At 45.4% G+C, this 101175-nt stretch overlaps 1 protein-coding gene across 7 annotated transcripts; it reads right to left on the bottom strand.

The window, feature by feature from the left end:
* Positions 1–50209: 50209 nt before the first annotated feature.
* On the bottom strand, positions 50210–89500 carry LONRF3 (LON peptidase N-terminal domain and ring finger 3). 7 transcript variants are annotated; one of them, XM_041740729.1, is made up of 12 exons: positions 88472–89500; positions 85460–85578; positions 81968–82090; positions 77935–78090; positions 75580–75838; positions 74725–74818; positions 64573–64687; positions 62263–62384; positions 60230–60388; positions 59407–59572; positions 58036–58185; positions 50210–55065 (listed from the first exon to the last, which is right to left on the bottom strand). In XM_041740729.1, exons 1-12 carry the CDS (start codon positions 89352–89354, stop codon positions 54910–54912), a joined length of 2502 nt encoding a protein of 833 aa, XP_041596663.1. In that variant the 5' UTR covers positions 89355–89500; the 3' UTR covers positions 50210–54909. The 7 variants fall into 7 exon arrangements, with proteins under 7 accessions (XP_041596663.1, XP_041596664.1, XP_041596665.1 ...); XM_041740730.1 differs by having other exon boundaries at positions 59407–59569; XM_041740731.1 differs by lacking the exon at positions 81968–82090.
* Positions 89501–101175: the final 11675 nt, after the last annotated feature.

Genomic DNA, 101175 nt, shown 5'->3' with positions numbered 1-101175 from the left:
TACTGGAATGCCATATATATCTTGTTTTTTTAACAAGCTTTAACCTTTTTAGCAGCTTTAACAGGGAACCTCCACATGCCCAGTTTCTTGTCTCTTTCCCTCAGCAGCCTCTGTTTCAAAAGATTTCAACCCAAAGCAAGACCACAACCCCAAAACCAGAGAACAATTAACTTTCTGCAAACTAGAAGCCTTAGGTGCTCAAATCAGCCTAGCTTCTCCCTGCCCTCATTCCTGGAGCTACACACCTCACGCAAGTTACTAGGCTAGACAGGTCCCCACCCCACCTCCCCGGCTACCCCATCCCCCATGAACCACTCTCGCAAGTCCTCTCCTTCTAATTCATCCTGCAAACACACCAAACACCAACGGAGAGCTTCCTTTGGGTGCTTGGACATACCTAGCTCATTTCCTTAGGAGACCCAGAAGCGTCTTCTTGCTCTACCTTTCACTGTGTCTGCTTCTGTCACTACAGGGCCACTTTGCTAAAACAGAAATGTAAGCCGAGACAACTAACTGTGCCTTTAAATTCTGAGTGGGGTGCTGCCTCCTGCAAACAAATTCACTGAGGCAGTGAGGTGCCAGAGCTAATTTGAACCCGTGGTGCTTGGTTTTGCTGGGGATGCTTTAACGTGACATTGTACGATCATATGCTGGATTTTGCATTTTCTTTATAAAGCATCTATTTTTTTCCTGATACTGTATCTTTGCCGTTCTGATAATGCTGGGTTTTTGATTGATTGGATTTGATTTCCTTTGTACTTCCACAGTGAACAGTTGATTTAGGTAGATGCCCTTTACCCAGGTGATCCCCATAATTAGTTGTAACACCTCCCCTACCCCCTTCCCTCAGAGTAAACCCCCATTAGCTTTTTCTCACTTTGAGAGCTCTTCATTAATAATTTCTTTTCCACAGCTAACACAACTGTTTTTAAGTTAAGAAGTTAAGTTTTTAATGCCTAGATGCGCATTCTAACAAGTTTTCACCCTCCTTCAGCGTTCTTGATTTTTAGTATGTATCTGCAAAGCAAATAAAGTCAATAAAGCTTGTTCCGTAGTCTGTCTTTGTCATGTGGGGAGGGAAGTTGACTAAGATATTGATAACTCAGACCTGAGGGTTATCAGAGAAGCAAGATGTTCCTATGAGACTGTGCAGAGGACAAAGGTGCCCCTGACCATGCTGATGGCCCCCCAGGTGGATATTTGTAGAGGGAAGTGGTATTAAAGAGAGGTTTTGTGTATAAACACCTGGAGAGCAAAGAAAGGAACCAGTGGGGAGTAGAGGGGGCTGAATGGTTGATGGCTGTCCTCCAGCCTGGACTAGGGACTAGAAGCAAGATTGGCTGTTAGAACAAGTATTTTTGGGCATCCCGGATGGCTCAGCAGTTTAGTGCCACCTTAAGCCCAGGGCCTGATCCTGGAGACCTGGGATGGAGTCCCACATCGGGCTCCCTGCATGGAGCCTGCTTCTCCCTCTGCCTCTCCCTCTCTGTGTCTCTCATGAATAAATAAAAAAATTTAAAAAGAACAAATATTTTCAGAAGCCAGGGGCCTCACTATGCCCAGGTAATAAAGTGTAACATGGAGTGAAGAGGGGCAAGGGCTAATAGACCAGATACTTAACCTGAACTGGCCGTAACATTTGTAAAACTTGGAGGGGTCAGAAAAAGAGTTCATTTGGGGATCCACATACCATATATGTATATTTTTGAAATGTCTAGATCAGCATGTTTTATTGAATGGTTTATCTCCTTCCACGACAAATGTATGTATGTTCATAATGACCTGAAAGGATTTAGAATTCTCAGACTCTTCTATGTCCTGCTCCGATGGTGTAGGAAGAGCTGCCCCCTCACCCCGTGTCCTAGACCAGCCCTGTTCCCTGTTTCAGGCACAAAACCCCCTCCCCCTTAGGCCTGGGAGCGCACCCCCCCCCCCCACAGTGCAGCCAGCCCTGCCGAGGACAGCACCAAGAGGAGCACGCAGGCCCTGGCCACGGGCTTGGGACTATTCTGGGGCGCCACGTACCAGGAGCACAGGCTAGCAGGGGCACACCACTCCTTCCCCTGGGCTGGAATCCTGGTCCTGTAGGGAGGGGGTGGCTGGAAGAGGACCAAAGCGGGGCCTCTGTAGCATGGAGCTCAGGACGTGGGTCCCTCTTGCTTGGGTCTGAAAACACTAGTATAGTACAACGAGCACAGCATCAACACACACCAACCAGAACCAGTTTGAAGGCCCTCAAATCGCACTGTATGGAAAACTCTCTGTTGACCTGGCCTTTCAGTTTAGGTGATGATAACCAGGTGTCTGTGCCTCTGTGTCACCACATGGGTGGAGCCTTAAGAAGCACATAATACATTGTAAAACATCAACACTAGTGATAAAGAAAAAAAAAAGGATCGTCAAAGTGTTTGGTTTACTTCACTTTAAGAGGCCTGAGTGTGGAGTATCTAATAACTGAAAAACTCAGTGCCTAAGGTTTAGGGGGAAAAAAGATCAAACCTTTTATAGTCCCAATCATTCAGAAGTCCACCGTCCTGGGGGGTGAGGTAAGAGGGGAGGAGGGATCCACACACATGTATAAATAATGCACAGATCCTCAAACAGGCATGTTCATAGCGAGACTATTCACCACAGCCAGATGGCGGAGACAAAGTAAGTGTCTACGAACAGAAGGATAAACAAATTGTGGTGCATACACACACTAAGATATTATTCAGTCATAAAAAGGAATGAAGTACCGATACCTGCTACAACATGGATGCATCTCAAAAACATGATGCCAAGTGAAAGAAGCCAGACTCAAAAGTTCACATTTGTATGATTTCACTTCTATGAAATGTCCAGAATAGAGAAACTTTTTTTTTTTAAAGATTTTACTTACTTGACAGTGAGAGAGAGCATGAGAGAGCACAAGCAGGGGGAGCAGCAGTGGGAGATGGAGAAGCAGGCTCCCTGCTAAGTTGTGAGCCCGATGCAGGGCTCGATCCTAGGACCAATCCTAGGACCCCGGGATCATGACCTGAGCTGAAGGCAGAGGCTTAACCTACTGAGCCACCCAGATGCCCTTCGAATAGGGAAATTCATAGAGTTGGAAAACAAACTGCTGGTTTCCAGGGGCTGGAAGAGGGGGAAATGGGGAGTGGCTGCTTAATGGGTACAGAGTTTGGGGCTGATGAAAACGTTTTGGAATTAAAGAGGTGGTGGTTGCACAACATTGTGATGTCAGTGAATCGCTCACTCTTAAATGGTTGTTTTTTTTAGAAGATTTTATTTATTTATTCATGAGAGACTCAGAGAGAGAGGCAGAGACATGGCAGAGGGAGAAGCAGGCTCCCTGTGGGGAGCCCAATGCGGGGACTCGATCCCAGGATTGGGGATCACGACCTGAGCTGAAGGCAGCCTCTCAACCACTGAGCCACCCAGGTGCCCTTAAGTGATTGGTTTTAAGTGAATTTCACATCAATTCAACAATAATGCTAATGTGAGTGAGCATCTGAAATGTGCTAGCACAGAGTATGAGAGAAGACAGTGCCAGGGGGACCCCCAGGGGAGCCTTAACTAAATGCAGAAATGAGACCCTCTCTTCTCAAGCCCCTTCCCCTCTGGCCCTTCCTCTTCTCTGATCCACTGCTCAGGTACAACTGTACCTTCTTTCCCCCTTAGAGTCTAGAAATTAAGCCCATTCTCTCTCTTTCCTCTATTTTTTTTCATTTTTTTATCAGGAAATATTTCAGATCTACACAGAATTAGAATACCCTATCAACATCTACGTACCCACCACTCAGCTTAAGAAATGTAACATTACAAATATAGTTGAGCCACTGTGGAGTCTTCTCCAAGAGGATTCCCCTCCCTTCACTTCCCCAAGAAGTAACCACCATCCTAAAGGAGTTATTTACCTTTTCCACGCATACTGTCACACATGCTACATGTGTAAGCGTCTCTCCTATGCGTGCTTTTTACTCCAGACATCTGTATCCACAATCAACACATGGTGATCATGTGGCACCAGCTTTTCCCCTTGCGCAGCTTTCTGCTGATCTGAGCCCCTTCTGTGTCTCAGCCCTTGGGCCTCTCCCCACCCCCACCCCAGCCCAGGCTTTGCCATCCTCTTCACTTTACCTGCGACCCCCAAGCTAGTAAATCAAGGCTGGTTCTACCGTTGGTGAGTCTTGGCTTCTTTCCCTGTGGCTCTTAACCAGTGCTTCTGAGACCCTTAGCTGCATCTGAATCCCCTGAAGGGCTGGTTAAAACACAGTGCTGGGCCTCCCCTCTGAGTTTCTGATTCAGTAAGTCTTGGGTAGAGCCTAAGAATTTCTGGGTGCTGCTGCTGCTGCTGCTGCTGTGAGAACTGAACTTCCAGAACCACTGCTCTAATCAGCATCTGAGCCCAGGTGCAGCCGCCCCATCTGGCCTCTGGGCTGGCTCAACCATCCATGAGATTTCCTTCAAAACCCTGCTCTAGAGCAGTGTTGTCTAACAGACATATAATGCAAGTCACATGTGTAATTTAAAATTTTCTAATGGCCACATTCAAAAGTAAGAAGAAACAGGAAAAATGAATTTTTTAAAGATTTTATTTATTTATTTTATTCATTCATTCATGAGAGTCAGAGAGTCAGAGACACAGGCAGAAGGAGAAGCAGGCTCCATGCAGGGAGCCCGATGTGGGACTCGATCCCGGGTCTCCAGGATCAGACCCCAGGCTGCAGACGGCGCTAAACTGCTGCGCCATGGGGGCTGCCCAGCAAAATGAATTTGAATAGTATATTTTAACTCAATATGCTATTGTTTTATTTTTTTAAAGATTTTATCTATTTATTCATAGAGACACAGAGGGAGAGAGAGGCAGAGACACAGGCAGAGGGAGAAGCAGGCTCCATGCAGAGAGCCTGACGTGGGACTCGACCCAGGGTCTCCAGGATCACACCCTGGGCTGCAGGTGGTGCTAAACCGCTGCGCCACCGGGGCTGCCCTATACTATTGTTTTAACATGTAATCAGTATAAAATCATCAGTGACTTAATGTAATATTTTATACTTAACAGCACACTTCAAATTAGACTAGCCATATTTCAGTAGCCACGTATGGCTAATCACTAACATAGTAGACAGTGTAGCTCTAAAGGCTTGACCTACATCTCTCTCCTTACAAAAATTGTTTTACACTTAACATTTTAATTTATTTTGGACTGTAATAAAATCATTTAAAGTAGGCGCACCGCATGGTGGAGGGCGATACGTGTCAGTGAAGGTGAAGTGGATCAAAACACAGAGGAAAAAGATTTGAGTCAGGATAATTTATCTAAATAAAATCTGCTTATGTTCCATCTTATTAATTTAAAACAAATTTATTTTTAACCAGAACAAATGCTGTCAAATATACCAGTCACAAGTAAGAGAGGAGTCAGATTTCATCAGAGAGCACTTTTCATGCAGTTTGGAACGCCGAATTGGTGTTAATAAAATTCCCATGGGCTTCTAAAAAAAAGAAAAGAAAATCTTAAAAATAATGAACAGCAGGTTCTTGCTTCATTTTCTTTCTATTTCTTCCAACTTCAGGGTGAAATGAGAGAAAATTAGCAGTTCCACAGCATTAACCAGCACCAGTGACTTTCTAAACCTATGAAAATAGCCCTATGTACATGCTGCATTTGTGTGCTGTATCTCAAGTTGAGTACCACACATTTTCCTCTTGTAACCTGTACCCTTGTGTATAGGGTGCTCGTGCAACCCATGGCTTCAATTTTGTGAGCCTACCAACCTTGTCTCCCTCTTGCCTAACACCATAAATGCTTCCCTCCACCCTTGAGAGGCCATTCGGAGATTTAAGGAAATCTCTTCACCTTAAAAGCCTATGCTCATTCCACAAATGCTACTCCCTTATTCTCCCAGACCCTCGGTTTCCATATCTACCATATGAAAAAGAAGCTGTGATAATGAAATACACAGCTGTGGAAATGCAAAAAAAAAAAAAAAAAAAAGTTAATCATTTAAATAAATTCAAAGACAAGATACACCTCAAGACTTCGTTATCAATTCCATGATAAGTAATCACCATACTATGACTAACTTGCTTTAGACTTTCACATAAAATACAAAAATCTACACCTGAATATCAGGTATTAATCATTAAATGTGGTCCTACTTTGAAATTCTCGACTTTTTGCTATTTGTATGTAATCACATTGGCAAAGGCATCGTCTCCTAGTTAGCACAAGGCAGTACATTTCCATGGCCAAGTAACGAATGTCCAATTAGTGCACAGCCCAGCCACTAGCGCTGCTGCTTCCAGTAACTGTTCTCTAAACAAATACTGGTCTCAGCTACGTTAGTAGTCTCGTTAGTAGCTCGTTAGTAGTCTCACACGTAGAGGACAAAAGACCTCACGAGAACGAATGAGCAGCCATGGAAATATATTTCAGAATATACTGTGAAAAAAAAAGAATATAATTTCTGTTACTAGATACATTAGTATTCTATTAATGTTCTGAGCAGCTAAAACTGAATTTTTAAACTGATCTTAAACAAACTTCTTAATTTACTAGGAGAATTGAAAAAGAATAAGACTGTCAGTAACAGGTAAATGCCGGGAATGGTCTGGTGATGTGCAAAGCTATACCCATACCTGGATTTTCTGGCCCTGTTCTCTGTTGGGCCGGATCCCTTCTAGTTAGGTCCATCTTGTTTATTGTTAAATTTCTCTTTTTCTTCCCCCCTATCAGAGCCTTGGGCCTCTTTGTCAGAGTTTTCATACTGGTATTGAGTTGTCCCTTTGGTGAAGAATAATACAGACTTTGGAGCAGACATTCACAGGAAAAACCAACCCGATGCATAATGAATAGTGACATCCCGTACTCTACCCGCAGGAGAAGCAGGAGGATAGAAGTAACTCTGAAACTAATAGCTGGGAAGCTTCCTACTCATTGATGCAGCCTCTCCATGGCCCTCACTGTTGTGCCGCTGGATCACTTACTTTCGCAGTGACAGTCTTTCCAGTCCACCTGCCACCCTGTGCTGCTATTTTTGGCCCCTTCGGAGAAGGGATTGGAATCATCAGGGTCTGCCCCATTCTCTAAGTTTTTGTCAGAAATGTTTTGCCCCCACGACACATTCTATGATGGGGACGAACTAAGACTTGACATTTTTAAAAGCCACGCACTAAAACGAGGTGTGCCATTGGCTGGCTCTTTCCCTCGAGGCCCCGCCCTCCGCCTGGCCCCGCCCTCTCCCCGGCCCCTCCCTCCGCCATTGGCTGGCTCCTTCCCTCGAGGCCCCGCCCCGCGTGGCCCGCCCCTCCCGCTCCCCAGCCCTGCCCTCCGCCTGGCCCCGCCCCCTCTCCCCGGCCCCCGCCCCCTCCGCCATTGGCTGGCTCCTTCCCTCGAGGCCCCGCCCCGCGTGGCCCGCCCCTCCCTCTCCCCAGCCCTGCCCTCCGCTTGGCCCCGCCCCCTCTCACCGGCCCCGCCCTCCGCCTGGCCCCGCCCCTCTCCCCGGCCCGCCCTCCGCTTGGCCCCGCCCCGGCCCACTTGGCCCCGCCCCTCCCTCTCCCGGCCCCGCCCTCCATCTGGCCCCGCCCCCGCCCCCTCCCCTCTGAGCCAACGTTGACCTGAGTGCTTGCGCGCTGCCCCTGCGGCCCTCGGCTCTCTTGGCCGAGGCTGCCAGAGGGCCGCAGGTTTCGTTCTCCAAACCTTAGGTCGCTAGGGAAGGGGGCTCCGGTTCGCGCCCTGGGCTTGGGTTCGGGGGGGCCCCGACCGCCCCTCCTCCCGCAGGGCCGCCCGCAGCCGGGAGGAAGCGCGCCGGTCCCCCCTCACCATCGGTGGCCGCCGGCCCCATCTGCGGCTCCTCATCCGGCTCCTCCGCCGTCTCCCAGTCGGTCTCCTCCTCGGACGAGGCCTCGGACTCGTGGACCACGGCGGCTGCTGCAGGTGTTGGCAGCTCAGCCAGGGGCACGGGGTGCTGGCCCAGGCCGTCGCGTAGCTGAGGCTGGGGTGGCACCACCATGCCGCCGCCGCGGGGCCGCACGAGGATATGGTTGTTGCAGTTGATGCGGTGCAGCAGCGAGTGCACCAAGTCCAGGAACATGAAACGGAAACTGACCATGGGGAACTGATGGGCGTCCACCAGGATGTCCAGGCCGTCCGCCGGCGCCTCCTCCCCGTCCTCGTCCGCCGGCCCGAAGTCCGAGTCGTCCTCGGCCTCCTCGGCGTGGGCGCTGCCGCCCTCAGGGTCGATGGCCAGATTGAGACCCACGACCTCCATGCCGAGGCCTCCCGCGGACCCGGCGACCTCGGCCGCCTGCACCTGCTGGGGCCCGGAGCCGAGGACCACCCCGTTGTCGCCGCCGCCGCCGCCGCTGCCGCCAGCGGCCACTGGGGCCCACGCCCCCACGGCGCCCACGGGGCTATCCTGCCCCCCTGGGGCCTGGCCTGGGTCTTCGGAGGCGGACATGGCACCGGGCAGCGCCTCGCTGGGGCGTCGGCCGGGCGGAGGCGACGCCAAGGGCGAAGACGGTGGCCGTCGGGTGGGCCGCCGCCGACCCGAGGCCCTGGGCAGCGGGGCCCGAAGTGGGGCGGGCCGGGCGGCCGAGGAGCTGCCCACCGAGGGGACGACAGTCTGTGGCAGAGCCCGGGGAGGTCCGCGACGGGAAAGGAAGGGAGCGGAGGTCAGGAGCGGCCCGCCCAGGCCTCCCCTCGGGGGACAGTGGACGCCGCCGCCAGGATTCTGTGAGGCTGCGGCGGGGGGCGGGGCCTGGCGCGTCAACAATGGGCGCGCGCTCACTTGTCGACAAGCGGGGACTGACGTGCTCAGCAGCCAATGAAGGGCCTAGGCCCTTGGCCTCCGGGGCTGCTCCCGGTCGCCATCTTGTGCTTCGAGGCCTTAGGGCCTCCACGGCTTTTGGGGCCACGCAACTACAGTCCTTTTATTTTTACAAGCGTCTGAGAAAGCATAATCATCCAATATATTGCCGTCTAAGTTGGGGAAACTCCTATAAAGGGAAAATAGTAAACATTTGGGTTTGGGGAAGCTCAGAGTTAAAATCAAGACCATCACGTAGGTACTTCTATAAAAAGAGAGAAAACAAATTAACACAAATATTTGATTGTTGAAACTAAAAATATAATAACAATTACATACACTTTTTCATAGTAGAGGCCCACTAATGAGAAGAATGGAATTCTTTTGGGAAAAAAATATTTTGTTTAATTGGGGTTCTCGGTTTGTGCTGTCATCAAAATTGGTTGCGTATGTTCATCTGTTGATCTCTAATGAGATCTCTGTTCATCTTTGCAAACGTCTTTTCACAGGGATATTGGCAAATATCGATATCAATCCGTTAGGTTGGTCCTTCTAAATACTCGTATCAATCCACAAACATGATTTTCATTGAGCCTATTCATCTCTTGGAAGACATTTATAGAATTCTGTTAGAGTCTTCTTTTCATATTTGCCTTTAACGTGTCATTACACAGCAGATTAATCACTTCCACTTGAAGTTTATGTGGAAGCTCTTCAACTGCACAATTAAGTGAGTTTGAAATATGAAAATTTCCTTTGTACTCGCACAGGGATCTGAAAAAAGCTGCTGGAACTATAGTCTGAGCTTGGATACATATCCACTGCAAATGTGTGTAAGAATAGAAATCTCACTTATTTTACCTTTTGACAACATGGGAAGTATATAAAGCAGCCTGACATTGCTTTGATCCAAACAATGTTAGTTGTCATTGAAATGACTTTGCTAAAGTATAAGTTTTGTATAAAAGCACTGTTCACTTGGTAGTTTTAAGTTGAATTTATTAAGAAATATTACCAAATCCACAACAAAAGCTAATTTCCAAAAATGTACAGTGTTCAATAATAACAGTTGCAGGAGATTTTTCTCAATCAAAAATAATTCAATATCCACCTTGAGCTCAAAAAATCACACACACACTCACACATCCCTTTACCACTGTGATATTACTGTGTGATAGCACAAGTCAGGGTATCCAGCTTCCATTTTTGACACAAGTTCATAGAACTGCCATGGTTAAATTCATGAGAGTGAATGAAGTTCCCCATTGATTTAGTAACACATGAGACATTCAAGCGCCTTCAGTGTAACTGCTGATAAAAGTATCATGAATAAAACCATTAAAGACCTTACATTTTCACAAGTTTTTTTTTAATTTCATCTATTTATTCATGAGAGACACACAGAGAGAGGCAGAGACATAGGCAGAGAGAGGAGCAGGCTCTCTGTGGGGAGCCCAATGAGCAACTCCATCCCAGGACCCCGGGATCATGACTTGAGCCAAAGGCAGATGCTCAACCACCGAGCCACCCAGGTGCCTCACATTTTCAAAAGTTTTAAAATATCTGTTCACTAACTCTTCTTCTGCTCCACACATTTTTCCCACCATGAGTTGTAAGACATCTTAGCAGATTCCACTGCGGGGTATACTAAGTGTTTTTTTCAACTTCTTCAAAAATATTCTCCCCAGAGTGATTCCCTGCAGACTATTCGTAGATACTAATTCTTCAGTCACTTTAAACTCAGCAGTTGCCAACTTCTCAGTCCTGGTCTGCTCAATCCTTTTATTGCCAAATTCCTGGGATGATAAATATGAAATTTTTGACATGGTTTGTCAGTGCAAGTACTACTGGGACAGTCTTGGGGCAGGCAGGTCTTGGGACTCAAAGCTTCCCCAAAGTAAATAATGCTATCTGACTATCTGCATCTCTCAAATCTCTTGAGAAAAGTCCATAGGTCTGCCACTGGCATCCCAAACACGAGCTTGTTAGAAAGCTGCCATTGAAAAACCATGGCTATGAAATGATTGTAGAGTACCGTGACTAGTTCTCAGAGCTGAGTCACTAGTGGCTAATCACACATGAGGGACAGTAGTGCGAGTATAGGCTTTGGTGCTAAAACACTGCTTCAGTCCATACTGAACAGCATGGATTTTTTTTTTTCTTTTAAAGGTGAACATTAAAAAAAAAATAAATAAATAAAGGTGAACATTATGGGGAGAGAAAGAGCATTTGCTCAATACTAGAAAACTCTTTTACAAGCAAAAGTTCTGGCCAATCCAAAATAGACCCATTAAGTCTTACAAAGGAAGCAAAAATTATGTATTATATAAAATACAGGAGGAGAATCAATACTCTGAATTGATGATTTAGATGACTCACAATGACAGTCTAAACCTTTTAGCATTTAAGCAACAAGGCCTCTTGGAATTTGGCCTCACCCTTACTCTCTCATTAGCACTCCTGCTCCATCAGCTAAGTTCCTTGAAAATAATGCTCATTTTATGAGTAAGGCCCTTTCTTATGACACAGGTTTCCACACATATGAGATCCTTTCCATTTCTCTCCTACTACTGAACTCCTAGATATTTCTCTTTCAATGCTTAAATTAAATGCCACCTCCTTGCAGCCGCCCCAGAATGCCTCGGGCATAGTACTTAGGCAGTGTGGCATTTTACACAGACCTATGACACCCTCACCTAGTATAGTTATGCACATGAATCTGTTGAAAGTGAAATCTGTTGAAAGCTGAAAGTGAGCTTCCATTCTAAGTCCAAGTTACCTCCAAGTCCCTTACCCCACACCACAACTTAACAATAAACTGCTACATGGCTTACCACCATCAAAGTCAATTCTCTGTGACACTCAATATGCAGTGGACACAGGACAGCTAAACCAAAGACATTTAAGGAACTCAGACAAACCACTGTCAAAATACTTAGTAATAAATGGCCACTATTGGCAGAAGAGCACAAGGGGTATGCTGGCCTTTATATAATGGTTTCTGCCTTTTCTGTTTGTGACATTTTTTAAACAGATTTTATTTATTAGAGATTGAGAGAGAGAGGGAAAGAGAAATAGCTCCACGCAGGGAGCCCAATGTGGGACTGGATCCCGGGTCTCCAGGATCACACCCTGGGCCAAAGGTGGAACTAAACCGCTGAGCCACCCGGGCTGCCCTCTTTGTGACATTTTATTGTCAATAAGTTTAGCTACCAGGTAAGTATTTTATTCATGAGTGAGCACAATACCTCACTGTTTATCAGAAAACTTCTCTACCTCTTATGATCAGAGGTGAGAAGCCTCACAATAGTTCTATGGACTTGTTCAGAAAGATCCTGTCCAATGCACTCTGCCCTTCACAAAACCCATACATGAAGAGAGTCCCAGAAACGCTATGTAAAAACAAAAATAAAAACAAAAACAACCCGCCAATAATGCAGCATTGACTATTCAAATAAACAACAACGTAGCCATATTAATAACATGTGATGACTCATGAAGCTCCAGGACATATGCTGCATACCCTAGTCCTTCATTCCCTAGGCATGTATTGAGCACCTACTGTATTCCTGGAGTTATGCTAATGAGTTCCCATTCACAGATGCCTAAGACTCATGGCTTGCCCTGAGTTCGCGGTTTGGAGGGACAGAACAGACACTTGGACATTGATAACATAGGTGGCAAGTGCTAAAAACAGGGATGAACACAAAGTGCTACCAGGGGTATGAGAGAAAATGATTACGTGGCAGGGCTGGGGGAATGGATTGGTGCCTGAGAAGGTGCTCAAGAGGAGACATTTCACCTGGATCATTCGATTACCTAGTGATGAAGGATGGCAAGGGAGGGATAAAAAGGGGGGTCGCTGCAGATAGAGGCAACAACATGAACAGTGCAAGAGATATATGTATGTGTGCACCTGTGTGTGTGTGTGTGTGTGTGTGTGTGTCTGTCCAGGGAATTAAAGGGCTCCAGCATGGCCAGAGTGGCAGATAGGTCTGGAAAGTGGATTCAGGCCATAATTACTACTACTACTAATTAATTAGTACTGCTAATAATTATTACTAAGAAAGTCTTCTGCTTCCTGTATAAGCACGTATCCCTCTTTGTGCCACCATTTCCTTCCCCCATTGCCTAGCACAGTGCCCTCCCATCTTCTTCCCCTCCCACCCAAGCTGATCAGCTGTATTTTTTTTTTTATTTTTTTTAATTTTTTATTTATTTATGATAGTCACAGAGAGAGAGAGAGAGAGGCAGAGACACAGGCGGAAGGAGAAGCAGGCTCCATGCACTGGGAGCCCGATGTGGGATTCGATCCCGGGTCTCCAGGATCGCGCCCTGGGCCAAAGGCAGGCGCCAAACCGCTGCGCCACCCAGGGATCCCTGATCAGCTGTATTTATGAAATCATGCATTTACACACCTACCAAATGTATTGGGTACCTTCCATTGTACTGGTAACGTGTCCCATTGGAACTGCCACTTGTGCCTGTTCTTGTTTGACACATGAAGCCCAAAGATGGCAGAACTGTCCGTGGTCCCCAACCTAGAGCCTCCCCCGTCATCACTCCTGTGCGTCTCCGGGTAGGGGTGGTTAAAACCTCTGGAAGCCAAGCTCTCCCAGCTGCATTCAGTGTCAGTGTTCTGATAGATTTGCCAAGACCCCGATCTACTCTGTCATATCCCCTCCGGCTGCCTCCTTCACTGGTCCGCACACACGGTTGAAACACAGATGATGACTCCCATCAATCGTGCAGTCTCTGTTAAAGAGCTGTGCCCCTTGAGCTTCTTCTTTGCTCAGGGACGAGGGCCAGGGCACTAGGGGTGCCATGAAGTGAGCTGCTGCTAATGAAAAACCATGGCTATGAAACGCCGGGAGTGAGGAGGACCCCGGGAGAAATGGTCCTTTCACCCGGGTAGCAGGCCCGCTCCCCCCATGGTTGGAGCCTTTGGGAGGGAGAACTAATTAGCAGCCTCAAACAGTGGAAAAAGAGAAAGCTGAGCCTTCAGGAAATAACCTGAAGCAAAACTGAGGGAGAGTCTCCTTCTAGCTCCACCCCCAGGCTCTCTTCCAGAGGAGGATGTGGCCCAGAGGTCCTAGGGACAGTATCTAGGGCCTCAGCCATCTTCCTGAGCCTTCCCAGGGGGTGAAGATCAAACCAGGGAGCCATACTCCCTAACTGTGGGGTGCAGTTGAGGCCTGACTTCCATCTCTAGCCTCTTCCTCCTAACTTCTGATCTTCTCTTAGCCAGGAAATTGGCACAACCTGGGATTTCAGAGTTCCTTGGGGAAAGGCGCTCTTTCCTCACCCCTCTCCTCCTGTTGGTCAACAGAAGTGGTTGAGTCCTTGCCCTTTGCAGTCCTGTCACCAGGGTCAGAGTGGGACAGGGGGAAGGACCCAAGGCCACACCAATTTTCTGAGGGCTCCCTTGAATGTCAGGCATGGCCAGGGCCGCTCCCCAAAAACCATTCTAGAGCTCTCCTTCACAGCCCAGCCCGGTCCAAAACTCACCACCTCCAGGCAGCCTTCTTTTCTGTGTCTGCTCCCCCGGCCACCCCCACAGCCTGTCCTGAATTACAGTGACACGTGTGGACATTGTCTAGCTCCCTGTGAGCACCGGCCACTGGGGGGAAACATCTGGACCTTCAAGGTTGTAACACCCATGGTGTCTTTGCTCCGGTAGGCGTTTGGCAAACGTTTGTTGACGGACTCCCAAGAGCTTTGCAGTCACTGTCACGATCGACGGCATCTCTTTTCTACCCACCTAGGGCTTGACCGTCTGCAAAGGGCCTTATCCTCCTTCCTCTCTCTCTCTCTAGATCCTCTCCACAGCCTCTCATGAGGTTCCTGCTCCTGTGGCTGGTGTGACGCTTGTGGTGCCATGATGCCGAGCAGCGAGGGAAAGCAGCCCCCAGGTGAGACCCTGCCTTGGCCCCGCACAGAGTGACTCGGCCCATCCCTGGTCTCCTAGTCCCAGTGTGTCACAGCCAGACTGCACTGTGGGTGCTCAGCCAAGAGAAGCACCCATACAGGGGTGCCATCCCCTGCAAGAGCCCCAAGCCCTCAGGGGAAAGGTCCTCAAGCCCAGCACCTCTTGCTGTTCGTGGAAGCCATGGGAGGGGTGGGGGACCTACAGGAGTGCTGGTCTCTGGGGCCTAGACCTTGTCCCAGGAGGGTCACAGCACAGGCCCAGGACCTGGAGCCCAGCCCCTGGCAGTGGGATGGATCATCAAGGAGAGAGAGAGAGAGAGAGAACAGAGAGAGAGGAAGCAGACTCCCTGTGAGCAGGGAGCCCACTGCGGGGCTCGATCCCAAGACCACAGGATCATTACCTGAGCCAAAAGGAGACGCTTCATGGACTGAGCCACCAGGCGCCCCTCGCCTCTTATCTGTCTACTATTTTCTCTCTTTGCCTCCTTACCCAGCTTAGAGTCCACCACTGACTTTTGTCATAAACACTCTGTGGCAGGTAGAGTATTGGCCACTGCCAGGATGTCCACATCCTCATCTCCCCAACCCTGGGACTGTATTTAGGTTACATGGCAAAGGGGAATTCAGGTTGCAGATGGAATCAGGGTTGCCAGCATCGGAGGGATCTTGTTGCCTCCAGTAGATCCTCTGCACAGCTATCGGTGTGATTTAAAATATATATATATATATATATATATATATATATATATATATACACACACACACCACAGATTCTTCCACTCCTTCTGCTTAAAAACCTTCACTGGCCCCTCCTGGATTGAATTGGATACAAACCGCTTCTTCGACCTGTAAGGCCCTGTGTGAACTGGCCTCTGCCTGCCACTGGTCTCCTAGTTTCTAGAAGGCGGGAAGCGCTTTCCCGCACGTGCAATTCCATCTGCTTGAGGTCAGCCCCAGTGCCGCCCTGGCCCTGGACTCCCGTGTGAGCTTGCACGGCCTGCCGTCTACACAAGGCCATGGAGCTGAGGCACACGATGGGTTGAGATGGAGCTCACAGTCTGCTGTGGTAGCCTCGTGCCCAGCTGTGGGGCGGTAATTGCCCGGGGAAAGATCTTTATCTGGTGACCCTCAAGTGCCAGCGAGCACCTGGCCGAGTCAGACAGGCTCTGTGTGCTCGGAGGCCAGGTCATGTTCCTCTCAGACCAAAGGCACCGTTCGGGCTGGGGCAGGGCCTGGGTCAGCCCTTCCCGGACCTGGCTTCTCCTTCTCCAGGTCTTGGCTCCAATGCCACCTGCTCAAAGAGGCCTTCTCCGACCTCTGTCGCTTTCTCCCTGCGGTAGATCTGTTTTCTTCATAGAGCTCATCAACGGTTTGAGCGTACAGATTTGCTTGGCTCTCTTTCTCCCTGTAAGCTCCACGAGAACAGGGACCGTGACTGTCGGGGGCAAGACCGTGTCTCCAGCACCGGATGCTAGTCCCGCACTCAGAGGTGGCAGAGAAAGGAGGAAAGTCCTAAGGAGCGGCGGTTTGTACATGGAGCCAGTCCTCTCCACTACCGGAGGTCCGCACTCTGGGGGCACTACCTAGACATGGCCACTGGGTGGAGAGACGTGACCGTGTTTTGGACTAGAGATTGGGCTTTGTGACAGCTGGAAAAGACAAATCCGGTTTTGTGGTTTAGGGATTTTGTTGCTGTTGTTTCGTTTTTCTTTGTTTGGCGACTCTGACCTCATCCCACTCCAGGGGCGTTGGCTAGCCAGTGCCTTCAGGAAAGCTATAGTTCTGGGGTCTCCCCTGTCCCCCTTGGTTCACAATACAAGGACACCCACCTAGAACTTCCCTCCCCTCTTCTAACCCAACCCCACAAAGCTTGGCCACCATCTTCTCACCTCTGGACCTCCTCTTGACCTCTTTTTCCCCAACTTTATTGAGGTAGGATTGCAATATAACAGTGTGCAGATTTGAGGTCTATAATGTGATGGTTTGATATGCATATATATGGTGAAATGATTACATTCAATTATTAACCTTGTTAACTAACAAGTTAATGCTTCCAACATGTCACATCACTACCACTTTTTCCAGTGAGGATGTTTAAGATCTATTCTCTTAGCAACTTTCAAGTGTCTAAGGCAGGACTGTTAACTATAGTGACCATGCTATACGTTGCATCCCCAGGACTTACTCATCTTATAACTGGAAGTTTGTACAGTTTGATCAACATCTCCCTATTTCCCCACTCCCCAGCCCCTGGCAATCACCATGCTACTCTGTTTCTATGAGTTCAGCCTCTTTAGAGTCCACATAAGTGAGAGCATACAGTATTTGTCTTTTTCTGTCTGACTTTTTAAAATTATTATTCATGAGAGATGGGGGGGGGCAGAGACACAGGCAGAGGGAGAAGCAGGTTCCATGCAGGGAGTCTGATGTGGGGACTTGATCCTGAGACTCCAGGGCCACGCCCTGGGCCGAAGGCAGGCACTAAACCGCTGAGCCACCCAGGGTTCTCCCTCTCTGTCTGACTTAATAGCACTTGGCATAATGCCCTCAAAGTCCATTCATGTCACAAATGGCAGGATTTCCCTATTTCTTTATGGCTAGATAGTATTCCACTGTATATATACCACATTTTCTTTATCCATTCATCCATCGATGGACACTTCGGTTATTCTCATGTCTTAGTTATTGTGAATAATGCTGCAATGAATGGGGGAGGGGTGCAGGATCTTTTTGAGATAGTGATTTTATTCACTCCAAATATATAGCCAGAAGGAGGATTGCTGGATCACATGGTAGCTCTATTTTTAACTCTTTGAGGACGCTCCATACTGTTTTCTGGAGTGGCTGTACCAGTTTGCATTCCCACCAACGGTGCACGAGGGTTCCCTTTCCTCCACAACCTCCCCAGTACTTGTCCTCTCTTATTTTTTTGGTGATGGCCATTCGAACAGGTGTGAAGTGATAGCTTCTTGCGGGTTTGATTTGCATTTCCCTGATGATTAGTGAGTAAGGTGGAACATTTTTTTCATGTGCCTGTTTGACCATGTAGATGTCTTCCCTGGAAAAATGTCTAGTGAGGTCCTTTGCCCATTTTTAAATTAAAATGTTGGTTTTGTTTTTGTTTTGCTACTGAGTTTTATGAGTTCTCTGTATATTTTGAATATTAACTCCTTATCAGAAATATGGCCTTCAAATTTCTTCTCCCACTCCATAAGGTTGCCTTTTCATTTTTCAATTGCTTCCTTTCCTGTGCAAAAGCACAGAGGCACTCTAAGATTTGATGTCATCCTACTTGTTGATTTTTGCTTTTGTTGTTTGTACTTTGGGTTCATATCCAAAAACTCATTGCCAAGACCAGTGTCAAGGAGGGGATTTATTTTCATTCTTTCACATGTGAATATCTAGTTTTCCTAACAACTTTTATTGAATAAGCAGTCCTTTCCTGATTGAATATTCTTGGCTCCTCTGTCAAATATTAGATGATTGTATTTGGGTGGGTTTATTTCCGGGCTCTTGATTCTGTTCCATTGGCCTCTGTATCTTCTCATGCAGGTACAACACTGTTTTGCTTACTGTCACTTTGCAATAAACTTTGAGATCAGGAAGTGTGATGCCTGCAGCTTTGTTCTTCTCTCTCAGGATTGCTTTGGCTCTTTGAGGTCTTTTGTAGCTTCATGTGAATTTTAGGATTGTTCATTCCATTTCTGTGAAAAATGCGATTGGGATTTTAATAGGATTGCATCGGATCTGTAGCGCCACTTTTTTCCCCTTCTTTTTTGCTTTTTATTTTTAAAAGATTATATTTATTCATGAGAGATGCAGAGGAAGAGGCAGGGAGCAGCATGTATGGATTTTCTCCCCAAGTACTATTCAGGTATAACTCACATTACATGACGCATGTTCTTGAAAATAGGCATTCATAAAATGTGTTTGCTTAAATGAGGTAGCTACCACTACTATGTGGGTCAGGGTAGCAATGCTGTGGAAGTCTATGAACTCAACTGGTTGGGAAGTCTGCCCTTGGCCTGGGTCATGATCCCAGGGTCCTGGGATCAAGCCCCACATCAGGCTCCCCGCTTGGCAGGAGTCTGACTCTCCCTCTCCATCTGACTCTACCTCAGCTTGTGCTCTCTCTCACACTCTCTTGCTCGCTCGCTCTCAAATAAATAAAGAAAATCTTAAAAGAGAAAGAAAGAAGAAAGAAAGAAAGAGAAAGAAAGAAGAAAGAAAGAAGAAAGAAAGAAAGAAAGAAAGAAAGAAAGAAAGAAAGAAAGAAAGAAAGAAAGAAAGAAAGAAAACGAGGGATCCCTGGGTGGCTCAGTGGTTTGGCTTCTGCATTTGGCCCAGGGTGTGATCTGGAGTCCTGGGATCGAGTCCCACATTAGGCCCCTGCATGGAGCCTGCTTCTCCATCTGCCTGTGTCTCTGCCTCTCTCTCTGTGTGTGTCTCTCATGAATAAATAAATTTTTAAAAAAAGAAAAAGAAAACAAGATGCTTCCATAATGTCTGAACCCAGACAAAATATGAACATTGTCCAAACCACAGAGTGACCGAATCTCTCTCTCTCTCTCTCTCTCTCTCTCTCAGATAATATGAGTGACCACTGCTTCTTCACCAATTGCAGCTTCTGCTTCTCTCTTATCTGCCCTCCCCCACCCCAGATAAAATTTACGGAAATAATAGTAACAATAATAACAATCACAGGATTGTTCTGCTTTCGGAGAGCACCCACCCTGGAATGAACCACAGCTTCCTTTGACCTTCACCCAAGTCACCCAACCGAAACTTGAATTCTTACATATTAATACCTGTTTAGTGTGCTGCTGGTGTCTTTGGCTAGAGAATATTGACATTCTCACTTAAATGATTGAGGGCTGTGGGTGCAGACCCACCACCCAGTTTAATTTCAAAAATGTGCAGAAACTATTTAGGACACCTCTGAAACCAAAGCAGCCCCTCCTCATATGACACAGCCTGGTGAATAAAATGACAGGCAATCACAGGTGCTGCAGAGACAGAAGAAAGTCTTCTGGTGGCGACAAATCACAATCCCACAATCCACTGGGCAGAGCACTTTCTCTCTCTCTCTCTCTCTCTCTCTCTCTCTCTCAAAGATTTTATTTTATTTATTCATGAGAGACACACAGAGAGAGGCAGAGACACAGGCAGAGGGATAAGCAGGCTCCGTGTAGGGAGCCGGATGCGGGACCTGATCCTGGGACTTCAGGATTACACCCCGAGCCGAAGGCAGATGCTCAACTACTGAGCCACCCAGGCATCCCAGAGCACTTTCTCTTTACCCTGACCATGCCCCAGTTCGAGAGATGACCACACTCCTACCGGCTGCGGTCCCTACACCAACACCTGGATGGTGGCTTTGCACTTCCTAACAAGGCATTCATCCAAGACTGGGTTTTCTCTAATCTCTGATGAGGGGCCCAGGGGAGATGGGTACAAGCTTGAAGCTGGTTAAATACAGAGCCCAACATGATCTGCTTACGGTCTTAGTGTCAGGAGAAAATTGCAGTTAATGCTCACCCAGGAGCCCTATTATAGTTGTTTTTTGTTTTTTTGTTTTTGTTTTTTAAGTAGGCTCCACCTCCAGTGCAGAGCCCAACACAGGGCTCGAACTCACGACCCTGAGATCAAGACCAGAGATTAGATAAAAAATCAGATGCTTAACTGATTGAGCCACCCAGGCGCCCTTGGAGCTATTTTTTATTTTTTAATTTTTTAAAAGATTTTATTTATTTATTCATGAGGGACAGAGAGGCAAAGATGCAGACAGAGGGAGAAGCAGGCTCCATGCAGGGAGCCCAATGTGGGACTTGATCCTGGGTCTCTAGGATCACGCCCTGGGCTGAAGGTGGCGCTAAACCGCTGAGCCACCAGGACTGCCCTGTAGCTATTTTTTAAATGCTTTATAGGGACATAGACATTGTGTTTATGACTCTGCCGGGCCTGTTCTCCATTGTTCCTGGACATTTGTTTGGTTCCAAACTGTAACCCACTGAGGTGGTGGAAGAGGCAGTATAACGAAAGTATCTGACACTAATCCTTTTTTTTTTTTTTTAAAGATTTTATTTATTTATTCATGAGAGACAGAGAGAGAGAGAGAGAGAGAGGCAGAGACACAGGCAGAGGCAGAAGCAGGCTCCATGCAGGGAGCCCGATGTGGGACTTGATCCCGGGTCTCCAGGATCACACCCTGGGCTGAAGGTGGTGCTAAACCGCTGAGCCACCCGGGCTGCCCATCTGACACTAATCCTTGTCTCCGGGAGGGAACAAACTGACTGGTGAGCTGGCAAATCGTTGACAAACAGAACAAGAACACGGACACAGAAGAAAGTGCAAAATTACATGGTTCTTGGAACGCCATCAGTGTCCCATAAATGCAAGAGGAATTCTCACAGCAAGATATCACGGTGGGCCAGGTGAGTCCAGGAAGGCTTTGTGGAAGAAGAAGAAGGGAGGGTAAAATACAATTGAGATCAAAGGGTTTGAGGGAGGAAGATGAATTTTATGCTTTCATTTATTTTTGGTATAGAGAGAAGTGCGATAATTAATTTTGAGGGAATCCTACAAATACTCCTTTAGGACAACTGGAGCCAATAAAAAAAAAAAAAAGGACAACTGGAGCCAACCCCGGGTGTGCTAGGAATGTTTCACTTTTTGCTGCAATCCTGGATCCTGGGAAATGTTGCCAAGTAGCTACCTGCACATTTCATCAAATATCAATTTTCTCACATCTGGAAAAAAATCATAGAATCACAAGCATGTAAAGACCTGCAGTTTTCTATTTGAAGGGGCTGCCAGGGGGAGTTCTGTATCACTGACATCAGCCAGCCCCCCGTCACAGATGACTGATACTTGTCTTCACTGATGCTATTTGTTGTCACTATATTTCTTTTTTTTTAAGATTTTATTTATTTATTCACCACACACGCACACACACACATACACAGAAAGAGAGAGGCAGAGACATAGGCAGAGGGAGAAGCAGGCTCCAGCAGGAAGCCCAGTGTGGGACTCGATCCCGAGACGCCAGGATCACGCCCTGGGCTGAAGGCAGGCACTAAACCACTGAGCCACCCAGGGATCCCCATGTTGTCACCACATTTCATTTCATTTTACTTTTTAAAAAGATTTTATTATTTATTCATGAGAGACACAGAGAGAGAGAGGCAGAGACACAGGCTGAGGGAGAAGCAGGTTCCCTGTGGGGAGCCTGATGTGGGACTCGATCCCAGGACCCCGGGATCACTACCTGAGCCAAAGGCAGGCATCCAACCATTGAGCCACCCAGGTACCCCACTATATTTTATTTTAGCAATTCTAATAGTGTGTGGTCATACTCTTATTTTATTTATAACATTTCACATACTTTGTTCCCATGCTTCTCTGTGGTTCCCATAGTTCTCTGTGGTCTCATTTTTCAATAGACACAGGATTCCATATAGTGTGATTGTTTTTTAAAGATTTAATTTATTTATTTGAGAGAGAGCATGCAAGCAGGGGGGAGGGGCAGACGGGGAGGGTGAAGCAAGCTCCCTGCTGAGCAGGGACCCTGTCCATGACCATGAGGGGCTCAATCATGACCTGAACTGAGGGGCAGATACTTAACTGACTGAGCCTGCCAGGCACCTCTGTGTAGTGTGATTTTCAAAATGTCTTTCTGATTGCAATGGTTTTCTTTTTTTAGGTGTTATTTCCCCCTTTTTTTTTTTTGATTGAAGTATAATTAGCATATGATATCATATGCGTTTCAGGTGCACCATGTATTGATTCAATAATTCTATACATTGGAGCACCTGGCTGGTTCAGTCGGTAGAGCATGCAATTCTCGATCTCAGAGTCATGAGTTCAAGCCCCATGTTGGGTGCAGAGATTACTTAAAAATAAAATCTTTTAAAAATAAATAAGTAAATAAAATAATTTTATACACTACTCAGTGCTCACCACCATAAATGTAGTTACCATCTGTCATCATGCCACAATATTACAATATTAATGACTATATTCCCTAGTCTGTACTTTTTGTCTCTGCAACTTATTTGCTTTATAACTAGAAGAATATAATTTTCTTTAGTTATACTAAAGATATATCTTTAGTGAAACAGAAGTGAAAACCTTTATTTCCAGCATGGTTGTTGACTTCATTTTTCAGTTGTGTTTTTTAAAATTTTATTTAATTATGGTAAGAACACAACATAAGATCTACCTTCTCAACTTCTTGAGAAGTGTACAATACATTACTATCAACCATAGGTGTGATATTGTACACCTGATATCTAGAGCTTATTCATCTTGCTTAGTGGAAAATTTCTGCCCAGTGATTAGTGACTTCTCATTTCCCCCTGCCCCTAGGCCCTGGCAACTACCATTCCACTCTTTGATTCTATAAATTTGACTATTTTAGATACCTCATATAAATGGAATTCATGGTATTCATCTTTGTGGCTCGCTTATGTCACTTAGCATAATCATAATGTCTCCAACTCATCCATGTTGTTGCATAGTGAAGAATTTCCTTCTTTTTTTTTGAGGCTGAACAGTGTTCCATTGTATGTTACCACATTTTCTTTATGCATGCACCTAGTCGCTGTGTTTTTTACTACTAAAGTCATTCTTGATTTATGTTTTTATCTTACTTTCTTGGGCTATAGTCCTCATGAGAGAGAAAGAAAGGAGCTGTGTGTTTGGCACTTTCAGTATATGTGTCTAATTTTTCCCACAATATTTGAACTGTTTAACACATCCACCAACTGTGAAAATCAGTTTCTGTTTGGCTACACAATTAACAAGAGTTATTGACTCTTTAAATTTGTTGCTGGAAAGTGCATTCATTTCTACTGTTATAGTTTTGCTTCTTCTGTATGTATAGGACACTTATATTATGTTGTAGATGCAGCGTGCTTCCCATTTTATTTTTTAAATGATTACAAATATATATGCAATAAAAGACTAGAAAAGATAACGGTGATTTCTGGGTAGTCAGATTCTGGGTAATTTTAATTTTCTTCTTTGTAACTTCTAATTTTTTAATCTTTTGAATGAATGTATATTACTTTTAAAATCAGAAAAATATATCACTAAGGAAAACCCATTATAGTACACAGGGAAAAGCATATTGCATAGTAAGCATAAACTAATCCTTATTGAAATGAAAAGATAAAATATTTTGCACATTTTATGGATTTTCATTTTTTGTTGTAAAATATAGGGTCATCAATGTACAGAAATCTGTTGCATTTCTACACACCAAAAATGAAGCAGCAAAAAAAGAAATCAAGTAATTTATCTCGTTTACACTTGCACCGAAAACCATAAGATAGATACCTAGGAGTAAATTTAACTAAAGGGGTAAAAGATCTGTACTCTGAAAACTATAGAACACTTCTGAATTGAAGAGGACATGAAGAAATGGAAAAACATTCCTTGCTCATGAATTGGAAGAACAAACATTGTTAAAATGTCAGCATTTTTCACAGAGCTGGAATAAACAATATTAAAATTGGTATAGAACCATAAAAGACCCTGAAGAGCCAAAGCAATCTTGAAAAAGAAAAGCAAAACTGGAGGCATCACAATTCCAGACTTCAAGCTATATTACAAAGCTGTGATCAAAACAGTATGTTACTGGCACAAAAACAGACACATACATCAGCGGAACAGACCAATAAACCCAGAAATGGACCCTCAACTCTATGGTCAGCTAATCTTTGACAAAGCAGGAAAGTATATCCAATGGAGAAAAGACAGTCTCTTCAACATACAGCATTGGAAAAACTGGACAGCCACATGCAGAAGAATGAAACTGGACCACTTTCTTACACTATACAAAAAATAAATTCAAAATGGATGAAAGACCTTAATGTGAGACAGGAAACCATCAAAATCCTAGAGGAGAACACAAGCAGCAATCTCTTTGACCTTGGCCACAGCAACTTATTACAAGATACATCGCCAGAGGCAAGGGGAACAAAAGCAAAAATGAACTATTGGGCCTTTGTCAAGACAAAAACCTTCTGCACAGCAAAAGAAATAGTCAACAGAACTAAAAGGCAACCTATGGAATGGGGGAAGGTATTTGCAAATAACATATTAGATAAAGGGTTAGTATGCAAAGTCTATAAAGAACTTATCAAACTCAACATCCCAAAAAACAAAAACAAATAATCCAGTTAGAAATGGGCAGAAGATATGAATTGACATTTTCCCAAAGAAGACATCCAGGTAGCTAACAGATCCATGAAAAGGTGCTTAACATCACTCATCATCAGGGAAATGCAAATCAAAACTACAATGAGATACCATCTCACACCTGCCAGAATGGCTAAAATTAACACCACAGGAAAAAACAGATGTTGGCAAGGATGCAGAGAAAGGGCAACCCTCTTATACTGTTGGTGGGAAGGCAAACTGATGCAGCCACTCTGGAAAACAGTATGGGGGTTCCCCCAAAATAGAACTACCCTATGATCCAGCAATTGCACTACTAGGTATTTACCCAAAGGATACAATAATACAAATTCAAAGGGGGCACATTCACCCCAATGTTTATAGCACGATTATCAACAATAGCCAAACTATGGAAAGGGCCCAACTGTCTACCGACTGATGAGTGGATAAAGAAGATGTGGTGTGTATATTTATTATACATATATTATATATATTATATATATTATATATATTATATATATAATGGAATATTAGCCATTGAAAAAGTGAAATCTTGCTATGTGCAATGACATGGAAGGAGCTAGAGTGTATTATGCCAAGTGAAATAAGTCAGTCAGAGAAAGACCGTATGATTTCATTCATATGAGGAATTTAGGAAACAAAACAGATGAACATAGAGGAAGGAGAAAAAAAGAGAGAGGAAAACAAACCATAAGACACTGTTAATGATACAGAACAAACTGATGGAGTGAGGTAGATGGGGGATGGGCTAGATGGGGGATGGGTATTAAGGAGGGCACTTTTTGTGATGAGCACTGGGTGTTATATGTAAGTGATGAATCACTAAATTCTACTCCTGAAATCACTATTACACTACATGTTAACTAACTAGAATTTAAATAAAAATTTGGAGGGAAAAAAATCCCAAAACAATAAAAAAGTGCCCCAAAACAATAAAAATTAAAAAGTGTAGGGTCAAATTCTGTTTATCTTTTTATACATTTAGATTCTATATTTAACATTTTAACTTCATTTCATTTTAACGTGATTAACTTCAGTATAATATGAGTCACATTTTGGCATCATTTTAAATTTTTGATCTTGTTATTTTGCCTTGTGTTTAGCACAGTCACTGCCATCAATATCCCTAACATCAAAATAACATATGGACTAGAAAGTCAAAAGTGGGTATGAAATGACTTAGAATGACAAATTGTTCCTACATAGACGTATTTTAGTTTTATTTCATATGCCTACTCGACATTGAAGGAACATGCTTACATAATACATTTTCAAGTCTTTTTCTTAGATCTATTAAAATGCCCCTTGTAGAAAAAACTAAACTTTTACTTAATCTTTTAAAAGGTAATAATGTCAAATATTTGAAATACAGCTAATGGTAATTATGAAACTGTGAACTGGAAAGAACATTTCTGTATAGGACTTAGAATTTCTGTGCTTTGTAATTAAAAATACTCCATTTGAACTGTGATAAATTTAACATTCTTAAAGAAAGTTAACTCTGATTACAGCTATTAAACATATTCTCTTTTAGAAATATTCTTTAACATTTGGACGTATCATCTTTTCAATTAGTAACACGGTGACATTTTTTTCTAAAACTGATTATAGTATTTCCTTAGTTATGAATAAATCACAGACCCACAATAACACATTCAAATTCATGCTCCCGCACCAATTATCTCTGAAACTTCCAATTTAGATTCCTGACTTGCACAGGAGCAGCCCACTCAGTACAATAACGTAAAGGAAGTTCTATGTGCCATGATTTTAGAAACTTTTGAAATACGTTAAGTGTTCTCAGTAAAATGTTCAGTCCTATCATCTTTATCTCGTTAATGAGTTATTAACATAAAACCAGTTCTGAAGGACTTGTCTCTGGCTGTGCAACCTTTCAGTTGCCTAAAGTTGTTTGCCATGTGGTTTTCCCCCATTGACTTGTCCCTTGTTGACCTGCTGTGGGTGACACAGTGCAAGTGAGAAAGGTGTCACCTGGTAATGTGCATCTGTTCCTACTCCCTTAATACCACTCTTTCATTTCAAACTGAAGCGCTGAGCAATAGAGATCCGGTTACTTTAGTGGTACTAAAAACTTCCAGGAAGGTTAGAGCAACACCCAGCAAGTGTTCCCGAATTTAAGTTTCAAATTGGAACAAATACAGAGTTGTGTTGAGGCTAAAATCGGAAACAACCAAGGCATCCTTCAATATGTGAGGGGATAAACAGATGGTGGTACTTCCATACAATGAAGGTGGTAATGCCATACAATGGCATTCAATGATACAAATCAATTACTAATCTATACATTATGGGTGGATCTTAGATGTGTTTGGCTAAGTGAAAGAAGTCAGACCAACAGGCTACATAATGCATGATTCCATTCATACCTGTTCCAGAAAAGGCAAAACTAGAGAGGTAGAAAACAGAACAACAGTGAAAAACTTGGCCCCCTACCAGATACCAAAATATATGAAAAACTACAGAAATTAAAACAATGTTATTTTAGTGCAGGAAGAAATAACAAATCAAAGTAATAGAACAGAGTTAAAAGAAATTCATGTGGATTAATGATGCCAGAAGTTTGGAGAGGAGGAGAATTTGATTAGGAGAGACACAGGAGATTTTTCTAGTCAGATGGTACCAATCAATATGCCACTCTGGTGGTGATACATGATGCTGTGCATCTGCCAGAACCCTTAGAACTTTGTAGCACAAAGAGTAAAACCCTAATGTATGAAAAAAGATTTTTAAAAAATCAATCAGGAAGTTGGAGAATCCAATGGTGAAATGTAGACTGAAAGTAATCGATCGCACTGCATTACAGATGGACAACATAACTTCCTGAAGGGAGAGTGGGAAAATGATGCTGACCAAAGTAATTTTGCAAAAACGGTGTATTGTCTGGTTAATATAAAGCTAAAGACCAAAAAGAGTGCACGAACACTCTACTCTGGTTGTTTCTCATGGGGGTACAGGTACAATTCTGAAATGGCTGTACATGCCTATGTGAAGCACGTAAGTAAATGGATGGCAGATGGTGGGAGCCAGGTTCCCACCTGGAGTGGGAGGTTGTGGAGGGAGGAGAAGCAAGGAGAGGACGCCAGAATGACCCATGTGGTAAGGAACTGGAGTTGGAGATACGAGTATGAACTCCTGTTCAGCTTAACACAAATACAGATGAATAGATACAGAAATAATCACTGATATGTGTGCATACATAGGTTGGTATGTATGCATATGCTTTCTAGCTCTGTTCGCTGCAAGGATCCAGAAGCAACAACAGCCCCGAAGCTGTGAGCACACCCAATCCTCTGATATTGGTTTGTAAAGCTATTCTCCAATAAAAGGAAAAAGGCTCCTTGAGGAAATAGCTGATTCTAGGTTGAGGGCAGGGAATATACAAGATGAACCTGAAACATCTTGTTGTGCCAGAAAGTAAGGAAGTGCTAAAAAAAAATTCCCAAATGATGGGGTTAGGTCAAAAGGACATAGGAGCCAATCTGCAAGAATTTCCAGTGAACAAAGCTAAAACAAATATGCAAGGCTAGTATTGGATTATAACCTAAAGTATAAAGTAAATATCTATGGGTCCATCCTGATACAAATAAGTGATTGAATAAAAAAGTAAATGTGAGAGGAGAGAGACAAATCTCCCATGCAGAAAAATTCCAAATAACTTATGTAGATATTCTGCCCCTAAAGAGGTGGAACATAACTCCCTACTCTTTAAGGGCAGGCTGGGCATAGTGCTAGAGAGTGTGGTATGGAAAAGGAGGGTGGGGAAGGGTAAAGTTACAGTCAAGAAAGCTGATAAACACTACCTCCAGGCAGGTGACCAAAGTCAACATCAACAGTGATAAGTACATTGATAGCATGTACCCTTGATATGATGTGAGGAGAATGGCACTTGACCTCTGTGGTTTTCCTCTTCCCACACTTTTTAAAAAACTCAAGTTAAAAAACATCACATGTAAGGGCACCTGGGTGGGACAGTCGGTTAAGCATTTGACTCTTGATCTTAGCTCAGGTCTCAATCTCATGGTTTGAGTTCAAGCCCTGAGCTGGGCTCCATGTTGGGCATGGAGCCTACTTAAAAAGCAAAACAAAACAAACAAACAAACAAACAAAAAACAAAAACAAAAAAACCCCCAGACAACACCAGATGTAAATCCAATACAATTCCAACAAAATTTTTCTTTCAAAAGCTAACTGTAAGATTTATACCAAAGAATAAAAGGCCAGGATAACACCAAATAACACTAATACTAATGATGAATGCAGGCTCTACACTGTCCCCATGAAATCAAGACTTATAAAGCTATCATTATTTTTAATTTTTTGTTGAATACATTTGACATAACATTGTGTGAAAAAATAATCAGATGTATCCCAATGAGGAACAGGCTATAAAATACGTGACTGTACACCTCAAAATTATCAGGATCTTCAAAACCAAGGGAAGTCTAAGAAACTATCACAGCCAAGATGAGTCCAAGGAGGCCTAACGACTACATGTGATATGCTATCCTAATGCGATCCTAGAACAGAGAAAAGACTGTAGGCAAAAACTAAGGAAATCTGAATAAACCATCAACTGTAGTTAATAATAATGTGTCAATATTGGTTCTCTAATTGCAACAACTGCCTCTTTCTGGTGTATAAGGATAGCAGTGGGAGAAACTGGGTGCCAAGTAGAGGAAGGAGACTGGAATTCTCTGTACTGTGCAATATTTTCTCAACTCTGAAACTTTTCCAAAATGAAGGCCTGGGAGGAAACACAGTCGTGGATGAACCCAACATTGGAATAGAGGTGGGCGGACAATGAACAAAATCATCTCATGTATGAGCTAATGATAAGTGATAGGAAGACACATAGGCAAAAGAGGTAGAGGTAAAGGGGAGCTGAGATTTTTAAGCAGGAGTTCTGGTCTAGGGAAGACTTCAGAGAAGAGCATCAGTATTAGGCCAAGGCAAGAAAGCCAATTCATACATTTTTAGGGGAAATTTTTTGAGGCCCCAAGCATAACTAAAGTATACATTGTGTCCTACCCTCCATTGATCAGAACAAGAATGTCCAGTGGTCGGTTTTTGCCCATTTGAGTTCTTTTGCCCCTAGATCGGTGTCAGTACCAAGTAAAGCAAAAGAGAATTGCAGGGATATAAAGAAAGTTGTGATTACCTCAAACTATTTTAGGATTCTCTTAACTTTTATTTATGGTAAGTTCAAGAAAGTAAGTAAATGTGCCTTTAATAGAAATAACCATTGGATAACTCCTGTGTTAGCAAATTTGTGTCTTTGTCCCCCTTATTTCTGAGGGCGTCTGTGGCCTATATTTAAATATAGCTTTTGCCTGCAGTTGGTGAAAACATTCTTAAGTATAATCAGATAAAGCCAGTGATAATAAAATGTGCATTTTCTATTTCTGTATGTTACTCATGAAAAGCAGTGTAACTCGATTTGATGACTAGAGATCATGTCTTCTATATTAAGAGTTCGTTTTCAACATATTGGCTTTTAAACTTTAGAAAAGGGACAACAGAAAGGCTAAAATAAATCAGTATACAAAATCAATCTGTGTAAGAGCAAGTTAATACATAGTCAAGGGGAAAAAATAACCAAAACTCTTACACTTGATGAGAATGAGACACTTCAAAAGCAAACCAAGAACAAAAAGAAAAAACAAAACCAAGAACAAAAAGAAAAGCAATGTGGTTGGAAATTAAGCAAGCCAATCTGTAAAGTAGACGTGGCCTCAAAGCATACTGGGGCAGCCTGAAGGGTCCCAGTACTTGTAGAGGGAGGCAGGTTGAGGAGGTCACCGCTGGTTGTTACTTCCTCTGTGCGTTGCTAGGTCTGTTGTATCCTGTCTGTGTCTGCCCACCTTCATTTCCACCCACGAAGACTACAGACTCTCTCTCTCTCTTTTAAAAGGTTTTATTTATTTATTTATCCTGAGAGACACACAGAGAGAGGCAGAGACATAGGCAGAGGGAGAAGCAGGCTCTCCTTGGGGAGCCCAATGCAGAATTCAATCCCAGGACCCTGGGATCACGACCTGAGTCAAAGGCAGATGCTCAACCATTGAGCCACCCAACCATCCCACTCTCTTTTTTTTTAAAGGAGTGCATTTATTTATTTATTTATTTATTTATTTATTTATTTATTTAAGAGAGAGCCTGCACGAGCGGGGGGGAGGGGCAGAGGGAGAAGTAGAAACAGACTCCCCACTGAGCGGGGAGCCCAAGGAGGAGCCCGACCCCAGGACCTTGAGATCATGACTTGAGTGGAAGGCAACGCTTAATTGGCTGAGCCACCCAGGAACCAGAGGACTGATGAGTCTTAACTCTTAATGACTTCAACATCTCTGTATCCTCTGATACACAATTGATACTCTCTCTTTCCTTCCTCCCTCCCATCCTCCTTCCTTTCCTTTCTTTCTCAATCTTTCTCTAATTTTTAAATTACACACACACACACACACACACAAACACACACACACACACACATTTAATTAATGGTAGTGAAAGATTAGAAGTCTAGCGTTCCATGACCAGATGACTAACAAAAGGCTAAAAGCTCAGCAGGAATCCAGATATGGTCATGAAACAACTATCGAGGCTGGAGGACTGGTGGAGCTTAAGAACTAAACTTTCAAAGTTTACGGTAACTACAAATTGTAGCACTTCAAAGATAAAAAGGGCTGGAGGAAACATCCTGTCCGGGGACCCTCTTAGTTCAAGGTGAATTCATCCAGCTCTGAACTGTGGCCTAGCCGGATGCTGCACGCTGTGGCAAAGCAGACGTGAACTATGATCGCAAGGAATTGAAGTGTAATGATGGGCATAAAACATAAAACAATGGCCAATAGCTACAGTACAGGTTAGAGTATCTGCCCATTGAGAGGCGAATGGAAATGAGGCTGGATGAGATTTCTACCCTGAGAAATGGGAAGGAGTCAGCTGAGACGGAACAAATGCTAGGAGGGAGGAGAGTGTGGTTGGTAATTGGGGTTTACTGACACGTGGCTGGAGGTGAGGATAGATGTAGAACAGTGGTGAGAAACAAGACAAGCAGGAGGAGCCACGGGAGGCTTTCTCAAACACATGTTTTGGTTTTTTCAAAAAGATATTTATTTATCCATGAGAGACACAGAGAGAGAGACAGAGACATAGGCAGAGGGAGAAGCACGCTCCCTGTGGGGAGCCCAATGAGGGACTCGATCCCAGGATCCCGGGGTCACACCCTGAGCCAAAGGCAGATGCTCAACCACTGAGCCACCCAGGCATCCCTCAAACACATGTTTGATATATAATTCACATACCGTACAATTCACCTACTGTAAGTGTGCAACTGTTTTGTAGTATATTCGCAGACTTATGCACCTTTCAACACGATCCATTTTAACATCTTCATTCCCCTTCAAAGAAACCCATAAGTATTAGCCATCAATATCATTCTTCATTGGACCCTCCTCCATCCCTAAGAAACCACTACTTCACTAATTTTGTGCTTATTCTGGATATGTGATATAAATGGAGTCATAATATGTGGCATTTTTACTTCTTGGCTATTATGAATGATGCTTCTACAAACACTTGTGTACACGTTTTTGAGTGGAAGTATTTGGGGTATACACCTAGTAGTGGAATTGCTGGGATATATGGCAACTCTATGTTTAACCTTTTAGGGAATTGCCAAAATTTTTTCCAAAGCAATTGAACCATTTTCTATTTTCACCAGCAAGCTAGGAGGGTTCCAATTTCTCCACCGCCTCATTGACACTTGGAATTATCTGGTATTTTTGTTTACAGGGCATCCTGGGGGTGTGAAGTGGAATCTCCTGGTGGTTTTGACTTGCATTCCTCCAATGGCTGATGATACTGAGAATCTTATTCTGTGCTCATTGGCCATTTGTATATTCTCTTTGGAAAAATGTCTATTTAAATCTTTTGTGCCCATTATTAAATTGAGTAAGTTGCCTTTTTATTGCTGAGTTCTATGAGTTCTTTATCTATTCTGGCCACAAGTACCTTATCAGAAATATGATTTGCAAATATTTTCTCTGATTTCTGTGGGTTGTCTTTTCACTTCCTTGAAGATATCCTTTGAAGCATGAAATATTTCAATTATGATGACATCCAATTGATCATTTTTTCTTTGGTTGCTTGTGCATTTGGTGTCATACCTAATCAACCATTGCCTAACCAAGATAACAAAGATTTATGCCTCTATTTTCTTCTAAGAGCTTTATAGTCTTACCTATTACATTTAGATCCTGGATCCTTTTTGAGCTAATTTTTATATATAATATGAGGTAAGAACACAATTTCATTCTTTTACATGTGGATATCCAGTTGTCCCAGCATCATTTGTTGAAGAGCATATTCTTGAATTGTCTTTGTACCCTTAACAATCAATTGGCCATAGATGCATGAACTCATTTCTGGACTCAATTCTATGCCATTGGCCTATATGTCTATATTTATGCTAGTATCATGTTGTCTAGATTACTGTAGCTTTGGTAGTAAGCTTTGAAACTGGGAAGTGAGCATCTTCCAAATTTGTTCTTCTTCTTCTTTTTTTTTTTTTTAAGATTGTCTTGGCTGTTTAGAGTCCCTTGCATTTCCATATGAATTTTAGAATCAAATTGTCTATTTCTGAAAAAAAAATTCAGCCAGGCTTTCAACAGAGATTGTCTTGAATCTGTAGATCAGTTTGGGAAGTATGCCTTTGAACAATATTAAGTTTTCTAATCCATGAATATAGGGTGGCTTTCCATTTATTTAGGTTTTCTTTAATTTCTTTCAACAAAGTTTTGTAGTTTTCAGTGTACAAATCCTATACCTCCTTGGTTTAATTTACTCCTAAATATTATATTTTTTAAAGATTTTTTTATTTGAGAGAGAAAGTGCGCACTTGTCTGCGTATGGGTGGGGGGAGGGGCAGAGGGAGAGGGAGAGAATCTCAAGCAGGCTCCTCACTAAGCAAGGAGCCCAAAGCAGGGCTCCATGCTCAGACCCAGACATCATGACCTGAGCCAAAATCAAGAGTTGGATGCTTAACCAGGTGCCACCCAGGTGCCCCGATATTATTTTTGGTACAATTATAAATACAGTTGTTTTCTTAGTTAAATTTTTGGAATGTTCATTGCTAGTATAGAGAAATACAACTGATTTTTGTATGTTAATCTTTTTCCTGCTATGGAAAGCTTTTGACGAGGGGCATGACTTCTTACTATTTAATTCAGGAAGCATTGTATCAGAGCTCAGTCTGGATTATCTCTAGGTTTTTTCCAAGCCCTGTGCTTCTACAGATAATGAGGTCTTGAAATAGGAACAGTTGAAGTGAAGCGGAAGAAGCATTTGTAAGATAACTTTGGTTTTATTGTGGAAGAGATTTTCTGTGTTTATCTCCTCCTGTCCACCCTCAGTACCACTACCTCTGTCTCAGTGCTTATGATCTTTCCCTTGTGCTTGCAATAAGAATGATTTTCTAACGTATATACTCCTGTTTCCAATCCTACCATCCTCTCCTGCCCACTCAACCCCTTACCCATGCCGACACTACAGAGATCTTTTAGATTAAATCTGATGTACCGCCAAATCTAGTGATCATTTTTCTATCCTTTTCCTCGACCTTTTTGCAACATTCTACATGCTTGACCACACTTTCCTTCATGAAACACTCTCTTAATTTACTCTTAGAGAGTACTCTCCTGATTTTCGTCATAATTCACCAACCCCTTCTTCTAAGTTTCTTTTGCAGGATCCTACGGCTCTGTTTCAACCTCTAAGTGTTGGACTGCCCTGTCCTGGGAGTCTTGTTCTCCACAAATTCTCTTTAGCAATCTCATCCAGTCCCATGGCTTTAAATACTATTGATGCTGATGACTCTCAAAACTTTATTGCCAGAGTTCACTTTTTTCCATGAACTCCAGGTTTGTATACCTAGCTATCCACTTGTACAGCATTTCAAACTTAGTATGCCCCAAACAGTACTTTTGATTCTCTTGTACGTCCAATCAGTGTTTCCTATTTTAGTCCCAACTATGTTTTGACTCCGGCCAAAAACCTAATGGTCACCTTTGTTTCCTTCCATTATTTTACCTCCACCTGCAATCTCTTAGCAAGTCCTATTTCCTCTACCTTCAAAACATATCCCAAATCTATCCACTTATCTCCATCTCTACCACCACCACATTAGGCTGAGCCACTATCCTTTCTTTCCCAGGTGACTATAATGGCCTCCTAGCTGGATTCTCTGCTTTAATTCATCACACACACATACTCCATTCTCCATATGGTGGCCAGAGCAGTCTTGTAAAAACATAGATCATGGTATTCCTTTACTTAAAACTTGCCAATGACTGGGGCACATGGTTGGCTCAGTTCGTTGAGCATGAAACTCTCAGGGTCCCTTGCTCAAGTCCCACACTGAGTGTAAAGCTCATTTAAAAAAACTTGGCAATGGCTTCCTCTGGCACATAGGAGAAGATCTAAATCATATCCTACATGCTTTATACAATATGGACTCTTCCTATCCTAATGCCCTGATGTTGTACCATCCCGTTTCTTACTATGTTCCAATTACTCTACCTGGATTTCGGTGTCTCAAATACACCATGCACATTACAGTCATGGAGTCTTGCTTTAGCCCTTTTCTCTGCCTAACAAGCTTTTTCCCTCCACAACTACCAAAGGCTGGCTCATTATTGCCATTTACTCAGTGCCTTAAAAGTCACGTCCTCAGGAAGGCCTGACCTCCCAAACCAAATTAGCTCCTTGACTTGATTCCATCACTATCACATCACTCAGTTACATTTTCTTTTCCTTTTTTTTTTCTTTTTTTTGCTCGGTCACATTTTCATCATAGAGCTTATCACTACTTGATATTTTCTCGTGTGTTTACTTTGTTTATATTCTTCCTCTCCTTTAATTCTAAAGAAGGTCTCTGAGAGCAGGGACCTGATTTTTTCTTATTCAGCACTTCATCTACAGCACCTAGGACATGCATTCAATAAATATTGAGCAAGTTAACTCTAAATTTGGAACAAAAGCAAGAGGTGGGAGCTAAGGAGTGAGTGAGAGAGAGACTGAGAGAGATTTAGGAGTATTCACAGGTGTGGATATTGCTGGTAGCAGGGTGGAGGGCTGAGTATTGATTGATTTGGACCTCAACCAAAGTATCACGATGTATTAGTCTGGGTTCTCCAGGGAGACAGGACCAATGAGCTATGTATATATCTTCTATATCTACAGCGAAAGAGAATGAGAGAGAAAGAGAGAGAAAGAAAGAGAGAGATGATAGATCTATTATAATGAACTGGCTCACATGATTATGGAGATTGACAGGTTCCCAGATCTGCAGAGTGAGTGGGCAAGGTGAAGCCCCAGGAGCGCCAATGTTATACTCCCCTTCTGAAAGCCAGCAGCCTTGAGATCCAGGAAGAGCTGATGTCTCAGTGGAGTCCAAAGGCAGGAGAAAACTGATGACCTAGCTCACAGTCAGACAGGAGGAATTCTCGTTTACTTAGGGGAAGGCCAGCCTTTGTGGTCTGTGCAGGCCTTCAACCGATTGGATGAGGCCCACCATTAGGGAGGGTGATCTGCTTTGCTCTGTCTCATCATGTTACCATTCCTAAATGTGATATAGTGGCGAGTGTCTTTGAGAGCATTCAGAAGGGGGCTAGAAGCTCCCAGAAATAGACTTACAAGTTTTCATGCAGGAAATTATCTTCTCAGGACTAAAATAAATAATGCACATGTAATTCTATCATGCTGCCTTAGAGACGCCAGCCAGTGCGAACATTCCCTTTGGTCTGGGTAGTCTTCCTCTTGGATTGGCTCGATTAGCTTAGTAAATTAAATATTAAGAGAGTGGTATGGTGTGATGTATAACCTTGGCTCACTTGACCCCCCCTAAGCTTCTATCTCTCCGCCTATAAAGCAGGGAAAATATAAGTCTCCTCCTCCTAGTGTTGTTCTGTGGATGCAATATGATCATGCAATTAAATGTTTAGCACAATTTCTGGTGCACAGGGAGAGGGGTCGGTAAATTAGCTATTATCATTTAAGGTAAAACAAATGCCGTTACAGAGGAAAGGAGCAAACTTTCAGTTATAAATCAGTCATGGGGATGAAAAGTATAGCACAGGGAACATAGTCAATAATCCCGTCATAATTTTGTATGGTGACAGATCATGCCTCCCCTTACGACGGTGAGCACTGAGTAATGTGTAGAATTATTGAATCATGATGTCACACACCTGAAACTAATACAACTTTGCATATTAATTATATATGCTTCGATTTAAAAACATATCCATGGGGTTATCGGAGGAAGCCTGTACAGGCTTCTGGCCAGGACTGCAGCCCTGTTCTGCCCATGCCCCCAGTCCACTGTGACAGGTAGGGGACAGCAGGAGCCCCGCAGTAACCCGGGGGGGGGGGGAAGGGTTGGCACTGCGCACCAGTGCGTCATTGTCATTAGGGGGCCACATGAGGCCATTGAGCCCACGCCTTATCATCGACATTCATGTGCCTCTCCTCTTTGCATTTGGAACCCAAGGGGGTGCTTCAGAGGCGCCCACATAATAGTTCTTTGATGACTGATTCAGAGACAATTAAAACATCCACGTTGATCTTGCCTTTGGCTTTGTGTCTGTGAACCAATACTGAAGCTTCCTTCCTGGGTTTAAAAAAAAAAAACAAACTGCCTTTGGAGCCTGGAAGCCTGGCGATTTCTTCTGACTACGATCTGGGATTGAAAGGCTATGTGGTGAGACTTGACGGGATGAGCACTGGGTGTTATACTATATGTTGGCAAATTGAGTTTAAATTTAAAGAATTAAAAAAAGAAAAAGAAAGGCTATGTGGCGAATCAGTCATTTTGTTTTGGGGGTGGGGGGTGGGTAGTCAAAGCACAACCAGCTCTGAAATTGGCTTTCTGAGCCTGTTGTGGGAAAGACTTGGTAACATTTAATGGAAACTCACTTGCAGACTTTTCTTTCTCTGGAGGATAAAAGAGGGAAGGAAGGAAGGAAGGAAGGAAGGAAGGAAGGAAGGAAGGAAGAAAGACATGCAGTGAAAAACATCTTGATTAATGCACTATTTCCAGAGAAAGAAACTAGCAAAATAGCCTTCAATTTGAGGACTGGTCAGTTCCACTGTCTGAGTATGTCAGAGTGACCAAGACACCTATAAGGGACATCAGAGGTGCAGGGAGCTCAGGGGGCACCCAGATGGCCAAGGGATACTTTGTACTGACAGTAAGGAACAATAGCACTTTTCTAAATGGGTTGGACAAACCATCCCATTAGCATAATTGTGGAGAAGCCTGGGACAACTCTGCCCTTGGCAGAAGTCTGACAAACAGAAGATAGAGCACGATCTGTTACTTTACATGCACGGGGGTAAGGGGTGGGGGGCACAGAGAGAAGCCCAGGTTTCACGCACAGCTCTGTGGGGTATGTGCCCTTTGATGTGACCAAACACATGCTTGGGGCTGGTCCTTAGCTTTTAAGATGCAGAAATTTGATGGGGTCACTGCCTCCTCCTCTGGGGTGATGAGGTTCCAAGGAAAACATTCTCACTAACCAAGCTCATCACAGACTGATTTGCCAAAAGCTTTCCAAAATAATTGGGGGGGGCATGACTTCCTAATGATTCACAACCTTCAGGTACTCACCCTGTGACAGGAACTCTGAAAAAAAAATCATTTACATGACTTATTTCATTTAAACTTCACAATAATCCTGCGCTGTAATATGGAGGTACTGTTTCATCCCCACATGGTCGGTAAGGAAATTAAGCCTCGGGTGGAGGAAGTCATCTATAGACGATAAAGGGCAGCTCTGTGTGACCCCCAATCCGTTAGGACATTCGTAAAGGAAGAGAGGACACAGCCCCCTCCTCAAGCAGCTAGGGAGACTAGGGGAGGAGAGAAAGAAGAAGGCATGCGAGAGGCAAACAGTCTCTAGCCTCCTGCCTATGACTCAGCCGCAGCTGAGTCTTCCCGGTGACTCAGGAAGATTGAAGGTCACTGAGCAAGTTGGAAATGACCCTGGAGTTTAACATGAGAGCCAACGCTTGAGTGTGCTAGGGCTGCTTGTTAACCCCAGCTGCCACCTCTTCCCACCACTCCGCACTCGCCTTCTTCCCATCTTTACTCCTTCCTGCTTTCGGACAAATGGGATCAAATGGGACCACAAATAAGGTGCCCGAGTTGGCTGCCTGGTGGGGGGATGGAGAGGGGAGAGGTGGGTTCCGAGACCCAAAGGAGGTTGACCGAGGAGCCATTTCTAGGGTCCGGGAAGTGGTTTCGCACTGGCGTGTCTGGCGAGGTTAGGGACTCTGGCCCCTCTGCAGGGGGCTGATGTTGATCAGGTGACAGACTTCCTCTGCGCCGCCCCCAGGCGGAGGAGGGTGTGGGTGGGTGTCTCTCTCTCCTTTGGTGTATGACCCAGACTGGAAACAAATTTCCCTAAATCGAACCCCGTTCTTAGCAGCAGGTGCAGAATAGAAGAACCGCCTTACATAATGCCCCGCAGGCCCCTACACCCAACGAAAACGGGTTAATTTATTTCCGTCGGGCTTGCAGAGGTGTCCCTGAGATGAAAGAAACGAATGGTGGGTCCTCCTTTCCCGCAGTCTCCGTGTTAATCCTCGGCTTTCCACCTGACGCTTGGAGGCACAACGGAACGGCCAGGCCATGGTCGTTGTCAGAGGTCGTGGCATGAGAATGAGGGCAGGGGATGTGGCGACCCGGGCAGATTAGCCCATTTAATCTTGGAATTAAACCCCGCTGGCCCCCCAAGCCTGGGTTTGGTCTTGGTTGGGGGTTTTGCGCGCCTATACCCACGAGCAGGCACACCCTGGGCTTTCTGGGTTTCCTGCCCACGCTTGGCTCTGCTCTCACGGACGGTGGCCTGGATCGCCTGCGCCCTGGCCTCCCAGACAGAGGCCTGCCCGCTCTTGCCAGCGCAGCAGACCGTTGGGGGGTCTTTGCAGAGCCCGGTCTTAGGCTTTCTGCTGTGTCATGCTCTTCTGTCCTTCCGCACCCCCCCTCCTGAAGACCTAGCCGCCGCCACCATACTCCCAGTCCCCACAGCCTTCCCACACCAGGGCTGCCTGAGCAGCCTCGGGTTTGGAAACACCTGCTGCCTCCTCCTCGGGGAGTGGGGGAGTGACCGGGCGAAACCTTCGCTCACTCCAGTTACGTAACTAACTACTGGTCAGCCCATTCCCAGAAGGCTCTTCTCTGACCTACTTGCACCTCATAATGTAATGATTTCATAGGTTACAAGAGGTACAGCTGCCAGGTTGCTATAGAAACCTTTGCTCTACTGACCTTTTTTTCCCCCCAGGAAAAAAGGTATTTGTTTGTTTGTTTGTTTTTAAAAGTTAACTATTCAAGGAGGGATTGGGTAAACTTTAAGTATAATATGCTCTTTCCTTCAGGGGAATGCCCGAAGGCCTTCTACCTCAGACAAATTCAATTTGTCTCCTGGGTTTTTGGTTTTGTTTTGTTTTGTTTTATTACTTATTTATTTGTTTTGTTTTGTTTTTGAATTCATGAGAGACACACAGAGAGAGGCGGAGACATAGGCAGAGGGAGAAGCAGGCCTCTTGCGGGGAGCCTGGTGCAGGACTCGATCCCAGGACCCTGGGACCATGCCCTGAGCCAAAGGCAGATGCTCAACCACTGAGCCACCCAGGTGCCCCCCTGGGTTTTTTTGTTTTATTTTGCATTTTCACCTTTTCAGTTGAGTAATCCTATTGAGCTCCTCCAGAGGAGGAAGAAATCCGGAATCACCCCCTTAGCTGTACGTGCTGCTGCCCAAGGACTAACTTCCGAGTCATGCTCGGACTCCACAGGCTGGAACGGAGCAAGGAAGACCAAGGGATTGCTAAGACACAGCTGAGGAAGGTCTGAGGTATCAGAAGTCCGAGTCAGAGCCTCAGGTCACATTAAAAATCCCTCAGCCGGGTGTTCCCCTTGCCGGCACCTCAGATGGCTGGAGCACTGCCCAATTGCCTGATGCCCAAGATGCCTGACGCCACCCCCCAGCCAATTTGAACCTGCCTGACTCTTAGCAGCATCTGTAACTGAGTGACCCTCAGGAGACTTCATAGACCTGAATCATAGAAGTTGGTGGTCTTGACGAGAAGCCGCAGAAACCATCTCTAATGGATTTAGGGAGAAAATGTAATTATTTCCAGGTGTTTAGTAGCTCCTAGAGTCCCGGGGGGGCAGGGGGCTAGGGAGCCAAGATCAGGTCAGTGCAAGCAAGAATGATGAAGAACTCCATCCTGATGCACCTTTCGCTGCTGCTAGAGAGGCCTCGCCCCCCGCCCCCCAGTGCTCATCAGTGGAGGCTTCCCCCAGCCCCCCAAGCAGGAGGTTTAGAGCCTAGGAAGTAAAAAAGAGAGACCGGGTGTGTTCGCTAGAGCTGCCATGACAAATAAGAGGCTGGAGGGCTTACGTGACAGGAATTTACTTTCCCACAGCTGTAAAGGCTGGAAGTCCAGGATCGTGGGGCCAGCAGGCCTGGTGCTTCCTGCCTCTCTCCTTGGCTTGCAGATGGCCATCCTCTCTCTGTGTCCTCATGTGGCCCTTCCTCTTATAAGGACACCAGTCAGATGGGATCAGTGCTCACTCTGATGGCCTCATTTTACCTTGATTACCTCTCTAAATGCCGTATCTCCAAATACAGTCACATTCTGAGGTTCTGGGGACTTAGGGTTTGTGCATGTGAATTTTGTGTGTGGGTGGGGCACACAATTCAGCCCACAACAGGGACAAATGTCTATTTCCCCAAGTTTGCCACTCTGTCGTGGCCACCACTGGTTTGGGACAGCTCGCTACTCCACTCCCTCTCCCCCTTCCAAGGGCAAACCAGGCAATCTCTCCACCCTCCATCTTACCTAATGCTGCTTTCTCTTCTCTACCAGGTCTCTATCGAAGTCCCAGCCTGCTTTGTGGCCGCACTTTCCCAAATTAAAACACCTGGAGTTCTTAAACCTGCTCCGATGTTTTCTAGATGAACTATTGAAACTCCAAACTGGCACAGTTAGTGGCACATTGTTCCTGTACAAGTATCAACTCATGTCCCAAGGACCAGATGAGTGGAGATATTTAGGAACATTTGACTATCAAGTTCCTCAAGGTAAGTTCTGGAGACAATGATTCAGAATGCAGTTCCACTGCCCTTGAAAAGATCACAGTACGGGACGCCTGGGTGGCTCAGCATTTGAGCACCTGCCTTCGGCTCAGGGCGTGACCCCGGGGTCCTGGGATCGAGTCCCACATCGGGATCCCCGAGGGGAACCTGCTTCTCTCTCTGCCTGTGTCTCTGCCTCTCTCTGTACATCTCTCATGAATAAACAAAATCTTTTAAAAAAATTCACAGTGTATATGCATCACTGTTAATTTAAAAAGGCTAGGGACAGATGCCATTTTTTCATTATCAGAAATGCACTATTTTCTTCCCGTAATGTACTTTTAGGTCAATGAGGAATGTTCACCCAACAGTTATCTAGCTCCCATTTTGCAGATTTCCATAATCCTGTTTTGTAAACTGATAGTCCTTCTCCCCCCCCCCCCAGCCCCCCCCCCCGTTCATGGCTGTTAGTAGAATTGATCTAGCTAAAATACTGTTTGAAAAGAATGAAATGAGGTCATTTTGTTTATGAGCCCCCACATATATGCCTATGGGTTCAATCTGATGATGTCTTTCCTTTAGCCAAGTAGAAACAATGTTCTAGTCTTTAGCTGCCCAGCTCAGGGGTGGGAGAGGTCGGGAGAGGTGCATTGGTACTCCTGGCAATGGAGGGGATTTGAATGGTAGAAGCCAAAGGAAGAGAGGATAGTCAGATTAGACTTAAAAAAATGTGTCACTGTGGCTTCCTGAGTTGTGGGGTTAAAAATTTTTTTTTATTCTTGCAGTATTATAGTTGGCAAACAATGTTATATTAATTTTTGGTGTACAATATAGTGATTTAATAATTCCACGCATCTTGCAATGCTCATCACGTTAAGTGTAATCTCCATCGTGGATTTTGTTTTGTTTTGGCAAAGCTGAAATCCATGGGAATCATCATCTCAATGCAAATCTGTGTTAGAAAGCCATAATGGACCTCTTCAGAAGAATAAGGTGCAGTCCATTTGTGGGAGACCCTGGGCCTGGAGAGAATGATCAGCCATGCAGTGTTCAGAGGCTACTGGGGGAAGAGAGGACAGAATAGTGTCATGCCGGCCTCAAGAACATAAGCGCTTAAAGGATCAGGGGAGGGAAACAGGAAATATGACAATGGATCCAGGTCAGCAGGGCTCAAGTGTGGCGAGACAAGGACAGAGACAACCAGATGAGTAAGACAGGAAGTCAGTGTCCACGTGGCTGTAGTCTAGACCCTAGAGTCAGAGGACTATTTCCAAGAAGGGTCCACATCAGAAGCCAGAAAGCAAATAGGGAACGATGGGCAATGGATACATGTCAGGGGGCTGAGAGCCCCCAGATATACGTACCCATGTATATGGCTTTTAGCTGATTCTCAAAGGCAGAAAAACTTATATACATTTTCTCTTTACACAGAATGGCCCCAGAGAGACTTGGTGAGTATTTGTATTTGCTTGTCTACAGCTAAACAATTCTAGGCTGTAGCCCAGCAGCCAACATGTCAGGGAGACTGAGTCAGAGGGAGGTGTGGGGGGCTGTCCTTGAACTTCTCAAACTGGAAAAGTTGGGAGTTTGGGTCAAGTCCAAATTCAGCATATCATCCTGATGTGCTGAACCACTACCAAGTCCCTGGACTGTGATGGGCTCTCATGTTAACCTTGGTGGCTTCAAAACACTTCTGGCTTAGAGCTTCCTGTTCAAGATTGTGGACTTAAGTGTGTAGCAAGTTCATTTACAGAAAATACATGAATGGACTTCATGGATTCAGAGGTCTGTAAACTCTACACAGGGTATATTTAAAATAGTGCGTCTGTGTGCATGTGTTCATGTGGGCGTGTCTTTTTCTAAAGAGCAGATATGTAATGTTCTGCATTTGTGTGTGACACAGTCATGATGACAAGCACTGAGGTACAGCAATATAAAAATGGAATAAAGCTCAACCATCTGCTCAGACGACCAAAGCGTCAGGACAAGATGGTCTTGGCCTGGAAGTTCTTTCAAGCTTTTGCTGCTTCTCCGGAAGCTACGGAGAGAGCCAGGGCCATGAAACCCAGTAGCCCTGATGGTAAATGTGAGGGACCGTCTGCTACCAAAAGCCACATGTCAGAACACAACATGGATGGGCAGCATTTGATCGAGGCCTTGCATTCACGGACACTGTTTTTTCATACATTCACCAAGCTTCACCCACAGGACTGGACAAAGCCAACATTCATCATTTGACTTAAAACTCATGTTCCATTTCCAGAGCATACTGCATATAGCTTAGTACAAATTAATTTTTATATAAACCCGAGTTTGGATCTGCTTGCTTGTTTGTTTTTTTATTCTTTGGAAGGATCATACGATGGCAAGGATCGGGGACTTTCTCAGCTTCTGTGATTTTCTCACGTTAACACTCAAGTTCAGCCATTCGGCTAGCGCCCCTGTGTGTGCCAACCTGCAACGACCAGGCAGGAGGAAAAGGCTGGTCAGAGAGAGCAAGGGCTGAGCCCAGGCCGAGCCATGGGGAGGGCCACCAGGGCAGCCCTGATGGGAGAAAGCTCCCTGCTGTGGTGAGATGCGAGAGCTTTGGAAACAGGCTGACTGCCTCGTTTACATCTCCCTCCACCTCTTGATTGCTGTGTGCCTCCCTGGAAGTTCCTCAGTCTCTCTGAGCCTCGGTTTGCTCGTCTATAAGATGAGGATGGTAATTAATAGTATTTGCCTTATAGAACTGTTGTTGGGTGTTAAGGCACATAGTAAGCACTCATTATCTATTAGCTGCTGCCAGCTATGATTATGATTATTATTTTTAATCCTTGTGTAGTGGTGGTGGAAGGAAAGCTCCCTAAGTTGGGAGTACCTGGGCTGGGAACAAAATGTACATCCATTTTTGTCACGACCTCAGTGGGAATGAATGGGATTCAGTGGCTTAATTCCACTGAAATCCTAAGCAGGGGGAATGATTGCAGCCTGTGGTTCAAAGGGGTGGGTGCTGACCGAAGATCTTAAGCAGAAGCATAGGAGATTGTAGTCTATCACGTACGTTTCTTTCTTTAAAAAAAAAAAAAAAGATTTTATTTATTTTTTTGAGAGAAAGAGAGCACGAGCAGCAGGGAGGGGCAGAGGGAGAGGGAGAACCAGACTCCCCGCTGAGCAGGGACCACCATGCAGGGCTCAGATCTCAGGACCCTGAGATCATGACCTGAGCGGAAGGCAGACGCTTCATCAACTGAGCCCCCCAGGTACTCCTATCGTCTACATTTCAACCGCCTCTGGAAAGGCAGGTCTAAAAATATCTCTTGATCATACCATCATGGCCACCCCAGAAGATCTCTGCTGAAGAACAAATTACCTAAGAGCCCAAACCAGAAATCTAGACTCCTGGCACTTCGCATATCCACATAAATTAGTTTTCAGGATTGCTCTTTTTCCTGAAAACAGCGATTGGCCTTGGAGATAAGTACAGAGCGGGAGAAAGAAAAGGACCCAGAGCCAGGGGTGTGCTGGTAAAAATGTAGCAAATTGCTCTCAGGGAGGGGAGCCTAGTTTCTAGTGTGGTGTAAATACTCCCACCCTGGCTAATTTCAGCCAGGGACCTGACTTGTTACTGAACAGGGACTTGGAAAGAGATGCTCAGTGGCATGCTATTATGTAGCATTTCCACCCTAAGGACACAGTAGGACCTAAATGTACTAGAGCTTAGTATAAGAATAAAAAGTAGTCCAATCATTAGGATGTGATGAGCTTTGAGTATATACTTTGTTTCTAATGTAATCTATTTAATTGTAAGTGTATGCAATTTATCTTTAAAGTAAAGGCCGAATATAACAACTGGCTTGTAAGATTTCTGAAATCTTAACAATTGGCTCTCATTCCCACAAACCCTCTTTGTCTTCCTCCCGTCCCAACCCTGAGGGGGCTGCTGGGCTCAGCGCCAGAAGTCAGACGGTGCCAAGAGGTCACCCGTGGCGGTTACACAACAAACCCTGACCTGGTCAGCAAGCAGGGCTCTCATTCACGAGGCCCCTCCGCCGTGCCCAGAGTGTGCCACCCAGGTCTCCCGAGGCCAGCTGGTGGTTTCAAGTCAGGGCAAAATGAAAGTGTCCGAGATCGGGCCCTGCTTTCCCGCCCTGCTGTATGCCCTGTGCTCTGAGAGGCTGAATTGCTCACCATATTCTGGACGGCTGGCCAGTCCTCGTTCTATAGACCGCCAGATCCTTTCACATGTATCTTCTGCCTGGAATGTTCCTCAACCCTTTCCCGTTCTTTCATCTGGAAAACTTATACTTCATGATTCAGCTCCTGCATCACCTCCTCCAGGAAGCCTTCCCTGAAGTCCTCCCCAAGCAAGATGAGGTGCCTTTCCTCTGAGGCACCACTATGCTCTGTGTGACGCTCTGTGTTTTCCTCCCTAGGTTGCGAGCCGCTCAAGGGCATGGACAGTGTTGTGGTCCTCTCTGTACTCCAATGCCTAGCATATGCGTCCTGCAAACATTTGTTCCATTAAGAAGTGAATGAGCTGGGGGCATCTGGGTGGCTCGGCGCTAGTGTCTGCCTCTGGCTCAAGTCGTGATCCCGGGATCCTGGGATCGAGTCCTGCATCAGGCTTCCTGCAGGGAGCCTGCTTCTCCCTCTGCCTATGTCTCTGCCTCTCTCTATGTGTCTCTCATGAATAAATAAATAAAATCTTAAAAAAAAAAAGAAGTGAATGAGCTAGAGGTTTTAATGTCTGTGTAGAGCCTGAACTAGAAATTGCCACTGTATCTGAGCCTCTATTTTACTGGCAGTTCCTATAGGTGGAAATGCCTCTGGTGAACATCCCCACATCTGAACTTTGAGGTAGATGTGAGTGCCAGAAGGTTCCTTTCTCACTTCATTTATTTTTTAATGTTAAACATGTTCAAGATTTTTATTTAACTCATTAATTAATGAGGGAACCAGTAAGATGTTACAACCTGCTCCCAGGAAAATTCAAAGCACCTTTTACCAACCGTAAAAGTTCCTTGTCTGTGGACTTACAACCCTGTATTGTTGATGGTCAACAAAACCCTCACCTTCGGGAATCAGCTGAGTATGTGTTAATGGCCTGCCCCAGAAGGCCATGTTTGGACAAAAATGTAAATGAGGAGAGGAACCCATTCATCACCCGCTAAGATCACATATGTAGTAAGTGGCAGGGGGCAAGAGTCTAACCTAAATAGCCTGACTCTAGAGTTTGTTGCTCCCAAGCAGCAGGTTGGGGGAAAGACAAGCTCCTTGAACGGAAAAGCCATCTGAAGAGAAAAGGCGAGGCAGTGGGTGGATGGGGGCAGGGGGAAACACCGAGAAAGAATCATCCCCAAAAGGGCCTTACCAACTAGGCTGTAGCTGCTTTAAAAAAATTCTTTGTTCTTCCCAATGAAAGCTCCATCTCCAAGATACCCGCCCCCATCAGAACATTCACCAGGTGACGAGGGGGCAGCTGGGAGCCCCCCTGGTGTGTAGAGTGTGCATCAAATATGAGGTTCTAAGTTGGCCATGACCTCATGGGGAACAATACCAGCCAGAAGCAGGAAACTGGGCTAGATGATTTCTTCAGGCCTCTTCTGGCTCTGTGATATATGACTCTAGAACCATGTGGTTGCAGCATCTGCATTTTCTCCCTTGTTTTACCTTTTGGATTTCCAAATCTACACTTGTATTTCGCTGATGGGAGAAGAGTCAGGTAGCCACAGAAGTGGGTAGGGGAGAGGAGCTAGCTGGGCAAGCCGTGTTGACAGCCAGGCGCCCCTGAATTTGTAGTCACTTAGGAAGAGGGCTCCAAAGATGGAAGAGGGGTAAGTCTCTGGGGGTTTAGAATTAGAAAGAATACACTAGAACACAGGAATTAAGGCCTGCCACTCTCCTCCCTGGAGCTCACAAAGAGAAAGCAACTCATGGAAGGCCACAAAGCAAGGAAGGAGGGAGGCCAGGCCTGGAATCCAGGCTGTCTGACACCACAGTGTCCTCAGTCAACAGCGGGTAGCAATAGCACCTGCCTCAGGACTAACCCAGACTGTGCTGAGCACAGTGCCCTGCCTGTAGTGCACCCTCAATAAATGGGGGCTGCTAGTGCTGCTGTTTTGCTGTCATTATTATTGGAAGCTCCCCCGCAGGGTACCCACGAGCTAAGCCGCTGTCCTGGGTCCGCGCCACTGCATGATGGGTGACTCATAGTAGTATTTAAAGGTGTGGCCTCTGGAATCAGACTGCCCGGATTTTCACTGGGAGGACCATAGGCAAGTCACATAACCAACCCTGTGCAGTTCATTTACCCAGAATATGGGAATAGAGATGTACTCTGTAGATTATAGTGAGGCTCGAATGAGAAGCTAAATGCTTAAAAAGCAAAACAAAACACCCTAGTAAAGAGCCTGGCATGCAGTGAACATTTAATGGATATTAGCTGGGCCTGTGGATGCCCCAGAGTATAAGAACATGACTCCTGCTTGCTGAATACATGACCGCTGTTTGGGTTTGGGCATAAACAGCCTCCCTGATCAGGATGGAGGACCAAACCCAGTGACTATGAGAAGAGAACGCATGAAGCTCTGCCCAGGAGGTGAAATGTAGCAACTTCAGTCGTCACAGTTAGCCACTTCCAAATGAACTCATCCCCGTAGAGGGCCTAAAGAGAGGGCTTGATGCCACTTGTGGGCACAATGTTCCCCCGTCATGGCTGGTCCTTGTAGGGCTTATAGGAGGAGCACGTGGCCCTGAGAATGTAGCTGTATGCTGGGAGTGGCAATAGGTAGCCTGATGGGCCAAAGGGGCAGTGATCTCCCTTGCCCCCATGACTCTGCTGAATATTCCTTTAATGTACCTCTAAAATGGAAGAGAAACAAGATTTTGAGAGCAAAACTGGACTTTGCGTGAGTGGGTTATTTCAGGACTTAATTTGTTGCACTTTGTGGCATCCAGAAATGGTTAATATGAACTCGCTGGAAGCTAGGCGGCGCTCTGCAGTGGAGTTTGGAGCCAGCACTTCAGTAGATGGAAGAGAAGGTTTTTTCAGGGCTTTTAAAGGCAATAATTATATTTGCTAATACATGTGTATAAAGGTGGGCTGTAAACATGGATGGCTGGTCAATCCAAGTATAGGTTGGAATGGGAAAGTCAATCACAGAAAACCAGAAAGTAGGGGGAAAAGGGGGCTCAGAGATCCAGAGACAGGGCTCCTTGGGGCCTGTACCTTTCTTCCTTGACCAGGGCATGCCTCTACATTGGGCTGAACGTGGACAAATACAGTTGGGAAATTCCTGCATTACTTGGAAGAAGCCAACATGGGGAGTACTGACACCGGTCCTTCCCCATCCCACCTCAGCCACTCCTGGGAGTGATGAAATCATCAGAGAGAGGAAGGAAAAGTTGGAAGTATCTGGTAGCCTGTGGGTCTAGGGCATTTGTTCTTTCCTTTTCTTGCTCTGATCTCATTTTGAGACTGGGCGCTCCTTCCAGAGTGGCATCTTTGGCCCCAGAGAACTCATAGGAGCTGTGCCAGGGTGGATCCCAGAAAAGCAGCAGAAAGTGTTGGTTTTGACTTTGCTCAAGGCCAGGAAGACAACTGCAAATGAGACCTTCTTTTTAGATGACCCAATGCAGTTCTCCAGAGAGGGTTATGCAGGCATTCTGGGCAGGACTGCCTGGGAGGGAAGACCGTGCCTTTGGCCAGGGTGCACTCTATCTCCTGACCGCCAGAGAGTGGCAGACTGGGCACACAACTCCAAAAGAGCCAAGTGTTTCCTCCAGGATCTACTGGAATCTACATGGTCAGGAGTTCTCCTTTTTCTCAATTACCCAAAAGACCTTGTCACACAAAGGTCAAGCCAAGTGGGATTTGCTATCATTCTAATTGTCCCGGTTCCACTTGTACTTTGTTTCCCAGGGGCAAAACAGAACTTGTGTAAAGTCACTGATGGCAGGAGACTAAAACTGGTACCGAAAAGGATAGGTTGCTGAATCTCTCTTGCTGGACTCAGCTCGGTCAATATCGCTCACTATCCCAGGCAATTTGACCAGTTTTCTTGTCAAAAGGTTTGCGCTTTGGGCCTTAGCTTTAGCCTATTGTGGAGACTTGGTTTAATGGAAATAAAAACACGTAACTTGTTTTTCACAAACATTTTATAACGGCAGAGAAAACAGAGTAGGTAGTGTATTCTGCTTTAAGCAAACTCAACATACGAACAGATTTACAAACAAACCCGGGATTGGATTGTTGGCAAAAATGTTTACAACATAAGTCTTTAATAAGATTTTCTGGTGCGTTTTTAAAAAACAGTTTATGGCCAGATTTTCTAACACATCAGTCACATTAACTAACTCACGGCAGCTTCACTCTCAAATACATGAGAGCTTACTCTCTGAGGGCAAGTCTACTTTCTTGAAAGATCTGGTCAAATGTATTATAAGCAAACAGGAACAAGAACAAAATAGATGGTCCGATAGCTTTCCTTTCTATTCTGCTTCCAACAAAATGATAACTTATTTTGGGTAATTCTTGACCTAAGGTTACGGGTACAGTTTCGTTAGATACAAAGTGAAACAACAGTAAACATTTCTAATGAATGAACAGCTTTCACAGCAACTGTCTGTATCAATCACATTGTTGTTACAACATAGATAAGCTGAAACTGCATTTTTGTACAGATCCGGAGGAAAGAAATCCCTAAAGAGAAACCAAGCATATAGAGGTAGTTGAATAGCAATGGGGGGGGGGGAAGCATTATCTTAATTCCCCTTTCAGTTTATTACAGTGCGAAAATAAAATGGCTGCTGAACAAACAACTAGACTAACAAACACACAGACATATTTGTGACTGTTTGAGTGGTTTGCTTGATATTTTAATCCTGGCATGACTGAGGGCTACATGAAATGATGGAACTAGTTTATCTAAGATAAGCCTATGATGCCACATTGACCTATTTGCTCTCCTTTTATTTTGTTGTTTATTGTTGCTTTGACAATAGATAAATGTTAGGCAATTTTGAACATGACGCATAAGCTACAGTGGTGCTTTGTAAACTTGTTAATCACATTTGCTGCAACAAATTTTTAAACAGCTATAGAGTCATGAAGCAAAAACTTTCAAGTGACACCAAAAACAGAGATTGCAGGCACTTCTCTCTCAAGGTTAACTTAGCGCATTTATAAGTGAAAATGTCTTTATTTCACCTCTGGATGTGCACTATCCAGAATCTTAAACAGTTGAACAGTGGGAGCTATCGTTCTAAGAGGAACTGAATGTGTACACTTTATGTGACTCCTTTTCCTTTTTTCTCTCTGCACTCAGGAAGGGCCACAAACTGAAACCCATGCAGCTGGCTGCTTTTTAGAACTGCTTTCAATCATAAATCAAAACCTCATTTCTCAAGCCCCAGATGGGCTGAAAAATCTGTCCTTTTCCATTATTTGGGCTGCCTTCCATTTGCATCTATATTATACACTTCTGATATGATTTTGCCTTGGTAAACAGAAATGGATGCAAAGTCAATTATGTTGGGAACTCAAGGAATGAGTCCTTAAATGAAACTCCCAATTTGGAAAAGGAGTTAGCAGAGGGGGACACAATCCCCGATGGATTTTGGTCTATCAACAGCATGCAGTCTGTTGACAGTAAGAGACCTCTGGGTGCTGTGAACCAGCCTCAGGAGCTCCACTGCTCCAATGGCCAGTCACAGGGGATTATCTGAGCCAGGCCAGCCCCACAGGCAGAGCTGGAAATGCCACGGGGCTAGAAGCAGTCAGCCTTCAGAAAAGGCAAATTCTCAAAATAGTCAGTTCTCTGCTCCATTAAGTCAGGGGCAGGCACTCTTTTCTCCAGGATGTCTACAGAAAATTAGTTTATCATTGTTCATTTTCTACATTTTGCTGGTTATTAGCTAGCAGCAGTGGTACAGTACAAAGCAGAAAGGCATAATATCTGCTTGGTACCATATATATATACGTATGTATACACACACACACACACACACACACACACATATATATATATATATACATACACACACAGACACAGAGAAAATAATCTAGGTTATGATAAGAAATTTAACCAAATAAATGGCACTATCTACCAAAGGGGAAGTCTTGTACTTCTGGCCTAGACTTAGGCTTATGTTTTTTCTCTGTACACTGTTTATACCAGAACTTGGCAGCAAAATGGGCAGCCCGAGTGGCTCAGTGGTTTAGCGCTGCCTTCAGCCCAGGGCGTGATCCTGGAGACCCAGGATAGAGTCCCACGTCGGGCTCCCTGCATGGAGCCGGCTTCTCCCTCTCTCTGTGTGTGTGTGTGTGTGTCTCATGAATAAATAAATAAAATCTTAAAAAAAGAAGCGATGAATTGGTTATTCTAATGGAGCTAGAACTTCAGGTTTCCACTATATCAGAAATTCTAGACCTCCAAAGAGCACTACTTTTTAGTCCTACTGAAATAGGGAAGATGTACTGGCCTAGAAGTCTCCTTTGTCTCTAACCTCATTTGTTTTCTAGTCTTTTCATTTTCCCAAGCATACCTGGCTCTAAAAGGAATTAACTGTAAAGCATCAAGTTATGGTCTCAGAATCAGTGGTGTGGATCCCTCCAACCACATTTAAAGGGGTAGATATGGGTACTGTGTATAAAGCCAGTGTTTTATGCAAATGTGGGCCCCTGATGATGATATTCTATGACCATGAATAACCTAATCATGGCTATTATGTTTTTAATGTTTCATAGGTGCTAGGCACTCTGCTAAGTGATTTACATATACTACCTTATATAACGTTCATAACAACCCTTTATGTGATAATTACTACCATTTGCTATATGAGGAACCTGTGGCTCAAAAACAAGTTAAATCACAAAACAAAAACATCTACCAAGGGGAGATGCTTATGACATTTTCTTTGCTGCATTTTACACTTGATAACAGGAGAATATTTTACTAGGACTGTGCTACGACTAGTGGTTGGGCACCTAGTGGGAGGGGGAGCCTTTAATTTCCCACTCCCTGAGCCTTGTAGAGTTTGCTTAGGCAATAACCATGCCTATACTTCCATTCTTCACTAGCTAAGTCTGGCTGCAAACATCAAGCCTGGTAACATAATGCTCTGACACATAGACACACAATGCCATAGTGGATGGCATCCACTTAGGAAGTACAGAAAAGATCATTTGGTTTCTGCTTATGTGAATCTTTTTTCTGTTGCCTGGATCACCTCACTCTCCCTTCTCTGTTTCTGGCCAGAGGTGATGACGGAAGAAGTCAGATTGGTTACATGAGGCACTCACCTCTTCTCAATGAGGTGGATGGGCTGCACAGCATCCGTTTAGCATCATGTAAGGGGATAATTTGCAAGACGATGCGAATGGTAGGATTCACTTCTTGCCTGCCTTAATCTCTTTACTCCATCACTGTATACCCCATTCTCATGGCATTTTTCAGATTCTCCTGGCACTAAAGGAATCACACCAGTACAAAGCAGGCTAAACAGGAGCTCCTTCTTACCTTCTTACCCACTATTCTTCCCCTATATTGAAATCTTTGGCCCACAGCAGCTAGGAGGGAAGGCAGTGCTTAGATAAAAACCATGGATTCACTATTTCCTTTAAAGAGATTTACAAACCAAAACAACAGTTTGTCTTTTTTTTTTTTAAGGGTTCTACTTTTTCTACTGGCTTCTTTATACTTTTAATAACAAACAGCCCTTTTTCATGTGTTTCTACACATGTTAGCCAGGTAGTGAATCTCAGAGCCCTGAAAAGAGGTGGATATGGAGGCTATGATGTGACAAAGTGAAAACCATTCCCTCTGAAGGGTTAAATATCATCCTGCCTCAAAATCCCACTCCTAACTGCACTGAGGGGAAATGATTTACCTTTAGAATTAGACTGTTGAGATAAATGCCTATAATAGATCATACTAAAAGATGCTCCTCTGATTCAACTTTTCATTCAAGGAAAAGCATTCCTTCAGCCCTGCTCTGTATAACATATAGAACATGGATTATTTTACTTTACCATGGCTTATTCTATAATGTATACCAAATCGCTTATGTATTTTATATTGTTGAATTCAAACTGAAAGTCAAATGGAACCTGTGAAGATTGGTGATCTCAATGTCACTCTGAACTTCCTTTAAGCATCCAATGGGGTAGATAGAAAAATGGCTCAAGAACTGGGATCAAACATAGTAAAATGTGATAAAAGCAAAAATGGCACATTTCTAGTACTGTTACTTCCCCCTTGGTAAATGGTAAACCATGTTAATAAATAAAGCAACTGGCTTTTCAGTAACAACACTTAAATAGTTACATACTTGTAGAAAAAAGGATACAGTAGTGCAAAAAATAAATTATTAAAACAGAAAGAAGGATGAACATTATTTTACACAATTCTGTATAAAACCTGAACCATTTGGAATGAGAACTCAAGTCAGTGAAATAACACAGCAACATTATTAGTATCTGTGCTTCACATTTCAATCACACACTTAACTATGCAAGAAAGAAAATTAAAAGCAAAACCACTTTAAACTTTCAGAGAAGTTCATGTTGAAATAAAATTAATTTTTTTCTGGGCTTTTAAACACCTCTGCTGAGCATGTAGTTGTGCAGCATGTCAAGAAGCATCTTAAGACAGAAAGTTTCAAACAGGTCCCATGCTTTTGGTCTTTTGACACAATTTCTCTCTGTGATCAACAGCAGGGAAATGCCTATTTGATACTTCCTTCTGTTAAGATGTTATTGCAATTAGATATATTTACAAGATGACTCCCCCCATGGGTGGTGGGGAGGATGGGAGCTCCTCTCCAGCAATCCACTCTCACTAGTTTTGGTTTCGGGATATAAAGGCCAGGACTCGCCGAATACCGTTCAGTCTATCCTTTAAGGACCTCATTGCTAGAAATGGGAGCTGAGCTCGGCTTTCCAATGGAAGAACTGCTAAGGTCCACCAGCACCAGGCTGGACCATTCGGGTTAATCTACAACAGAAAAACACGATGGGTTCATCCTATTCCCACAGAAATGAGATCAGTCTGCAGGTTTCCCAAGCCACAAGGTAAATATCCCAGGTGGAACTGCTTCTGTGTAAGGTAAACACTGCTATTTACCCCCCAGGTCTACTTCCTCCTTGCCTGAGCTGGTCATGTAGCCACGCAGAAAACAAAGGCTGCATTGCAGTTAGGGGAGGCGATGAGACAAAGTTCTGGCTAATGAGATGTAAAGGGAAGTTCTATGCGCAACTTCTGGGTCATGCTCTGGGAACAGGGCATGTGCCCTCTGCCTTACTCTTTCTCTCTTCCCCTCAGCTAGAGCATGAACATGGTGATGATCAGCCTTCTTCTATCAGGAAGATGGGGCAACATTCTAAGGATGGTAGAGCTTTGTGATGAACGAGACTGGATTTCTGAATGATCTCATCGAATAGAGCTGCTCTAGCCCTCTATCTGGCTCAAGCTACCTCTAGTTATTTTTAGTAGTTGTCAAAGTAAACAAATCAATATCCTAACAGATACCCTCTACCTCCTAGCCAGTGTGATTCTGTGAGCTAGAATGTTCACTACTCCATTTGTTCTACTTTGAAGATTCCATTTAGATTCTTTGGACTGACACACACCACATGTGAGCCTTCAATTCCCATGATCCCTTGTGCTTGGTATGTCTCTTAACTCCCTTTATTTTCTTGCTTCTGGCCGAAGGCAATATAGTACACACACCGTGTCACTCTAGAAGGCCACAGTTAGCTAGCTTCTCCTCCTCTGAAACCAAAGCTTATGATCCATAGCCCAAAAGTACAACAATCCCACTTTGCAAAAAGTCCAATTTGAAAACACCTTCACATTAGAAATGTATTCTGTTCCCAGGTTTCTTTTTAATAAAGAGCTTTCCCATTCCACATGAATTCTTCACCAATTCTGCTTGTCAGCAGCTTCACCAGCACATGATATAGTCACTACCGACTTATTTTCTACAAAGTCTGAAATGGGCTCTCAGCTCACAACTCTCAGAAGTTTAGACTACAGAGAATCTCATTTTGGTCAGACCACCTACATGTGGGACTATTTGCCTCCAAATTGGTTCACCTAATTCTCCCCCAAATTGGTTCACCTAATTCTCCCCCAAACCTTGCTGCTTTCTTGGCTTCTCTGTGCCTGTAGCTTCATTTGAATTCTTTTTTGTCCCTCACTGTGATCTGTAACAGGTTCTCCCTCCTATTATTAGTTCTGAATGTGAAATTGACATATTATAAACTTTCTTTCCCAGGGCTATTAACAAAGATATTTAAGCTTATGTTAATACTTGTGGCTCTTTCTGAGAAAACTCCTGAGGCTCAGAACATTTTTATTAATGGGACCACTGGGGCTGCAGCACTGACTGGATCAAACTGGATTATTATTATTATTATTATTATTATTATTATTATTTTCGCTGCTGCTGCTGCTGCCAAAGCAACATGATAACAGTTCTAATAAGAAAGGAAATGAACCCAAGATTTCAGCTTTCTATGTCATCGAGCCCTTAGGAATCACTCTGTGGCATCTGTGTTTTCTCTTGATGCTGTATCATTGCTGATTGCTACCTTCTGCCTGACTGAGGGAGAATGCTTTCCAGAAGGTGAAGGGGAACATTACACTTGATCGTGAGCTTGCTCAGAGCTCTGATGTAGTCCTGAGTCACAGTGGCCCAGAGCCAGGAGCTAGGTCACTGGGAAGTACTGACTGGCCTTTCTCCCTTCAACATTCATGATGCCTTTGCATGGGGGAAAAGAGCCACCTTTGTGGTCTAGAGAAAGTGAGATGTTTCAGCTAATTAGGGAACAGATTGGTGTCTTATAGCCCCAGATGCAAGAGGAAAAGGGGACTTTAGAGATTTCTTCATCTACCTCCCTCATTTTAGAGCTGGGAGAAAGGTTGAGAAAAGTTGCACATAGAACTTCCCTTTACATCTCATTAGCCCAAGTTCACAAAGCTAGAATGGTAAGGATCAGTCTCTTGGCAGGGAAATCAGAACATACATATTCTATGTTACTATTGTAAAAGAGTCAGAAATGAGTGTTAAGTAAAGAATCAAGGAAATCAGGGAGTGATGATGTAGAGGAGTCAGCTCAGAATGTAGGAAAGGTGATCATGGGCAAATATTTGACTAGGTTATCTCCAGTCTTGTTCTAGAGAGAATATTGTCTGATTTATACCAAGCAAGCAAAGTTTTGTGAAACTTAACTATCTCTACTTCCCTGAAGAGCTTCTGATCTACAACTTGATATCTCAAATGGATCTGTCCTCCCAGGAAACAGACTGATCCAGTAGAACCTAATGAACTGCTTCCTAGTATAATTCAGCCAAGGGTAAATTTAAAGATTGTGTCTATTTGCTCACGACTGGCTCACCCCTGATGAGGACAATGACAAGGGTCTAGACCTACAGGGCTACGTAGGGAGAGACCCAGGTGTGAAAAGATTCTGTGGTCTTGCAGTTGGAATCCTGTAAGGTAGCTGGTCCCATATCCAAGCTCCTGCAGCAATGGGGGAGAGGGTTATGAAGCTCCCCAGAAGTGGAAGCTTTTGGTCTTAGCTCCCAGGATACCCTTCTCTTAAGTCTGGCCTTTGCATGAATCTTGTCACTCCCACACATTACCGTGGTGTGAATCTGGACTCCCACAGAAGGTTCTTCTGTTGTTGGTGTCTGTGTTCCCAATCTCTCACTTGGCTTCTTTCTTAAAACCTGTCTTTGGATCTAAGTTCCTACCACTTTACTTTATTACTTCAATTCTGATTTGGGATCCTTTGGGTCTTACCCATGATGCCCACTGCTCAGCCAAACAATATCAAATTGGAATCATCTTCCTCTCTGCGCTTGCTCTGCCCAATGGCAACCATGCACCCGTCTAATCCCAAACCCTAGGCTCTCTCATCTGGTGGGGTCATTCCATTACAAAGAGACATCTTTATATACCTGGGGATCAGCATCTTTCTCTGGCATTGGACCAAAGTGACTGAGTATCCGATTCTTCAGAGACGATTTGAGTGAATGAAACCACGATGATGCTTGCTCATAGACACAATTATGTAATCCCATGAGCTCTGCACAATCTTCTCCTTGAACCTGAAAGTATCAAAGTGGAAATGAAGCGCTCTATACCTTCTCCACTGCTCCCAAAGCCGCTGCTGACACTGACTCCCTTTGGGCAATCCAGCCTGCCTCTCTAGGAAGGCTCACCCTCCCAGCCTACTCCTGTGTGGTGTGTGAAAGGTTCCTCAGCCAGAGGATGGGCTGTGTGTAACTGCCCATCTGCCAAGGGTAGAGGATGGAGAAAGGTTCCTTTGGGTAAATTAGCTGAAACAGCAAGATAGACAAAACCAGAGATGCCAACTGGCTTGGGTGAAGGCGTGCTGTTAAACTAGCTTATGCTGCTTTATGCCTCTCTCCTTTTCATGTTTTATATCTGCTTTTCCATTGTCCAACGGGAAGAGAGACATGAGTGTATCTGTGTCTCACTGTGTAACTATTTTGCAAGTCAAATGTATTCATTCGTTGATCAAACATTTTCTAATCTTATACTGTATAGTGAATGTAAATATAAATGAACATGGGTTATTTACCTCTTCTATTCATTAGTCCAGAACACCAAGAATTAACTGGACATGGTGTCTTTCTGCTTTACAGGATGATGGGTTATAGGGAAGAACTCTTAACCAGGTTGCACATTTAAAAGTACAAATGTATGGAGGTGCCTGGATGGCTCAGTCAGTTAAGAGTCTGCCTTCGGCTCAGGTCATGATCCCAGGGTCCTGGTATTGAGCCCCGCGTTGGGCTTCATGCTCAGTGGGGAGCCTATTTCTCCCTCTCCCTCTGCCTGCCATTTCCCCTGCTTGTGCTCTGTCAAATAAATAAATAAATATAATATTTTTTAAAAATACACATGTATGTGTGAATCCACAATTATATCCAAAGAAAAAGTTTGAAAATATAAATAACTCAATAAATAAAGTGCACATGTATAGACATCGCTCCAGATCTATCCCTTGGTATCTCTGGCAAAGACCTAACTCCTAGGCTGAATGGGCCCCAGCATTGTTGGTCTGGCTTGGCATTTCTTATGCATGAATACAACTCAGCAATGAAGCAGGGAAAGCCTGGACATAGGGTGCTCCTGATGCCATTCTACAATTGAACAGCAATCCAGCAGCATTCAATGTTGCTGTAACAATTTGGTGAGAAATGCCAAGGCCCTCAACAGTGCTGAGAAATTCTTTTGTAAACATCTTTGTGTGCCAAGCTATAGGGTAGCCTGGCTTTGGGATTCTTGGCACTGGCCACCCTTACCTTTTGGTCTTCAATGTATTCAATGTCGGCTGTATTGTAACCATCTCGCTGGCCCTGGTGGAGGACCCTGAAGCGCCTCTTGCCTATACTGTCCACCACAGAGCGGCCATCAGCAAAGAACTGAACATTTCTGATCTCCAGGATACACCCATACTCCGCGAACCTGCTTAATAGGCATGTGTAAAAAAGTTAAATTCTTCATTTATTTCTGTGGCCTGGCCCCCAGCCATTTCTGTAATCCTAGGCTGTGCCTCAAGGGACTTCTGCCTATTTGCCTGTCCTGGGGTCCACAGCTGCAACTACACAACAGGCAGTGCCTGTGCAAAGAAAAATATTTATGTAATAATATAACTGCTCCCATTTATTGAGCATATACTATGTGTTAGGTACTGTGCTCAGTGCTCTATGTGTATTAACTCACCAATCTTCCCAACAAACCCAATGAGGTAGGTGCTATTATTGTACCCACTTTACAGATAAGGAAATTGAGTCACAGAAAGGTTAAGTAATTTGCCCAAAGTCAAACTTGCTCAAAGGCTGAAGCCAGGATATTAACCCAGGCAGTAAGACTCCAGTGCCCACAGTCTTACAGTAAAACAAATTTTATAGTATATACCCCTCATTTAACAAAAGATTAATGTGGGTAGGCAGCATATTACATGGTAAAATAGAGGCCAGGGAGACCCTGGTCTCTACAAACACACATGGTCACGAACTGGCTAAATCTCAGGAGCTGTGCCTCTCCATCTCCTGGGAGCATCCCAAAGTAAACCCAAATCCCTCTGCACCCAACCTCCCTTTACTCACATAGGTCCTCACTTACCCTTTGACAGGATCTCCAAGGCACATGCCAAACTGCCTTGTGCCTGTCTCAATGCATCTACGAATCATCAGACGGTAACAAGGCTCAAAGATGTGCAGGGGACAAGGAACGGTGGGATAGGCCATAGTACACACGAAAATAGGCACGTTCTTATTTAAGCTGTCAGGAAGAGCAAATGACGTGGATTTCTCAAAGCAATGGAGCAGAACACAGATAGGTTGGTCAAACGTCACCTTGTGGTTCCCCCACAGGAAGGCAAGAAGACCTCAAGTTTTGATGGCTGATAAAAAAAAATACTGTGATGCAACCGACACTACAGGCTGAGTTCCACTGCCTGATGCAGAGGTTAGCCTGAGTACTGAGAGACTGAAACTGATAGCCTGTACGTTCTAATTTGGCTAAAGACATCCTATAGTACCTTCATGTTGTAGGTGATAGTTATACCTCATATTTTTTTTTCTTTCTTTCCTGCTCTCTACTCAAAACTATCTCTTCAGGTGTCCTGCTGGTGGTAAAAGTGGACCTAGCTCTCCAGGAGGATGGTGGAAAAAATCTCTGCAAGGTCTCCATAAGCATTTCAAATTTGCAAAGCCCCCAGGAGATCTTCTTGGCAGGCTCAGCTAGAAGGAGACGGGAGCAACAGAGGGGCAAGTGTAATCTAGCCCAGTGATGCTCAAACACTCCCGTGCATCAGAGTCACCAGGGGCCCTTAAATCCAGACAACCAGGTTACAGGACCCCCAGAGATACTGGTATATTAGCTCTGGAGTTAGGACCCAGGAGTCTGCCCTTCAGCAAGTGCCCATGAAGATGTAGACACCCAGTCTGATGGGAAACCACCAACTGGGCAAGCTCCTCCTGAATCACTGTTTTCTTTGTTGTCTGGTAAGTCCAATACTGGAAACTATCAATAGATATAAGACCATCTGCCCAAATCCCCAAAGGATTAAGTTTAGGATTTCTTCAAATAGATATTCCTCTGGTATCTCCCAGTGTTTATTAATAAGGCATTAAATGATATTGGAGAAAAGGGCTCAGAGAGACGCGAGGCAAATTTAAGAATCAAAAATAAAGATGCCCTGAGTAGATCTACTATATAAGTCAATGGGAAAAAAAAGGATTTAATTTTTAGCTTCCCAAGCAAACATCATTTGAAATAAGAGGCCTACTCAAATTAACCAGGGGCAGTTTAGAAATGTTCTCTACAGGGTGGGCAGAAAACCAGAGCAGTTTTTGCCATCGGGAACCTTGCCCCCAGAATGCTATGAGGATTCCACTAGGGATTGGGAGGTGGAAGGGCAGCAGTAGGAGAGGCAGAAGTGAGAGACTGCCTCCTGCTTTTCCTCAGTGAGCTATTCTTCGAGACAAGCAGAAAGCTTGGAGCCCTACTTCCATCTCCCATCCTTACCCTTCACCTCCCATGTGCCTGGCAGAGGAGGCATAGAACAAACAGCAGTCTCACTATTACCATTGATTAAGTACTTACGTGCACCAGCTCATTTGATCTTCATAAGAAGTCCGTGAGGTAAGAACTGATTATTCCCAAGCTACAGATGAGGAAATTGAGGCCCAGAGAGGTCAACTGACTTGCCTAAGGCCCTGAAGTATACTCACTTTGTGGCAAAACTGGGTCAAAAGCCCAGGTATGCCTGGCACCAAAGTTCTTAACCTCATAGCACCTTCTAATGTATTTGCAGTCTTCTGTATGCTCCATAAGTTCCCCTGATTTAGCTACTCCAATTTACTGCTACCAGCAACACCCAGTTACAAGGGCCAAGATGTGACCTGGTCTGTGGTTTGACTTACGCTTCTTCAGTGGTGTGCTGGTAAGCACTGAACAACTGGCTTATGGTGGGGGGTAAAGCTCTGGCTTATAGCATTTGCCAATTTCTGTAGTGTAGATACTCTCACCAAGGCCAATGTCAAGCTACCAACATGATATTGCCAAGTGAGAAGTTAGTACGAAATGTGCACATTCAATTCTGTGACCTGCTATGAGTGAAACTGAAAAAAGAGAAACATGCATATACATACTTAGAAAGTTCTTCCATCTCTTCTTCATAAAGCCACCTTCGTTCCTTGAGTTCTTCTGGAAGGAATTTAGCTATTAGCTCTTCCATTATGACATTTTTGCTATATTTTCTGGATGCCAAGCACTATAGGGGGAACAGGGCAATGAGATGTTATGCAGTCATTGGAAAACCACAAAGCACTTCTGATATAATGAGTAGAATAGTTCAGTGACCCACATATTGGAGTAACTTGGACCCACACATTAGCAGCTAATAACATCATAATGTGTATATTCTCTGGATGTTACATGCAACTAATTACTTTTATAATTAGACAAAAATATTTTAATAAGGGAAAAAGACCTGCATTGAAGTTTTAAAAAATCTCACAGCTTTCCTAAACACCAAATTGAGATTATATTCTTGTCAAAAAGGGGAGGAAACCCTTCCCTTTCCTTTTTCTGCTTACTGCATCTACAAGCTCACAAAAAAATGGTCTCCATCTGAGATATACTGAAAGTCTGTGGTCAAAAGGTTTAGGGAACAAAAAAGCCATTTTCAAGCACTGATCTTTTCCTGACCTATCCCACCCCCACTGCACCCCACCCCAATGCTTGGCTTCTGGATATTGCCAATCTAAATATTTTCCCCCCTTGCACTTCAGCTAAATACTGGTGATTTTGTTTATTTGTTTTAAAAATGTATCATCTAGGTATCACTGAAATTATGTTATAAACCATGAATTCAGAACCAAACTCAGGTATATTTGTCACTGTTACTATCCTTCTGGACACCCCTGCTTCATGTGTATCCAGGGATTTGTAAGCAGTGGGAATTCAACTGTATGAACCAGACAATGGGAGTTCAAAACATCTGCCAATTGCTTGCTATGGACACTACCCACACAGATCCAGCAGGGGGAGCTCCTGAGTATAAAATTGCTGGTTTGAGACCCTTTTTCCTTTCCCAGTATGGGCCCATATGTATCTATTCCACAGTGAACAGGATTGGAATAAAATATTTCTCTCTCTTGGAAATAGTGTAAGTGCGCCCCTGTGTCAATACACAGAGGCATACAATAAGATCTTCTAGTCCCTGAGTCTGGGACCCCACAGCATCTGCTTCTAGGACACCTTCTCAGTCACTGCCATCACCTGACTACAGAAGATGAACTGCTTTGCCCAGCCCCAATCTTTGGGGGAAAAGCAATGACTCAGGAGGTAGCTAATCCAAGAAAGAGGTGACTCCTCTGCTGATGCTAAAACAAAAACCCAGGAAAGCCACATACTAAAATGTTAACAGTGGTTTTCTCCAGGTGCTGAACATTTGGGTAGATTTTTCTTCTTTCTGCTTGTTTGAGTGTTGTAGTGTTACCACAACACAATGTGTTTTTTAAGGACCATGGACTCCTCACCTACAATCAGGCCAGCAGATCCCATCCCCCTGATCCAGGCAAGGTGTGATGGTGAGCCTCCCCTCCAAGTCCACATATACCTCCAAGGTTATCCTGGATGACTATTTCACTCTATTTCCTTAGTTCAAATGCTTGGGTGTTGGGAAAGCTCAACGTGGGACTTCTCTGGACCTATATTCACCTAGAGATAGCCTTGCATGTCTGACCTCTTCTCGGGGACAACAGAGGTCAAGGAACACTAAGATTGACTGTAATGTGTCCTGCATAAGTCCCCAAGGGAGGGCAAACAAGATGAACTTCCAGGGATTCCTGTTTTATTGGGAATTCCATCAAGGCCATCTGAAAAACAACAGTGACAGCCTGTGTGGTTCCTTTTAGATGACCTGGAAGCCACCGAGCTTTCCAAGTAGCCAAGTATCTGCTAATAAGTACAGTGGCTCCTGGGGGGGGGGAGGGGGAGAAGGACCACACTGAAGATCTGTGAGGTTTTTCTGGGGACCTGAGAGTGATCCCTTCAAACCACAGAATAAACACTGATGATGATGATGATGATGATGAGACTTCAGAGCTCATCTAGTCCAAGCCCAGAGAGGACAGAGGATTCACCTAAGGTTGCAGTGAAGCAGGTACCATGACAGACTTAGCATCAGGATACCTATTTGTCATCAATTGAATACTTTGGTTTCCACCACAAATTGATTTCACTATTGACAGTTCATAAAAAGCTAGATGTTGCCTCATTTTCCTGAAGGACTGGGTGAAGAGGGGAGAGGTAGCTCTAAAACAGGAAAAATAGATAGATGGTCTGAGGGAGTAGTCTGTCCTAGCACAGTGTACTGGCTTGGGATCCAAAAGGCTACCATTTTAGTATCCAATTCCAAATAAGCTAACCTAATCAAGAAAGAAAGAATGTCTTACCTGTGAAAGTCCATCTTTGCATAGCGGACACTTTGCATTGTGATCTAGGCATCTTTCAAGGCATTTTAAGCAAAATGTATGCCCACAAGGTGTTGTGACTGGCTCATAGAATAATCTGAAATTTAGGAATCAAAATGGAAGAAATATGAATAAGACAAAAGACAGAGATGCTTAGTGTTAAGGTTTTATAGTATTATTTAGAAAATTCCGTATGTGTAAGGAGAGGGGTCTTTTCTTTTTAAAATAACTTCCTGCTATTGTTGCACTTCAGAAAAGCTTTTGCTTTTTTATTTATGACCTGGATTTTAAAATAATGCATTTACCAATATTTATGACATAGCTGGATCATTTTGTAACATCAGTTATAGTCAGGCTCTTCTGACTGGCATCCAGATTGTTTTTCCCTGCCAGTCCCAGAAAAATAGAGATTAATGCCCAGAGTGTCTGAATAGATTAGGTTCTAAAATATTTAGCCAACCTGTTCTCCTAAGGATATGTAAACACAGAGACAAACACACACACACTCTGTCTCACACATTTACTCACTTATGTACTTTATATCACATATACAATGGAAAAAGACTTAGCTTCTTTGCTAACCTTGATTCCATTTTTCACCTAAGCAATGTTTACTGCCTGAAGGATCTCAATATTGTACCTGTAACACACACATAACTGCCCTTTATATGAATGGATCATTTTCTTAGAGGTAGTAGAGTAATACTGTCAATGTGCTTACTGACACACACACATACATGTGTGTATGCATGTATATATATACACACACACAAATGTAGGTATGCATCCATATACTTCAATTAGATCCTACTTTCATTGCTTTGCAGGAGCTGGATATTTTCAAAGCAATCTGGGGAATCTTTTAAAAAGCTGTTCTATACATTCAGAGATTCACAGATTTACTTTGCTTAAAAAGAAAGGCTCACCTGCAGCAGGACCACTGGATGAGGGCAGCTGAAGATGGTGGTTCAGAAGTGGGGCTCGCTCTCACCAAAGGACAGGCAGAAGGGAAAGACAGATGCCTGACCAGCCTATTTTGACCTCACAACAGTGTTCAGTTGAGAGGAAGAGGCAGCCAGCTGCACATCCCCCTCGTGTGGCCAGGAGGTGCATCAACAGCCTGGCCCACACAGCCAGGCTGAGCCGAACCAAAATGTCAGAGCTTGAAAAGTACTCCAGAAAAATTTGAACCCACCAACTAGAATGAAACTGAGGTCCAGAGGGGGAGGAAGTCGCTTATCTGTTGGCAGACGAAAGTCTATCCAACTTTCACCTTCCAGTCGTATACTCTTTCTGTTAAAACAATGATTCTCAACCATTGCTGCGTGTGAGAATCATCTGGGGAGCTTTTTCTTTAAATAGGTTTATTGATGTATAATTGACGTGCATAAACCGCACATACTTAAAGTGTACAACTTGGTAAGTTTCAACATATGTGCACACCTATGAAACCACCTCCATAATTGAGGTCACGAGCATACCCGTCACCCCCAAACATTTCCTTGTGTCCTTTTGTAAACCCTACCTCCTGCTCCTCCCCCCACCAGCCCTCACCATCACCCGGGGAATTTTTTAAAATGACACACAGATCAATGGAACAGAATAGAGAATCCAGAAGTGGACCCTCAACTTTATGGTCAACTAATATTCGACAAAGCAGGAAAGACTATCCACTGGAAAAAAGAGAGTCTCTTCAATAAATGGTGCTGGGAAAATTGGACATCCACATACAGAAGAATGAAACTAGACCATTCTCTTACACCATACACAAAGATAAACTCAAAATGGATGAAAGATCTAAATGTGAGACAAGATTCCATCAAAATCCTAGAGGAGAACATAGGCAACACCCTTTTTGAACTTCTTCAAAGTTCAAGTTGGCCACAGCAACTTCTTGCAAGATACATCCATGAAGGCAAGAGAAACAAAAGCAAAAATGAATTATTGGGACTTCATCAAGATAAGAAGCTTCTGCACAGCAAAAGAAACAGTCAACAAAACCAAAAGACAACCTACAGAATGGGAGAAGATATTTGCAAATGACCTATCAGATAAAGGGCTAGTATCCAAGATCTATAAAGAACTTATTAAACTCAACACCCAAGAAACAAACAATCCAATCAAGAAATGGGCAAAAGACATAAACAGAAATTTCACAGAGGAAGACATAGACATGGCCAACACGCACATGAGAAAATGCTCCACATCACTGGCCATCAGGGAAATACAAATCAAAACCACAATGAGATACCACCACCTCACACCAGTGAGAATGGGGAAAATCAACAAGACAGGAAACAACAAATGTTGGAGAGGATGTGGAGAAAGGGGAACCCCCTTGCACTGTTGGTGGGAATGTGAAGTGGTACAGCCACTCTGAAAAACTGTGTGAAGGTTCTTCAAAGAGTTAAAAATAGATCTGCCCTATGACCCAGCAATTGCACTGCTGGGGATTTACCCCAAAGATACAGATGCAGTGAAACGTCAGGACATTTGCACCCCAATGTTTATAGCAGTAATGTCCACAAGCGCCAAACTGTGGAAGGAGCCTCGGTGTCCATCGAAAGATGAATGAATAAAGAAGATGTGGTCTATGTACACAATGGAATATTACTCAGCCATTAGAGACAACAAATACCCACTATTTGCTTCGACGTGGAGGGACCTGGAGGGTATTATGCTGAGTGAAATAAGTCAATCAGAAAAGGACAAACATTATATGGTCTCATTCATTTGGGGAATATAAAAATTAGTGAAAGGGAATAAAGGGAAAGGAGTGAAAATATCAGTGAGGGTGACCAAACATGAGAGACACCTAACTCTGGGAAATGAACAAGGGGTAGTGGAAGGGGAAGTGGGCAGGGGGTTGGGGTGACTGGGTGATGGGCACTGAGGGGGGCAGTTGGTGGGATGAGCACTGGGTGTTATGCTATATGTTGGAAAATTGAACTCCAATAAAAAAAAAATTAAAAAAACCCACAGATGCCAGGGACCACACCTGCAGAGACTCATATCAGTTGGTCCAGGGTAAGGGCCAGGCACCAGGAATTTTTTTAAGGCTCCTAGGTGGTTTTTATGTGCAGTAAGGATTGAGAATCACTGTATTAAACAATCCTACTTATCTCTCCATAGGTGAATCTTCTATATTGGTCTCCAAACCTAATTATCAGAGCCACCTGTAGAGCTTTAAAACCAGACATGGTGAAGCCCCACTGGATACGGTTTGTGATTCAGTGAGTCAAGGGGAGGGACAGAGATTTGATATTTTTAACAAGCCAATAAAAGACTAGCAGTTGCTTGCACATTCCCCTCTTTCTTTTTTTAAATTTAAATATTTTCTTTATTTATTTGAGAGACACAGAGAGAATTTGAGAGAGAGCACGAGTGGGGTGAGGGGCGGAGGGAGAAGCAGACTCCCACTGAACAGGGACCTTGATGTGAGACTCAATCCTGGAACTCCAGGATCATGACCTGAGTAAAAAGCAGATGCTTAACTGACTGAGCCACACAGGCGCCCGTCCCCTCCTTCTTGATTAAAAAAAAATTCTAGTGGAATTTTAAGGGAAAGCATCTTGTGGGAAAGAAAGAGTTTCTTAAAATAAATCAGTTTAGATTTGACAAGCTATCCACAAAACAGATTCTTACTTATTCATTCAGCAAACATGCTGTGTGCTGACAGAGCTAAGTGCTGGCAATATGACAAGTACAAGAAGGCATCTGACTTCTGGAAGATGACAGGATAGACACTGAACAGGTTATTGAAAAGGTGATATTTAATAAGTCTATACCAGTACAAATAAAAATTGTTAAAATGATAAAATTAAACAAAACAAGCAAATGAAGGTCTGGAGCAGGAGAGACTTTTGATAGATTCACCTTTTCTACTTTTTGAATGTTATATTCCTATTTTAGAAACTAGTTCATTTATTTAACAGAATTAATAAATTTTAGTTATTAAATCAGCCAAAAGTAAAATTAATTTTCAAAAACACTATGATGGAGGTCCTAACCAGTGTACTAAGGAAAGGTTTAGAATGAAAAAAAAACCAAATCTGTCATTATTTACACATGGTGTGATGGTGAACTGGTCAAATCTAAAAGAATCTACAAGGCATACTGGGTGGCTCAGTTGGTTGAGCGTGACTCTTGATTTCAGTGCAGGTCCTAATCTCAGGGTCATAAGATTAAGCCTCGTGTCAGGCTCTGCACTCACTGCTTAAAGACTGCTTCTCCCTCTGCCCTCCCCTGCACCCCCATTCTCTAAAATAAATAAATAAAAATTTAAATTAAGAAACCTACAGAATGATTATTAGAATTCATGAGAATTGCTAGTATTAGCCAGAATGTTAGATAAATATACATACACACACAATTATATTCTATACACCAGCAAAAAACATCAAAAACCCCACATTTTAAGAAAGGTAACATTTACAGTTGTATTTAGAAACCAAGCACCAGGAATAAATCCAACAAAAGTTGTACGAGACCTCTGTTGGAAAAAACTATAAACACCTCATTGAAAGGAAGTAAAGAAGACCTAATAATTAATCCTGATAAAAATCCTAGAGGCTTATTTCACTTGTTTTTATGGAACTTGACAAGTTGATTTCTAAACTGTATAAAAGCAAGGCAAAGGGTCAAGAGGAGCCGAGACACTTCTGAGAGCAGCAGTGTGGGAGGACTTGCTCTACCAGACACCAGACCTTATTATAAAGCTCTAGTGATTAAAACAGTGTAGTGCTAGCACAAGGACAAATAGATCCATGAATAGAACAGAAAGCCCAGAAATAGACCCAGACCCAGATTCTTGATTTATGACAACTGTGGCACTTCAAAGCAGAGGGGGGATTTTCAATACATGAATAGCATTCTCAATAAATGCTATTTGGGATAGCTGGCTGTCCATATGGAGAAGTGAAGTTGGGTTGTCTCTCACACCATACACAAAAATCACTTCCATGTGGGCTGGAAAGGTAAATGTGAAACAGTCAAGCTTATAAAAGACACAATAGAATATCTTGGTGATCTCAAGGTAAAGAAAAAAAAAAAAGATTTCTTAGGTAAGACGTGCACCAAAAAAATCCCCACTAAAAAATAAATTAAAAGATTAATAATTTCCATTACGTTAAACCAACTTATAAGTTCATTAAAATATGCCATTAAGAGAGCAAAAAGGCAAGCTACAAGTGGGAGAAGGTGCTTGCAGTACACATGACTAACAAAGGACTAATATCTAGAACATACATAAAGCCCTTATAAGTCAGTAAGAAGAAGAGAGATAACCCAATTGAAGATGGGCAAAGATTTATATGCACCAGCATACATAAAAACTGCTCATAGCAACGTTGTCTGTAATAGCTCCAAACTAGAAACAACTCAAATATCCATTTATGATAGAACTGGTAAAGAAATTATGGTAGACTCATACAATGGGCCACCCTACGTGAATGAAATATAAACAGACTTCACCAATATGCAGTAACATGAATAAACCTTAATACTCTGGAAAAGAAGCCAGAACAAAAAGAACTGTGTTCTGGATAGTTCTATTTATATAAAGTTTTTAGTAAAAACTAAATTACACCATTTAGAGATGCATACATGGGTGGTAAAACTATTTTTAAAAAGAAAAAAGTCAGGACAGTGGTTTTGGAGGGCAAAGGGCAAGGATTCATGATTCAGAAGTGGCATAAGGAAGGCTTCTGGGATCCTGGCCATGTTTTATTTTTTGAACTGAGAATGGTTGCAGCAGTATCCTCTTTACAATATCTTGTTAAGAGAATACATTTTTAATTTTACGTACTTCTCCATTGTGTATATTTCACAATTTAGAATGTGTCTCACAAGTGTGACTTGCAGGCTGATTTGGAAACCATTGCTGTGATCTACCGGAGCAGCCAAATCAGAAAATCTCACTTCCTCAGTAATTTGAGTCTTATGAATCTGAAAACTTGTTACACATTAGTCAATGACACTAATGATGATGATGATTGAGGAATCCGTACCTGCTAAATTGTTTATCCTGAGAACTTCAAAATTGGGCCTTTTATAAAACAGCAGTGATATTACTAGCTAATCAACGGCAATGAAAGCTGACATTTAATGAGCAGATGAATGAAACAGACACAAAAGGAAACAGCAACTCTTAGCAAGAATTGTGATTAAAATGCCCCTGATCTGAGTGGTCACAGACAAGAAGACTGCTACAGATGCTGTATAATGATTGCTTTGAAATAGTTCTAAGTTCAGATGCTCAGAATATATCACCATTCAAGTCTCAATTTGCTTCTATATTCAGGGCTACTTTGCTCCTCTACAGAGGCTGATGGAGTAAAGTGACAAGAAACAGGTGGAATATATTTCTCTTGCTATTCTGGGTGTGTGTAATACTGTTTTTCAAATAAATTAACTTCATATGTTAATAGGTGATAATGATGACTAGTTCCATTTTACTATAGGAAAATAAGACCTAGACAGGTTAAATGACTTGCCCAAGGTCACACATCTAGCTAGGAAGTAGCAGGGCTTAGGGTATGAAGTCACACCTGATTCCCAAGCTCATCTTCCTTCTCCACTATATGACACAGCTGCAACAGTGTGCACATCTCTTAGAACAGACAGCATCCATCCATGTGTAGACACACATACAGACAACACAGTTCTCTCTCTCCCTTCCATTTCTCCCCACCCCAGAAAGACAGAGAGAGAGAGAGAGAGAGAGAGAGAGAGAGAGAGAGAGAGAGAACTCTGTATATATAGATAGAGCTAGAAATAGGTATATACTTGAAGTTCTCTCCCTTTTATTTACCACTTTAGGTAATGATTGCAGGAAACACTTCAGGGAGGCATTTATAAATCAGAGTAGACACAGATTTTCTCACAAGAAAGCATTTTACATTGTCAAAATGGTGGAGTAAACAATAGTAATAATAAATGCTTTCAGTTAGATGTCAGCCCGGATTAAATGCTTGGCTTGTCTGGAAATAGCTATCTTTTCCCACCAGTTACATCCTTGTATTGTGTTCTTTTGCTGCTATCAAATGAGAGAAGAGGGAATAAGAAGGAGGGGGTGGAGAAAGAGAAAGAAAAAGACAGAGAGAGGGAGGGAAGGAAGGAGAGAGACAGTGTGGGGGGGATCCTCCTTAATACCCAGCTATCTGAGTAGCTAAAACTAGGTTAAATACAAAGTTTCATTTCAATTGACAAGGAGGTCACTGGGCCATTAGGTAAGTGGTTCAAATATCAAACATTCTTGTTCCACATCTCAAAATATCCTTGTCACCCCAAAGGTGGTGTTCCACAACAGCTCCAGAGGTGGTCCCCAGTGTCAAGAGTATCCAGCTGGTAAATCTCAAGGGAAGGTTTCCAGTCACAAAAGATTGAGGGGCAGAGTTCCAAAGGATTAGAATTATGGAGCAACTTCCCTCAACAGAGCTCTCCCAATCCAGCCAGGGGGACTTGGAGATTGGAGTGTCTCATTAATGCATGCTCCAGTTCTTGTCCCATTCACTTTTCCTACCCTTTTCCCTGAAAAACATACAAGTTGCTCCTGAGTTTCTCTCTAGAGTCAGATGAATTTCATACTCCAACTTGTCTTCTACCAATGCAGCACCACAGGATCAGATTTCATTCTAGAAATTTGTACAGGAGATACAAATGTCTCGTTTCATGACCCAACAGATGGTTTGAAAATATCTCAACCCTCTCCCCAAAAGACACATGAGGGTCATAATAGAACCTGACAATAATCCTAATGACAATAAAAAGGGGGGGGGAAGTACTAGAGAGGTGGATACAGGAACTTTGTCAAGACTGTGTTCAAACTGAAGCATGTATATGAAATAGTCTCTTTCAACAGCTGATTTCTGCCTTACAGACAAACCCTGTTGGAAGGGGAATTACATTCCTCTGATCAAGGTCTACAGTTTTAAAAGCCTTGAGGTCAGAAATGTTCTCTGGACTTGGCGGGTTCCTTTGCTCCCTAAAGCAGCTAGAGTCCCCCTATAACCTACCAGCCTATACAACAGTTACCCCAAAGATGGGCTTTTGTTTTGAAGTCTCACTTAGAACAGAGGGGCAGGATAAGGGAAATAATGGCTTTTAAACTCAGGGTGAATAAACCAGAAGGGGGTCTTATCCTCTTGGTGTTTATTTCTTGGAGCAAATTTCTAACCCTTCTCTGAAGCCCCCTGTTGAGATCAGGGACAAACAAGATGAAAGGGAGAAATCAGAGGAAACAGAACAAAAGAACTTCAACCCAGGATTCTGAGCCCTCAGTGAAAACACAAACAGGATGAGTCTGTGTGTTTGATTTTGTGTTGGCTGGATGTTGGGAGTAGTGTTAAGGAGGATACATCCAGCAAAGACTTGGGCTTTCTGAACAAGCTAAACCAAGTGTGGCAAAGTCTGACACCTGAAAGACTGTGGCTCACATTGCAGGCTTAGAGGCATGATGGTGGAGGCCCATTTCTCTGCTGGGAAGCAGAGTTTCTCTGCCTCTTACCTTGGCTCCACCATGACCCACCTGCTGCTTTGTTGTGAGGGGTCAAGGGACCTGGTTATATAGTCCACCCCACTCTCACTCACTCCACCTAAAACTCCCGATTGTATCTGGAAGGCTTTCTTTGGGTGCTACTGCATTCCATCTGCCAAACTGTTCATTTTCAGGTCTGCCTGGGCTCAGGAGCCAATCTGACAACTCAATTTCTTTTTAAGAGAAAGAAAAAGTACATGTCCAGGTAATGGCTACCTTACTCATTTTCATGTGGACAAGAAAAGTCCTTCCAAATACAAATGCATGTGATTGATATGGAAGGCATACATGCTTGCAAAGGGCAAGAAAACATCTCAGGATTCTTGGGAAGCTGGATCCCAGTGTGTGGTAGATCACAAGATTTTTCTTGACATCTCTTGGGCCAACCATCTTAACAACTTTTATGCAAATACCTCAGTCTTCTTTTAATGCTATCTTGGAAAAAAAAGACACTTTTGAGAATCTACTGCAATCTGTGGACCTTGTTCTGGAAACACACACACACACACACACACACACACACACATTTTTACATAAAACTTTAGGGAATTCACAGATCTATTAGAATCCATACACAGAACTTCCTTCAGCATCCGTGGGCCTAAAGTTAAAGAATCTCTGGCCTAGAAAAAGTTAATATTTATGGAGTATTTACTATATGTCGGGCACTATTCTAAGTGTTTTAAATAGATTCTCTCAATTAATCATAACAACCTCATAGGATAGGTACTATTCTTCTCCATTTTACTGACAAGAAAACAGTGGCAGAGAAAATCACTTGCTCTAGGTCAAACAGCCAGTAAGTGGCAGAGCCAGGGTTCAAGCCCAGGCCATCTGGCTTTGGAGCTCCTCTTCTTAGCCACAAAGTCACAGCTGTGAAATGAAACAAATGAAAGTAATTTTTTTCACACAGCCCCCCAAAAGCCCACCAGCTTCTTTTTCTGAGGGCATGGGCAGGTGTGTGGATAATTTGCCTCCCCACTGGGTAGAGAAGGGATGCCTGGTCAAGTAGTACACGGCTACTACTAATATTGTTCAAAATGAAAAATCAGTCTTCTACTTGGCTTCCAAAGAATAGGCCTTTGGCATTCACAAGAGCCCTTGAGGTTTGAGATCTTGATCCAGTAGTTGAGATTAGTTCCAGGGTCATGAACTCAAATACCTACAAGGTACTAGGAAAGTAATGCAAATATGAGATACAGGCTGGTGTAAGGCAGTCTGGAGAGAGGGGAACCATGGCCAACTGGAGAATATATGTCCTATCTCCGAACATTCACATCTAACAACAACCAAAAAAAAAAAAAAAAAATCTCAGGAAGGCCAAATTAAAGACATTCAGGATGTGGCCATCAGTCTATGACTTCTAAGCAGACCATTTTCTTCCCACTTTTTAGGTATTTCCAAGTCAGGAGTGCAGGTAATATAATCTGTAAACAAGGGAAACAAGCTAGCCCGTGTGACAAACAACAGAGTGATTTTCATTCTGTTAGAACTGTGCATTTCTGTGCTAACCAACTGAACAAGAGGTTACTGGCTGAAAGGCCCAGACTCCCCAGAAGAAGATGCCTCAGGCATAAGTGATAGTACCCATCACATACCTCATGCATAGGGCGCATTCAAGGTCAGATGCGTCAACAAACAATGGCAGTGGAACACTGACAGCAGCTCTGGCCTCCTGGTCAGCAGGAGGATCTGTGATTGAGAAAGCGGTAAGTCAGAGATGGACCAACCTTACTTTCACAGACAACACTTCTGAGGCAAAAGAACCGCATTCGTTTTTTAGCTTGCCGTTCTCACCCTGCCTCCCAGAGAGTAGATTCAGTGGCCACTGGGAATGGGATCCCCTGAAGAAGGCTTCAGGAGGTTTCTAGCAGCCCCACAGGAAGAGAAATGCGAGCAGGGAATGTCTAAGAGCCCTGGGGACTTGACTCCAATGCAACAGGCATCTCACTCAACAGCAGCAGGAGTAGCTGCCATTCCATGGACCAAGCCAGCCCTGCAAGGCTGGTACCGAATCCTGGCACTGCCAACCTGTCCTGTAAAGATGTGAGGCTATGGCTGCCACTTCTGATGTCTACCTCTGGGCACCATGCTGGGAAGGAGGAGGGCGAGGCCTGATCATATCTCCCTGCTCCCCCATTCCTGAGATGGAGATGAGGATAGGGACCAGTGGGCCTGAAAGGAGGTAATACCATTAAGGGCATGAGATGCCATTACTTGATACGGGGCCTGACCTCATGACTTGACTTTTACTAATTATCAGTGAGCCCTGGCAGTATGCTAGGAACTGTGCAGGCTCTCACAAAGGCTTCATAGTGCCCTGAGGTGGCACAGCTGAGTGCCAGAGCTAGGTGGCACACCCAGAGCCCTCCAATGGAGGCTCAGTAACCCGCATACGCTGGTGAGCCCCGGCACCTCATCCAAGCCCCTTTCTCCCTGGGTAGAGTCAGTACCTGGCTTTGAGGCTTTAGTGGGCACCTCTGGATCTTGGGTTCCAGTTTGACAATGCTTCCTTTTCTTTTCTTGGCATTTGCCAGCCTTGGCAGAGATAGCTTCTGCAGAGGCAGCGTCCCCCTTCTCCTCTCCTGCCTGGCCTTTCTGGTCGCCTTGCTGCCCCTCCCCCTCTACTTTAACTGGGTTTGCCAGGCTGCCGCAGTCTCCCCCTGCCGCTGCTTCTTCCTGACTAGAACAGTGTGGGAGCTCCGGATTTTCCTGGACGAAGAAAGAGCCAAATATTAGTATCACCTCAGGACCAGCATTGTTCTCTGACACTGCTACCCACCGGGGACAGAGAGAAAACCGCCACAGCCCTGATCACTGAGTGGACACACAGCTTAACTGGGGTGTGTGTGTGGTGATAAGACTATCTCCTACTTCTGGCCACAGGGCATCTGCAACGAAGACATGCTAGGCTTGGGTGAAACAGAGGAACTTCCCTAGGCAAGGAAAGAAAGGCATGTAGGGGACAGACACCCTGGGCTGTGGTGAAGGGGACAGATGTAGAGTGTGGCACCCACCCCTCTCCTAGCCAAATCTTGCCCCAGTTACCACCTGAGGGATACCAAGGCATGCAGTGAGAGTAGATCCTATCACTCAATCCTTCCGGCAGGTTTCACTGCCGTTCCAGGCCATCTGCCCCACCCCCAGCTCCAAAAGGACTTTTGCTAAGGCTTTGGCACAGGTTTGTTCACAGGCCTGTGGAGTTACCTCAGGTTCTAGAGCTCCGTGTTATACTAGTCAAAGCACTAGGGACAAGCTACTCTTTTGACTAGATTTTGGGTGAAAAGTCTGAAAAAGATACAAGTCGTTTGGGAAAACAATCATTATCTCTAGCCTTTTCAAGACTTTTTGTCCAGGAGAGGGTATTTGACAATGGATCTGGAAATAAATCCAATGACAGAGTGTTTGTGCAGATTTACCTGGAGAACCCTGAACTGTACTCTAAATCCATAGTCCACGGATCCACATGCTCATGTTGTTTTCTTGCCCTCCAACCCCTAGCCACCACCCCCCCAAATGGTAGATAGAAAATAGTGTATAGTCAGGAGAGTACAGTGAGGTAAGGAGAAGAAGGATGTAGTTTTTCACAGTATCTAACCTGGGGAGTTCAGGGGTTTTGCAGCACCCCAGCAGGGCTGCACCTTCAACTTTCCATGAGCCCCAGGCATTGTCCACACGAGAGTACACTGCTTCACAAAGCAAAGTTGGTGTAGCAGCCCAATCCCTCACTCCCCAGCTGGCTCACCCTGGAAAGCCAAGGGTGCTATTTTACCTCATTTCTGATTGAGCTGCAATGAGAAGTCACTCCAGGCACTTCTTCAGTTCACTATTAATGCTCTCAATCATGTACTAATTATTTCAAACATTACTGAAATGCACTAAGGGTCTCTGACTTCAGAAGATCTGCCTCCACTCCCACCCCCAAGCCCTCCTTTAAATCAGGCACACCTGCATTTTATCACTTCTCAGGAGCAGGGAGAGAAGCAGGGAAAATGTAAGTTTCCTGCCTATTAGAGAACCCAAGAAGCCATGGAGATCACAGGGCTTCCATACAGGGGAAGAACACATGGCACAAATGGAAGGTAGACTGTTGCCTCAAGGTGCCTCGGTTTTCAGTGCTAAATCCTGCCTTCACGTCTGGACTTCTGAGCCCCAGCTTCTGCCCACTTGCCCTGTTCTGGGAAAGCCAGAGCCTGGAGCCAATTTCTCCATGGTTCCCTATTCCCCTGTCTTCAAAAATGGGCATAAATGCCCGTCCTTCCTTCCAAGGACTTAACGCTTCCCCAATTGCTTCCCTCTTCCTGACTACAAATATGTACTGGAAGTCTACTGATGTGTAAGACACAGTGAGGGAATATAAAATTACTTCCACTTGGGGATCAAATGGAGTTGTCTCTGCACAAAGAACTCAGCTGGTGCTCAAAGACCAGCAGCTTGAACAAACAAAAAAAGCAGGAAAGGAGGGGTTGTTAGGCCTCTTCCCAGGCTCCGCCCCTAAGCTGATAAAGCCACCCAGACTGAATGGTTCCAGGGGAAGCAGGCCAACTCCTTTTTACTTCTATCAAATCTCTCTCAGCTGGATCTGACCAAGAACTGAAAAATGAAGGTAATGAATCCAAAAACCCCCGGGACCATGTCTGAAATCCAGTTTTATCTGTAAGAAAGAACCTTCTAGCAAAGAACACAACCGCTAGTGGCTCCATTTCTTCCTTCTCAGGAGCCGAAGGAGAGGTAGGGCTCACTCCCATGTTTGCCCACACAACAGCCAAACGAAGCATCGCGAGCGAGCTGGGCGAGTTGAGTTTTACCTGTGACAACTTTGGTAGATTATGACTGGTGCCTTCAGTAGCCATTGATTCTACGTGTTCCTTTAATCTAGGGTGAGGTGCCAACAACTTCAGGATATCGGGAAAATGTTCCTGAGAATCCCCCGGGACTGATGGTGAAAAGAAACTAAGGAGAAGCTGTGACATAAAACAGAAGACTTCACTACTTAAGTTTCTACAGGTGCTTGGGTGATGGGGGGGGGGAGGGGAGGGAAGGGGCAGGGGACATGAATTGCAGGGTGAAACTCCAGGGAGGCAGCCTGGAACCAGAGATCCCAACATACCAGGGCAGGGGGGGCTCCATTCAGCATACGTCAGAGGTACCTGGGGAGCTTATGAACACTCCAGATTCCAAGTTCCCACGCCTGGCTCCCCCAGGTCTGAAGCGTGGCCCCAGAATCTGGATTTCAAAAAGGCACCACAGATGCCTTCGTCACCCTAGCCAAAGTTAAGAACCATCACTCCCACACTACCATTCCATAGAAATATCTGCAGTGGGAATTCAAGACCTATCTAGGAGGAAAGAGACAGGGAGATAAAGGCAGGAGACGAACCCCATCGGGGGACCTGCAATCACGTCTATACACTCCCACAGGTAGAAGTTCACACGTCTTCTAGGTTCTTCCATGTCTTTCCCCTGCCAGCCCAGTTTGCTCATTCCTCCCTGGATTATCCTCCTTGGACCTTTAATCCCTTCCACAGTGAAGTGGTGGGAATAGCAGAACCCAGCCTCTCCTTCCTCATTCTGGCCTTCACTGTGCCAAGACTGTTGGGTAACTTCAAGGACTGGAGGCAGGCAGGTTCCAGTCTGGGACCAGTTTCCCTTGTGGCCAGAGAAGGTGGGGAGTGGGTGAGGGGACAGCTAAAGACCCAGAGGCCCCAGAAAGGCCTGGGAGTCAAGGATGAGTGCAGGCTTCCCCACGAGCTTGCTTCAATTCTCCCCTGTGCCAGCATGGGTTACAGACAGACATGTGTACATACTGCATGTAACATGACACACAAGCAGCTAGCTTCGCTTCTCACACATGTTGAAGTGTTTACCACTGGGCAGCTACTGCAGTACCTGGAGACCCACTAAAGGATGCTCCACACCCTTGCTCATTATTAACTGATCAAGGGGGTCTGACAAACCCTGACCATACTCTGTCCAGTTTGATTTGTTCCCTTGCTGGCCCCTAGAAGTGCCTTTGCAAGATTCCTTCAGATGTCAGCACTTTCCATGTAGCCAAAGCCCACTCAGTCTCCAAGGCTAGCTCCAGAGCTATACCTCCAGCCTCCCTGATCTCACTTGTCCGTTCGTGCTCTCTCCCGCACCATAATGGAGTGCCTCATATTACATGGTCTTGCCTTGGTCTCAAATTGTGCCACACATGGAAGTCTTTCTCTCTAACCAGAGGGCCAGCTTTTGGATGCACAGATGTCCAATACATACTTTCACCCCGGGTGGAAGTGAATGAGGACACTTCTCCATCCTGGGGCCCAGGCAGAGGCTGAGCATTCAAGCCCAAAGCCCTGAGACAGATCACTGTCTCCTTCCAGCTCTGGGAAACCCACTTTCCAGGTCTAAGGTGGTAAAGGAGCACGATGTGGAGGTACTCGCACCACCCAGGGCCATAAATGCCAGCTTTCAGAGGCCCCTCCTCCCCAGGAACCAAAGTTGGCCTTCAGGAAAGCCCTCCTGAGTGGCCCAACAGTACCAACCCACTTCTGAAGCAGTCTCCCTGGAACTCTCCCCCAAAGGGCATGGTGCTTGCTTGTCAGGATGAACACCGGGTGATGTACGCAACTGTTGAATCACTATGCTGTACACCTGAAACTAATATGACAGTGTATGTTAACTAACTGGATCGAAATAAAAACTTTGGAAAAGAGAGCATGGTGCTCTTCAGTGGCAGCCACACAGCATCCCAAGGTACAGGGTTAAAAGGGCAGAGCAAGGACAGGGTGGGAAGGGAGGCAGAGGGGAGAAATCAAAGGAAACAAGGCAGAAATGGCAACAGCACTTCACTTCTTACCTTTCTACCTAAGACCTCATTCTAGACCTTCCCAATGACTTTGGAAAACAAAATTTGGGGTCAATACAAATGCTAAAAAGAAACCCAGGCCTGGGAGTGTCTAAGGTAGCTAATTACTGCCAAGTGAACCTGGAACATCTTTGTAAAATCTTCTGCCCTGAAACTGGAAAGGTACAGTAAATAAGAACTGCTGAGGGCCCTCATCACAGTCAGTGGAAATTCACCTCTAAATTCTTGGCTCCGCTTCTGAACTCTGGGACACTCATTATGGGCAAATGCTCCCTTTTGTATTGTCTGGCATTTATAGTGCCTTGTATAACACAGGCAGCATTGGAAGGTCCTTGAGGACCGAGACTGTGGCTTATGCCTCTTTTCGTCTCCAGAGCTTAGCACAGCACCTTGCCCTGTAATGTTGCCCCAGAGAGAGGTCAACCCAGCTGATGACACTACAGCCTCTCAGGCCAAGTAGGAAATGGACGAATGGAGTAAAGAAACCCCTCACCCCTGGATCTGACACTTGCCTCTGTTGGCTTTTGCACACCCTTTCCCCGAAGTCAAGATTCTTCTAACTAACCTTTGTCTATCTCCCACCCCCAGAACTGGATGGTCCCATGGCTATTCTACACCACACCCTAGCAGTGACACCAAACTCCCTGGCATGTCCTCCTGGGACAGAAGAATGGAGGAATGGCTAAGAAGACAGACTCTGGAAGCAGATGGAGTTGGGTTTGTATGCCCTTTCATCAATCACCAGCTGCATGACCTTGGGAAAGTCACCAAGTCTTGGCTTCCTCATTTGTCTCATCTGTAACATGGGGATAAATAACATCACCTATCCTCATAGGGATGTTGTGGGGATTAAATTATATCCTCCACAGAAAGCCCTAGCACAGTGCCTGGTGCACTGGAAATGCTCGATAAATGTTAGCTGTTATTATTATTATTCACACCATAGACTACATTTAAGATTCAGGGAAGGGTCCACAGCCTGGAATGATTCTCTGTCACCAGTACTCCTCTCAAGAACACCTTGCCCACTTTCCCAAACCAGGTCAAAACAACTCTCTAGAGAAGAAATATGTGTGAGGCACAACCTCCAGAGCTCAGCTTCCCCTAGTTCATTGGTTCTGCTAAAGATTCCTTTCTGGGGCTTTCAGAAACCAAGCTCCCTTTCTTCATCCATGGCTCTGCCAAACCTCACTGGGAGAGAGGCACTTGAGACAGGTGGTGAGTAGGGGGAGGGGCACAAGGAGGCCAGAGGCTACCACTGATTGTCAGCATCCAACTTCCACGCCATTTGGCTACATACCATGGAAGCACACTGCAGACCAGTAAACAATGCAGACCAGGAACTGAGGATGCTTGAGCCCTTTACCAATGCTAACATTTCATGAATTAAAAAGCAAAACAAAATAATCACATTCTCCTGGGATTCAAGAGTTACAATGACTACTTGGATTATATCATAATGATCCCTGACTTACATTTGTGAGATAGTGTGTATTCTATTTCTAGCAAAGGCTGAAGGCTGGAGTTCTGCATATAGCAGGGGGAGATGGTGACCAACATTCCTGATGAGAAGCTGCCTGCCCTGTGTGGCTGGTGAAGCTGTGACTCAGCCAAAGCAAAGTTCTACAACTGCAGGCAGTCCCACACCCCTGACCTCTCATCAACAGCCAGATTCTCTTCAGTGAGACTCCATCCCCATGTTAACTTGTTTGGTTTGCTTTGGTTTGGTTTTCCTACTCACAACCCAGACTCTGAATCTAAGAAGCAAGAATATTCCTCAGAAGCTCCTCCAAAAATGCAGGAACTGCTCAATCCGATTGTGTATGCCAAGAGGCAATTGGCCCTTGTGTCTCCTTCCTGCCCCTTAACCAAGGGGGCCACACACTCAGGGCTTAAATGTCAGGGAGGGCAGTTCCCTCACTCCCCTCCCTGGAGAAGACAGAGAAGTGGGAGTCCACTGTGCAGCTGGACCTGACGTCATCTCAACTCACCCTCTGGGCTTCAGATCTTGCTCTTTTGTTCTTTCCATCGAGGGACACACAATATAGAAACTCCCTTAGTGCTTCCTCCACCTTGCCTAAGGTGGCTAAGGCTTGTGCTTTTCTGAAGTGTGCCTGGAAGAAAACATTAGCATTCAATCCTGTCCTTATTCACTTATTGACTTAAGCCAAACACTTAGCGAGTGTTCACTACCGTGTGAAGGGTTTTAGGACTACCTTATCTACAGCCCTATCATGTAGGCAAAATGTTCCAAAGCCCATTTTACAGAAGATAAAGCTGAGATCCAGAAAAGTGACTTGCCCAAAGTAACACAGCTGGTAAATTGTGGAATCAGGGGTTTAAGTCTGGGACTGATCAATACCAAAGTCCAATTTCCTAACCTCTGTGCCATACGACCTCCCCACTAACCCACTGTCGTATTGGAGGCATTGCCAAATGTAGCAGGAATCCTCATTTAAGCACATATTAGCCAGCTTCCAGGACCCACCCAGATAGGCCTTCCTACTAACTAGTCTGTCAAGTGGAGACCTAGTCCACATTACTGGCTGAGTGCTCACCTATACTAGCTGATCATTTTTCAGAAGAGGCCCAAAGGAAGGGACATGATCTCTCCAAGACTTCAAGGTAGTTAGTGGCAAAACTGGAACTAGAACTGTAGTCTAGGACCCCCAGAATGCTCTTCCCCACTAAACAGACTTCACTTTAGAGGGTTAGCCAGGGACTGAGGACTGGTTAATGCTTTCCCTCCTGTGGGCTCAGCTCACTTCTGTTCCCTTCCCACATCTCTAAAAAGTATAAAGAAGTTTTAGGAGCACCTGAGTGACTCAGTTGGTTAAGCATCCAACTTTTGGATTCAGTTCAGGTCCTGATATCCTGGCTCATGAGATCTAGCCCCGCATCCGGCTCCCCGGTCATTGGGAGTCTGCTTGGATATTCTCTCCCTCTGCTCCTTCCCCAACTCCCACTCCCTCTCCCTCAAATAAATAGATGACTCTTCTTTTAAAAAGTATAAGGTTTTAGGCCTCCCCGGGGTCCCTGCTCAACTGTCCTGGCAGAGAAACTCTAGAGGTAGCAGAGGAGCATCCTGGGAAAGAGGGGGGAACAAGAAAAGAGGTAGGAAGAGGGCTACACTCTGTGCTTCAGGACAGGTGGTCGTTGCAACTTGGCTAGGAGGGTATTGCTCCTGAAGTCATCTAGGGTGCCCCTGGGGGCCTGCTCCCTACACCCTTGCCTCCACGGCTGACCCTGAGTCTAACTTAGAGAAGGAAATGATCCAGATTGCAGCTGCTGGGCACTCCCAGCTTCCCCTCCTAACATGCTTCTACAGGCCCTGGGGTGGTGCCCTCTGGCTCCAGCCTAGCTACAGGCGCTGACAGGGATCTGCCTTCTCAAGCAGTGGCCCCCACTCCAAACCTCTTGAGGTCCTCCCCTGTGCCCCTCAAGCTCCTCCTGGAACCTAATCTCAGCTGATACTTGGGTGCTGACGGCTTCCCTCATTGTTCCTCTCTGCAGCATTTACCAGGGCCCCCGGAGAAAAGCTTGCATGACATTTCAGGGGGCTAGAAGGGATAAGTGTTGGAAGACTGGAGAGGACTCTAGGACCCCTCAATCATACCAAATAGCAACCCATGTACTCCACCTGCTCAGGGCAGCCAGCCCACCCACCAAGAGTTGTACCACCTGCAGGATATGTTGAGTACCACTGCACCTGGCTGGAGTGGCTGGAATAGGGCTGCAGGAGGTGCACTCCTCCCCTAAGGGGCATCCTGTCTCAACCCTCAAGACAGTACCATTCATTTTCTACACTGCTCTCCCACTTACCCCAGCACTTTGGCCAAATGAAACTCCTGTTTACTACTTCCACCAACTCTGATTTCACTGGGAAGTCACTTTTCCCATTTCATCTGAAATGGTCCACTACTTCTCAGCCCTGCTTCCCACTGTACTATGAAGGCTCCTACCCTTAGGCCCAAAGTTTATGGTGGGAGCAGAAGAAGGTGCAAGAGAAGTCCTCCTACCCCTAGGCAGCTTCCTCACCTGCACTGCTATAAAGCATGAAATGTTCTCACTGAAGCTCCTTTGGGTCAAGACTTCGACTTTAGTAAACTATAAATCTGTTCCTTGGGAAGGAGAACATACAACTCTGCCATCGCCTGTGAAAACCTTCTCATCAAAGAACATAAGGGATTCAGTCTGACACTAATGGCCCAGTATGCAGGTACACAAATGCTTTATCTGAGGTTCCCAGTTCCAGAAACAGTCTGATAATCTGAAGTTTCATAAGCTTGGCATAAAAAGTCATTAGGTGGCAAAACCTAACCTACAATGATATGGAGTACGTTATAATCTTTATCTCACTTAGTATGAACCTTCACTTAACGTACTGCAGAAATATTAGTGCGTATGCCTATGGGATGCTGTCCAGAGCTCACTGGGGGTATCACCTAGTATATGGTCTTTCTGAAATCAGAAGCATTCTGGACTCTGAACACTTCTGGCCCCATGGGATGCAGATAAGGGATCACAGATCTGGACATGGGTAAGGTGGATTTCCGAGGTGGCATCCTGGGGATTATGTAGAGAGAGCACTGCACTAAGGCCCAGCAAATGGTAGAGCTCCCAGAATGACCTCTTGGTCATGCTCACATGTGACCCTCACATCACACCCCTAGGAAGCAACTGGGGTGGAGAGCAATAGCTGTGCTTTGCAAATGAGGACACTTGGGGTCCAGAGAGTGAAGTAACTTCCCCGTGGTCACTTAGCTTGCAAGTAGTAGAGCCCAGGCTCAAACTTCATCTCCTAAACAAAATATTGACATGTGGCTAAGGTCCAGTCCTGAGGCCAGAGATGCAGCAAATGACACTTTGCATCCTAGCATCCCAAGAGGTGCTTAGCCTTTCTCTGACCATCCCTTCATGTGACCTAGATGTTTAGGGATACCAGCAGGCTGAGTGTATTAAGGACTCAAAATAACACAACCAGCCAGCAATACTTTTTTCACATTCTTCTTTCTACTGTCCATGAGAATGATAGAACATATAATGCTATGAGCCAGGCATTGTTCTAGGCATCTTACATATATTAGTTCGTGTAATCCTCACAATGAACCCTGTTAAGTACGTGCTTTGAATATCCCCCCATTTTATAGATGAAGACATGAGGCACAGAGAGGTTAAGTAACTTGCCTGTGACCACACAGCTGGTAGAAGTAGCAGAGCTGGGGTGGTCTGACTGCTAAGTCCATGTTCTGAAAAGTCATAAAGCCTAAGCTGTTCTGCAGGTCATCAGGTAAAGAAGTAAATTGGGGAAGAATCCAGTTCTTTGCAGACCCCTGAGTCACCCTTTGCCACCCCCAGCTCCTTTGCAAAGCCTTTTCCCTGCTTTGCTGGAGCCCTAGTGCCCCAAGCCCCCAGGGAGGTAGGGCTTCCTGCCAATTCCCGTCTATAGTACAACCCATTGCCATCCCTCTCATCCCACTCACCTTAAAACCCATTGGGCGGAGCTTACATGCTATTTCTGCATCATGCAGTGCGTCCTCATGAGACTCCAAGGTGAAATATATTTGAGACCGGTTGCTATAAAGCAGGTGGTCATTTGGAGCTGCCAGAATGAGGAGGAAAAAAACAGCTCTCATTAGTGGTCCCAGCACAAACACATAATAAGTCCTGTATGAGGATAGATCTTGAGCACATGGCACGTTATCTAGGATTTTTCTACTGGGGATCCAAAGGGTTAGCCTCGATTTCCAGCCCTGATATTTCCCTGCCTGCCACACCCCCCAGCCACTCTGGGTCTGAGCTTCCCCAACTATAAAGAACTAATTTTTTTAAAGTTTATTTTTATTTATGTATTTATTTTATTAGAGAGAGAGAGAGAGAGAGAGCAGAGGGAGAGAGAGAGAGAGAGCAGAGGGAGAGAGAGAGAATCCCAAGCAGGCTCAATGCCCAGGGCTCCATCTTACAACCCTGAGATCATGACCTGAGCTGAAATCAGGAGTTGGGATGTTTAACCAACTGAGCCACCCAGGTGCCTCATAAAGAAATAATTTTTGCTCCTTTCTCAAGCAGATCCTTACAGGCCCTGTGGGGTCAGGGGTGCATTAACAGCTCTGACATAGAAGAAACCCTGGCCCCCTACTTTGTGACTATGCATGGCTAACTGGCAGCCTGGCTTCTGAGTGAGGTATCACCCACGAAGAAACAGGCCAGGGACAAGAGAAAGGGAGATGGCCAGATGTGACCCCCATCATGTCCACCAGGAAGACAAGTCCAGGTTAGTCTTCTAGTGACATTGGCAACTCTCTGTCTACAGAGCCCAGTGCATATGAAGTTTCTCTGAATGCACTTGGAAGGTCATCACATTAGATGGCCAAATGTGAGTGAACCTAAACAAGGCTGCTGGGAAAAAAGTGAGCTTGGCTCTCACTAACACTATGAATCACTAGATGCCAGGGCTGGACAGGCATTTAGAGATCACCTGGCTCAACCAAACCATTCTTCAGATGAGGAAAATCAAGCCCAGGGGGCAGAAAGCATCCACTCCAAGTCATACAGCTAGCTGGTCAGACTTTGAAGCTTTTGAAGCTGGGGTGGGGGACATGTTCATTTTTTTTAAGGTGTGCAGTACTTAAAATAATGAGACACTGGCCACCTTCCAGCACATAGATACTCGCCTCCTGGAGAGGCCCCTTACTTCTTAAAACGGTAAGGCCGGGATCCCTGGGTGGCGCAGCGGTTTGGCACCTGCCTTTGGCCCAGGGCGCGATCCTGGAGACACGGGATCGAATCCCACGTCGGGCTCCCAGTGCATGGAGCCTGCTTCTCCCTCTGCCTATGTCTCTGCCTCTCTCTCTCTCTCTCTCTCTGTGACTATCATAAATAAAAAAAAAAAAAACGGTAAGGCCGTCATGATTTTGTCACCCTGACCGCTCATATTAACAAAGGTGAAGGGAGAACCCCCAGGGGAAAAGTGGTGACGGCGACAAAGGAGGAGGAAGAGAGCGGGAAGGGGCTTTCCTGGTCCCTTTGGTTCTACAGCACTCGCCCGCCCAGTTGCACCTGGCTATGTGCCTTGCCTGGGCACAGGACATGCGTGGAGGGAGGGGTCTCCCTATTCCTCGAGTGCCAGCCTTGCACAGCCAGCCTACGCTCCTCCCCTCCCCCCACCCCGCTACTTGTTGCAAATTCGGGGAGCGACTCCACACGTGGAGCCCCGAGCCCACTCCCTCCTCCACCCGTCGGGAGTCGGTCGGGCTCAGGGTGCCCACGGATTCCAGAGTCCCAGCTGCCAGCCCGGCCACCTAGGAGGCCCCGCCCGCTTCCAGCGCCAGACGCCGCGCCCCGCCGGCAGAGCTCTCGGCAGCTGGACCGAGCTGGGCATTACCGGCTCCGCGCCTCGGCAGCCACTTCCTGGGTCGGGACGGAGGATCGGTGGGAGCCTCTCCTCGAGGGAGCTTGGGCGCCCCGCTGCGGCCAGAGCCGCGGGGCTGCCCACGTTGCCCTTGAAGCTGCCAAGCCCACCCGCCCTCCGGCCCGCAGCGCGGCAGCGGGGGACCGAGGCGGCCCTTCCCCCCACTGCCAGCCCACGGTCCCCGGGGATCCCTGAGCAGTTGCGCCCCGCGGGCGCCGGCCGCGCTGGCGGGGTAAGGGTTCGAGGAGAGGGCGCAGGGTGCGGGCGGGGCGGGGCGGGGCGGGGCGGGGGGGGCATCTATTTCAGCCGAGGACCGTGTGATAGGAAGCGGTGACAATGAGTCACAGGGCAGCGGGGCGCGAACGCTCCCCTCCCCCCGCACACGCTCGCGGGATGGTTTCTGAGGCGAGCGTGGCCCACTTCGGTTACCTCAGCCGTTACACAATCCCGCCCGCGCGGAGGAGGGGCCGCCCTGCCCGGGCCGCTCGCGGCCCTTATGCAACCAGTGCTCTCCTGACCTAATTCCACGCCGGACCCACCCCACCGGGAGCCGCGGCCCCGGAAGGGCCAACTCTCGCCGCCGCCGCGGCCCCGGGGCCGGGCGGGAGCGGGGGACGCCCGCGCCGACCGAACGTCGCGGCCCCGGCGCGAGCGTGAGAAGGGTGCGAAGTTCCTCCGCGGGCGGGGAAGGTGCAGGCAGGTGCAAGGAGCCGGGTGCGGGCAGGAAGAGGCCGAGGCGACCGACACAGGGACCGCGACCCCGCGCACGAAACGGGGAGACAAAGATGCCAAAGGCCCGCGAAAAGAGACAGACAGTGACCGAGACAGAAACCGGCTGGGAGACTCGGGATTATGGGCTATGAGGAGACACAGGAAAAGACAAAGAGCGACAGAGACAGAAAGGGCCATAAATTGGTAGCGACAGAGACCAAGTCAGAGACGGAACTCCAGACACCCCTCCCCCACTCCGGTAACGTCCCCCCTCTCCGTCCACGGTCGCCCGTGTCCCCGTGGGCCCCAGCCCACCACCTCCCGACTCCGACTCCCCGTCGCGTTCTTTCCCGGCCGCGACCGGTGGGCTCACCTAGGCGAACCGCCTCGTTGTACTTCAGCAACGCCGCCTCCACCTGGCGCTCTCGGTACAGCCGGTTGCCCTCGTGCCGGAGTTGCGACGCCCGTGCGGGGCCGGGGAACAACTTGCCCAGGAGGCCGCTGAGCACCACGTTGACCCGCAGCGGCGGTGGTGGCGGCGGCGGCGGCGGCAGCGGCTGCGGCGTTTCGGCCGCTTCCGCCTGCTGCCCGGCTCTCCGGACCCCGCGGGCCCTGCTGGCGGCCACCATCAATGCCGAGAGCTTAACCCCGCACAGAGCGCAGCGCCGGTCGGCTGCCCTCCCGCGTTCCAGGCACAGTTTACAGAAGGTGTGGCCGCACGACAAGGACACGGGGTCTGACAGAAATCCATTGCACTTCCGGCACTTGAAACCGTCCCACACTTCGGTGGCCTCGGCGGCGGCCGCTGTCACCCCTGCCTCCTCCGCCACCGCCTCACAGCTCGCCGCGCCGCTCCCGTCCGGGGGCGCCGGCGGCAGCGCCTCGCTTTCTGAGACTTTCTGGGCCAGGCAGCGCACCAGCTGTTCCAGCTGCTCGGCCACCAACTGCTGCCGCTCGGAGAGCTGCCTGTACACCTCAAGGGCTTCCTGGAGGCGCCCCCCAGACGCCAGGGCGTCAGCCTGCTGGAGCAGGACTTTGCTCTCGGGCGTCGAGGTCTCGGGAGGCTGCTCCTCCGGCCCCGGCTCCTGAGTGGCTAGAGGAGCGGGGCCTTTGGTAGCCGCCTCCGGCTGGGGGTCGGTAGCTACGCGGGCCGCTGATGTCGCGGGCTCCGCCGGCTCCGGCTCCGCCAGTTCTAAGTTGTTGCCGCCGAGCTCGGCGGGCAAGCTCAACATCTGTCCAGTCTGAAGCGAATCCATGGCGAGAGGCAGGCGCACAGGGAAGAGGCGTCTAGGGCTAGAGACCTAGAACAGAGAGCGACGGCTGAAGGGAATCCAGGCTGCCACGGCCACAGCGTTGCCGCGTGCCGGTCCTTGCCGCGCCTCCGGGAGCTCCATGCCGGCCGCCCCGCGCCGCCGCTAATAACTGTCTTGTCTCAGCAAAGTGTTATATAAGACGGTACCACGTGACGCGCCGCCACGCCGCTCATTGGCCGGCGGCAGGGAAATTGTTACAAAACCAGACAGTTTTGTAACAGTGTTGCGATTGCTTCTCTTGGCTTCGCTTTTCTTGGCTTCTTTTTGAGGTTGTTTGTGTGTTTACTCTCCCCCTTATCCCCCCCCTCACAATGTGGTTCCTTTTCTGAGGAGAGGCAGGGGAAGAAAACCCAAAGTTTTCTCTCAGGCTTCTCCGTCACCCGACCGTACCGGATCCCACCCCCAGACCCGCCAGCAAACAGGTCCCCTCAGCCAGCCGCTCGCTAGCGGCCCTTCCCCCAACCCACCCTCAGAGACGCCGATCTCGCGCGCAGCCCACCTGGTCTCTGAGAGGCAGAAGGCTTGCCCTCCTAGGGGCTACGGCTGACGTCTGCGAAGGGAAGCGTGTTGGGACGGTCCCCCGGGAAGCCCACAACGCCCCCCCCACTCTAGTTCCGGCCCTGGGAGTCCCGTCCCGGCTGCTCACATTAGGGGTCCCTAATCGCCTTCCCCGAGGGCTGCCCCCCCAAAGGTAGTGAGTGTAGTCGTCCGAGGGTGCTTGCTCTTCTGTACTGGGAGCCACCCGGAGCAGGGCGGGCCCGGCGGGCGCAGAAGTTGGGTGGCGCTCGCCAAGCGGTGAGGGACGCGTCAGGAAGATGCGCTTGCCGCTGGAGCCCCGGGAAGGCGCCTCGCGTGCCGGCTCCTCACCTCGCGCGCCAGCCAGAGCCGGAACCTGCGCTGAGGGCGGGGGGAGGTTGGGCACGCGGTCCTGGGGGCTCCCGGCCCCTGGCCAAGGGGCGCGGCCCTGAGAACTTGGCCCGCTGGGCTCAGTGGGTGCCCTGGGGAGGTGGGAGAACCGCAGGTGGGACTGAACCCGAGGGCGCTCCTGGGGGGGGGGGGAAGTCCATGAGTCCCGAACAGCGGGGCCAAGTCGCCTCCAGGGTCGCAGCTCCCGAACGTCGGCGTGTCACAGCGGGGAGCTGCTGTGTGTGCGCCCTGGGCCGTGGTGCTGGGGCGCGAGGAGCCAGGCGGCCTCGAGGGTGCCCCCTTACTTCCAGAGGGCCAGTGTGAACGCTCGCGGGATCTCTCCCCGCACACTCCCCCTTCCCCCCCCCCCCCGCGCGGTCCTCACACTTCTGACGGGAGCCACCAGCACGAACAAATAAGGCTTAGAGACCTAGAGGAATACTGCACATCCCCCAAGGCCACGCTGCCGCGAGCAGAGAGGCGGGGGCTGGGCTTGCCTGGCTCCGTTAGCCTCCTCGGCTTGCGGGCTCCTCGGCTTGTGGGCTCCGAGCGGAGCCTCGCCTGGAGCCTCGCGCTGGGGCCACGCGCCATCCCAGTGCCTGAGGACCTACAGCTGGCTCCTGCTGTGGCCATTTCTTAGTTGGGTGACCTTGGGCAATGACCTAAGCTCTAGGAGCGGACGTTTTGGGTTCTGAACACATGCCAGGGATGATCTTAGTCGGGATAAAGTCATGTTTCAGAGCTGGGGACCACCGGCTCCGTCAGGGCTCTTTTAGGCCATTAATGTCCCGTGGAGTCAACATTAGGTCCCAAACAAGTACACTGTCATGCAGTGATATCTAGAGCCTCCCTCTGGTGAGACAGGACTGGGGAAAGGGTCAGAGGGGAAAGTGACCAAGAAAAGAAACCAAGGAATGCAGGATGTAGCCAGGAAGGCATAAGGCGCTCCTAGGAAAACTTAGCTTGCAGCCTTGGCTTTGCCATGACTCGCTCGCTATGAGACTTCAGGCAAGTTCTCCACTCAGGCCTTAGTTTCTCCTGATCTCCAAGGTTCCCTCCAGCCCTCACCTTCAGTGGCTTCTATCCTAAGACTGAAATTTCATGACACCAACTCAACTACTTAAGTACAAGACTAGTCCAAATGCTATGTGCTATGTGTGCGGTGGGGGGGGGAGGGGATGGCTTGGACAAGGGGGTGAAGTCAGCAGCAGCAGCATTAGTAGGAAGGCAGGGTGGCTAGACTGCTGTCCTCTTCATCGGGGTCAGGCCTGAGCTAGCTTTTGAAGATAGAGAAGTCAGGGGACTGGCCAAGAGGGGAGGAGATGGCCATGCCAGGCAGTGGAGGAGAAGCTGGGGCTCCCAGTAACGTACTAAGTAAGGGAAGCTCCTTTCACCCTTCAAATTCCCCTGCTGTTGAATAGGCTCTGTCTTAGTCCATTCAGGTTGCCATAACAAAATACCATCAACTGGGTGGCTTATAAGAAACAGAAATTTATTTATCACACTTCTGGAGGCTGAACAAGATCAAGATCAAGACTCTAGCAGATTCGGTGTCTGGTGAGCGCCCACTTCCTGGTTCATAGACAGCCATCTTCTGGCTATGTCCCCAAATGGTGGAAGGTGAGGGGATCTCTCCGAGGTCTCTTTTATAAGGGCACTAATTCCATTCACGAGAGTGAGAGCCCTTTTAACTTAATCACCTCCCAAGGGCTCCAATTCCAAATACCATCACATTGGGGATTAGGTTTCAACATATGAATGGGGTGGGCAACACAAACATTCAGTCCAGAGCAGACAAAGCAGACAGAGCAGACAGACTTCAGGAGTTTTCCATTGTATTTGCATATCAGGACTGCCTGTAGGATAACACCGAATGGGCTTCTATTGAATTTTGGAAAACATTACCGCAATGACTTTCTTTCCTTCTTTATTTAAAGTAAACAAACATTACCTCGAAATACATTTGTGGACCAACTCGAAAGTGTCCTACTCAAAACTTCCTCAACTCTGCTCTTCACTCATTGGAGTTCCCTACAAGGAGGGGAGAGGAGAGATTGACAACAGTTTTTCAGATGCAAATATTCCATTTGGAGTGCCTGGTTCTTCAAAGCTCCATTTATTTTGTTAGGATGCTAAGGTGTGGCTGGGATGCTAAGGATGCCACCGTGTGGCTAAGGTTAACGAGAAGGGAAAAAGCAAGGGTTGATCTGCACCCCATTTCCCAGTGACTACAGCAAATTTTCCAACTGGGCACCGAGGAACCTTTCTGGGCCCACAGGAATCAGCTGGCAAGGCTCTACCCTAGCTCCCTCTCCCAGGGCAGCACTGCAACTGTCTGTCTGTTTTGTAGTGAGCTTTGGGAAGCCATTGAAGAAAGGCTTTTTCTTTTTCTTTTTTTAAAATTTAAATTCAATTAGCCAACATCCCTTCTTTAAAACAAAAAGTTTGACAAGAGGGAATCAGAGTGGGAGACAAACCATAAGAGACTCTTAATCATAGGAAGCAAACTGAGGGTGGCTGGAGGGAGGAAAGTGGGGGGGGGCGGATGAGGTAACTGGGTGATGGGCATTAAGGAGGGGACATGATGTAATGAGCACTGGGTGTGAGGTACAACTGATGAATCACTGAACTCTACCTCTGAAACTAATAATAAGCTATGTTAATAGAATTTAAATAAATATAAATAAAATAAGAAGTTTGAAAGCCATAGTAATTTTCACCTATTTTCATTTATTTGTAGGGCATCTTCTATATACCAGGCACTGTTGTAGGTACTGGAGATATATCAAAGCAGCACTTGGCTCCCAGATGCTCCCTTTACAGATGGTTGCACATATTTCCCACACATTCTTATCCCAACTTGCTAGACAGACTAGAAGTTCTATGAGGGCAAGACTAGTGCCTTGCATCTCCTCCTCAAAGGACAGTATTTGTTTTTTGTTTTGTTTTGTTTTGTTTTAGAGAGGGAAGGGAGAGAGACGGAGGTAGAGAGTCTTCATGCAGTGAGTGTAGAGCCCTAAGGTTCGATCCCACCACCCTGAGATCATGACCTGAGCCAAAATCAAGAGTTGGACACTTAATCCACTGAGCCCCCCAGTTGCACCTCAAAGGACAGAATTTGAACAGATCTTACTGAAAATGGCAGTGGACATTTTGGCTCTGGTTGGGAGAGTGCAGAGGGACAAACAGACATCCAGCTAGAAGGTCATACCTTTGCCCTGGGTCATTCACAGAGGAGATAGCAGGCACGCAGATAATAAAGAGTTGACAGTTCTGTGCTCACTTTGGCAGCACATATACTAAAATTGGAAAGAGCTGACAGTCCCATATAACCCTGCACACATGCTGTGCATGGAAGCTTGGCCAAAGCACTTACTCTTCACTTGAGTTTCTCAGTTTATAAATGGGGGTGACCCATCAATTGTGCAGCCCTTATAGGGGAAGAAAAAAAGGCACCATGGGTGTTAAAGACACTGCCATGAAAAAGGCTGCCCCTTGCTATCTAGAGTAACCCAAACACAGAGCTAAAAACTAAAAGTGTAAAAACTTTACAGCTTAGCCCTGGCTTCACAAATGAGGGAATTGAGGGCTAGTGAAAGCTGATGACCTGCTGTGGGTCATAGTGGGAATTCATGACACAGCCAGGATGGGAAGCTAGATCTCCTGTCTCTTTGATTAACGTTCTTTCCATGTGAGCAAAGAGCTTCCAAAGGACACAGAACATCTCCCCAAAAAAGTTGGAAGTTATTTCGGGTTTCTTACGAGGTTTGCAATTCAACAAATATTTATTGAACATATACTATGTGCTGATGGAGCTGGCATTTGTGGGCAATAATAGAAAGAGATGGCATAGTTCTTATCCTCCAGTAGCTAACTGAGGAAACAAGAGGCAAAGCTTTGAAATAGTTAAATAAAAATAACAGGCAGTATGTGAGAAGTGCCAAAATTGGGGGAACAGTGAGTCCAAGCGACAGCTCAAAGGAGATAGTCGACATCACTCTTCATCTCATAGAGAAGTTGCCTTTAAGCTGAGCTAGAGAGGATTTAACTAGAGAAGTTAAAGACTGCCTCACTTCTCAACTCAAGGGGGATTCCCTTCACATTAGGGGCCACCTGGCTGCAAAAGAAGGAGGAGAAATTCAAGTAAGCAGGGTGGTTAAGGCCCAGGAATTTCTATTTATAAAGGCCACCCGTGTGATTATGATGCTCAGCCAAGTTTGGTTGTAAAGGATAATGCAGAATGGATTGGATAAGTACATCCCAATCCTTCTCTCCCTAGCCTATCTCCAGTTTCTCTGAGGGGTAGGTATCAATGATTCTTTTTTTAAAATATTTTATTTATTTATTCATGACAGACACAGAGAGGCAGAGACATAGGCAGAGGGAGAAGTCCCTGTGGGGAACCCAACACAGGACTCGATCCCAAGACCCTGGGATCATGCCCCCAGCAGATGCTCAACCACTGAGCCACCCAGGCGTCCTGGTGTCAATAAGCTTGTCTACATTTTACTGAAGGGAAAACTGAGGATCCAGAGACTCTGTTGATGGTTTGGTGTTGTTTTGTTTTGCTTTGCTTTGCTTTGCTTTGTTTTGCTCCAGACTTTCAATGAGATTTGCATTTTCTTGATGATGAGTGATTTGAGCATTTTTTTTCATTTGCCTACTGGTCATTTGTATGTCTTCTTTGGAGAAATGCCTATTCAAGTACTTTGTTGATTTTTTAGATCGGTTGTTTGTTGTTTTGTTGTTGGGTATTAATCCTTTATCAGACATGTGACTTGCCATTTTTTCTCCCCTGTCTCCCGTTCTATGGATTGCTTTTTTTTTTTTTAATGGGTTGCTTTTCACTGCTAATAGTGTCCTTATCTGAAAATGTTGGGAGAACTGGGAGATGCCAGAATTCTGAGGAGAGGCAGGGGAAGAAAACCCAAAGTTTTCTCTCAGGCTTCTCCGTCACCCGACGGAGCTATTGTTGGCGGAGCTATTTGAGGTTGTGTAAGTTACTTAAGCTCTTTGAGCCTGCCTTAGTTCTTCCACCCAGAAAATGGGGATGATGCTTATCATAGAACCTAGCTCATAAAATTCCTATGATGATGCATAAATGAGATCACATGTCTCCAATCTTACCGCAGAACCTAGCCCAGGTTAAATACTCCGTAAGTGGTAGCCTTTATTAGTATTGGCTTTAAGAAGGAACCAGAATGATGTAATTGAAATGTGATATTCGTTATTATCAAATGGGTGAGGAGGCCAACAATATTGAATAACCAACCCAAACATGACAATATTACATAATACTGAACACTTGTGCAGCAAGTTGCGATTTACAAAGCATTTAAACATTCATCATTCATTCAACAGGCCCCACTGGAAACATACTGATGAGTAAGACAGCCCTGTAGAACCGAGTGGGACAGATTGACAGAGAAAAAGGCAGTATTAATCAGGAGAGGAGGGCTAAAAAGAAGAAGCATAGAGGAGATCAGTTCAAGGGAGGGTTTCTCCAGCGGGCAATGTGAACCCAGACTTTTGCAGGATTTGGGGGCTAGGGGGAGGCGAAGCATGCTGGAAGGGGCTGAGCATTCAAGCTAGAGGGAAATGCCACTACAAAGCCTGGAAGTGAGAAACGCTGGCTTGCTAGGGAACCACCACTTAGTGTATCATGGCTGGAGCCAAGAATTTAAGAGAGAGGAGCAGGGTGAGACAAGTCTAGAGAGTTAGGCAGGTGCCAGGCCATGAAGGTCTGTGTGGACCAGGGTGAGGACTTGTGATTTTATCCCAAGAGGGAGAAGATGCTGTTGAAGGGTTTAAAGCAGATTCATGATGTGACTGGCTTTGCTGCTTTATAAGATCCTTGGCTGCAGTGTGGAGAGTGGAATGACAAAGACAAGGCCTGGGGGAGACCAGGTAGAAAGGTGAACTAAAGGAAGGACAGCAAGGCTAGGGAGAAATGAGGGCTCAAGAGATATTTAGGATAAAATGGAGCAGATATGGGGACTGACTAGATGACCTTAGTTGACTCTTTGGGGACAATTTAGATATTAGCATTATTTTTTCACTTCAGACGAGTAACAGACTGAGGAAGGATCACTGATTTGTACGGGGTCCCAGAGCCAGAAGGAATCTGATCAGGACCCTGGCTTTCCACCCTGACACCTCCTGTTCACTCCTCCAGAATTTGCTGTTACATGAGTTTCCAGATCTTTCCTGTAAATCCCTTTTAAGGAATTCAAGTCTTGTTTCCCCATCGACTGCTTTACAGCATATAATCATTTCAGAGGTACTTTATCTGAGTTTTTAATTGGTTGTCAACGTACAATGGCTTCACACCCCTGAGCTTCAAGACATTCTTCTTCCTTTCTTTCTACTTAGTGTTTAATGAGTAGTCTGGAAGCAAACTCTTCTATCCCAGGGAGGCTCAAATGAAGAGTCTGGGGCTCAGAAAGAATGAGCCTAAGTCCTAGGCTTGGCCACTAATTAGCTGTGGGATAGAGCAAGTCACTTTCTATAAACTCCCATCTGAAAACCCTGGGGGCTAGAACCTACGAATGCATACTCGCCCAAATTCAATAACTGTATGAGTCTCTTCTAAAAAAGTATACCTTCAAAAAAAAAAAGTATACCTTCAAACTGAATAACCACTCTCTTATGAATCTGTTTGGTAAGTTGGGTTTCTGACTCCATAATATGCTCATGGTATTACGGATTTTCCCTGAAACTCTACTGTTTGCTCACCAGGGAATATATCTCTGCTCTGTAATTGCCAAGTGGAGTGTTATCAGACTTAACTGTCAACCAAGATGCATGGATTTGTTTGTATTTCTCTCAGGCATTTGTACTGCTAAAGCTATTTTTTTTTTTTGGTAGGGTTGGAGGAGAACAATTCTCTAAATTATAAAACCAGAAGGGAGAGAAAAAAATGAATGAAGAAGGTGAATTTACACCTTATGGAAAACCTACTACCTAATATGCCTATAGCAAGGCATCAGTGAGATGGTGGAGAAGTATCTCTGTGAGTGGCAAGGCCCTGCACAAGTGGAGGGTGCTATGGCATTATCCTTGCTTTAAACCCCATGAGCTCGGTGAGCCTGTGAGGGAAGAAGAGCCTTTGGCAGTGCCAACTCACCCAGGACCAGGGCCCAGCCGGGCTGCAAAGACCTGACCATCCATCCCACTGCCAGGGGCTGGGCTCCAGGTCCTGGGCCTGTGCTGTGACCCTCCTGGGACAAGGTCTAGGCCCAAGAGACCAGCACTCCTGTAGGTCCCCCGCCCCTCCCATGGCTTCCACGAACAGCAGGAGGTGCTGGGCTTGAGGATCTTTCCCCTGAGGGCTTGGGGCTCTTGCAGGGGATGGCACCCCTGTATGGGTGCTTCTCTCGGCTGAGCACCCACAGTGCAGTCTGGCTGTGACACACTGGGACTAGGAGACCAGGGATGGGCCAAGTCACTCTTTGTGCGGGGCCAAGGCAGGGTCTCACCTGGGGGCTGCGGTCCTTCACTGGGAGGCTGTGGAGAGGATCTAGAGAGAGAGAGGAAGGAGGATAAGGCCCTTTGCAGACGGTCAAGCCCTAGGTGGATAGAAGAGAGATGCCGCCGATCGTGACAGTGACTGCAAAGCTCTTGGGAGTCCATCAACAAACATTTGCCAAACGCCTACCGGAGCAAAGACACCATGGGTGTTACAACCTTGAAGGTCCGGATGTTTCCCCCCAGTGGCCGGTGCTTACAGGGAGCTAGACAATGTCCACACACATCACTGTAATTCAGGACAGGCTGTGGGGGTGGTGGGGGGAGCAGACACAGAAAAGAAGGCTGCCTGGAGTGGTGAGTTTTGGACCGGGCTGGGCTGTGAAAGAGACCTCTAGATTGGTTTTTGGGGAGCGGCCCTGGCCATGCCTGACATTCAAGGGAGCCCTCTGCAAGTTGGTGTGGCCTTGGGTCCTTCCCCCTGTCCCACTCTGACCCTGGTGACAGTACTGCAAAGGGCAAGGACTCAACCACATCTATTGACTAACAAGGGGAGAGAGGTGAGGAAAGAGAGCGCCTTTCCCTAAGGAACTCTGTCATCATGCAAGTGTCTTCCTCCCTAGACCATGAACTAGGGCAAACACTAGTCATAGGCACCCGTGAATCCCCAGCCACTAGCACAATTCCCTGTATATAGTAGGTGTTCGACACATGCCCAGTGAAGGATTGAATGACTAACATCTGGAATGTTTGTCCTGTAACTTCAAGTGGACAGCCCAGCTTTTCATGACCTAGGAAGACACTGGTTTTCCTGTAAAAAAAAACTATCTCCCTGGGAGCATTTAATTTTGCAGTTAGGCAAAGGAGCTGCCTTATTAGTCATCCCACTCATCACAGGACTTCCATCAAATCCCCCAGGTCTGTCCTCAGACCAGCACAATATCCTTGTGCTTTCCTACCCCAAGACTCAGGCTTTTCTTACAGCCAAGGAACCTCTGAGGCCTTGTGTGCATTTTAACACAACACCTTGTGGAGACAATGTCCTTGTCAACAGCTTCAGTGCACCCAACCCAGTCAGGGCATGCTGCCTATCTTTGAAACCCAAATTCTTCCTCCCTCTGGAGACCTTTCTTGAGAAGAGTCCACACACCATGACCCGTCCTGATTGTCTTGGCTGCTCAGTTGAGTGAGGCATTCATTATATTACAGGTTATCACACTTGAGTCACAGAGATGTTTTGTGTACTGCCTTTTCTCCAAATAGATGGTGAGCCCCTTGTTGCCAGAGATGATAGCACCTGCTTCTCTGTCCCCAGGAATGTCTCCCAAACATGCGTTGCACATAGGTGTGCAATAAATGCTTGCTGATCGAGGGGGAAAGCGGAGAATTGATCTGGCCTTTTGGGGGGATCTTCGAGTCCCAGACATTTGCTTTGTCTATGACTGGATAATTAACCTTCTGCTGTCGAGTTGCCCTGGGAGCTGGACAGACAAGAAGCAATGCTGTCTCAACTTTGGATTAGATATCAGGAAATCTTGATTATGGACCTGACTCTGTCACTAACTAACATGAACTTTGGTAAGCCAGCCAGCTGCTCTTGGCCTCAGTTTCCCCAATTAAAAAATAGGGAGACTGCTACTTCTGGCTAAGGATTTGTATTTACCCCCCTGCATGAAACAGCCAAAAAATTTTTTTAAAAAAGACAACATGAAGCAACAGTTTTCAAGACACTAGATATTAGGCAACAAAGGATAGTGATCCCAGAGAGAAAACAAAGATGAGCCCTATGAATGCTTCAGTTTATTTTTTTAACGGTTTTGTTGAGATGCAATCCATATGCCATGCAATTCACTTGTTCAAAGTGGACAATTCAATGGTTTTTTAGCATATTTGCAGATATGGGCAAACTTCACCAATTTTAGAACAAGTTCATCACCTCAGAAAGCAATCCCATACTCTTTAGCTGTCTATTCCCTTCTGCTCCAGCCCTACGCAACCCCTTATCTACCTTCTGTCTATAGATTTCCCTATTCTGGACATTTCAAGTAAGTGGTATCATATACTATGTGGTCTTTTGTAACTGGCTTCTTTCACTTGATATGATGTTTTCAAGATTCTTCCATGTTGTAGTATACATCAGTGTATATTTCATTCCTTTATACAACCAAATCATGTTCCATTGCATGGATATAGCACATTTTATCTATACGTTCTTCAGCTGATGGACATCAGGGCTGTTTTCACCTTTTGGTTATTATGAATAATGTTGCTAGGTACAAACTATTTTGTGTACATATATTTTCCTTTCTCTGATGTACATACCTTGGAAGAGAATCACTGGTTCATATGGTAACTCTGTTTAAACTTTTCAGGAACTACCAGACTGTTTTTCAAAGTGGCTGCATCGTTTTAAATATCCACCAACAATGTACAAGTGTTCCGATTTTTCCCCATTCTTGCCAATACTTGTTATTAGCTGACTTTTTTTATTACAGCCATTCTAATGGGCATTAAGTGGCATGATTTGCATTTCTCTGATGACAGAGAGCGACTTTTGTTTCTTTCTTCTTCTTCCTCTTTTTTTTTTTTTTTTTTTTTTAGGGAGCGACTTTTCATGTGCTTATTGATCATTTGTATATCTTCCCTGGGGAAATATCTCTTCATATCCTTTGTTTATTTTTAAATTGAGTGATTTATATTTTTATTGAGTTATAAGAATTCTATATATAGTTTAGATACAACTCCCTTATAAGATTAATGACTTGCAAATATTTTTTCCATTCTGTAGGTAATCTTTGTACTTTCATGAGTATTTTTTGAAGCACAAAAGTATTGAATTTTGATGAGGTCCAATTTACTTTTGCCTTTTGTTGCTTACCCTTTTGGTGTAATAAATAAAAACCCTTTGCCAAGGCATCTGGGTGGCTCAGTCAGTTGGGCATCTGACTCTTGGTTTTGGCTCAGATTATGGTTGCAGGGTCACAAGATCAAGCCCATGTCTGGCTCAGCTCTGCGAGTGGAGACTGCTTAGGATTCTCTCCCCCATCTTCTATCTCTCTCTCCTTCTCTAAAAAAATTTTAAAAATTAAATAAATCCTTTGCCAAATCTGAGGTCATGAAGATTTACCCCTATGTTTTCTTGTAAGAGTTTTATAGTTTTAGCTCTTATATTTAGGTTTTTAAATCCATTTTGAATTGATGTTTGCATATGGTGTGGGGCAATGGTCCAACTTCATTCTTTTACATGTGGTTATCCAGCTGTCTCAGCACTATTTTTGAAAAGACTATTCTTTCACCATTGAATGATCTTGGCACTCTTGTCAAAAATCAGTTGACTATAGACACATGGTTTTATTTCTGGATTCTTCATTTTATTCCATTGATTTATATG

This window comes from Vulpes lagopus, chromosome X, assembly GCF_018345385.1.
Source record: "Vulpes lagopus strain Blue_001 chromosome X, ASM1834538v1, whole genome shotgun sequence".
Classification (NCBI taxonomy): Eukaryota; Metazoa; Chordata; class Mammalia; order Carnivora; family Canidae; genus Vulpes; species Vulpes lagopus.
Note: the sequence above shows the minus strand (reverse complement) of the source record. Positions and strands in the feature narration are given on the sequence as shown.

What these genes read in the sequence shown, in the direction of transcription:
- LONRF3 (XM_041740729.1), bottom strand. Translation starts at nt 89,354, where the DNA reads ATGGATTCGCTTCAGACTGGACAGATGTTGAGCTTGCCCGCCGAGCTC. An exon ending in CACTAAAGCCTCAAAGCCAG is followed by an intron (nt 74,819 to 75,579) that starts GTACTGACTCTA and finishes TCTCAATCACAG; the next exon opens with ATCCTCCTGCTGACCAGGAG. An exon ending in GAGATGGAAGAACTTTCTAA is followed by an intron (nt 60,389 to 62,262) that starts GTATGTATATGC and finishes TCTTCCTGACAG; the next exon opens with CTTAAATAAGAACGTGCCTA.